The sequence below is a fragment of the Zootoca vivipara genome, chromosome 6 (assembly GCF_963506605.1).
Source record: "Zootoca vivipara chromosome 6, rZooViv1.1, whole genome shotgun sequence".
Classification (NCBI taxonomy): domain Eukaryota; kingdom Metazoa; phylum Chordata; class Lepidosauria; order Squamata; family Lacertidae; genus Zootoca; species Zootoca vivipara.
Genome location: NC_083281.1, coordinates 19803923 through 19917876, shown reverse-complemented (window position 1 = coordinate 19917876; position 113954 = coordinate 19803923). Strand labels below are relative to the sequence as shown.

The 113954-nt window shown below is 47.7% G+C and overlaps 4 protein-coding genes across 4 annotated transcripts; 2 read left to right on the top strand and 2 right to left on the bottom strand.

Moving 5' to 3' along the window:
* Positions 1 to 2395: 2395 nt before the first annotated feature.
* Positions 2396 to 22872, bottom strand: NOP53 (NOP53 ribosome biogenesis factor). The gene is made up of 13 exons (XM_035119867.2): positions 22616 to 22872; positions 19776 to 19840; positions 19488 to 19572; positions 17825 to 18027; positions 15048 to 15118; positions 14863 to 14958; positions 13977 to 14081; positions 11754 to 11951; positions 8813 to 8988; positions 8113 to 8179; positions 5023 to 5099; positions 3699 to 3755; positions 2396 to 2475 (listed from the first exon to the last, which is right to left on the bottom strand). Exons 1-13 carry the CDS (start codon positions 22855 to 22857, stop codon positions 2469 to 2471), a joined length of 1449 nt encoding a protein of 482 aa, XP_034975758.2. The 5' UTR covers positions 22858 to 22872; the 3' UTR covers positions 2396 to 2468.
* A 10314-nt stretch (positions 22873 to 33186) lies between these two features.
* On the bottom strand, positions 33187 to 73387 carry EHD2 (EH domain containing 2). Its single transcript, XM_035118042.2, has 5 exons — positions 72147 to 73387; positions 63782 to 63879; positions 47395 to 47807; positions 40250 to 40414; positions 33187 to 39331 (listed from the first exon to the last, which is right to left on the bottom strand). The coding sequence occupies exons 1-5, from the start codon at positions 72542 to 72544 to the stop codon at positions 38795 to 38797; spliced, it is 1611 nt and encodes a 536-aa protein (XP_034973933.1). The 5' UTR covers positions 72545 to 73387; the 3' UTR covers positions 33187 to 38794.
* A 14623-nt stretch (positions 73388 to 88010) lies between these two features.
* On the top strand, positions 88011 to 89691 carry LOC118086179 (NTPase KAP family P-loop domain-containing protein 1-like). Its single transcript, XM_035117506.2, has one exon. It carries the CDS (start codon positions 88096 to 88098, stop codon positions 89689 to 89691), a length of 1596 nt encoding a protein of 531 aa, XP_034973397.2. The 5' UTR covers positions 88011 to 88095.
* Positions 89692 to 107554: 17863 nt separating this feature from the next.
* Positions 107555 to 112293, top strand: LOC118087252 (NTPase KAP family P-loop domain-containing protein 1-like). The gene is made up of 4 exons (XM_035119723.2): positions 107555 to 107783; positions 108631 to 108713; positions 109915 to 110043; positions 110195 to 112293. The coding sequence occupies exons 2-4, from the start codon at positions 108671 to 108673 to the stop codon at positions 112279 to 112281; spliced, it is 2259 nt and encodes a 752-aa protein (XP_034975614.2). The 5' UTR covers positions 107555 to 107783; positions 108631 to 108670; the 3' UTR covers positions 112282 to 112293.
* Positions 112294 to 113954: the final 1661 nt, after the last annotated feature.

Sequence of the window (113954 nt, the reverse complement as noted above, 5' to 3'; positions counted from 1 at the left end):
TGTATGCCTGCACCTGGTGTGACTGGATCCGTCCATTCATAATTCTCTTGTCCTCCAGAACAGGCACTCAGTACTTTTGCACAGCACATGGTTAAAACAGTGGACATTGCAGTGGCAATGGAGAATGAAGCTATCAATGGCTACCAACTCTGGTGGTTATGTCCTACTTGAATATCAGATACTGAAAACCACAGGGGAGTCCTATTACACTCAGGTCACTTTCAGGCTCCCCACCTCACCCCACCCCGTTGGCACGCACCCATAGGCTTCCAGCTGGCCACTGTGAGAAAAGAATGCTGGGTAAGAGCAGAGCATGAGACTCGTAATCTAAATGTCTTGGGTTTGAGTCGCACGCTGGGCAGATTCCGGCATTGCAGGGGGTTGGAGAGGTGACCCTTGTGTTCTATGGTGGGTCACTGGTCTGATCTGTTTTCCTGGAAATCGGTCTGAACTTTACATGCTTAAGACCAGTTTGCTTTTCATGTTGGCTGAGTGAAGTGCAGCTTCCATTTCACTTCCGGGGGGGGGGGGGGTTTGCACTTCACCTCACAGGAAGACTGGCCTTTCACAACAAATGCGAATCTCACATGCGCAGTGAAGGAACACTACAGCAGTGAGTGGTGCTACTCATCATCCCTTCCCCCATTTTGGCCTTTTCCACTTTGCCATCCTGATAACCTGTGCAAGACGCGGCACACAGCGCTGAGGAGCTGGGAACTGGCAGCTAACAGGAATAGCAGGTGTGCGGGCACAGGTGATCACTGCAGGGCAGTGGGTCACAGGCGGTGCGCAATGGCATTAGTGTCAAACTAGGTCACAGGTGCACTCGGAGAAGGGAGCGGGGGGTGGGGAGCAACACTGCCTTTAGTTAAAAGAGAGAGGGAGATGCAAGGCCTGGAAGAAAGGCAAATGGGAAGAGAGAGAGGCTATTGGGCCGAGCGGAGACAAAAAGGAGCCAGATGTTGTTCGGCTAGGCGCATGAAATGCCAGTGGTGTGCTCTCTCTCTCACACACAAAAAAGCCAGACCCCACGGCGACAGCCGGTTTAGACAACTAAGGTGCACTCCAAGCCACCTCTGCCGGCAGCTGGCAAAGAACCGAACCGGACGGGCTGCTACCTTCCCCAAAGGCACACAGGTGACCCATATTTCTGCAACATCGATACAGATTGGCGTCAAATCGCTCAGTAGAGAGGAAGCGGCCTCGGAGGACTCTCCCCCACCTGCAAGCTGTCGGCATCCTGGCAGCAGGTGGGGAAGAGAGATCAACAAAGGATGCAGAGCGTGGAGGAGAGCTCCGGAGGTAATGAAAGCCCAACCAGACAAATCCTCGGGAGCTTCTTCTCGTAGGAAGTGGGGGTGTTTTTTTTTAATCTTCTTTCCTCCAGGCCGGAGGTGATGCACAGGCCGACATTTTTAGCAGCGTTTGAAAAGGATGCCGCCGGAATGAAGTAAAGGAGGAACCAGTTGACAGGACATCACACAGCAGGAGATTTAGGGGCTTCAGCATCAAGATAAAACTCCCAAAACAAGGTTGGTGGCAGAGGAGAGGCTCTAAAGGCAGCTGGTTGAGATGAGCCTTGGCTTGCCCCCCCCCCCCAGACTGGTACCCATCAGTGGTAGCAGCGGAGGGTGGAGCCAGCTCCTCGTTTCCTATTGGCCGAGTGTAACTGCAGAGATTTCAAAGCTTAGTTGGCCACCTCAAGCAGGCTCAAGGAAAGGAGGGACAGAGATCTGACTGACAGAGGTAGTGATGGACATGCCCATTGCTGCTCCCCAGTTCTAAATACGAAGGGTGATACGCAAAAATAGGGATACTCAGAGTGGGCACACTGAATATCACCAGGCTTAAATAACTTAATTGATTTCAATGGGTCTGCTCAGCAAACATGACTCAAATAAGCCCACAAAGGACTTTGTGCAGCTGCTGAAGTTTGTATTTATATACCGCTTCAATCACCTGCATTTCTGAAGTTTGGCAGCCACTGAGGGGTCCCTGCTGTGTGCAGTGTTTTGTGAAAACTTCGGATACCAGGAAAAAGGGGGCAACAGCCGAGTAGGACTTGCGGTGCGAGTGGCAAGTTTCCACTTGCCTCCTCTTGCAAAACTGGGCAAAAAGCAGACCCCAGCAAGTTGTGTAAAGTTAGCATGTGGCTGTTGGAAGTGCCTGATGAAAATGGGATGCAGAGGAACTTTTTGCAGGGCAAAGTTTCCCTTTCTTTAAGAGCAGAAAGTGTACAGGTGTAGGAAGGGTTGCCTGTTTGTGAGCCAGTAACGGACTTAAGGCCCCTTCCCACAATGAGTCAAGAAGGGTGACATCCTGTGTCTGCACACTCAAGACAAATGGGGTGGGCGGGGAGGAGAGAGAGAGAGAGAGAGAATAGGTGCAATCTGAGTGTGGTTTATGGAATTTTAATGAACGATTGGGGGAACGGCGAGTTGCTGGGATGCTCTGGCGTAATTCGTGTTCTATAACCTGCAGAATGGGGAGGGAGAGAAGAGAGAACAGTAATGAATTTGGGGGAGTCAGAAGCGAAACCAGGAGTGGTAAGCTTGGGAGGCAGAGAGGGGCCTAGCTGGGAGATGCTAAAACCAGCTGAACTGGGTCCGAGAGAAAGGCTAAAGGACAAGAAACAAGCAAAGATGAGACTTGCTTTGGGCTGTTTACACACCATGCACTTGAAGCACATCCTTTCCGCGGCCTAAAATTATGGGAACTGTAGTTTGCCCACACAGAGCTACAATTGCCAGCACCTGTAGCACACCACAGTTCCCAGGATTCTAGGGGGGAGGCACACATAGAGTGTGCATGGAGTTACCAAGATTGTTTAGTTGCGCAAAAGCAGGAAGAGCACAGCAGTGAGGGGAAGATCAGCTTGGCCCTAACCATAGACCACCGGAAGCATTGTGCTACCTGCCTCCTAGAAAGGACTCCACTATCAATCTCCCTGTGGCTTCAGAGGCTAAGGAAAGGGCATACATATGCTAGCCAGAGATCCAAGGGCTTCTAGGAGATGGAGCCCCCTGCCCCACCCCCAGAAGAACAGCCTGATCCCCCAAATAGACTCAAAGGCCTGTTAAGGTATTCCTTGCATCTTCACCCTGGCACCATGGGACCCTCAGGCCTCCTCTCCCATGGCTAGCAGATTAAACCTGAGGCAGGGCCACAGTATGAAGCAGGAAGGAGATGGTGGCAGCAGCTGCAGAATGGACCGAACCATCCCACAGCTAGAGGTGGGGGTGCCACTCATGAACATCCCCATATGGAAATGATTCTACACAAAGAGAAAGCTAGCACACAAGGGCACATCTCCCTCTTATGTGCCAACTGCTTTGCTTTATACTTGCAAAGGAGTCCCTGCACCCATCTTAAAAATATATATACTTTGGCTGCCTTGCCCCAGTTAGCAAAGGCACTTTCTTCTTGCTGTTATTATCGTGGCAGGTTTTCGCCTTGGCCAGATGATGTTTTTATCTGAAGACGGCGTTTCTATTCAGTATGCCTGTCTGGGCTGTGTGATGCTGCTGCTGCTGCGATTTTAACTGTTATCAACCTGAGTAACGATGCATATGAGCTGGGCAGACTGTGCATTTCTGTCTAAGTAATAAATAAAAGGACGGTGGAGCAAGATTAGAGGGGCAGGGGGAAGAGCAACTGATTAGCCTGTCACTATCGGGCAAAACGCTGCCACCACTTACGTGATCTCCCGGAAGGCGCGCTTTTCGACGTACTTCACGCGGTATTTCCTCTTGAACCTGGCAAGGAAGACACAAGAGGTTTAGGGACTTTACAGTCCTCAATGAGAGGAACTGGTAAATACACCAGCCCAGAGCCAAGCACAGCAACCTGGGAGGCAAGCCGCCATGGCTGCAGAGACATCTCCTCTGCAAAGGCCACACACCACTTCCCTTGAAAGGTTTCTCTCTCTCCCTCCCTCCCGCACCAAGGCTTAGAGATTACGTTTTCCCCCAGTCCTCAGGAGTGCTGCGACTATTGCACTTTGTGATTCACCGCTTAAAGATGTGAAGCAACACCGTCAAACAACAAGACGGCGTTCTGAGCTGCTGTGAAGTGGAATCAAAGGCTCTCTGATTTGCCACTTCACTCACAGAAATCCAAGTGCTGGACACACATCAGCCTCACCTGCCCTCTCTGCAAGTGGTTGCCTTCCAATGTTTTGGATTACAACCCCCCACATCAGCCACAAGCCAGCACAGCCGAGCTGGTGGACATGGAGTTGGGAAAGGCCATTCCACACCCACACAGAACTCCCAGGGTTTTTACAATGACGTAACGGCCCTGAGACCTCCAGGTATAGACCAGTGTGTAAATTGAATGAATAAGAAAGAATCTTTGCTAGTGGTGGGGGGCACAGTTCTATGGAGGAAAAGACAAGACACGAGCATTATCCTGCTGCTGCTTATATTGCATGAATGAGAGGAGCAAGGAGACCCCCTGACCTCGCCAATTCTCTCAACTCACTGAAATATCAGCTTCCTCTCTGGAACGTGCAAATCTTATCAGAGGTTTAAGCAAGTGTGGATAACCCCACGATATCCCATAGTTTAAACAGGCCACAGCCAGCAACAGGTATAGGGAGTTACCCAACCCCGGGGGTAATTTACTGCATTAATACCTGAATCTGGGCATGCCACTGTGGCATCAGAGAACTGCTAAAACGCTTGGAGAAAGAAACAAGAGACTCAGGATTACAGAGTTGGAAGGTCATCTCGTTTCCTCCCCCCCCCCAGCTCCATGCTGGATGTGCAATGCAGGATGTGACCGCAGCATCCCTGGACCGATGGCTGCCCAGCAAGTACTTCCAGTGAAAGACTTCCTGTGGCCAACCAGAGGCTGACCCCCATCTCTCTGCAGGAGTTGCTGACCCTGGTGTGCCTTCCACCACTCAGAGACTAGTTAAGAAACATAAATCAAGTGGGCTCCTTGTGTTAACGGTGAAGAGTCACCCCGGTTGTCATTTAGGAAAGGAACGCCGCCTGCCAGCGCTGCCATCCCACTCACTTTGCGCGTTCCCTGGGCTCTAGGAGGTTGCGTTTTTGTAGGCTCTTGAACCGGTCCTTCAGGATACTGCCTTCAGGCTGGAGGAGAAAGCAGAAACAGAACTTGTGACTGAGTTTATATTAAGCACAAAGAGACCTGTGGTACCCTGAGAGTCTGGCTTCTTGTGGCAGGAGAGCCTTCCTAGCCAAGTACCCATTTATGTGCCATGCAGACTTGATCAGGTTACCCTTCGGGGAAATTCAGCCAACACCTGGATTCACTGGTTCTCAAGGCACAACATCCAGGTTGTCAGAGAAGGGGGAGAAGGTGAAGAGAAGTAACTGTGCCTGGATGCCCTCACATGCTGAACCAAAGGCAAATTGTTCTGGAAGCTCTGCAAGCACCATCTTGGTAGTCAAGTTACCCCCACAATGAATTGGTAGTTTTTGCAGCAATGAGCTCATATATGTTTATATTCACTTGCTCTGATGCTATCCTTATCTATGGCCTTGGGGTGCTGGGCTCCGAGACCAGAAAGGGGGTAATGCTTGGGTATTTGCCACCTATGCAGCCATCTGGGCAGGTTAAGCGATGGGAAGTCCGGGCCAGAATGACGTTTGCTGCTTTGTGTATAAAGAATGTGTGAATGTTTGCTTGCGCACAGACAAGCTGTCTCCCTGCTGTGGTATCTGTCCTGCCTTTGCAAAGGCTAGGAGAACTAGCAGGCCAATTTGCTCTAAGTCTGCACCTTTCTTTAACAAAGCACTAGAACAGATCACTCATGTTTTTGACGTCTTTGGTATCCCTGCACCCAACCATTCGCATTGGGCCTGTGGTTCAGAACACCTATTCCCCCCAAAATCCACCGCCAACGTCAAAACCATGAAGGTTTGTTTGCCTTGAACAAAATACCCCACCTTCTCTTACATGCAACCCAAAATTAAACACACAGTTGGGGATTAAAAAAACCTGAATCCACAAACATTCAAGTTTGCCCGTAACAGTCAAACACAGAGACTGGTTCTGGGGAGGCATCTGCAGCTCTACAGATGTTCTTGGGCTCAAACTCCCATCTTCCCCAGCCCTGATCGCTGGGGCTCAGAGTTGGCCCTGGTGTATTATCCGGAGAGCCAGAGATTCCCCACACCAGGTCTCTTGGAAATCATAACCGTTTCCCACAGCAGTGTCAGCTGGAGAGTTTCCCTTTTGCACCAGAAAGTTGAGTCTCAGCAGTGTTCCTTGCAGCGAAGAAAAAAAGGGGGGAAACAGCTGTATGAAGCCCTCCCCTCTTTGCACCAACACCTCCAGCAGAGACACTGCAGGTGTCGGGAGCGCAACTCTTCACACAACATCAACTCCTCAAGTACACTCATTAGGTGCCTTCCTGCTCCCTAGGATGGAGGTGTTTTGCATGAGCTCCGGGAGTTTTGCCTGTGAGGGGGGAGGTGTGAGGAGCTGGGAGGGAGCGAAGGGGGGGGAGGCCCACCTCCAAAGCCTTCTCAGCCTCGAAGCTCATTGGCTGGCGCTGGAGAAGCTGCAATCCCAAACTAGCTTGCCAATTGCAGGGATGCTGAATGGACACTGTGAAATAGGGGCATGCAGACAAGCCCTCCAATGGGGTTGGGTGGGGGCCCAGGAGCACAGACCTCCCAACATGTGCTCCCCACGACTAAGAGGCAACAAAGGCAAGAAAGGAAGTTAATTCTTCACACCACAGACCTCTGGAATACTCTGCTACCGTGCACGGCTATAGGCCAGAAGCCCAGCCTCTCTACTGACATGAAATCCCTCTGTGGCATCTCAGATAGTCAAATGCAGAAAGACCCATCTATCGTGTTCATTTTGATGCTGAAGAACATCCTGTGATGTCCACGCAGCACCTCCTCCCTCCATGTTAGTCAGCTGATGCAAGAAGGTGAAGGTCACACCCAACAGGAAGAGGAAGTCAGCACTATCCAGAGCAGGTGTCCCCTTAGAGGGCCCTGGGGGGGGGCACTAAGGGGCAAGGGGGGCGGCGGCAGTAGGTATAAGTGACTTTGGAAAAAATGGCACCACAGGATCAAGTTCACCAATTTTGCAGAAATAATTAAACTAAATTGTTCTAACTGGATTTTGAATAAATGCACAATTAATTGATACTGTTTTTATTCTTTTGTTTGAGCAGAGGTTAGATGGCACCTGTGGTGTATGACTTAGTTGAGACCCCTGCATTGCAGGGGGTTGGGCTGGATGATCCTTGGGGCCCCTTTCCAACTCGACAATTCCATGCCTGCAACTCCTTAGTAGGCTGCGCAAACCGCTATGCTGCAAAAATCCCTTTTTTATAGGGGCCACGGGGGATGCGTTTATGGAAGCAAGGGGGCAGTGGCCCAAAAAATGTTTGGGGAGCCACTGGTCCAAATTGTGTGGGGGAGATGAGTTTGAGAGCTCAACATCCCGGAATGAATTTGTGGGTCTCCCTGACCCAAGCTGGTCCAGAGAAGGGGCACAAACGCTGGCAGTAAGCAACTCTGAAGAGAGGACACCTTTAGAGAGGCCGTTATCTAAATCTGTTGGTCGTGCAGTACCCATGGGGGAACTCTTCTAAATTGGGAAGTGGTGGGGGGCGGGGAAGAGAGAGAAGGAGACTCTTCCTTGGGCGCCTCAGCTCCCCAGTCCTTACCTGCTCGGCAGGGCCAGGGAGCCCCTGGGGAACTTCACATTCCCAGCAAGCACTGCTGCAAATTCTCCGAGCGCAAGGATGGGTCTCATCATCGGACACCAAGGGAAGGAAGAATGCAGGCATGGGCGGGCAGGTGGGGGCCACAGCGCAGAGGCCCCTGGAGAGGAACGGACCACCCCTCAACTCCAAACTCTGCTCAGCAGCCCCTCCCAACGCCAGCAAGGCTGGGCTGTCCATCTTCGCAGTGGGCGGCCTAATTAGAAAGCTGCGTTCTGAAAAGGGCTGGCTTGAAAGCAGGCAGCGAGGTTTGTGCCAACCCCAAGAAGCCGGCGCAGAGAGAACAAAGAGGTGACAGAGAAATGGAGGGGGGCAGCAATGGGACCAAGGGAACTCTGAACGCTTGATGGGGAAGCTGAATACAGCCTCTTGCCTGTCCTGCAAATGCTCACCTTCAACGTTCTCAGGGACTCTGCCAGCTCAGTGCTCAGCTGCACATCCAGGTCAGGATCCTCATACCTGCCACGCAAGAGGGGGAAACAAAAGGGGGCTGCTGAGAAGCAGTGTTCAAAATTAGCCAGGCACATTCTGCACCTGGCTAGTGGCTGTTTACGACCAAGCGAAGACGCCCATTTTCACACACTAATGCCCCATCATGTGGAATTCTATCCGTTACACTTTATCTGCACACTCAGGACGAATTTCAGGATATGAAAACACTTTTTCTGAGCAGGGGCAGTCACCGTACAGAAAGAGAGGTCGGAATGGGCCAATATATATGTGGACTGTCCCTGGATCAAGTTACACCTCTTCTTGAAAGTTCTCAAAGCTCTCAACCGAGCTCAAGGTGGTCCTCTGAACTGGCCAGGCGTTTAACTGAGAATTGATCGCAGTTAATTTGAAAATTAAGGCTTGCAGCCCTGCCCAAAAATGGCAACAAGACATTCCTTAAACCTTGGTTTAAGGAGCCATTTGGCACCTAGCTAATATATCTTGAATTTCTAGCACTGCTGAGAAGCGTGAGACAGGTACCGGGCCTTTTCCTTCGGAGCTCCTTTCCTGGCAGGGGTAGGGAGAATGGGGACATTATCAGTGGCGTCTCTTAGCCAAGCTCCTCCTCCCAGCCTTGCGTCCCCCTCAACAGGCTCTTACTTGAGCTTGCCCAGCCTCTTGGGCTTGTTTTCTTCTGCCTTGCGCTTGGCCTCCCGCTCTCGTTTCCGGCGAATCAGCTCCGCCTCCCTCCGCTTCACCTGCAGCCGGATCGTGCGCAGCTGGAACACTTCCTGCCGCCGGAGCCGGGCCGCCTTCTCGAGTGCTTGCCGGACTTTCTGTGTGCAGAGGGGGGGAAAGAGAGAGAGAGAGGATGAGGCAGCAGCTCTGGAGAGAATGGCTTCCCTCCTCGCTTTTGCCCCTTGCTGTCCACGGTGTGCTCTGTAGCAGAGGGCAAACCCCTTCTCTCTTGCCAGCACAGGATCGCTGGATCTCTCTCTCAGCAGAGAGGTGGTCGTCCCCGAGAGCTGGCGTCCTCCCTGCTCCCGCATAGCTCCTGCAGGGAGCAGATGGCAGGCGCCAGGCTCGGCCAGATGGCCGCGTGTTTGCGAGCCGCAGCATCATCGGTGGAGAGGATAATCAGGCTCGCTCTGGCAGGTGGCCCAGAAGGCAGCCCCGATTGCCACGGCTTCTCAAGGGCAGCTCAGGGAGCACGGCCGTAGCAGGGGCTTAGGTGCCTGCACAGGAAGGAGTACGGGCGTGTGTAGAAACACACACAGAAACAAATGGGCATTTTACGCACTCACAGGACAACTGGTCTGTGCATCCCTGCACTAGAACAACTATCATTTTGCACTAAACATTGCCCCGAGGAAAAGCTGGATCGTACAGTCTATATGTGCTATGGAGGTTTGGTTCCTCTGAGTACACTCTTATTATTTTTTATTTTTTGCAGCTTAAGAGGAGGAAGCAGTTATGCATGGGAGGAAATCCCCCTGCTTTTTACCAAGCCAGCAACCAGAGACTTCAGTAAAGAAATGTCAAGATTCTTTCAAGCACATAACCATCGGGGCTAGAAATGTAGTGTTTAATTTTACAGGAAAGGGAGGTACTGAGGAAGCCGAATCCTCTAGCTATTTTGTAGGTTTTCTGTGCTCCAGCAGGGTCAAGGTGCACATGGACAGCCCTGTTCACCAGAGGCCTTGTGGGAACCTGCCATGCCCCATGCAACCACGAGCCCGTTTTGTGGCTGTGCTTATAGCGAGCTTCACTTCCAGAGACGAGAATAGAGAAACAGCCCACACCCACATCTCAGAGGCAGTAACTCAGCTGTATTTAGCCTTTGGCTAATTAAACTACCTGTGGCCTTCTAAACTGGGGTGTGTGTGTTTTATTGTTACTGTTTGTTGCTGTGCTGTGTATTTTTGTTTTTATATTGTAAACCACCCTGTGATCCTCAGATGAAGGACAGAATAAAAATAATAGTAATAGTAACAACACCAACACCAGTTACTGTAGCATAATGTTGAAGAGAGTCTGAGCTGTGAGGGAAGGTGCCCCCAGTTCAAACACCGCCTCTGCACATGGCTCAGCTCCCAGGATCCTTTGCAGAAGGTCACATGTGTGTTTCAAATATATGGCATGCAGAGTCTGAGAATAGCGGTTGACCAAAGGCAACCTTATCTTTTCAGTCCCACGTAGGAGCTGGGGAAGGCGAATACCAGTCTTTCGGCAAGGTCTTACAAAGAAGTGTTAATTTCTTTAATAACGAACATCGAGAATAAAGCATTTATTCTTGTGAATATGAGGGAAAGAGGTGCACCCTCCTTTGATCCACCACAGTATTGAAAGGGAGTCCAAGGCCAAAGTCCTGGTGCAAAGCAACCCATGGCCCCAAAGGACCCAGATATGACCAAGAAGACATCACACAAAGACCCATGTGCATAATTTGGGGGGAGGAGGGAACCACAACTAGAACCCCCCCCCACTTCATATTCTACATATGCAATTTAAGTTTTTCAACCAATGAACCATTTTTTTCAAGGCATGTTCCACAACAAGGACAAGGGAACCTTGGCCTTCTGTTGGGGCTACATCCCCTCTTACCATTGTCCACACTGCCTTGGGCTAATGGGGAGCTGGGAGTCCAATCATCCCCTGGAGGGCCCCTGCTTTAGAAAAACAACACGCCTGAATCCTTGGCTGAACTTGATTCAAGATGGAAGGTGCAAAGAACCGAGTATTGACTGCAAACTTGAAACCAAGCCTTATGAAGAACAGCTGTGAGGGAGTCAGATGTGTTTAGCCCAGGCATCCCCAAACTTCGGCCCTCCAGATGTTTTGGACTACAATTCCCATCATCCCTGACCACTGGTCCTGTTAGCTAGGGATCATGGGAGTTGTAGGCCAAAACATCTGGAGGGCCGCAGTTTGGAGATGCCTGGTTTAGCCTAACACTAACTGAGAGCTGACATGACAGGCCACCTTCAAATACAGCCATACCTTGGGTTTTTGAACAGCCTATTTCTCAAACATTTTGACTCCCGAATGCTGCAAACCCGGAAGGGACTGTCCTGGTTCGTGAATGCTCTTTTGGAAGCCGAATGTCCGATGGGGCTTCTGATTGGTTGCAGGAGCTTCCTGCAGCCCATCGGAAGCCGAGCTTTGGTTTCCGAACCTTTTGGAAGTCGAACGGACTTCCAGAACTGGCTCTGTTCAACTTCCAAGGTATGACTGTACCCGAGGGGCTGCCACATGGAAGGTTTCCTGCTGCCCCAGGGGGTAGGACCCAAAGCAATAGATTCAAACGACACGAAGGGAGATTCCCGACTAAACATCAGGAAGAGGGTAAGAGCTGTTCCACAGCAGAAAGGACTACCTCAGAACGTAAGGGGGAATCTCTGTTTTTAAACAGAGGTTGGATGACCATCTGTATAGAATTCTTTAGCTGAAATTCTTGCGTGGTGGGTGGTTGGACCAGAGGACTCTAGGAAGCCTTCCAAGTCTACAACTCTATGGTTCTAGGATATAAGGGAGGGGCTCAGGCGCAACTACAAATCTGGGGCTGTGTGTAAGTTTTGCACTAGACCGAGGGCAAACCCACCTTCCGCTTGGCCTCCTTCTCCTTCTTCCGCTGCCGCTCTGTTTTCTTTTCTCTTGCCACTGCTCGGGGCAGACGAGGTGGAGGAGCAGCGTCCGCCTGCGACTCTCCCTCCTGAGGTTCCGATGGGCTCTCCTGGCTCCCTTCGCCGTCCGACTCCTCCTCCAAGAGGCCCTCGCACTGCTCCTGGAACACCGTCTCCTGCAAGCGCAGACGTAAGCTGCATCATTAGGAATGGGTTGAGGATAGAGAAACAGAGAGAAACATCGCACACCCTGCCTGGGCTGCATCTTCTCTCAATGGCCGGTAGCATTCGATCAATAGTCCTCAAAAGATGTGCCAACTCTCTTAGGGAGAAGCAGGCTGTTGCAAAGGCAAAAAGCTCTTTCCCATTTCACTTTGCATGATACCTTCTGCCTGCACATCAATATAGTTGAAAGGGGCCAGCAGAGCTGGACAGGGTTCAGCGCACCCTGTGTGGTTTTATTTCATTTACTTATAGAAGTATAAGCCATATCATAAAATATCAGTGTCCGACACTGAAACACTAAATAAAGAACAAGGCAGGTAATCATTAAAAAATAATAATAAACCAAACAGCTACAAAAGGCCTGCTGACATGAACAGGTCTCGTCACAGATACCTAAAGGTCAAAAAGAGAGCAAAATCTTTGCTGGAAGAGCGTTCCATTGCAAGGGCCTAGCGATGCTATATGGCTGACTTCTAGTGGAGGCCAATAGGGCCTCTGTACATGGAAGGACAACTAACAATTGTTGTTGTTGTTGTTGTAACACTTAAAAGCCCTCAGCTGCATTTAAATTCGACATACAGAAAGACCCAGGACACAGGATCTTGCATGGCTCTTCCAAGCCTTAGGCTGGTTCTTGGCTCCTTCTCTAGGTGTGGAGGCTTTTGCTGTTTGGTGGGAGGCTGTTGCTGCTGCTCAGTGCCAGGTCCTGGCACCTCTGGGCAGGATTATTTACAGCTTCTCAGAGGCCGGCACATCCCTTTAAACTGATACAGCGCTATAGGGTTAAGGCCTATTAGGAGGCTAAATATACGCTCTCCTCGGGCCAAGTGAGGAAACTGGCTTGCTTCTAGTGGGAGAGGGGTGCTAACCACAGGCAAAGCGGCCACGTTACCCTTTCCTGGTCCTCAGCAAAAGAGGATTCGGCGAGGAGGGGCTGAGAGGTGGCAAATTTTCACCTACATAAGCACAATGATTTCTTGCTGCCAGGCTGCGACACCACAGCCCAACCCCTCCAGGATCACACCTACTAAAAAGCACTAAAAAGCCAGGAAGTGACAAATTGCGATCTTGTCATGCAGCACCTGAACTGTCAATGTGTTTACCTAAACCTGTAATTCTCACGCTGTGTCCCTAGGAGGTTTATCCGGGGCTTCTCTGGAAGGTCAATAGCAGCCGCAGGTAAGCATCCATGAAAAGGCAGCTTCTGTGAGCTTTTACAAACTCTCCTTGCACGTTGGGCAGCTGCAGGTGCTGCTTGCCCTGAAAACTCCTCCCTCTACCAAGCCAAAGAATCTCCTCCTGTAATGCACAGGTGCAACTTAGCTGGGATAAAAATGTGGGAAGAGTTTTCCTTGAGACTGAAAGCTTGAAAAGCCCCGGCCTAGATGAGCCATTGTCATTTTATGGGCCTTTGCAGCTTTAGTGTCCGTCACCCCTGGCAAACATGGAAAGGATGGCATAATGATGTGCTCTTGACTTAGGAGAATGTAACAGTCAGGAGAGCTTGACTGACTCTATCCAAGACACGGCCCTCTGCACTCTTTCCACAAACAAGACACACTGCTGCTTCCTTGAGAGCCAAGAAAAAAAACCAGGACAGCCTTCCCCCCAACCTGGCAACTTCCAGAATGTCACTGTTGGGACTCCAATTCCCATAATCCCTAACCAATAGTCTGGGGTTGACTAGAGTCCATGTCCAAGATCTGGAGGTCACCAGGTTGGGGAAGCCTGCCCCAGGATATCCTGACCAAGTCTTCACTTGATACAATCCTCTGGTCCAATGGTAGCACCTCTGTTCCTCCTGCTATTGTTTTTGTCCGTCGTCGTCCCCTCCACCTCCCAAGAACAAGGTCAGAATGCCAGCAAGGGCGCAGGTCAATTCTCCCAAGAACAAGGTCAGAATGCCAGCAAGGGCGCAGGTCAATTCTCCAACAGCCTCAGCAGTGGAACTCCCTTCTGCAGGGTCGAACGCTCACCTCGGTTGGGGCTTCCTCCACTGTGGGGAACTTCAGCTGACGCTCCAATCGCTCTGCTGCCTTCTGCTTCTTCAGCTCGGCTTCGTGGGCTTGGAGGAGGAGGGCCTGCAATGGGGGAGGGAGCGGCATGAGCAGCGGAGGAACAGGCATAGTGATCCCTTGTGGGACCTCTGCTGTGATGCATAAGGGACTGCTTCACTCATCCCAGAAAACTCTCTTCCAAGTCAGGCCCAAATGTAGCCCTTCAGCCCTCTCCGTCTGGCCCTCAGGATCCTTCTCAAGCTATGTCCCTCACCAGCCCTGCTCCACACCCTCCCTGGGTGCTGTTTCTTGGCTGCAATGCTTTATAAAACGGTGATATCACTCATTTGCTTGGCAGCCGGGCTGGCTGAGCCAGTGTGGCATAAAGGTTAGTGTTGGGACTCAGACCTGGGAGAGGCCAGGGTTTGAATCCTCCACTCAGCCATGAAGCTAATGCTGGGTGACCTTGGAGTCAGTCACCACCTCTTAGCCTAACCCACCTCAAGCTCCTTGAAAGGTGAAGGTGGTAGATCAATATAATAAAACAGATAAAAAACAGTGTGTGTGTGTGCCTAGACACCTCTAACTGAATCTAGCCTGCTGCACATAGCAGAGAGTCACAACTTCTGCGCTGTACAAATCTGACCCTAGTCCCACCCGCCACTGGCAATGGCCCCTGGAAGCTTGCTGATGAGGAAATGTGGCCCTTGAATTGAAAATGGTACCCCACCCCCACTTCAAAAAAGTGTGATGTGTTCCCCTGGCCCCTCCGTTGCCTGTGCCCCATCCCAGTAACCATGGCTCCTTTCCCAATCCCTAGCAGTGCCGCAGCCGCATCCCCACAGGTGGAAAGGCTTGTAGATACCTGGTGGGCTTCAAAACTGGGGTTGTATGACCCTCCTGGGGGAATGACCTCCACGGCTGGCAGCTGAGATCGAGCCTTCTGCAGACGCTCTGGGCGCTAAGGAGAGATAAAAGAAAAGAGAGGCTGAAGCAGCCCCCGGCTCCCCACGCAACCACCCCTGCTCAAAAGCAAAGGCCCCCATGTACCTTCACGGGCTGTTTTTTGGTCTGCTCCAGGAACCAGGAATCCTTCCCAGCCAGGGCTTTGTCCAGTGGATCTGGGAAGACAAAAAAGGGAGGGGAGGAGAAAGAAAGCCGTGTCACAAGGCCAGCAAGAGCCTGAGCTTCTGCTTCTGAACGAGGTGTGAGATGCTGCTTCAGGGGCTACAGACACTCAATTCTCCCCCCCATCAGCACACCAGCTCTGTTTTGGCAACAGTTGCCACCCTAGCCGGAGAGTGTGGGCGGGCAGTCACGTTCCAGCCACCCACGGGAACTGGACAGTGGCCTGGAGGGAGGTCATTTTGTGCTCTGAAGTACTTAGATTAGCCCTGAACCTTTAACCCCAAGCAGATGGGGGGGGTGGGGGGTTCAGGGAGGAGAAGGCGGAAGCAGCAGCTGGGAAGGATAAACACAACAGGCACCTGAAGGTAGGGGAGAAAAAGGGAGGGGGAGCGAGGGATGACTGTAGCTGCTTAAACCTGCTTGAATGAGTGTCAGCCGGGATGGAGAGAAATGCCAATCACCGCCCACCACCTTGTTCGCTGAGCCAGGCAACTCCTGCTGGAAGCAACATGCAGAGGATGTGGGAGGGATTCCCTGCAAGGGGAAATCCCACAGGGCCAGTCTGGCCAACTGGGTACGTCTGCTTAGGGAGCCAACCCAGCAGATGCTTCCCTCTGCCATCGTCCGGGTCACAGAAGAGAGTCCCAGAGACCAGCTTGTGCTCTCTTTGTCTCCCCGCCTCTTCCCAGCCAAAGCTGGAAAGAGAACTCAAGACGAATAACTCTCAGCATCTCTCCTCTAACTACCGGAAGCCCTCATAACTTTTAAGATATCAAAAATTCTTAAAAACAGTCAGGATTTTTTTTTGGGGGGGGGGAGACACAGCAGAGATTCTACCCCTAAAATATTTCCCTGGGTTCCTGAAAAAGATCATTTTCAGCATGTCGCTGTATGAGTGCTGACCTCTCCTGGAGAAAGCTAGCATGACACTGGGCCATGACCTAGATAGAATCCGGGGGCCACACAGACTTCCTTCCCCTCCCAACTGAAGAGATTAAAAGCTGGAACAGGTAAACATCTTGTAACGTAGAAAAGGCAGAGGAGATAAAGACAAAACCAGGAAGCCGATACACATGTGTGATTACACAGGTACGTCTACTAGAGATAGAGATTCAACCACATGTTGAGGAGAAGGGAATGAACAGCCTGTGTACCCAAGAGACACAAACTTCTCACACACACACACGACCACCACCACAAAGGATGGCCATCTAGGTAACAGGTAAATATTCCACACTACATCAACCTGTTCAGGTAAGAAGTGAATGGATGGCACAGCAGGTGGCACCTCGCCTGCATCACACCAAGCATGAGATGACATTTCAAACCACTGCCTTTAAGCTTCTGTTCAGTCCTTGCAAACAAGACACATTCTACCCACAAAACATAACTTCCTTCCACCAACAACCAGGTCACAAAGTCTCGAGAGGACAGCCAGGATGGGGCAGTTGTGTTTTTAAAGTAAAGCAGGGGGGGGACATCCCAGAACTGTTGAAAAGTGAAGCTGGGTTCAAGAAGTGTCATAGATCAGGTGGCTAGGTTCCTGGAGAAGGTTTCACCCATGCTCATTCATGGCACCTCAAGGCATGAAGCGGAGAGACGGAGCAGGAAAGATGAGCCACAGAAAACATGACTAGCAGAGCAAGGAGCTACAGGTGAGAGAACAACCTGCTGCAAAATGCACCAACCATTCCTTGCATGACTCTCAACTGTTTGCAGGAAAAGCAACTACTCTGGGGTGTTCTCAGCCCCCGTCAGCTATAGGAATGCAACAAGGGACCACTAGATATGTGGAAGGGTGACACAACTTTGTCCTTCATCTCTAGGGCAAATGTATTTTAGATGCTGGGGGGCGAAAGTAGCCTGCATCATATAGGGTTCCACACACACCAACATCCTATTGAATTAGCTGGACACCAACACCATCACATGCCACTAGAGCTTCCCTCCAGATACATGTAAATGCTGCACGCAAAGGAAGTGGCCTGTAGTTTAGGTGATGTTTTACGTGAGATGCTGGGCCACATAGAATGACCTTCAGGATATGGGTGGTGCTGTGGTCTAAACCACCGAGCTTCTTGGGCTTGACAATCGGAAGCTTGGTGGTTCAAATCCACGTGATGGGGTGAGCTCTCGTTGCTCTGCCCCAGTTTCTGCCAACAAAGCACTTCAAAAGCGCACCAGTGCAAGTAGATAAATAAGTACCGCTGCACCAGGAAGGTAAATAGCGTTTCCGTGCGCTCTGGTTTCCGTCACCGTGTCCCATTGCGCCAGAAGCGGTTTAGTCATGCTGGCCACATGACCCAGAAAGCTGCCTGTGGACAAACGCCGGCTCCTTCGGCTTGAAGCAAGATGAGCGCTGCAACTCCATAGTCGCCTTGACTGGAGTTAACCGCCCAGGGGTTATTTACCTTTTTACCTTTTACCCTTCATGAGTCCTGGAACCCCATTCAGGCCCAACATTCCATGAAAACTGGCTTGCTAACTGCTGACTTATAACCAAAGCATGAGGCTATGCTCACCTGCCGGACTTTCCAAAAGGATGTAATCACTACTCCACCACACCTGTTTATAAAAGGGGGGTGGGATAGCAGCAGTGAAACTCTCAAGTCCCATCCACCAACTGTAACTCAGAAGACTCCTCCCTCTTTCTAGAGCTAGGGATAGAATTATTGCACCCGACTGCCTCCTCGACTTACTTGAGTCTGACCACATGTCATAGAACGCCCTGGAAGGATTGATGCCACTGTCTGTTTCTGCAGCTTTCACTGCTGGGGGCTTCTGCAACCTCTCCTGAAGGAGGCGCTCTTTCCGTGGCACCACCCCTTTCTCAGTCAACTTCTCCCAAAGCCGCTGCTTCCTCTTTAGCTTCTTGCCATTGGGAACCTGGTGGGCGAGGATGCTAAGGAGAATAAAGACAAGTTTTTGGTCAAGCAGGACCGCTGCTAGCCGCTGCCGCTGCCAACCGCTGCTGACAATTCCGAGATAAATGGATAAATACTGTCTGATACTGCACAAGGCAGCTTCTTATCCCGCCCTTTCCCCTACTGAATCATACATAGCAACTCATGACATGAAATTTATTAGTCAGAGACTTGTGAAACACAAATGGAACTACAATCCCAAAAGCAAAATTTTTTTTAAAACAATATACAACAAACAAACATTTAAAACAATATACAACATCAGATTTTAAGTTTTAAAATGCAGAAGGCCGAGGGCTTGCTGATCAGAAGGTCAGCGGTTCGAATCCCTGCGACAGGGTGAGCTCCAGTTGCTCGGTCCCAGCTCCTGCCCACCTAGCAGTTCGAAAGCACGTCAAAGTGCAAGTAGATAAATAGGTACCGCTACAGTGGGTAGGTAAACGGCGTTTCCATGCGCTGCTCTGGTTTGCCAGAAGTGGCTTAGACATGCTGGCCACATGACCCGGAAGCTGTATGCTGGCTCCCTCGGCCAGTAAAGAGAGATGACTGCCGAAACCCCAGTGTCGTCCGCAACTGGACCTAACGGTTAGGGGTCCCTTTACCTTTACAGTCCCAAAGTCTAGTTCTAGGGACTGTGTCGAAGGCTGCTTTTAGATCTACGAAGGCGTGGTATAGTGAGGCCAGCCCTCCTGATTTGTATTTTTCTATGAGATGTTGAAGCGTTAGACAGTGATCTATCGTGGACATAGCAATTCAAAAAACTCTCCAGTTGCTCCCTCACTTTACTTCCTGATACTGTAGCAGCAGCACTTTAATCTCATGGCAGCAAGAACAGGGCCTCCTCCTCTAAAGCCCAAGGGATTTTGGGGAGGCAAGCTACCTAAAGATAATGGTAGTTTGAAGGAGGACATTGACCAGCTGGAAAGGAAGCCACAGAGCTGTAAGGAGTGCATCCTAAAGAGTCTAAGTAATATGATGAAAGAGTGGCTGAACTAAACTTTGTGGGGAGGTGAAATACTGAAAAATTCCCAATACTGAAAAGGTCAAAAAGTAGGAGAGAAACACTCACACCTCCCTGAGAATCTGACAGGCAACAGAATGGATGGAAATTATTACTGTGAATTTCTATTTCCAGAGTCTCCTGGAGGATTACCTGCAGTATGGTCATATGTAGATTAAGAAAAAGGCTCCAAAGTAGTTCAGTGAACCAAGTTGCGTAAAGAGACCGTGCGAAGGGCAGTCTGCTAGATGTGATGCAAGTTAGTGCTGGGGGTCCGAAACTTACAACTTATCCTACCTAGCCGCACCGTTCCTCTCTTGCCTCTAATTGTCTCCCTAAAGCTCAAAGGCTCGGGGCTAAGATGGGGGATATCAAGAGCACCAGTCAGGCAATGGGGTTTCCTACAGTTTGTTCTGCACAACCCAGAAGACGACTTACTCTTTAGGTGGAGGCACTTTGGAATCCAGCTGCAGGATCAAGTCGATCTTCAATGGTTTCTCTTTGCCACACTTCTGTTTTCGTCCTGGAAGGAAAAACCAAGCCAAGGATTCATCAGAGAGGCACAACCAACAAACAGCATTATGAAGTAAGTTGCGAGCAGGAGTCGTGAGTCCCACTCCAGGTGGCGGCTTATTCTGCACGCAATGGGAACACTTTGATCCAGGCTCCAATTTCTCTGGTATTCATGACCCAAGTTGACTCTTCTTGTTCATTGCAGCCTCTTACCTTTTTCTTGAACGCCAGTGTCTACGAAGAAGAGGGTTTCGTTGGGTTTCTCTGACACAGGTCCTCTGGAGAGAAGGGAAAAATAAATTTGGACCACTACAGCAGGACTATTCTCCAGGCCCCAGATATCCAGCCAACAGCTACCGTTCTGCTCCTGCATCGCAACAACACTGAGAGCCAGTGTGGCATAGTGTTTAGTGATGTACTAGGACAGAGGTCAGCAATCTAAGGCCCATGGGCCGGTTCTGGCCCATGAGCTTCCTGGAACTGGCACACGGCTGTTCCGCCGTGCTTTTTTCCCGCAGTGCCATTTTTTTCTCGCCGTGGGAACTGACTTCCAGGTCGAAAGAGCGCCGGAAATAGTGTGTGCGCATGCACAGACTCACATGCTCCAGTCCACCAAGAGGTCTGCTGGGGAGTGGACCGGGCAGGCCTCAAAAAACGTTGCCGACCCCTGGACTAGGACCTAGGAGGTCAAGGTTTGAATCTCCACTCATGTCATGAAGACCAATGGGTAACCTTGGGCCAGTCACCATCTCTCATTCTAACCTACCTCATAAGGTTGTTGTGAGTATAAAATATTTTGGGGGGGGGGGGAGAACCACGTACATTACCCTGAGCTCCTCAGGTGGCATATAAATAATGCAACAATAAATAATTATTTATTATTATCCAAATCCAAGTTATTAATTATTATCCAAATCTCAGGCCACTCCACAATGCCCTCAAGATCTGCACCCACACTGGCTATCTGTGCCAACAAAACATTTTCTCCCACAGGTTTGGCCTCCTGGAGGGGGCCTGGGTTCTACCCCAGCCCATAATGTCTGCTGCACACCAGTGCCCCATAACTGTGGGTGCATCATCGTGTACTCCCTAGTAATGATCTCCCCACACTTCTGCAACTCACTCCTCCCAGAACTATCGGTCCTTCAGCACCCCTTTCTGCTTATTTTATCTTCAACCTCTCCTTTCATGCACAAGAAAGGTGCATGAAACCACACATGGGAAATGCGGATAGAGAGGTTGTTTCTGCTACCTCTTGTAATACTAGAACCCTATGGGGTCACTCCCATGAAGGTGTGAGATTCAGGACCAGCGAAGAACTGCATCACACAACACATAGCTGAGATCTCATGATAAAAGGCAGTATATAAAACCAATTTTTTTAAAAAGCTAATCAGCAGAATTCACTTTCACAAGACGGACAGATGGGCACCGTTATAGGAATTCTAAGGTCTCAAAGATAGAATGTTGATAATTGCACAAGGTAAACAGTATATAAACCACATGTCTAAAATTGTATAGGAAAGCATTCCAAAAGCCAACTTGGCTCTCCTGAAGGCTCTAAATCTTTCCTCTGCCTCCTTAATCCCCCTTGCCTGAGAACACTTAGGCAGACAGAAATCAGGGGAAGTTCCTGAAGGGATTCCTCTCCTATATATATGAACCTCCTTTGTATTGTCATTGCTTGCTTGCCCGGATGCTTTGCACTGAGGGATGTGTGACGGGCATCCCTATTGTCTTATCAAATGCTAATGTTTTGTGTAAACTGTGTCTAGAACGATGCGTGATGTAATTTCTGGCTATTTGTAGAGGAGGAGGATGTCCTTTTCCATGCCAAAATGGAAACCCTTAAAAGAGATGTTCTGGGTCTCTCTTGTCTCCTTCCTAAGAGAGGAGGGAACTCTGTTGCAACAGAAAAAGAAACATATCTGTCTTGCTTTCATTGCATCCTGCCTCCATCTGACCTATCATGGACTTCGGGAACTCAGTCCCTTGGGTAGTTGAGCAGCAACCACCCCTATTTTTCCTATGGTACCTCTACTTACAAATTTAATGTGTTCCGAATTCACATTTGTAAGTCAAAAAAAATTGTAAGTCGAATCCCATAGGAATGCATTGGGAGAAAAAAAATCGTAAGTTGAAGCAACCCTATCTAAAAATTTGTAAGTAGAAAAAATCCTATCTAAACCGCATCCAAGATGGCGGACAGAGCTACGTTCGTAAGTAGAAACATTCGTAAGTAGAGTTATTCGTAAGTAGAGGTACCACTGTATCAGCAACAAGCTACATGGCTGTAAAAAAAAAGTGCTGGAAACTCACGCAGCACAAGGCTATCAGTGGCCATGACAACCAAGTTATCTCTCCATTGAGCCCCCGAATACCAAAAGCTGGGAATCACCAGTGGGGAGGGTTCCACCAGCATTATTGCTTTCCATTTCTAAGTTCGGAATTTTCTTGGTGGTCAACAAAAGAGATTTAGAGACTGCCTCAAGGCAAATCTTTAAAAAATGTAGTATAAAAACTGACAACTGGGAAACACTGGCCTGTGAGTGCTCCAATTGGAGAACAGCCTTTACCGAAGGTGTCGTGGGCTTTGAAGACACTCGAACACAGGACGAAAGGGAGAAGCGAGCTAAGAGGAAGGCATGCGTGGCAAACCCTCATCGTGATCAACTCCCGCCCGGAAACCAATGTCCCCACTGTGGAAGGTCATGTAGATCCAGAATTTGCCTCCACAATCACTTACGGACTCACTGTTAAAACCGTGTTTATGGGAGACAATCTTACTCGGCTATGAGGGATCAACAATGAAGAAGAGCTTGTGGGAATCTATCTGGCTGTCCCCTTTGGGTCCTGACCCAGCAAGGGGCTGTCAGCCCATTCCAATAGGAGCCCTGCTGGGTCATGGCCAGAGGCAAACCAGGCTCGCACCCGCCGGGTATGGTGAGGGCCTCCCCAGCCCTCCTGGGGTATGATATAGGCTGCCCCCGAACCTGGAGGTTCCACGCTTCGACCGCACCCCCCCCGGGGAGGAGATTCGGGCCCAGGCTCACCCCAACTGCCTCAGCTCGGCCGCCTTCTCCTGCAGCCAGTCTCCCAGTTCCCGGCCGAGCTTGGCTTCCGGCCCTCGCCACCGCTTCCAGCCCTTCTTGCGGTTCCTGGCGCCCAGGCCCCCCGCCCGCCGCGAAGGGAGCCGGCCCGGGTCGCGCGAGTTGGGGCCGAAGCCCAGGAAGGCCGCATCGGTAGGAGGAGTAGCAGCACCAAGAGCAGTCGCAGTCGCCGCCGCCGCCGCCATCTTGGGCCACGAGAAAGAGCGAGTCGAGTGCGCAGGGCGCCGGCGTCGCTTCCTTCTGCGTGAAACAGGAAGTGAGAACAGGTAACTTCCGGCGCTGGCGGCCATTTTGGGAGAGGCGCCCGCGATAGCAAGAGAGAGGGCGGGGAGTGGAGAGGGACAGGTGAGGTCAACTTCCGGTATTAAATTTAAAGGCGTCGTCCTCCCATTATTATTATTATTATCATCATCACCATCATTGAATTGTAGAGTTGTAAGGAGCCACGGGGGTCACCCAACCCCTTGCATGGCGGGTTGCGTGTGTGTGTGAACTAGATGACCCTCGCATCCCTTCCCACTCTTCTATGATTCTAACGCAGGAATCTTTTGCCCAAAGCAGAACTCGAACCCACAACCCTGAGATAGAAGAGTGTCGTGTTCTACTGAATGAGATATACCAGTAGCCGTCATTAAGCAATAGGAGTTACAGTATCATCTAATTATTTATTACCCCCAGTGGACTCAGGGAATGTATGCAGGCAGAGCGGGGAGGTCGCTGAGTTACTTGAGATGGGGAGGGGGGCTTGCCCTTTCCCGCGGAGGAAAGCGACGCGGCATTTGGGATTTGTGTTTAGAGAGAGATGGCGGGTAAGAAATGGCATGATTAGAAGTGCATGGAGTTAGGCACGGGGTGGAGAAAGTGGGTGGAGGAGAGTTTTATTCCCTCTCTCATAACGCTAGAGCTTCCTGGACATCCATTGAATCTGAATGTTGGAACAGTGGAACTCCCTGCCACAGGAGACAGTGATGGCCACCAACTTGGTTGGCTTTCAAAGAGGACTGAACAAATTCACGGAGGAGGAGAGGGCTCTCAGTGGCTGCAGACAATGGGGAAGCGGAAGGAGGGTTGGTATTTTATGTTTTTGGATAAATATAGGGTTGTTCTTTCTTTGGGGCGAGGAGAAAATGTGGGGCTGGGGCTTGACTAGATGACCCTCGTGACCCTTCCAACTTCAAGTCTATGATTCTACAGTTCCCTACTCCTGAGGTATATGATAAATCCAAGTACTATGCACACATATGTATGTGCATTGTCAGTTTTGCATGCAGCCACTAGGGGACAAGCTTGTCCCAGTCCATCTGGGCTCTGGAGGGGCCGGGTGCTGGGTGTGGCTGGCAAAGGCCAGGGTGGTGAGTGTGTTTTTCCAACACTGCTAACTGTTTTCACAGCAGTTTGAGGGCTGGCGGATGTTTCCCCTCGGTATTCATGCCGCACCATCCGCCAGTTGGAAGATACAGGCTCCCCACTGCTGCTTAAATCAAAAGTAATCCCCGTGGCGTCGGGGGGGGGGGGGAAGGGGGCATTAAACGTAATGCCAGCCACCCCTACAAACCCCACACACCCCTCATAATTTGTGCTATCTGTTTTGCACGGAATGGGAAACACGTGAAAGCTGCAACTAGTTACAGCGGACAACCAGATGTGTGCATTTTGCAGAAATGGAAGAGATTACTTGGACTTGCGATACCATAATGTATGGATTATTGCAATCTGACTCATCACCCCTTACTGGTCCAGAGAGGGAAGGAGACTCCAGACAGATTTTTTTTTTTTTTTTGCAATATGGTGCAAGTTTCCTGAGGCCTTTCTTTATCTGGAACATAATTGTGCTCTATCATAATTGCAGAGACCAGTTGCGTTGACTGCCTGACTAACAGTTTGGGATTGAAAGTTTGGAGACTTCACTGGAGGGACTTCTCTATACAGTATCTTGCTGCACTGAGGGATAAGACTTAGCATATCTTCTGTGCAGACTCATACGTGGCTGTATTATCCCTGTTTTATTTCAGTGTGCTCCTCGATAATCGATACATACATATCTTCCAGTGTGTGGTCTCACTGTTGTTGTTTAGTCGTTTAGTCGTGTCCGACTCTTCATGACCCCATGGACCATAGCACGCCAGGCACTCCTGTCTTGCACTGCCTCCCGCAGTTTGGTCAAACTCATGTTTGTAGCTTCGAAACACTGTCCAACCATCTTGTCCTCTGACGTCCCCTTCTCCTAGTGCCCTCAATCTTTCCCAACATCAGGGTCTTTTCCAAGGATTCTTCTCTTCTCATGAGGTGGCCAAAGTACTGGAGCCTCAGCTTCACGATCTGTCCTTCCAGGGAGCACTCAGGGCTGATTTCCTTAAGAATGGATAGGTTTGATCTTCTTGCAGTCCATGGGACTCTCAAGAGTCTCCTCCAGCACCATAATTCAAAAGCGTCAATTCTTCGGCGATCAGCCTTCTTTATGGTCCAGCTCTCACTTCCATACATCACTACTGGGAAAACCATAGCTTTAACTATACGGACCTTTGTCGGCAAGGTGATGTCTCTGCTTTTTAAGATGCTGTCTAGGTTTGTCATTGCTTTTCTCCCAAGAAGCAGGCGTCTTTTAATTTCGTGACTGCTGTGATCAAGGAGCCCAAGAAAGTAAAATCTCTCACTGCCTCCATTTCTTCCCCTTCTACAGTATTTGCCAGGAGGTGATGGGACCAGTGGCCATGATCTTGGTTTTTTTGATGTTGAGCTTCAGACCATATTTAGCGCTCTCCTCTTTCACCCTCATTAAAAGGTTCTTTAATTCCTCCTCGCTTTCTGCCATCAAGGTTGTGTCATCTGCATATCTGAGGTTGTTGATATTTCTTCCAGCAATCTTAATTCCTGCTTGGGATTCATCTAGTCCAGCCTTTCGCATGATGAATTCTGCATATAAATTAAATAAGCAGGGAGACAATATACAACCTTGTCGTACTCCTTTCCCAATTTTGAACCAATCAGTGGTCTCACAAATCCTGCAAAAAGTAGAGGTTCCTTGGGAGATGATGTGTTTCGTTGGCAAATTTTATAGAGTCCTGATGTCGCTTTGAGATTTGCACAGCAGGTGTGTGTGCTTTTTCCTGCACCCTTCCGCAAGTCTGCTCAGCGTATAAATAAATACAAGATCCCAAAGCCACTGTAAAAGTCCAGCACTCTTCTCTCAAACTGCAACTTACCCTAAACGCTGTCAGGAGGTTCCTAGTGTTTGGGGAACTGGAAAGCAAAAAAAAAATTAAAAATTACCCTGGCTTTATTCACACGGCAGTTTATTCCCCAATGTTTCCCTAACTCCTAATTTCTGAGCTTTCACACGACTCAAGAGCTGCTCCCAGAAAACTGATGCAATATATACCGTAGTGCATCTTTAGCGCTCATCTCCATGTTTTTTTTTTAATTCCAGGAAAGAATGTGGGAGTAAAGCAGGGGTAGGCAACCTAAGGCCTGTGGGCCAGATGTGGCCCAATTGCCTTCTTAATCCAGCCCGCGGACGCTCCAGGAATCAGCATGTTTTTACATGAGTAGACTGTGTCCTTTTATTTAAAATGCATCTCTGGGTTATTTGTGGGACATAGGAATTCGTTCATTTCCCCCCCCCCAAAAAAAATATAGTCTGGCCCACCACATGGTCTGAGGGATGGTGGACCAACCCACGGCTGAAAAAGGTTGCTGACCTCTGGAATAAAATGACAACATTTGGGTCAGTATATGAGTTTACAGTTCTTTCCTGCTGTTTCATGGAGGAATTGGGGGGGGCATCCAATTACTCAGTGCATCTGACTGTTAACCAGAAGGTTTGTGGTTCGAGCCCATCCAGTGAGTGCTGTGGGTGAGATCCCTGCATTGCAGGGGGTTGGACTAGATGACTCTCGGTGTCCCGTCCAATTCTACGATTCTATGATTTGTCATAGAAAGAAATCTGCTCCTTTCCCCTTATGGGGTATCCAAGAGCCCGTATAGAGTCCTTAAGTGGGTTCCCTATCGGAAGGAGAAAATAGCAGAGGCCAACCAGAGAATATTGAGAAGCTAGTAAGCCTGATCTTTATTCAACTATTGCAACAGGGTGCTCACTGCCACACGCAGGAGGGAGGAGGAACCCAGAACAATGGTGCACAAGCCCTTTGTATAGACCAGGCACCCCCAAACTCGGCCCTCCAGATGTTTTGGGACTACGACTCCCATCACCCCTAGCTAACAATATCAGTGGTCAGGGGTGATGGGAATTGTAGTCCCAAAACATCTGGAGGGTCGAGTTTGGGGGTGCCTGATATAGACTTTTGAAATTGCCCACCCTGTAGCTCAAAACCACCGCAACACATCATACATACATCACAGAAGAGGATGAGCTACAGCAGAAATCCTGTTTGCCAGGATATTTGTTAATGGCGGTGCTTTTTTTCTTCTTCTGGGGGTATGCAGGGGTACGCATACCCCTAAACATTTTGTGAATCTATGTTTGGCCACATTGAGGGGCAGTATTTAAATATGAGTAGGAAAATGAGAGTACCCCTAAACATTTTTTTAAGAAAAAAAAAAAAGCACTGGTTAATGGTCACTGATTGCTTTACCTGGGCAGCCTGGGCATTCTTTTGTGATGGTAAATACTTTTAATTCCTGAAACCAGGTCACAGGCTCACCCTATTCATGCACAAATACACCCTTAAGACAGTTACAGGTAGGTAGACAGTGTTGGTCTGAGTCGAAGCAAAATACAAAAATTCCTTCAGTAGCACCTTAAAGACCAACTAAGTTTATATTTTGGTATGAGCTTTCGTGTGCATGCACACTTCTTCAGATACCCTTAAGACAGGTAAGCAAAAGACAATGGGGAGGCTTTCCCATTTCCTTCCTCCTTGCAGAGAAATGTGTGAGGTCAATTTGGGAGAGTCAAAATGGTTTGGGAGAGTCAAAATGGCTTCAATATTGCCCCCCCCCTACTATTTAAGACACATACTTATGTATGTGTTTGCCTTGTACATTTATGAACGTTTATTTTATATTTGGGACCTTAGAGTTCTTATAACAGATTCTATAACTGCTTATACCTAGGGCGTAAGAAATTTTGAAGAGAGATCCCAATGCAGGGTGGGTTACTACCTGGGGCCCAGGAGGCCCAAGAGCTAAATGCAGAAAATTGTATATTTTTGTTCTGTAAACGGCCTTCCGTATAGTAATGTAAAAAGGCGGTATGCAAATTAAAACTGGAATGAAGATGCCCGGGCCTCTCTTCTGCAGGCCACACTCTCTCCTGCCCCACAGCTTTCCACAGCCCCCCTCTTCAAGTACCTTTACAAAATCTGGCTGGAATGAGTCCTTGAATGCTGGTAGTGCTTCTTGCCAAGTGTGTGCAGAAACTAGCTCACCTTGCAAAGGTTGTTGTGCTCCTGTAGCTCTGACACTTTGCCTCTGGCCCCGCCCACCATTGCAATGTGGCTCCCGCAAGGTCACTCTGAAGAGAATGCGGCCCCCAGGCTGGAATATGTTCCTCATTCCCGGGTTCTGCCGTATTATTTCTGCTAGAAGTGCAGAAGCTGGCATTCCCTGTGTCCCCTTCTCTCGCTCGGCCACACACTTTCCATAGAAGCGCGCACACAAATGTGCTTGGCTTCCTCCACAATTTTCTGACTCACCTTTTTAATTCTGACTCATTCTTTCCCCACCCCCACCCCGTTCCTGCCCCACCATCTGTTTTCCACTGACCCCTGAAATGCTCTGGGTCTCAGCCCCGACCTTGTTCGCACCCCTTTTCTATGCGTGGGTAGAACCCAGAGCAAGGGTTGGGAGCCGCTCGCTCTGTGTCTCCACTTCTGTTCCAAAATCAAAAGCAGTGACTTGGAAACGCAGTCAGGGAAGCAGGAGACAGCAGGGTTTAAGAAACAACGCAGGAAAGAAGGGAAATCCTTTATTAAGGGGGACCAAATGCTGTGCTGCAAAAATATTTTCCTAAGCAGGTCGAAAGACAACCACTGAATTGGGGTTAGGTAACAATTGATTTCACTGAATCCACACTCACTTGATTGGATTCAATTGAGGGTCCAGATCCAGGAATCCCGAGTTCTTTCTACGAAACGCTCTATGCACAGAAGCTGTAAAACACATTTTTGATATGATAGCCATGTTCAAATAGATAAAAGGATGTCATATAGAGGAGGGAGAAAGGTTGTTTTCTGCTGCTCCAGAGAAGCGGACACGGAGCAATGGATTCAAGCTACAAGAAAGAAGATTCCACCTAAACATTAGGAAGAACTTCCTGACAGTAAGAGCTGTTTGGCAGTGGAATTTGCTGCCAAGGAGTGTGGTGTAGTCTCCTTCTTTGGAGGTCTTTAAGCAGAGGCTTTAAGCAGAATGCTTTGATGGTGTTTCCTGCTTGGCAGGGGGGGTTGACTGGACGGCCATTGTGGTCTCTTCCAACTCTATGATTCTATGATTCTATTGCAGCTGATCTTTGGAAATTAGCTGGAATCAGCTGATAGTTGTTTCGGGTTTTAGGGTTCATTTCCCTTTTTACTGTTCTGAATGTGGTGGAACCATAAAATGTTTTATATTGATTACAGTATAAGTAAAAAGGTAAAGGACCTCTGGACGGTTAAGTCTAGTCAAAAGCGACTATGGGGTTGCGGCGCTCATCTCACTTTCAGGCCGAGGGAGCCAGTGTTTGTCCACAGACAGGTTTCTGGGTCATGTAGCCAGCATGACTAAACTGCTTCTGGCGCAATGGGACACCATAACGGAAACCAGAGCGCACGGAAATGCCGTTTACCTTCCTGCTGCAGCGGTACCTATTTATCTACTTGCACTGGCGTGCTTTCGAACTGCTAGGTAGACAGAAGCTAGAGCAGAGCATCGGAAGCTCATCCCGTCGTGGGGATTCGAACCACCGATCTTCCGATTGGCAAGCCCAAGAGGCTCAGTGGTTTAGATCACACTGTTGTTCTGGGGAAGCTACACAGTTAAAACTGTTCCACTATCTGTAAACCTTCTTAGGAACTTGAGTTTGTTTGTTAGCTGACTGGTACATAAATAGTAGAAATATATTACAAACCTGAATGGTGGATTACGCCCCGTCCCCTATTTTCCTGCATGCTTTTTGGTCATATGGAGATTCAAATCCATGTTAGTATAAATACCCTCTGGCCTGGTCGCCTATGGTGAATAATGATCACTTCCAAGCAATCAGGCAGAGAAGGTGGTGGTTCTGGGGGTGGGTGGGCCACAAATGATTAATAATGTGAGAGCAGATGGGTTGCAGAAATTCGTGAAGGCTCCTTATTTTTGCAGACTGATTTGCAGGGCTGGTGTGTGTGTGTGTGTGTGTGTGTGTGTTGTGTGTGTTGTGTGTGTATAATATCTCTTAAACATAACACTAGGCTTGTTTTTCATGTATTTAAAATACAGTGGTACCTCGACTTACGAATGACTCGACTTAAAAATGTTTCGAGTTACAAACAGAGTTCCATCCACCATTTTGGATGCGGTTTAGATAGGATTTTTTCAACTTACGAATTTTTAAAATCCCCCCCCCATTGTCTTCGACATTACGAATTTTTCAACTTACGAAGGTCCGTTCGGAAAGGATTAAATTCGTAAGTCGAGGTACCACTGTATTTAATATCTGCTAGAGCCTTTAAATCTTGCTGTGAACCATGTCCACACCCCAATCCAAAGGAGCGCTGGTGATTAAATCATGCCACTTGCAGCGCTCCCATAATGCTTGCATGCACACCATACGGTATATGTAAGGCACATTTAAAGCACACCCACAAAGAATCATGGGAACCGTAGTTTGCCCACCACAGAATTTCAATACCCAGCACCCTTAACAAGCCCCCGTTCCTGATGTTCTTTTCTTGTGTGCGTTTTAAATTTATGGTATGTGCACAGCCAATGTGTGTGCTGGCCCTCGGTCCCGGTCCTCCCATTGGACATAGGGAAGAAGTGGCTGCCAGGTGGGAGACACTGGCTAGTCACTGAGCTTGCAAATGCTGGCCTGGTAGCACTGCAATCTGGAGGGGCCGTCTTGGGTTTGTGGAGGCATCAGGGCAGGATTTTAGGGCACCTATCCAGAGCCCCACTCAGCAGAATGAGCAGGAGGGCCCCTGAGCTATGGGTTATGAGGTTATTAAGTCAATAAAATCATGCAAACTGTTATCTGCAGAGCTGCCCCTGTTCAATACGATGGGCTGCTAGTCTTAAATTAGCAAACTGCACCCACTCTGCCCTCCTTAGTCGGGCAGGGGCTTTGCCCCAGCACTACCCCCACTGTGGAATCTCCATGTACTGAGCAGCTCGGTACCGCCTGTTCTTTTTGGCAGCGGGGAGAGGAATGTGAAAGTTTCCTTTGGCCTGGCGAGGAGTGTTCTGGCCGGGGCCCAGCGGGTGACTCACGGGCTGGGGACACTTGCCATGCCCTGCCAAATGGAGGGGGGAAATGCTACGTGGGTCTCCAAAATTTCTTCCCCCCAAGGCTTTGTACAGTGGTGCCTCGCTAGGCGAAATTAATTCATTCCACGGGTCTTTTCTTATAGCGAAAAATTCGTCTAGCAAATCCCATAGGAAAGCACTGAATTTTTTTTGACTATTTTTTTGGCCCATAGGAACGCATTAATTGAATTTCAATGCATTCCTATGGGAAACCGCGGTTCGCTAGACGAATTTTTCGTAAAACGCATTCATCTAGCGAGGCAAGCTCCGCTCGAAAAATCCTTTCGTTAAGCGGAAATTTAGTTAAGCAGGGCATTTGTACTGGACAAGTCCTGCAGATCTCTGGTTTCTCTCAAGGAAGATAATGGTGCAGCTGTAGAAGAAAGACATGATGCTCCTTCAAGGGAGCTTGTTAAAGGTTGATGGGAACTGTAGCTCCGGGAGGGCTCCGCTACAGTTCCCAGGGTTCTTTGGGGAAACAGTGGCGGACTTGGAGTTCTCAAATTTCAGCAGCCCCCTTTGCCTCTGCTCAGGGTTCCGTCTTCTCCACCATGCTTTTTAACATCTATATGAAGCCGCTGGGAGAGATCGTCAGGGTTTGGGCTGGGTGTTCATTAGTATGCAGATGATACCCAGCTCTACCTCTCTTTTAAATCAGAACCAGTGAAGGCGGTGAAGGTCCTGTGTGAGTGCCTGGAGGCGGTTGGAGGATGGGTGGATGGAGGCTAACAGATTGAGGTTGGATCCTGACAAGACAGAAGTGCCATTTTGGGGGGCAGGGGGCGGGCAGGTGTGGGGGACTCCCTGGTCCTAAATGGGGTAACTGTGCCCCTAAGGGACCATGTGCACAGCCTGGGAGTCATTTTGGACTCACAGCTGTCCATGGAGGCACAGGTCAGTTCTGTGTCCAGGGCAGCTGTCTACCAGCTCCATCTGGTACGCAGGCTGAGACCCTACCTGCCCGCGGACTGTCTCGCCAGAGTGGTGCATGCTCTGGTTATCTCCCGCTTGGATTACTGCAATGCACTCTACATGGGGCTACCTTTGAAAGTGACCTGGAAACTACAACTAATCCAGAATGTGGCAGCTAGACTGGTGACTGGGAGCGGCCGCCGAGACCACAAAACACCGGTCTTGAAAGATCTACATTGGCTCCCAGTACGTTTCCAAGCACAATTCAAAGTGTTGGTGCTGACCTTTAAAGCCCTAAATGGCCTCAGCCCAGTATACCTGAAGGAGCGTCTCCACCCTCATCGTTCAGCCCAGACACTGAGGTCCAGAGCCGAGGGCCTTCTGGTGGTTCCCTCCTGCGAGAAGTGAGGTTACAGGGAACCAGGCAGAGAGAGGGCCTTCTCAGTAGTGGCGCCCACCCTGTGGAACGCCCTCCCACCAGATGTCAAAGAAATAAACAACTATCTGACTTTTAGAAGGTATCTGAAGGCAGTCCTGATTAGGGAAGCTTTTAATGTCTGATGTTTTATCGTGATTTTAATATTCTGTTGGGAGCCGCCCAGAGTGGCTGGGGAAACCCGGCCAGATGGGCGGGGTGTAAATGGTTAATAATAATAATAATAATAATAATAATAAGGCTCCTGAGACTCTCCCCAGGCCACAGCTGCCGCACCGTAGCATACAAACGTAAAAAAATGAATACCACACTGCTAAACTATCACACCAATGTGAGGGAATACATATAAGCCCTCAGCGCCGTCTTAAGCGCCCCTGTCGCCATGGTGCGCCGGATCTCTCCGGCGCCCTTCCGCCCCGTTTCCCAACGCGGTGGGCGGGTGGGTGCGGTGCTGCTGCGTGGCGGGTGGGCGGGCAGACACAGCGCGATCTCTGGCGCGCCCCGTTTCCCAGCGCGGTGGGCAGGTGGGCGCAGCTGCGCAGCGGACCGGCGGACCAGCCGGCCAGCGGGCGGGCGCAGCTCGCGGCGCCCTCCTGGCGGGCCGGCGTCATGGTGCCCTGCGCCACCGGGGGTCTATTATGAGCCGGGCCTGTAAGCCCTATGCTAGACACACACAGGCACACAGCACCAAGATCCCGGGAAAAGTAGGCCAAACTCCGGCTGGTAAATATAACTTGTTTTATTTAGGCTGAAATGCTGTTACAGTGACAAAGGCACATTGCAGAAGCAGCAGGGGGTCCTCTGCACACCTGGGTCTCCCAAGGAAGGGCATCAAGACCAGCAGGGAGGTCTCAGTGAAGACAGTTGGTTCCTTAGATCCCCCCCCCAAAAAAAATGGAATCAAACTTCTGGCCTTGATCCTGAGGTTTGATGTGGAGCTGTCTTCCCTTTATAGCCCAGGGCAGCTCTGCTGGTGCAAAGTCCTGGGATGCAGATCAGCCCTTGCCTCTGCAGTAAGGTGATTGGGAATGACCTTGCAAATGCAGGGCTGCTGGGAACAGTTTGGAAGCAGAATGAACTGGGCGAAACAGTATATGCACACGCATAAGGATATTCATATTTTGTATAGGTGGCTTTCATCATCTATTCTGGGTGCAGAGTTTGGAGTCTTTGGTTGCAGATGTTGGCATTTTAAGAATAAAGGGGTGAGGGCCCTGCCTACAGGATGGGGAACCTACAGCTGCACCAGTGGGCCAAGGGGTTTTCTAAGCACACTCTAGGGACCTGTTTGGTCTTGTAAGTGCCACACAGCTTCCACCAGAACCAGGCCACCTGAATGTCGGTTACACGCTCTCTGCTCCCTGTCTGTTTCACCCAATTTAGAATTATCCAAAGTCAGCGACTAGTCACTCCTAAAGCAAACAGCAAGCAAAGTAGGCAGATAAATGCTGCTGTTTTGATGTGAAATAATAAGCACATGGCTTTTGCAATAGTAACAATAAGGCTGAATGGAGCGGGCAAACAATCTCGAGTGTGCAGCTGAAATGCAGTGAAAGAGGGAGGGATCTGAGCCCAGCAGGTACCGGTATACATGAAGCAATGCAGATGGAATAAAAGTGACAGTTATTCCCTACACACAGTGCTCACATGAGAGCAAACTTGACAAGAAAAAGTGCTACTGCGAAAACACAGCTGGAGAGGCCGGGAAGCAGATTTGAACTTCACGACTACTGGCAAAAGTTTGTTGACAAAGTAATGCAATGAATGAAAGGAATGTTGTTTGTGTCCCACCCAGCCCAAAGGATGACATGCCAGCAAAGGATCTGCTGCCCAACAAAGAGCTACACATTTGAGAACCTCGCGATTCTTTGGTGTACATACTTGTTTTAAAGCAAGTTGCTAGACCTCATGAATTTAGATAAATGGTTGGAAAGTTCTCCGAGTTTCTTCGCCTCCTAGAGTTCTTTCACATTCCTCTAACTTTCTTCTTTTGAACTCCAATGATTTGGGAGGGAGGGGGGGAAATCAATTAGCAGGAGGAAAAGTATGGAAGCATATATGTGCAAATATACATCATTAGAAACTTGCAGAGAAGACTTGATATGTTGAAGCGATATGTGGAATCGACATCTCTTCTGAACCTCATTCCCACAACTCTTTCCACAGAACCAGACATCTCTCTCAAAAGAACCACGTAAATTGTAAATAGCCCCCTCTAACCACTAATGATCACGCACATTCTGTGACATAACAGCAGCTCAGCCACGATACTTGAGGGGACTCACAGACAGCTGACAGCCAATGTTTAGGTCAAGGGGGGACAACCTTTCAACACCAGAACATCTACACCACCGGGGGGGGGCAGGAGGTCCAGCTTGAAGGTCTACAGGTTTAAAGGGACAAGCATCCTTTACAATTCCTGTAATAGTTGTAAAGATGATATCACATTGAAAGGTTGGTCACCCATGGCGTAAGCTCTTCAGTGTGTGGCGCAATATATTCCAAAGACTGAATGTGCAAATCTTGAATTTTGAACATGGAACATGCACAGCCCTGCCAGGGAGTGCTTCACAGTCCTCTGGAGAACCATAGTGGAGTTAGCTGCACCTAAGAAAGAGGATGGGGAACCATGTACCCCCTACTTGTCTCTATGGCTGGTTCTCCGGTTTTAGTCCTACTGATTGAGACACAGAGGCCATGTCTACACGACAGGCTTGAACTGGTTTACCTGCCACTTCCTCTCCCCCTTGGAACTGTAGGTCTGCGACAGGATCTTCAAGGAGATCATTCTCAGCACCTTAAGCGATTGACAACCCGCAGTGTCCTTTGCAGGGAAGCCAAGATAGTATAAACCCCAACAATCCAAAGCAGATCTACAATGTTCTAGACGGGGTCATTATGACATGCTCCCAGGTCAAAAGGAGCATCTTGGAAGCATCAAGTGTGGGCAGAACACTACTTTGGTCTTCTCAGCAAGGGGAAAGGCTTGCAGAGGTGCATGGCACGGGGGTGAGGTCTGGACAGAATTACGAAAGAGGGCCCTCGGATCAGAGCTAGCACCAAAGGGCAGGCTTTCTATCAGTTGCAGAAGAGATCCAGGCTGCAGCTTGGGTAGAAATGCAGCTATGATGTAAGATGGTGAGCCTAAGGCACAGTGTTAGGATAATAAAAAGGCAAAACTTTGGCACTGCTAATGCATGGACTGACGACCAAACAAGACAGCGAAGTTTATTGCATGAAAGCAATTAATGTGCATGGTTTTCGTTACATAAAAAGCAGCTGCTGGTGGTGGGGAAGTTTGCTGGAGGGGAGCATGATAAAGGTTGGGGCTGGAGCCTTGTGGCACCTTAGAGACTCACAAATTCATGATTCCAGAAAGGCTTGTGCCATAACAACATTAGTTGGTCTTTAAGTTGTGGTGCAATATTCTGTCTTTGCTTTTGGTGCAACAGATGGGTAACTCAGACAGCCCTCTCGAAATTGCAACACAAAAACCCCGTGCTATGTTAATTGCGTAATTGCAGCCATCGCCAACCTGGTGCCCTCTAGATGTTTTGGACTACAACTCCCATCAGGCCAAGCCAGCGCAGTTGTTTTGCAAGCAACTTCCCCAGATATAAATAATATGCCTTGTGGTTATTTTCAGTAATATATGCATTTCTATGCAGCCTCTCGGCTAACACGTTCATCTTTTTATTTAGCTGGATAACAGAAAAGTGCAAATTTCAAAGGGTGGCTGCGTTTTTGGTTTGCATATTGTTTTGGGGCGTGCGGATTAGGTTAGTTCATCTTTAAGTGCAAGCTGAAGCAGATTGCTCCCCGATTCCCAACTTCGGCTGCCTTAGTCCAATGCAAGCCTCAAGCCATAGACTGCCCATCTGGACACCAGCCCTTATTCAACTTTCTCAACCACCTCACCCTTGCCAATGGATGGAGATCTTCTTGGCTGTGAGGTAAACCCAGGCCTCTACCTGGCCTTTGGCCAGTAGAAAAAGCATGATGTTTGGAGGAAGCTAAATCCCAGGAGGGCTTGGGGTGTGGCAGTATTCAGGCCTAGGAATGGAAGCTATTTTAGTAGTCAGCACAAACAGGCAGCTAAAGCAATTGAGGTGTGTTTTCTCAAAAGCCAGCAGAGGCTTTTGGGGAGTGGATGGGACGGCAGCAAACTTCCTCACCGTGTCGCAGGCCTCCGTAGGGAACGACCCTACTTGAGCCCAGAGAAGGCTCCAAGCCATTTGGTTTTCTGAGGCTGAGAAAACAGAGCGGCAGCCTGCCTCAGGGATGATGAAAAGCTTAACGACAAACGAAGCAAATGACGACGCCTTTCAGTGGTACCCACCCGAAATCTGGCCTGTGAACATGAAGGCCAGGTTTTTGCCTCTTGCCTACTGGTAGGGCCGGCTCTGGCTCGAACGCAGCAAATGTGGGCTAAAGCAGAGCTTGCTAAGAGGATCAGAAGAATCCTGCTGGATCAGATCAGTGGGCCATCTTGGGTTCACAGTGGCCAACTGGATGCCAATTTGGGAAGCCTGAAAAGCAGGACCAGATTGCAACAGCACTCCCCCCCCCTTGCAATTCCTAGCAAGTGGTATTTGAATGCACACTGCCTATGAGAGGGGAGGTAGCAACGGCTATAATGGCTGAGGGGGATAGACAGCGTTTTCACCCATGAATTTGTCTACTCCTCTTTTAAAGCCACCCAGGTTGGTGGCCTTCGCCACCTCTTTTGTTCCTGTGTAGGAGCTTCCACCCCATATCCCCAATACACCCCATAACACTTGGGAAGGCACTCGCCAATAAGCTCTTGCTTCTGCAAGTGTCTTCCCAGAAAGTGGGGTGGTTGGGGGAAATGCCTGTTTCACTGAGGCAAGCGCTCTTAATCCCGTCTCCAGGTGGAAGACGCTTTTGCTTCCCTGGTCTGCAAAGGGGGCCATCTCAAAGGCTGGATTTGAAACGCTGCCACCTCAAGCATTCTCTTGAGAAGTGCCAGGGGGCACTTCCAATATTTGCTGGTTTCCTGCTGGCCCAACTCTCCTTGTTTTCCCTGAGGGGTTTTGCACATTCCAGGCAGGCTCTCGCTGTGAGGGGCATCCCTCCAATGGAAAATAAGGGAGTTCGTTTAACTTGGTTTATCTATCTAGCCCATGGTTTCTACTTTGCTTTCCCAAGCCAACAAACACCCAAGGCATAATTTTCACTTGCAAGGATGGAAAAAAAACCCCAGGCAAAGCTCTCTTCTGCCACCAACACTATCTGTGAAATGACAAGCCCAATCCATTTCTTTAGCCTCACCTGGAAATGCCGGGGATCGAACCTGGGACCTTCTGCATGCAAAGCAGATTCCTTACCACTGAGCTATAGCCCTTCCCTAGAGGGTCCTGTACTCTGGCATGTAAGGGTTGCTAGGCGAGCATTCATTCTGCAAAGCTTGCTCTAAAAAGAGGACACTGTAGTTGAACCAAGCCTACTGATGGCAGTAGGCCAGGGTGGGTCAATGGATACTCTCTTCCTGATTTCTTTAAAGGCTTCCTGGTCAGTTTTGCACGTGGACTTGAGTGTGGACTGATGTTTCTGTCCTTTTCCTTGCTGGTCTTCCTTCACTCCTGCCTCACGTCGCCCCCCCACCCTGACTGATGGAGTAATGCCGGCAGCAAAATGCCACCCAGGAAACCTTTGACAGTCGCTGTCCATAAGGCCCGGCCAGAATAATGTACCCGAGCAGTCTTGAGGTGTCCAGCTAAGGAGGTTCAACGTAGAGAAGGTTTCTAATGGAGCCAGAGGAATGAAAAGGGCACACATTGGAGTCTGAGCTGGCAACAAGGCCAAGACCCAGTGAAAAAAAGGTCAAGATTCTTGGGTCAAGGTTCTCTTCATTTGCGAGCAGCAACAGAACAGTCTGAGGCTGGTGCTGTGGAAGCAGGTAGCTCAAGCGTGAGATAACTATTGCAGCATTGCCGCAGGGAACCCTTTTTTTGCGAAAGGAAAGTACGGCACGAGTGAAGACCAACGCACTGGCCCAACTAGGCCTGGGAGAAGGAAGTGGAAACCTGGACCGTGAGCCCAGCTGAAGTAGTTGAAACGATGCTTGGAGAATTAAGGCCTACGTGAGGAACTGAAGCCTGTCCGGTAGGGACAAAGAAGAAGGCAGAAGTGGTTACTGGCTTGAAGGAGGGAGCAGGAAACAGGACCTGCCATGCTGTGCAAGAACGAGGCCTTCACAAGGGCTTTGAGCCAGATATGGGCGGAAAACGGAAAGCCGGCGCCAAACCAGGGCCTACTGGAGCAGTTCAAGCCTGGCGTAGGGATGGAGGCCAGCTTGGGGAGATTCCTTACTCTGCCGACCCCTTCTGCCGACGCTTGGAGGGCGGCACAAGGTGGCGGGGCAGGTCGGAGGGCAGGCCATGGCCCTCCAGCTTGACCTCAATGAGGTGGCTGGCAAGAGCAAACTCCTCGTCATCCAGCATGCCGTCGCGGTCGACGTCACTGAGCTTCCAGATCTTGCCGAGGACTGAGTTGGGCAGCTTGGTGCCGACCATCCAGTTTTTGGCTTTGGTGCCGCTCAGCTTGCCATCCATAGGGGACAGGTTGTAGAAGATCTCGTCATATTTGGGCTTGTCCTTGGTCACAACCCACTCGTCGTCGTCCATGCCCTCGTAGGCTCCCTCAGTCGCCCCTTCGATGAAGGGGCCGTTGCGGGTGCCTTCGAAGGCACCGCCGTGCACAATCTGCTCGGGGACCTCCACCTCCTCCTGGCGCAGAAGGGGCATCAGCTTGGCAATGTCCAGTGTCAGCAGTTCGTCCAGAGCATCCACCATGCGCGGCTTCAGCCCGTGGAATTTGGTGAAGTCGTGCACCATGAGCATCTCCTAGAAAGAATTGGGAGAGGAGGAAGTGACATAGCTTATGGGACTAGCCCTGTGGCACTCCTGCCTGTCTGAACTGAAATACAATGCTATATTCTATATACATTAAGTGATGCTGAACCCCTGAAGCTGGGTGACAGGAGCAAGCCAGCAGTAAATCACACTGAGCAAGTCGGAGTTAACTATTAGCAAAAACAGGATCTGCACAGGAGTGCTAGGCCTAATGAGCAAAGCAACTCATCTCCAGTAGGTCTTGCCCACATGAAGCAGTTGCTGAGAGTGAAGGCCTTCTCACAGCTGCCTAAGTCCCCTCCTCTCCAGGGCTTTCCCCAAGCAATCTGAGACTGTGCCTGCATGAAGCTAACTTCTCCTCTGCCCTCTTCATGCCTCTTCTGGTTCTGGGAGACCAGGAGAGAGGGGAGCTTGTTGCAGAAGGAGGGGGAGACCCCCTGGCTTCTTCAGCAGCCTGACTCATCTCTGCCTCTTGACCTCCCTCCTCTCCAGCCTCTGCTTCTGCCTCTGATTCTGGACTGCTCTCTGCCACATCCTCTTCCCGCTCACTAAACCCTGTTACCTTTTCAGCTTCTGACACCTCCTCTTCCCTGTCTTCTCCCTCTGGCCACTCATTGTCATCCCACCACTCATCCCCTGGCTCTGAGCCTTCTTCCCCTGGGGGGGTTCCCCAGCTGGTGCCTCCCACCCCTTCTCTGCATCCAAGCAGCCCATGACACTAGGTGAGCATTCTGCCTGCACACCACCAGCAACATTGGAAGGGACACAGATTCCCTACCCCTGATCCTGAGGTGAGGGCCATGGCAAAAAAGTAAAGGAGATGCGATCTAGTACAGGGAAGCTTTTGTTGTTTTGCCTATCATGGCTGCTTCAGATGAGTGCGATGGGAGACAAGGAAACTGCCCTCACCTGCATCTTGTCGCAGTCGGGGAAATCGCCCGGCGAGATGTGATGCTCAAGTTGGATCTTGGCGAAGATGACGGGCAGCTTGGCAATCAGCGCTTTCTTCTTGTTGTCCTTGCCAAAGACAGACGGCATCTCTCTCTTCAGGTGGCTGATGATGTGAGCATGCACCTGGGTGGACCGAAGCAGCAGGTTACGAAGATTGGCTCTTAAGAGCAGCATGTGTTTCTGTCAGGCCACATTCACACCACGCATTCAAAGGACTCGGCCCTGTATACCCGAAGGAGTGTCTCCAACCCCATCATTCAGCCTGGACACTGAAGTCCAGCTCCGAGGGCCTTCCGGCGGTTCCCCCACTGTGAGAAGTGAAGTTACAGAGAACCAGGCAGAGGGCCTTCTTGGTAATGGCACCCACCCTGTGGAACGCCCTCTCACCAGATGTCGAGGAGATAAACAGCCACACAACTTTCTGGAGACACCTGAAGGCAGCCTTTATCAGGAAATTTTTTAATATCTAATGTTTGGCTGTGTTTTTACATTGTGTTGGAAACTGCCCAGAGTGGCTGAGGCAACCCAGTCAGATGGGCAGGATATAAGTAAATAATAATAATAATAATAATAATAATAATAATAATAATAATAATAATAATAATAGATGTATTGAATACCGCCCATCACAATTAATTGGAGCTGTGCCTATTTTGATGGGTCTGCTCTGACTAATCTTCAGGATGAAATTTAAGATATATATCTTGTATCTTTGTAGCTTTTTTCTGTTTTTTCTTCAGTATCTTTCTTATTTCCTGTAGATTACGGTAGTTTGGGTTTTCCTCCCCTATTGTAATGTGAAAACTTCAATATACTTTTTTCCAAAAGAAAAAAGAAACACTCCCTCACCCCCCGTTCTTTGCTCACCACTGGTTGCAAGCTGGCCCAAGCTTTTTTGCCACCTGAGGCTAAGGACAAGATAACACTGCCTCCTATTCAATGCTCAAAAGCTAGCGGGGGGGGGGGCGTTCCTTCAGCACCGATAACAGGAACCTGTCCGCCGCCGCACTTGAGGGTTGCAGGCTTGCTTAGGGCAAGCAGGGCAGGCTTTGTGGCATACACCTAGTGACTGTCCTCCAACATTGTTTAGCTGCACACACACACACACACACACACACACACCAGCATCTGCCACCTTACTCTGACGAAAGGTAGGACTGGCCCTGAGTGGCTGAGCTGTTGTGATGTCACGGAATGTCCTCAGGCCCTCCAAGTGGGGAGCATGGAGACAAGCAAAAGGTTAAGTGAATTCAGGCAGAGCATTTCGGTGCCGAAGGAAGAGAACAGGAAGAGGGTGCAGAAAGAAGTCAAGGCAGTAGGTGGGGATAGAAAGATGTGCTGAAGCAGATATCCTGGACTTGTGCTAGGCAGGGTGTTCTTTCCAGGAAAAGGTGTTTTTACAGAGCCAAAAAGGGCCAGGAAGCTTGAGAGGGTAGAAGTCACCGACCACTTTGGAATGCTAGCTTCAGGCTTCCAGCAAAAGCGTCACCGGCTTCCCCAACTTGGTGCACATAAAAACTGACTGTGTTCCTTCCAGGACTGGAGTGATGCAGCACTGAAGAAGAAGATTCTAACATTCGAGAGCAGCCTAAAGCAGGGTTTGCAGCCTCTCCTCTGGACTCCTGGCTAACAGACGGATTCCAACCACTTGGGTGCCACCCCTCTCGGCCGTGCTGGGGTCGTCTCCCCAGCCACCGGCTGGATTTATGGCCCAGGACTTTCCTGTGCAAAGCAGCCCAGCTCATTGTCTGGAGAATTAGGAAATCTCCACGTTGTCGTTGGCTCGGCTCATCAACCCTTGAGGTGGCAGCCAAGCTGAAGCGGCTGACGTCTGGGGCATGAGAGAGGCTCAGAAGCCCAGGCAAGACAGGATGCAGGGGTTGTAGGAGAGAGATGAGCAGAGGAAACGTCCGCAGAGAGGGAGCCAGGAGCCAGGTTGTAAATCCTGTCCTGGGCCTCTGATCAGAAATGGATAAAGTGAGGGTCCTTTCTAATTGTGCATCTTTGATGATTTGTGCTCACAGTGGTGTGAGAGGGCAGTTAAAACGTCATCCCATTTCAATGCTACTTCAGCCTTCGATCTTTTGACTGAGCATTCATCCTGATTAGTTTGCGGGGAAGGGATTTTAATAGCTGCAGACGCACCGCAAAGTTGGCTCTCTCTCCCGCAAAGGATACCGGGCCCTACTCAGCACCCTTAATAAACTACACTTCCCAGAATTCTTTTTTTTTGGGGGGGGGAGAGTCCTGTGTGCTTTAAAGGCACGGTGAGTACGTTGGGTCAAAGCAAGCACTATCACCCCACGCTTCCCTCCTTGCCAAAAGTCCAATTTTTAGTGGGAAGGTTTGCTGCTCAGGAGCCCAAATCAGCTTCTATCGTGGAGCCTGAATTTGCCAGCACATGACAACCCCCATCCCGAAATGAGGGCTGTGTGGACGTGTCCTCAGTCCTCAACTCCAGGGTTGGTGTGCCTGACACTGGAGAAAAATTTACTGCAGAGGCCTTGGCGTCCTTCCTTGTACAGCCACCCAGCTGTTTTTTTTGGTGGGTTTGTGTTATTTTCTTTTTCCAAAGCCAGGAGGAAATTGCCACTGGAGGGCCCTTGTAATACAAACCCATCCTTACAGGTGACAGGAAAAGATAAGGCTGAGAAATCTGGGGGCGAAAACAGAAGCTTCCTGAACTTTTGGGTAACTGCTGGCTCGTTTTCTGGGTGACTGAAGAACCTTGTAAAGAATCTGCAAGTGTGTGTGTGTGTGTGTGTGTGTGTGTGTGTGTGAGAGAGAGAGAGAGAGAGAGAGAGAGAGAGAGCTGGCAGAAGGAGTGATGCCTCCTTGCTGCTGGAACAGATTGCCTAGAATTAATCTGTGCAGTGTTTTCTAAGAGCAAATCAATGCGGCAGCTTCCCATATTTCTAAGTCACATCAGCCACACTATACATCCAAAGCATCAGGCTTCCCTCAAAGGATCCTGGGAACTGTAGTTTAGCCACTCAGAACTATAATTCCCAGTACCCTTAACAAACGATGGTTCCTGGGATTCGCTGGAGGAAGCCATGACTGTTTGAAGTGCTATAAGAGCACTTTAAATGCACAGTGCAGACATGACCTAAGTCAGCTATGTATGCCGACAGAGGGGAACATTGAGGAGCTGAAGCCTGGGCCGGCCCTGTCATTGGACAAGGCAAGGCAGACCACTATAGGTGGCAGATTTGGGGAGGCTGTTTAAGGCCAGCAAGCAGCCAATTATCCATGTGATTATGTGCCCTCTCGTCCCTCCAAATCTTCACACAAACCATTGTTTTTAAGACGTGGTGATGCTGTCAGATGAGGATCCCACACAGAACTGTGTAAGTTATTATTATAATATGAATGTTAGGACTGTCAACCAGTTGAAAATTAAGTAATTTGGTAGGGGCACTTACCAGCTCCATACAGAGCCTTCAGGCATTCAATGTGCTTCCCATATATCACAGAAACATAGAATCATAGAACTGTAGAGTTGGAAGGGACCCCCAAGGATCATCTAGTCCAACACCCTGCAGTGCAGGAATCAGCCTTCCCCAACCAGGCGTCCTGCAGTTATTTTGGACTGCAGCTTACCATCTTGGCTGGGGCTGATGGGAGTTGTAATCCAACATCCGCCACCTCACCATCCTTACAATAGTGGTTTGTTGCTGCTGCTGTTGTTTCCTTTCAAAGGCGACTGAATGCCGGCAGTGGATGGCGACAGAATGTGCAGTGGGTTAGGCTGTGTCCAAAACTGGGTGGGGATAGGAACCAAACCAGAAAAGGTGGGTTGCCCCTTCCCTCTCTATCTTGGCAACGGTAGGGCGGAAGGCAGGGATGCCAACAGCAGCTGGAGTCAGTGCCAGTGACAGGCAGAAGCAGCTGATTCTAGATTGGTCCCCATCTTCTCTGCCGATTTCTATGGAAACTGAGGAGGGAGAGGGTGACAGGCTGTGCTACTCTCTGGATTGGTCAAAAGCAAGAGGGCAGAGAGGTGTGAGGCTGGCTGAGGGCAGGCTGAGGTTTGTAGGACGGTGCCCTCCTCCCACCCTCATGGAGCAGCCTCCAGGACCTCAGACTCATGCCTGGCTCGCTAAAAGACTGTCTTTCTGATGGGTCAAAAATAGCTAATGCTGTTATTTGTGAGATGTGGGAGCCAGGATTTGATCTATGGCTAGGACAGATATTTGGGCGAGACCAGGCTCCTCTACCCATCTCCGCTACTCTGCGTACCCAGAGCAACAGGCCTGAGAGGAGAGAAACGAGGCGGCGTCATTCATCTAATTAAGAAGGCGGAAGATGCCACCTCTTCAGGAACGTGCTTAACGAGAAAACCAGAGCAAAACACAGAGGGAAGCGTTGGGAAATAGGAAAGGGGTGGCCGAGCCCATAAACACATTGTACCCTGAAGCACAATACGAGCTTCCTCTGCGGGGACGGGGCCATTGTTCGGAGGGGGAGGCGCAATGAAGTCCCTTCCCAATTGCTCTGGAGAACAGGAAAAGCAGCAATTAAAAACTGGGCGTCGGGACAAGCCTCGGTCTCCTGCGACAGAGAAAAAAGGGGAATGGGGGTGGTATAGTGGAAGGGCCCCTCTGCAAGTAGGGTCTGTGCGATCCTATTACTTAAGGTCAATCCTTTTGAAAAGGAAAAGCAGTGTAGTTGGAGGCAGCTGAAGGAGGGCAATAGTAGGATGAACCACAGCATGGGAGTCCATCCTCAGTATGGGTGAAGAGAAGTTCAGGAATGAATCTGGTACAATAGCCTGATAGGTAAAGCCTGCCATTGTATGTCCTCACCCCACAACCCCATTAAAACCCCATATTTTCTCACTGTGTGGAGCATCAGCCAAACCCTTCCTTCATTCACAAACAGGTCTGCAACGCTGGAATATCCTTCCATTCAATAATGCTTGCTGTCTCCACCTATCCGTGGTTGTGATGGGAAATTACCCCATTGGCCAACAGTTATGCAGTCAATAATATTCTCTCTCTCTCTCTCTCTCTCTCTCTCTCTCACACACACACACACACACACACACACACACACACACACACACACACACGGCTGTTCAAATGGGATAATACCTGCTCTTCCTTCAATCCCCACCTCAGTGGAAGAATAACCTCCCTTGTGTCATTCATTCACACAACACACCCATATCACGGTCTCTTGTAACATGACATTCTCTCAGTGCGCAATTCCTGTTCTCCTTTCCAGTCCCATTTCAAAGCCACTGTATCCTATGGGTGACTACAACAGAATTCCCACCCCAGCTCCGTTGCTGCAACTACCCCCATTGCAATGGGACATCTCTGCTTGAGGGAGTGAATGCCATATTCTCCTGTTGGAGAAGCTCCCTGCCTGCGACAGATCTCCCTTTGGGATCATTTGCCTTTCACAACCCAGCGAAGCCGTCTCTCTCAAGACGCGGTGCCTATTTGCCCTCCAATTCCATTGCAAGGGAATGTTCCACCGCCAGCCAAGGATGTTTTGCAACAGAGCATTCAAGGCTGCAATGGAGCGCCCCTGAAAAGGGCAGAGGCTGCACTTCCCTTCCTCCTAATGGAACTGGTCCACAGGGCATCTCAAACTGGGGTCCGTGGACCACCAGTGGCCTGTGAGCATCATTCAGGTGGTCTGGAGTGGGCCTGTAAAAATACAAGTAAAAATCATACAACATCTACGGTAGTGCAGTGCATGACAAGTGCTACAAAAAGCAGGCAAATTAATAAGTGTCCGCCAAGACCAGGAGGCAGCAAATATTTTCAGCAGGAGGCCTGGTCCACTGTCCCTCAGACCTTGTGGGGGGCAGGACTATATTTTTGGGGGAGGAATGAACGAATTCCTATGCCCCACAAATAATGCATTTGAAATAAAAGGACACATTCTACTCATGTAAAAACACACTGATTCCCGGACCATCCGTGGGCTGGATTGATCCGGCCCCTTGGCCTTAGTTTGCCTACCCATGGCCAAGGCTCTCAGCGATTTTCAAGCACACTGGGGGACGAGGGCAGTTTGGGAACCATCAGAACAGAACATTATCTTACTGTCGTTGACCAACAGCTTATTGTCATTGACCAACTACTGGGTCATAGAATCATAGAGTTGGAAGGAACCCAGAGGTTCATCTGTTCTAAACCCCTACAATGAAGGAATCTCAACTAAAGCATCCATGACAGATGGCCATCCAACCTCTGCTTAAAAACCTTCAAGGAAGGAGAGTCCACCACCTTCCGAGGGAGTCCGTTCCACTGTCCTAACACTGGCTGAAAATTCTTGTCATGGGTCAGGAGTCAGCTTCACCTGCTGAACAGCAGCCTGAAGGAGAAGAAGGCGGAATGATGTCACCTGCAACTGATCAGCCTTCAAGAACAGGAGAAGGCACTGATGAGAACCAGCTGGCTTCAGCCTTCTTAAGCAGAGCTCTCAGCAGCAGAAACAATGCCTGTGGTTCCTGGCCCTGCCTTGCTGTTTCCTGCTCTCCATCTAGACCAGCCATCCCCAAACTGCGGCCCTCCAGATGTTCTGGCCTACAACTCCCATGATCCCTAGCTAAGAGGACCAGTGGTCGGGGAAGATGGGAATTGTAGTCCAAAACATCTGGAGGGCCGAAGTTTGGGGGTGCCTGATCTAGACCCTTGTCTCTGTGATCATCTGGACTCCCTGACCTCTAGACTGGACCCTTGTCTTTGTGGTCATCTGGATTCCCTGACCTCTGGGTCCCCTGACTTCATATGTGGATTCTGCTCTCAGGCAAGTGTTCCTTGGAGACTCCTATCCCCTTCTTGATCAGCAACAGGACACGGACAGGGCTATGACAGCTCTTCTTGATGTCTAGTCAGAACCTCCTTTCTCATAACCCATCGCAATGCCTTACCTGCCGCAGGGGGTGGGGAACATGTGTGCCTTCAGATGTTGTCATATTACAGCTCCCATCACCTTTGATGACTGCTGGCTGATGGGAGCTGGAGTCCAAGAACATCTGGAGGGCCATGGGTTTTCCCAGCCCCGATCTACTGAACATCTCCTTGTTGTCCAAGGAAATTCTTCTCCTTCCCTGTCTACTTTGTGGCCACCCAAGTACTCACCCTGACCAGACGGGCTCTCTTGACCAAATCGTTAAGCTTCCTCAGGGCAGAATTCCGAGGCAGGTTCTGGATGTCCGTGAACAAGTCCTGCTCCTCGAGCTCAAAGAGCCGTCGGTTATCGGAGATCATCAGGGGCTCCGACCAGAAGGACCCGATGTAGACACGCAGCACCTCGGGCGTGTTGAACACTTTGCCCAGCGACCACATGAGGGCGCCATAGACCCGCATCAGCTGCTGCGTCTCCACCATGTCGGCCTTGTTCAGGACCACCCGGATCTTGTCCTCGTTGCCCTTGAGGGCCCGGATGGCCTCCGAGAACTCGTCTGAGATCTCCAGCTTGTGGGCGTCAAAGAGGAGGATGATGAGGTCCACGCGCTCGGCAAACCACTGCAACACTGCCGGGAAGTCGTAGCCTGCGGAGGAGAAGAGAGAGCCTTGTGGAATAATGTGGGATGTGAAACACAGAGCAGTCAAGTACAACATCCCTAGAGTGGACAAACAAAGGGGATGTCTGGACCAGCCAGTTAGAACTTCCTGTTTCCTCCTAGGCTGGGACAGACTTCCTCTACATGTGACCAGAGGTGGGCGTGGCTTCACCTGTGCAGGTAACAATCGCATAGGAATAGACACCATCTCTCTCTGACTACATTCGTCGAAGAAGCAACATCTGCTTAGCCTAAGATGCTCTCTTGGCTTCCAGCCAACAGAGCATACCTGCCAAGTTCCTGCCGGAAAAATAAGGGATCGGCAGACCGGAAGTAGCGCTGCCGCCATTTTGGAACTGGGTAGAGCAGCACCGGAAGTCGCTTCTGAGCATGCTCCACCCAGTTCCAAAATGGCCACCAGAAATCGCTTCTGCGCATGTCCAGAGACTCCAGACATGCACAGAAGGAGCCTCCCACAGCCGGTAAGTAAACCGGGAAAAAACAAAAAAAAAAATCCGTTTTTCCAACTGGGAACGGCTGGAAAAACGGGGGTTTCCCGGGGAATACGGGAGACTTGGCAGCTATGCAACAGAGGACAAAGGGACTATCTCTTTATGGGATAGATTCCAGGTATATTACTTTTGTAACTTAAACCTGCCTTCTGGGATCCATCTGTGAACAGAAGGAGTGAGTAAACTCTTTTTATACTTCTATAGAAGACTGTGTTGTGTCTATTTCTTTTATGAGGGACTGAAGGGGTTGCTCGGTCCCAGCTCCTGCCAACCTAGCAGTTCGAAAGCACGTCAAAGTGCAAGTAGATAAAAAGGTACCACTCCAAGCAGGAAGGTAAATGGCGTTTTGGTGCGCTGCTCTGGTTCGCCAGAAGCGGCTTTGTCATGCTGGCCACAAGACCTGGAAGCTGTACGCCGGCTCCCTCAGCCAATAACGCGAGATGAGCGCTGCAACCCCAGAGTTGGTCACGACTGGACCTAAAGGTCAGGGGTCCCTTTACCTTTAGCTTTATCTAAAGGGGAGATTACCAGGTAACTTATTTTAGAGGCTTTAGCGAGCCTGAGCAAACGTATCCGCTGTGCAAGTTTAAAAAGGGGAGTGTTACTCTGCTAAATTGTAGAACTTGTTAACACAAGTAGGAAAGAATATACAGTACAGTAATCAAACAATATATCCTCTCCTGCATCCCTGAACATTCCCACAAATGAGAGGTTATTTTGCACACACACACACACGCACACACACACACACCCTGCAAAGCAGCATCTTAGCTCACTTTCAGGGAAAGAAGCAGCTTGAGGGGGGTTGCTGCCATTTAAATTTTTAAAATTTTATTTATGCTTTTCAGGTTTATACATTTCACTGATTTTACAATCATTTTAACATTTCGAAACCCGACTTCCTTCCCCCTATTTCTGCGGTTCCTTAAATTTATTTTTAGTATCTTCTGCATATCCAAATTAACTTAATTTGCTCATTTGTCTGCTTTAAATATATACTCTTATCAAACTGCAGGTTATTACAATAATCCTGCCAATGTTCTTATCCGTTTACAATTTATCTGTAAATATTCAATCAACCATCTCCATTCTTTTATAGAAAGTTTGTTATCTTGATTTCTTATTCTTCTGGTAAGTTTCGCCATTTCTGCATATTCCGTAAGTTTTTGAAACCAATCTTCCTTTGCTGGGACTTCTGCTTCTTTCCATTTTTGGGCGAGTAATGTTTGTTGTTAGCCGCCCTGAGTGGCTATTATTCTTGGTCTCTTATTTTTGCCATCCATTTCGCCATCTCCATATAGTCCAATCGTTTTACAGTCCACTCCTCTTTTGTTGAAACTTCTTCTTTACATTTCTCTGAATGCCCATGAATTCCAAGGTCATGAGAGAGGGAGAAAACCTTTTCTCCACCCAATTTCTATCTGTGCCCAATTATATACCCCTTGGTCATGTCCCCTGCTCCCAGCAACCTGGCTGCCCCTCTTCCTGTCCAGCAAAAGCAGTCTGCCCCCCCCCGCCTCTGTACTTGACTCTCCCCAGCCCCCTCCCTCTTCTCCATCCCTGCCAAATCTAAACAAGCTCTGCAGCTTTCGTAGCTGTTGGATCAGAGCCACCCCTCTCAGTCTCTCTCACCCGCCTCTTGGCAGCCGAAGTTCAGAAGGGCTTGTTCCATAGCACCAAAAAAGGAAACCGAGCCGTTCCATAGGAAAGTCTGAGCAATGAGCCCTCATTGTTCTGACCGATTAAAGAAAAATAATAAAGATGGGAGATCTAAATAAAAGAGGGAGGGGTGGCCGGCCGCGCAGCCTTATCTTAGAGAAGCACCAGCGGGAAAAGGGGTTGCCAGAGGTCACCCGAACGATGGCTCATGCATTGCCCAAGTGGAAGGATCTGGGATACGCTGCTCCGGATTGGTGTCACAAGACAGAGATACAGAAGGTCAAGACAAAGGAACCATTCTCTGCTCCCTGGTTTGCCCCCAGGGCAGGCCTGGAAAGGATGACGGGACAGGGTTTAAGCCTGTGTGAGCTCTGGCGGAGGTGCAGGGTCCCTTTTTGAACATCACAGCTCAACCACCTGGAATATGTGTTACAATAACAAAAGGTGAAAGTGCCCCTGAGTGTGTGCAGAGTGCATTTTGCCTCACTACTGAGCAGCTAGAGCCAGGCTGTGCTGGGCTGGGGGGGGGGGCTGCCCCTGTATTTAAGGAATTAACTACTGCAGCATGGGAGTCCAGGCAGGAAATTGACAGTCATGGCTAATGGGCCCTTGTTGCCCTTGTCAGCTACTGCATTTCCGGTGAATTTTACAAGCCAAATAAATTCTCCCTTCTTGCACACACATATATATATAGAGAGAGTGTGTGTGTGTCTGCAAACTATGAGTTTACAAAGTGCCGCTTTTCTGCAGGTTTCTTTCTTTCTCCTTCTGGTTTATTAGCACACCATTCAGCCAGTGATAAGGGGCCAACTTTCCAGACAGGCAGCCCATGCCAGTGCCTGCCCTCTGGGTGATAGCAGGCTCCAAGGGCTCTGGCTGGATCCAGACCCAATTGATGAGCAGCCTGTGGCTGGCAGAGAAAGATCTGGCCCAAGAGAACAGTGGGTGTTCAAGGAGTGAATGTATCTCCCTGGAGAAGGAATTTCCACCCTTCCCTGGTTTATTTAGTAAAGCAGAGGAGGTGGTGTGAAAACAAATGTTTCTAAGTCTTTCCTGCAAAATGTAACTGACACAATGGAATCTGACCAGACACACCCAATGCTGCCAGATGCACAAGAATTCTCATGCATGACTCCTGTGAGGCTATTTGCATTCCTCTGGTTCGCCAGAAACGGCTTGGTCATGCTGACCACATGACCCGGAAGCTGTCTGCGGACAAATTCCGGCTCCCTCAGCCTATAGAGCAAGATGAGCGCGCAACCCCAGAGTCGTGCGCAACTGGATCTAACCGTCAGGGGTACCTTTACCTTTACAGGAAAGTTGGAGATTTCAGGGTCACTCAATGCACCATTGACTGGCAGGCAGTGCCCCAGCAGCTTACGGCATAGCCAGCTAGTTTCAAGCAGAGGTGCTGCCAAAGTTCAGAATGGCCTGGTTTGAAATGGCAGTATGGTGCAGTGGTTAGAGTGCTGGACTAGGACCTGGGAAAACTAGGGTTCAACTTCCCACTCAGCTATGAAGCTCGCAGGGTGACCTTGGGCAGTCGCTTCCTCTCAGCCTCCCTTACTTCACAGGCCTGTGGGGGTTAAATAAGGAGAGGGAGAACCACCTAGGCCACCTTTAGCTTCTTGGAGAAATAAGCAGGATACTGTATAAATGCAACGAATATGTTGTCCGATTCGCAACAACAGGTGTATTTAGAACACCCCTGAGGTTTTCTCCAACTGAGATGGTACAAGATTCTCCGTGTGTGCGGCCAGACTGAGCGTCACTGCTCCGGATGATATTCTCGTTGTTCACTGTAAGATTATGTGACCGGACCATGTAACCAACCAGCTTCTGACTTGGCAAATATCTTCTCAATATGTGCCAGCTCTTTCCATTGTTTCTCACTGCCCTCCATCCAGATCTTTTGTTTGCAGGCTCATTGTTTCGGGAGAAGGGAAGGAGCGCCCTATAGTTCCTAAAAGGCAATGCTGTAAGGTGCATTTGTGTGGCACCATTCAATATCATTTGCTGCAAGTCGCAGGTGAGGAAGAGTATTGTTGTGCTCAGATCCTGTTTTGGGGCTTTCGACAGACCTCTGGCTGGCCACTGTGAGAGCAGGATGTGGGCCATTGGCCTGATCTAGCAGGCTCCTTTTAGGCACTGACATTATCTGCTGGGACATTATCTGCTGGGATGAACTCTTGATACCGTAATGCTAATCTGGACCCTGCCAGGCCTGTGGAATCGCCAACAGCAACAAATTTCAGCAACCAGCAGAGGAGCCACAATGGGCCAAAGCGCATCAGTCATAGGTCAGATGCGGAACATCCGTTTTTCATGCAGAACGCCTCTGGTTCAACCTACTGCCTCTCTAGGTAAGGGCTGGCAATGTCCCCTTTCATAAAATCCTGGAGAGCCATGCTAGGAAATACTGACTCAGTAGAAGCTAGCTTCCTATGTGCATGATGAAACAAAGCACTGCTGTGCGGATAAACCAATCGATTTGCGTCGGTTATAATTGGAAGCTCGTGGTTTTGCATTGTGGCGTCATGTCTCCCTGGGTTTTGCTAATGAACAAATCCAAACCCCGATGGGGAAACCCAGTTAACATTGGTGCATGGGCCAGCAAATGGCTTGCTAAAACTAATGTGGATTAGATTGCCAAATTAGCAGGGGAAAGGTGAGTTTCCTTTCACCAAGATGCTTAAGAAATTCCAAGCAAATTCTGAACTGAACAGGGAAGGGTTTCCAGCAAAAGAGGGAGTGTGGAATGTGCTGGGTTGGCTGGAGAGAGGGATGGTTGTTTTGCCGTGCAAAAGAGAAGGAGCAGAGGAGGGGGAACCCTGCACACTTTTATACAAAGATAGGGAGGAACACGGCAGCCCTGCTCTTCCAAGGCATTTTTCTTTGGTTTGTGCAATCACTGATACTGTGTTTTAATTTGTTGGAAGCTGCCCAGAGTGGCTGGGGTAACCCAATCAGATGGGTGGCATATAAATAAATTGTTGTTGTTGTTGTTAGTGATGGTGGTGCAGGGAGAGCCAGATATTAGGCAGCCCCCAGTTAGCAGAATGAGTAGGAGGGCACCCCAACCTGCAGCAAAGACTGCCTTACCATTATTTTGGCTGCGCAAACACACCATGCATTTCAAGCACGTGACTTCCCCCAAAGGCTCCTGGGAACTGTAGTTCGCTAAGGGTGCTGGGAATAGCGGCTCTGCAAGGGGTGAACTACAGCTCCCAGGGTTATTTGGGGGAAAGCCATGCACATTAAATGTGCTTTAAGTGTGCAGGGCGTGCGCAGCCTGCACCTTGGTGCCAGACAAAAAGGAATATTTGAATATTAGGAAGATAATGAAGCCCACAGGTGTGTTTCCAAAGCCAGATGGTTGCCTTTTGGAGCTTTTGAGTGAAGCCTGGCAGCGGCAGCGGCATATCCCCGCCGTAATTCACTTTGAAGGGCAGGCGGCTGACTCCGGCCTGTGCCGACTCGCTGCGAGGATTTCCTCTCTGCTCAGGAATCCCATGGATCCCTGGCTGTGTGCAGGAGAAGGGAGCCAAGGAGCAGGGCGGGATCTAGACAGGCCCAGGCTGGCAAAACCATAGCACGGAAGGAGAAACTTTTACCATCCGTTGGGGGAGAAATCTGTCCTGATTCGCAATTGGGTTTTTTTTAAAAAAGGGGGGGATTTAAAAAATACTAACAGCTCCTCATGTCTGAAGGCAGAGAACAAGAGGCCCATGCTTTTATTGTGGTGAAATCTAGGCCTGTGTAAGTTGTAAAGCGAAAGGCTCGTAAGCGAAAGGAAAGTCCGATGCTGTAAAGAAAAATATTGCATAGGAACCTGGAATGTAAGAATATTGCATAGGAACCTGGAATGTAAGAACTATGAGTGGAGGTAAGCTGCATGTGGTCAAAAATGAGATGACAAGAATAAATATCGACATCCTGGGCATCAGTGAACTAAAATGGAAGGGAATGGGCGAATTCAGTTCGGATGACTATCATATCTACTACTGTGGGCAGGAATCCTGTAGCAGAAATGGAGTGGCCCTCATAGTCAACAAAAGAGTGGCAAAAGCTGTAATGGGATGCAATCTCAAAAATGACAGAATGATCTCGATACGAATCCAAGGCAGACCTTTTAACATCACAGTAATCCAAGTTTATGCACCAACTACCGGTGCTGAAGAAAGTGAAATTGACCAATTCTATGAAGACCTACAACACCTTCTAGAAATGACACCAAAGAAGGATGTTCTTCTCATTACTGGGGACTGGAATGCTAAAGTAGGGAATCAAGAGATAAAAGGAACAACTGGCAAGTTTGGCCTTGGAGTTCAAAATGAAGCAGGGCAAAGGCTAATAGAGTTCTGTCAAGAGAACAAGCTGGTCATCACAAACACTCTATTCCAACAACACAAGAGACGACTCTACACATGGATATCACCAAATGGACAGCATCGAAATCAGATTGATTATATTCTCTGCAGCCAAAGATGGAGAAGCTCCATACAGTCAGCAAAAACAAGACCTGGAGCTGACTGTAACTCAGATCATCAGCTTCTTATAGCAAAATTCCAGCTTAAACTGAAGAAAGTAGGAAAAACCACTGGGCCAGTAAGATACAATCTGAATCAAATCCCTTATGAATACACAGTGGAAGTGAGGAACAGGTTTAAGGATTTAGATTTGGTGGACAGAGTGCCTGAAGAACTATGGATGGAGGCTCGTAACATTATACAGGAGGCAGCAATGAAAACCATCCCAAGGAAAAGGAAATGCAAGAAAGCAAAATGGCTGTCCAACGAGGCCTTACAAATAGCGGAGGAGAGGAGGCAAGCAAAATGCAAGGGAGATAGGGAAAGATACAGGAAACTGAATGCAGATTTCCAAAAAACAGCAAGGAGAGACAAGAGGGTCTTCTTAAATGAGCAATGCAAAGAAATAGAGGAAAACAATAGAATGGGGAAAACCAGAGATCTGTTCAAGAAAATTGGAGATATGAAAGGAACATTTCGTACAAAGATTACCATAATCAAGGACAAAAGTGGTAAGGACCTAACAGAAGCAGAAGACATCAAGAAGAGGTGGCAAGAATACACAGAGGAATTATACCAGAAAGATATGGAGGTCTCGTACACCTCAGGTAGTGTGGTTGCTGACCTTGAGCCAGACATCTTGGAGAGTGAAGTCAAATGGGCCTTAGAAAGCATTGCTAATAACAAGGCCAGTGGAAGTGATGATATTCCAGCTGAACTGTTTAAAATTTTAAAAGATGATGCTGTTAAGGTGCTACACCCAATATGCCAGCAAGTTTGGAAAACTCAGCAATGGCCAGAGGATTGGAGAAGATCAGTCTACATCCCAATTCCAAAGAAGGGCAGTGCCAAAGAATGCTCCAACTACCGCACAATTGCGCTCATTTCACACGCTAGCAAGGTTATGCTTAAAATTCTACAAGGCAGGCTTAGGCAGTATGTGGACCGAGAACTCCCAGAAGTGCAAGCTGGATTTCGAAAGGGCAGAGGAACCAGAGACCAAATAGCAAACATGCGCTGGATTATGGAGAAAGCTAGAGAGTTCCAGAAAAACGTCTACTTCTGCTTCATTGACTATGCAAAAGCCTTTGACTGTGTCGACCACAGCAAACTATGGCAAGTTCTTAAAGAAATGGGAGTGCCTGATCACCTCATCTGTCTCCTGAGAAATCTCTATGTGGGACAAGAAGCTACAGTTAGAACTGGATATGGAACAACTGATTGGTTCAAAATTGGGAAAGGAGTACGACAAGGTTGTATATTGTCTCCCTGCTTATTTAACTTATATGCAGAATTCATCATGCGAAAGGCTGGACTAGATGAATCCCAAGCCGGAATTAAGATTGCTGGAAGAAATATCAACAACCTCAGATATGCAGATGACACAACCTTGATGGCAGAAAGCGAGGAGGAATTAAAGAACCTTTTAATGAGGGTGAAAGAGGAGAGCGCAAAATATGGTCTGAAGCTCAACATCAAAAAAACCAAGATCATGGCCACTGGTCCCATCACCTCCTGGCAAATAGAAGGGGAAGAAATGGAGGCAGTGAGAGATTTTACTTTCTTGGGCTCCTTGATCACTGCAGATGGTGACAGCAGTCACGAAATTAAAAGACGCCTGCTTCTTGGGAGAAAAGCAATGACAAACCTAGACAGCATCTTAAAAAGCAGAGACATCACCTTGCCGACAAAGGTCCGTATAGTTAAAGCTATGGTTTTCCCAGTAGTGATGTATGGAAGTGAGAGTTGGACCATAAAGAAGGCTGATCGCCGAAGAATTGATGCTTTTGAATTATGGTGCTGGAGGAGACTCTTGAGAGTCCCATGGACTGCAAGAAGATCAAACCTATCCATTCTTAAGGAAATCAGCCCTGAGTGCTCCCTGGAAGGACGGATCGTGAAGCTGAGGCTCCAATACTTTGGCCACCTCATGAGAAGAGAAGAATCCTTGGAAAAGACCCTGATGTTGGGAAAGATTGAGGGCACTAGGAGAAGGGGACGACAGAGGACAAGATGGTTGGATAGTGTTCTCGAAGCTACGAACATGAGTTTGACCAAACTGCGGGAGGCAGTGCAAGACAGGAGTGCCTGGCGTGCTATGGTCCATGGGGTCACGAAGAGTCGGACACGACTAAACGACTAAACAACAACAAAAAGTTGTAAGCTGCAAGCAACCCAGGGACCTCATGCATTTTGGTGCTTTAGGGAGTTGCAGTTTCTGAGGTCCCCCCCAGCTGGAGGTTTGCTGAGCTTTGCAGAATGTCATACCATACATGGCTGGGGGACTGTGCATCCAATTCAGTGGTACCTTGAGTTAGGCCGCTAGATGATGTCGGGACAGCTACTGGCCGATGGGATTCCCCCCCCCAAGAGCAAACATAAAGGAGGGGGTTGTTGGGGCTCGAGGAAGGCCTGCTTTCTAGCTCAGAAGCCCTGCTTGGCAATCCTAAACTTACACAAATTCACTAGCAAGGGAGGTGTACTCCACTCATGCTCAGAAGCACTCTTGTACCACCTCTTGTGCCATTTGGGAACCAAAGGTTTGCACTCAAAGGCAGCTCCGTTTCAAACTAAGCCGTTCCGCCAACCAAATTTGAAGTGGAGCTGCCTTTGAATGCAAACATTTAATTATCAAATGGAACTTGTGGTGTTGTTCCGTCCTGTCTATAACATGTTTGTGCCCTGCAGATGTTTCGGACTACAATTCCCATCAGCCCCAGCATGCTGGCTGATGAAGCTGCTGGCAATTGTAGCGCAGGGCACCTCCAGGGCACCAAGTTGGTGAACGGCTGCTGCAAAGGGCCGTTCGGAAGCACTTAATGATTTTTCTGCCCGCTGTTCCCATTGCATGGCTTTTAATTTTTTATTACTTCTTCGATTTCTGTATAATTTGCATTGCAATGTCCGTTCCACCACCTCGTTCTGCTGCAAATATAAAAACACAACGAAACCCGAGAGTGGTCAGCAGAGGCAGCACACCAGCCGGAGGACGAGGGGAGCCGGGGAAGAAGAAGGCCTTGCAACAGAGGGCTCCCCGTGAATTTTGGTTTGCATGCCAGGCTAATCCCAGCGCTTGCTCGGCCCACCCAGTTTCCTAGTTACTACTACCTTTGTATCTACACATGTGCACGCTTTGTGCTGCCCTGGAAATGTGCCCTTCCTCCTCCGTCCTTGGCATGCAGGAGACATTCCTCAGCGTTTCGCAAGTGAATCATCTGTGCGCTCCGTTGCCATGGCGCAAGGGCTGCTCTTTCCCACAGACACAAGACTGGCAGAGGCTTCTCTCCCGCTCCCATTTGTATTACAAACTCTCGTAAAAGTCCCTCCGGGGCCCCAGTCAGGGAGGCAGGCTTCTGCGCCAGCTAGGCCTCACCCAGGCTTCGGGCCTGCAAAGTCATAATGGCCCACGGCAGGGGCAGAAGGCCGTATGCCCTCCTGGGACAACTTTCTGAGGGCCACAGGCCAGTGGCGCCGCTATGTGCCTCTAAGTTTAGCACTCTCTGGAATTCGGGGCTGCGCACTCTGGCGCCATTCATTGACCAAGGCGCCATTGAGGGGGCTTCATGGCAAGGGGTCGGGGAGAATAACCATTGGCCTGAGAAGCAGCTGCTGTAGAAAACTTACTTCACCCTTCATTGCTAGAAAGAAGACACATTAGAACTCTTAACTAATGCTGGAGGGTTTTTTTCCTCCCTATCCCCTTTCCTTTTGTGTCATGTCTTCAGACAGCAAGCCTGAGTGGCAGGGGCAGTCTTACTCCCAATGATTGTAAGCCTTTCTGGCTCACGAGCGGGGTCAAATAAATGACTATAAAAATGAATGAATGAATGAATGAATGAATGGAGGGGCTCAGATGGATGCACTCGGAGGCCTAGGTTTGTTGGAGGGGCTGCCACCTAGGATCAAGCTTTGCCGTCAAAATCCAGCGGTTGCAAAGCCCTCTAGAACACGACACCTAGCCTAGAGCAAAGGATCAAAGACTGTGGTTGGTGGGTTTCATCCAGGTGGTTCACAGCCACCTCCACATTAATTTTTAACTGCAATTTTTTTAAAATTGCTTCTTTTGTTTCTCATATTGCATTTCATTGCACTCTACCATTCTAATACTAGAAAACAGAATATCGTATAATAAAAGAAGCAATAGAAATGCAATAGAAAAACCATTAAATGCTCTGCCATTTTCAAGTAGTCTGAGGTGGGGGGGGAGTTGGAGAACCCCCCCAGTCTAGAGGCTGATGGGAGTTGTAGTCCGAACCATCTGGAGGGCACCAGGTTGGAAAAGCCTCGCCCAGGGATGTTGGACTAACACCCGGTTGTAGGAGAAAGCTCACAACTGTACACCATGCTACAGGGGTCAGAGGAGTGCCTCGTCCGCAGGAACGCAGATTCTTGGCTAACCCTCCCAAATAAACAAGGCCATTTGTCCAGGGCGCACAGCCTTTCCCAGTTTCCACTTCGCCCTGTTTGCCAAGGCGGGGTCTATCCAGATTCCCCACATACTTTCATGTATAAAATGTGGAAGGAATGCAGCAAACCTGTGCTATCTCTGTACAGGGTTCTCCCGGGGGTGCCCCGGCAACCAAAGAAATATTGGGAGAGGGAGAGAGCTTGAGAGAGGCCTGCCTCTCGGTGGGAATGAAAAGCCGCCCTGAGCTGACCCATCCCACGCAGTGGAAGGCAAAAGTCCCAAGGGGAGACGAGTACAGGAATGTGAGCGTCACAGGAAAAGCATGAACGGGCTCTCCCCACCCTATCCTCTTGGGGGGACTTTGCGGGGAATATGTCTGCCCCAGTTGTGTACGAAAAGAGCTGGATGCCCCATCCCTGGGAGCAAGGCCCACTAAATTCTCCCCGCAAGCAAAGGCTTCTTGCAGCTTTCTCTTCTGTTCATCCCTAACAACCAACAAAAAACCCCTGTGAAACAGCAGCTCCTCCAGGGACACTGTTTATCCAGCATTCACAGGCTCCTCCAAGTGTCCCAATTTTCCAGGGACAGTCCCGGATTTACAGAAGCCGTCCCAATTTCTGATTCAATCCCAGAATGTCCTGCGTTTTCCTTAGGACGTCTCCCGTGACGCGTGTCCTTCATACACCCTTCAGACATTTTTGGCACCCCCCTTTTCCCCATCTCCCCTGGTGCATGCTCACATCTGAACTCAAGAGCCCCCTCGACACACCTTGGAATGAGGATAGCACATCTTAGAACGGCTTTATCTTCTCTCTCGCGCACATTCTGTTCCCGCTCAATAGCTGCCTTTGTAACCGATTCCTTCCTACATCTGCTAAATGTTTCCTTGCATTTTGTAATCCGTGTGTGTGTGTGTGTGTGTGTGTGTGTGTGTGTGTGTGTGTGTGTTTAGCCTGTCCGACCAACACAATTTGCCTAGCGAGTCGTGAGATGCACCCTACCGCCTCTTCTGCAAAGCCCCCACTCTCTGGACCTCTTGACAGCAGCCTTGCAGACAAAGCCAAACAGAGTTTATCAACCAAATACGGGGGCCAGTCATGGACTCTAAAAACAGCCTCGTTTTGCCACCCGGCCGGGAATGCAAAAAAGCAAACAAACCAAGAGGTTGCATATCAAGCAAAGTATACAAACGAAAATATGCCCTCTAACATTTCTCCAATATAAATAGGGATGTCCTCCTCAATCAATAATTTTCTTATTCATACCCCACCCACCTCACTGGGATGCCCCAGGCACTTTGAGTGGCTTCTAACATATATAAAAATATAATAAAACTTTGAACTTGAAAAAAAACAAAAAACCTTCCCTATACAGGGCTGTCTTCAGATGTCTTCTAAAGGTTGTATAGTTACTTATATGTTTGGCTCGGGGGGTCGCATAACTCCAACGTTTCTCTGATGAAAATAGGGATGCCCTAAGGAAAAGTGGGGTGTTTTGGGATCAAATCAGAAACTGGGACTGGCTTCTGTAAATCTGGGGCTGTCCTTGGAAGATAGCGACACTTGGAGGGGCCTGTGAATGCTGAATAATGGTCTGGTATCCAACTACCGTAGCTTTTACTCAGAGTAGATCCATTGAAATTAAGGCACCTAAGTTAGTCGTATTCATTGATTCCAACGAGTAACATGAGAGGATGCCATCTTGTCCTTTGACACAAGCAGCAAACACTGTGGACCTGACTTCACATTACCTCTTGACTCTCATCTTCCGTTCACACAATCAGGTTGTGTGTTTGCGTGTGTGTGTGTGTGTGTCATATGGTTGTGTTGTGAACTCTGTCCCCCTCCCTTGGCCCTGCTCGTGTTGACAGAAGCCTGACATGCAGAAATGTAGCAGGAAAAACCTTGTCCTCTCTAGTGGTGATAAAGCCTAGTGGAAACTTTATTTGCTTACAATAAATTATTTGACTGCCCTTCCTCAAAAGATTCCAGGGCGGCACACGAAGAAGTGCGAATGAAATCTGCACAGTGATAACGAAAGGGCAATGAGACAACTTTTAAAAAACCTCCCAAATCTAAAAACAGAATAAAACACCATTCATAAAACAAAAACAACCTCCATTAGTTCTGGTTACAGGTAGGTAGCCGTGTTGGTCTGGGTCGAAGTAAAATAAACAAATTCCTTCAGTAGCACCTTAAAGACCAACTAAGTTTTTATTTTGGTATGAGCTTTCGTGTGCATGCATCTGAAGTATCTGAAGAAGTGTGCATGCACACGAAAGCTCATACCAAAATAAAAACTTAGTTGGTCTTTAAGGTGCTACTGAAGGAATTTGTTTATTTAACCTCCATTAGCAATCTTAAAAGGCTTCTCTTCTTCACCTGTTCCACTCCTGCACATACTGCTGGTGTCAGAGGCTGTGTACACACCATATATTTAAAAGCACCCCCCTAAAAAAAATTCCTGGGAACTGTAGTTTACCCCTAATGGCGCTACAGTTCCCAGCACCCTTAACAAACTACAGTTGCCTGAATTCTTTGTGGGGAGGGGAATGTGCTTTAAAGTCACTGGAGGGGGTCAACAGCTAAGGTCACTGCATTGGCCCATAAAAATACAAAATCTGTATTCGGTAAATATCTTTATTAGGGCAACTCTAACCAAAAAGGGCTCATTCACATTTCCCTTTTGCCACAGTTTCTAGGCACGGCTCTGCGATTTGTAGGGATGTTGCTGTTTTTTTTTTTGTCCCTGGGGAAACCTACTGTTTACTGCTGAATCGGAACAAATATTGTTCCACAACCTGATTGACGCTTGTTCCGATTCAGCGGTAAACAGAGGGATTTCCTAGGGAAAGCAGTGGGACCAAGAAAACTTGCTTGGATCTGTGCCTATAAATCCGAGACCCGTGCCTAGCAATTGCAGCAGGAGCAGAAGTGTGGATAAGGCCATACGTAGTGTGCAATATTTTGAATTCCCCAGAACGCTTTTAAATACCGTGTTTCTCATATTATAAGACACGTCTTATATTTATTTTTTCCTGAAAAAAACACAGCATGGCTTATTTTCAAGGGATGTCTTATTTTTTAATTAAGTACCGGTACCTGTACAGACCACAGACCTGCTCCCACCGGGTCTTCGTGCGCGGCAGGCAAAGGCTGCAGCCGGGTCCTGGGGCTGCGCGCTGAGGCTACAGCCGGGTCCCGGGTGTCCGCGCGCGGTGCGCAAAGGCTGCAGTCGGGTCTTGGGGCTGCGCGCGCTGCGGCTACAGCCGGGTTCCGGATGTCCGCGCGTGGTGCACAAAGGCTGCAGCCGGGTCCTGGGGCTGCGCGCGCTGCGCGCTGAGGCTGCAGCCAGGTCCCGGGGGTTAACGCAGCAGCAGCAACCCTTCTTTGCCACAGACCTTCTTCCACCACCCGGTACGGCATATTTTCGAGGTATGCCTTATATTTTTCCACCTCAGGAAAATCCTGCCATGCCTTATTTTGTAGGGATGCCTTAAAATATGAGAAACACGGTAGCTACATCAGGGCTTGCGATCCTCTGCTCTCCCAAATGCTGTTGGACTCCAAATTCCCCCCCCCTCCGTGGGGAGGGTGGGGGGCAATTGGCAACCTTAGTCCAAGTCCTTCAGTCTCCCCCCCTGCCACCTCCTAACTCAACTTCTCCCCTCTCTGTCCAGCTGCTTCCTTTGTTTTGAAATGAATACGCTACGTGCTTTTGTTTCCTTTGAAATAGGCCTGGAATCAACGTTTACCAGCCCCAGACCTTGCAGGCAGGAACATGGCAGAGCTGGTCTGGCCAAGGGCCAGGGCAACACCCAGGGATCTGTCACAGCCAGCTGCAACTGGGGACATAGCCAAGGAACCTACAGCGTCCGGCATGAGGCTCTGCAGTATAGGGCGCAGGCTCAAGAGGAGAAACTGAGGCACGCCGTGGCAAGGGACGTGGCCAGAGTCATGCAGAGGCACAACCTTGGACAGCCTTCCTTCAGCTGGTGTCCTCCAGAAGTCTTGGACTACAAATCCCATCAGCCCCAGCAAGCAGGAGGAAGGCACAAAGTGGGGTTGGTGAGGCCTGAGGCCTGGAGAGAGCAGCAGGGGCCACACAGAGAGACTTGGAGGGCCACACTCATCCCCCAGGCCCGAGGTTCTCCACTCCTGCTGAAAAACAGATGAATTTCTCGAAATTGTTCTATTTGTGTGTTTTCCTACTTTATGTAAACGACTCTGTGAGGGCAGTGTGCCATGAAAGGCAGAGGAGAGATACTTGAATTGATTAATAGAATCGTAGAGTTGGAAGGGACCCCGAGGGTCATCCAATCCAACCCCCTGCAAGGCAGGAATCTCGGCTAAAGCATCCATGACAGATGGCCATCCAACCTCTGGTTAAAAACTCTCCAAGGAAGGAGAGCCCACAACTTCCCGAGGGAGTCCGTTCCACTGTCGAACTGCTCTTACTGTCAGAAACGTCTTCCTGATGTTTAGCTGGAATCTCCTTTCTTGTAACTTGAAGCCATGGGTTCGAGTCCTACCCTCCAGAACAGGAGAAAAACAAGCTTGCTCCCTCTTCTGTGCAGCAGCCCTTGAGATCTTTGAAGACGGCTATCACATCTCCTCTCCTCTCTCCTCTTTCCCAGGCTAAACATACCCAGCTCCCTCAACCGTTCCTCATCAGGCTTGGTTTCCAGACCCTTGATCATCTCGGTTGCCCTCCTCTGCACACCTTCCAGCTTGTCGGAACAAAATAAATGAGCACCAAAAGAGAGTGGGGGAAAGCCCACACAGCGGGGCAGGATTAGCCTGAGCAGCTCAGCATCCTTGCCCTCAATCCTGCCCCCCTGCGGGATGGCCTTACCTCGGCACACACGCTGCTTAGCACCAGAAAGGATCCCTGGGGTGTCGATAAGGCTGATGCTCTCCAGAACCTGGTTTGGCAAGTGGGCACACATGAACCTATGGGGGCAGAAAAAGAGAAGGCCAGAGGCCAAGGTGAGGGGCTTGTGTAGACAAGAGCAGCAAGAAAGGAGGCTTAGAGAGATTTCCTGACTTACAGAGATTCCCCCCCCCCCAAAAAAGAGAAATGTTAATGATCTAAATCAGGCATCCCCAAACTTCGGCCCTCCAGATGTTTTGGACTACAATTCCCATCTTCCCCAACCACTGGTCCTGTTAGTTAGAGATCATGGGAGTTGTAGGCCAAAACATCTGGAGGGCCACAGTTTGGGGATGCCTGATCTAAATCATAACAATTATCTAAATCAGTGGCTCCCAATTGGTGGTCTACGGACCCCTGGGCAGTCCACATAACCCCCCCAGGGCGCCCGTGGCACATAACCATCAACTGTCCAGAACATCCCATTTTTGGGTCACATGACTTGCACATGAATGCAGACCAGAAGACACGTGCCCCAGTTTTGCACTGGGATATGTTAGAGGGACCCAGGTGGCACTGTGGGTTAAACCACTGAGCCTAGGGCTTGCTAATCAGAAGGTCGGCGGTTTGAATCCCTGCGACGGGGTGAGCTCCCGTTGCTCGGTCCCAGCTCCTGCCAACCTAGCAGTTCGAAAGCATGTCAAAATGCAAGTAGATAAATAGGAACCGCTACAGCGGGAAGGTAAATGGCGTTTCCGTGTGCTGCTCTGGTTCGCCAGAAGTGGCTTTGTCATGCTGGCCACATGACCTGGAAGCTGTACGCCGGCTCCCTCGGCCAATAATGCGAGATGAGCACGCAACCCCAGAGTCGGTCACGACTGGACCTAATGGTCAGGGGTCCCTTTACCTTTACCTTTATGTTAGAGGGTAGGGTGGCACCATACACATAACAAACACTACCACAGAGATAATCAACATTTTCAAAAGTAGTAGTAAATAAATAAATAAATAAATAAAATTTATTACTTATATCCCACGCATCTGGCTGGCTTCCAAAAGGGTATTAAAAACACGATAAAACACCAAACATTAAAAACTTCCCCAAACAGGGCTGCCTTCAGATGTCTTTTGAAAGTCAGATAGTTGTTTATTTCCTTGACATCTGACGGGAGGGCATTCCACAGGGAGGGTGCCACTACCGAGAAGGCCCTCTGCCTGGTTCCTTATAACCTCACATCTCGCAGTGAGGGAACTGCAAGAAGAACCTCAGAGCTGGACCTCAGTGTCCAGGCTGGACAATGGGGGTGGAGATGCTCCTTCAGGTCTACTGGGCCAAGGCTGTTTAGGGCTTTAAAAGTCAGCACCAACACTTTGAATTGTGCTCGGAAACGTACTGGGAGCCCATGTAGGTCTTTCAGGACCGGTGTTATATGGTCCCGGCAGGGGTTCTTGGCTTGGCTTTTGAAAAACAGGGGGTCTGCAGTGCAAACTGGGAACCCCTGATCTAAATGAACAAAAAGATAACTAAATGCTTGCTCAGTTGGCACATGTGACCCTCATAAATGCCTGTGAGTTTCGTGTGCCTGCTGAGCGTTTAGGCACATTTAACTATATTTTTTGGTTTAAGTAATTAATGCTTTTAGAGGGAGAAAAAACTCTGTCAGCATCTCCGGGTAAGGCTGGGGAGACCCCTAGTCTAAAATCCCGGAGAGCCATGCCAATTGGGGCTTATCCACCCTTATCTTTTGCCCTGCACTTTCTAGGCAGAAGTCGGTGCTTTGAAGTTCCATGTCCGAGGCCCCCACCCTTGCCCCAATGCTTTCCCCACAAAACCCACACTTTTAACAATGAATCGAACAGCAATTTGAGTTTTATGCGGATTGCAGTTTACTCCGATTCAGCGGTAAGGAGCGGGTTTTCACGGGGAAAGTTCTGCGGCAAAAACCAAAACCCAAATGCCTTTAAACAGACCCTCTAAGTGCCCCTATTTTCCAGGGACAGCCCCGGATTTACAGAAGCAGTCCCGATTTCTGATTTAATCCCAGAATGTCCCACTTTTCCTTAGGGCATCCCTATTTTCATTGGAGAAATGTTGGAGGGTATGGAGTTATGTGACCCCCTGAGCCAAGGAGATAAGTCGCTATACTTAAAAGACACCTGAAGGCAGCCCTGTATAGGGAAGATGGTTAATGTTTTATTCTTATTTTTATATGTTGGAAGCTGCCCAGAATGGCTGGGGCAACGCAGTCAGATGGGTGGGGTATGAAGAATGAAATGCTAGAACATTAGCAGTGGCGAAGTTTCTATCGGTGGTTGCAAGAATCAGTGATCCCAACTCTTTAAGTTTGAACAAAATACTTCTGAAACCTGAAAGCAGGATGTCCTTATTGGGTATCGCTTTGTAACGAATTGATGGGTCTATGGACCGTAATAAATATTGTTGTTGTTGTTTACAAAAAATAAAATAAAATAATGAATAAAATAAAATATTATTATGGAATAGGAGATCCCTATTTTCATCAGAGAAATATGTGGACTAGACATTTGGTGTAGACCAGGGTTTCCCATACTTGGGCCTCCAGCTGTTTTTGGACTACAACTCCCATCACCCTTGACCACTGGTCCTGCTAACTAGGGATGATGGGAGTTGTAGTCCAAAAACGGCTAGAGGCCCAAGTTTGGGAAACCCTGGCATAGGCAATTCAGAGCTAGATGAACCAGTGGCTTGCCTTGGAAAAGGCAGCATCCTATGTTTGTTCTGCTTTCCCAGTAAGCCCGCCTTGGACTCGAGATTAACAACAAGAAGCAAGAAGAAGACGAGTTATGAAAGTTAAATATATACCAATCTGAATGAACAAGTGAGTGCGCCCTTCCCTCTCAGCTTTTCCCGGCCTGTTTTTTCTTCTGCTCCGGGCTCCTAAGAACGTTGCCACCCCTCCCCTAGCTCCTCGTACGCCAAGAAGCAATAAGAGCAGCGCTCTGAGCAGCCAAGAACCAAGGGGAGCGGCTCTTGTTTTCTCGTGTTCAGCGCTTGTCACTTTTAAAAACTGCCCCCGTTTCCAGTTGTGCTCATGACCCAACAGCTGATGGAGATCACAAGGATCTCAGTTGTGCTGTGAACACTTCCCTGGAGCGTCAGGGCTGCCCTGGCCAAAAGCCTGCTGAACTGCCACTACTAACTCTCTCTGTGCCGCCTCCTCCTCCTCCTCTTTCCATACCTGCGTACACCAGGAATTTTGGCACCCGGGGAGGTTGCCTGGTTTGCTCCTGGGGTTTTGGCTCGCCCCGCTGGTTCCATCCATTCAAACTTGCCCTCTCTGGTTAAACCCATAGCTGCCAAGTTTTCCCTTTTCTCGCGAGGAAGCCTATTCAGCATAAGGGAAAATCCCTTAAAAAAAGGGATAGCTTGGCAGCTATGGTTAAACCACGCTAGCATAAGCAACAAAGGGCGGCGGGGGGAAAAGCTGTTGGTGGGTATCAGGAAGCTTTGATTAAAGCACCAAGACCTGATGTGTTAGAGGCTGAGCAGTGGGAGGACGGTAGCTCAGTGGCAGAGCACCTCTGCCTTGCACCCAGAAAGTTCCAGGTTCAATCCCTGTCATGGGTGTTGCCGGGGGGGGGGGGAGAGACCTCCTCAAATCAAGTAAATAAACAAAAATACTTAACTAAAAGTAGAAATTGTAGAAGGATTTTGAAAGGGTTTTTTTCTGACAGAAAGTGATTTAAAACAACTCTTGTTGAGATATTTTATTCTGAATCTGCTAGACAGAGACAAGGAAGAGGATCATGACTGGTGGGTGTCCTGCCCGCCCCCAACAAAAATCCTGACTAACACACACACACACACACACACACACACACACACACACACACACACACATATCATAAATCCTGGCTATGCCCATGATCCCTGTTGTCTCCTGGTAGGGTGCTAGGAGAAGCTCCTGCCTGAAATAGAGGCTGGATGGCCATCTCTCATGGTTGCTTTAGTTGAGATTCCTGCATTGCAGGGGGTGGGACTAGATGACCCTCAGAACCCCAACTCTGCAATTTTATGATGCTATGAAACTATGGGGATTGTCAACGGCTCAGCCTGGCCCTGACTCAGTATAACAAACCTCACAGTATTACAAACCTCGCAGATCAATCCACTAAAATTTTGATTGATTAATCTAACATTCTCACCTGAAGCCCAAACACAAAGGGTTTTCCTACGGTGTGACTCGGCTGCGTCTCTGATCAATATGAATTAACTTCTATACTGAATTCACCGAGCGTTTTCATGGTGTTTTTCTACTTTCTACACCACTTCACCATTTTTATAAGCAACTTGTAAATTCATGCAATAAATAACCTGCATGAAATGTTGAAACAACAAAAATTTGCAGCCCTGTTTTAAATGGGAGAATATATTCACCCATTTGTGCCCCCCCCCAAAGGTGTTTCTAGAAATAACCAAGCCTGATGCCAGTGGAACTTGCTCCCAAGCGGGGGGGGGGCGGCGTGGGTTAGTTCTCGTGCACCTTCCCAAATCAGTAGGTGACCCCAAAAAACACTAGAAATTTGTGCAAATTTTGAAGAGTAATTGTGTTTCGGTTTGTCTATTGGTTCAGCAAGTGTGGTTTAGCTGAGTTTCCATTAAAATGAGATATGGAAAAGTAATTTTTCCTCCCCCACCCCTACCTCTGAGAGAACAGGGGTGGGCCAAGGAAGAACTGAGACACTCTGACTGTGTTCAGTGCCTGGGGAGGAGTTCATGTTTACAAACCCCTGGATGGAGGAAGGTGCACAGCTCAACCAGTATAAACAAGGATGCTAAAAGTAGAACCTGCCGGAAAATACCCAGGGACATCCAATTCCACAGTTTCCCACTGTCCTGGGCCAAAGTACAGCCAAGAGTAGTTTTAAAGTCTGTGCTGTTTGTTAGGAATACCCCCCCCCCCCAACACACGTACACTCACAAAATGGGGAAACAGTCCAAATCTTACATAAGATGCAAAAAATCAACAGGTGGAGCTTGGAGCTGCAGCGATGGAAAACCAGTGGTTTTCTGCCTGTATTGCCGCTATTAAAAGGCCCGGCGCCTCTGTCGGGAACAATGCACTCAACTCTAGCATTCCTCAGCATACCCTCCAAAACCATACTGATTAAAATTGGGGTGTTCGTTTTTGGTCCCGAGCTCTTGTGGGAGCCAGGTGACTTGCACCAGAACACAAGAACAAAAAAATGGGACATTCTGAGATCCAGATTGAAGCTGTGATGGCTTTTGTAATTCTGGGGCGTCTCACTAAAAACAGGACAGTTGACAAGTATGCCCCAGTCATAGAATTTTAAGAGTTGGAAGGTACCCTGAGGATAATCTAGTCCAACCCCGCCTTGTAGCCGAAAAGGACAAAAGGTTGCAGCATCCTAGTGCAAGCCCATGGGTTGCTGTGTGTAGCTAAATGTCAGACGTCCTTTGGTCTTTCTCTTCAACATGCATACCCTAATAAGGCCCAGTGTTTCTCCATTTCGCCCTGGCACTCATCTGCTGGGAACAGCTCCCATCTGTCCCAAAAGCCAGCACATCTGGAGGGCTGATTTATTTCCAGGCTGTTGGGACATGGGGTGTTGCGGGGACAACCTGGCACAGAGAATCGCGCTTTGTTCCAGAGATCTGGGCTTGCATCCCCACTCCCCACCCCTGAAAGACCTCCAGCCTCTCTTTCTCTCCCTCTCTCTCCTTCTCTTCGCCCCTGCAAAGAGTGGGCTGGGAGGAAACAGGTGCCTTTTGTATTCCCTGCTACACCCTGATTCTGTGAAACAGCTGGGCAGCATTTGGAATGCTACCCACAAGGGCTGGAGAGGAACATCACGAGTCCCAGGGAAGTCCCCGAGAAGGGGAAGTAGAGACTAGTGGAGGACTCATAAAATGGGGGGCCCATTGGGTTCAGTCCACATTCAAAGGCAACCCTACCTAATTTTTGCTTTCCCAAACAATATGCAAGCCGAAACAGCCATCTTTTGAAATCACGGCACTCACGTTTTGCAAACCAGTTGCAAACGTGTACACTAACGGTTATGCTAGGGTAAAGAGAATAGCTTAGTGAAAATAATGTGCATTGTGTTAGGCAAAACTGCTTTGCAAAAAATGCGAATAACGGGCAAAATTGCACATGTGTGAATTAGGAGATCGTTGCACAAATGCTGAATTGTTAGGACAACTATTTAGAATAAAACACAACCTGTTGTTGAAAAGTGGAGAGCTGAGCTTAATACAGTGGAACCTCAGTTTACGAACACCTCGGTTTACGAATTTTCAGCTTACGAACGCCGTGGACCCATCTGGAACGGATTAATTTACTTTCCATTACTTTCAATGGGAAAGTTCGCTTCAGTTTATGAATGCTTCAGTTTATGAACAGACTTCCGGAACCAATTATACCCATGCTCCGGGTTAAGTACGCTTCAGGTTGAGTAATCCGCAGACCCGTCTGGAACGGATTAATCCACTTTCCATTACTTTCAATGGGAAAGTTCGCTTCAGTTCATGAACGCTTCAGTTTATGAACAGACTTCCGGAACCAATTGTGTTCATAAACCGAGGTACCACTGTATTGGAAAACTAGAAACTGAGAAACGCCAAAATTCCTAGTGGTTAGAGTGGGGTTCTGAAGCTGAAAGTCCTGGATAGAATTAAAGGCTGGTATCTTATTTTGGAGGGAATTTGCTTGAGGGCCTCCCCCCAATGGAAAGGGGGGCGAATTCAATACACACCTGGTATCTAGGACTGGATCTGGATCGTAAAAGCATGAGGGGTATCTCCTCTTCCTCCCCCAGTTTAGAAGCATAGGAAGCTGCCAGGTATTGTCTTATTTTACTCCCATACCGAATGCAGCATGAACTGAAAATACCCATCAGGTCTCCTATACAGAAATGCTGGGCTGATGGAACTGGAATTGCCAGCTTGGATAGCTCAGTTGGTTAGAGCATGGGGCTGATAACGCCAAGGTTCCGGGTTCAATCCCCCCCCCTAGGGACAGCTGTGTGTTCCTTCATTGCAGGGATCGAACTAGATAATCCTCAGGGTCCCTTCCAGCTCTACAATTCTATGATTCCATGAAGTCTAATGACGTCTGAAGACACACACACACACACCCCTCACCCAGTAACAAGGAGGTCACATGGCAGTGAATGTAGTTTGGGCTCCACCTAGTCCAGTAATAGGGAACCTATGGCCCTCCACAGATTGCCTTGACTAGAACTCCCATCATCCCTGACCATTGGCCATTCTGGCTGGGAAGGATGGGAGTTGGAGTCCAGCAATGCCTGGAGGGCTGCAGGCTCCCCGTGCCTGCATTAAACCCTGGCAAACCTTTTCCTTCATCCCTCTAGACCAGTTTTACCCAAACCTGGCTCTCCAGCTGTTTCTGGACTACAATTCCCATCATCCCTGACCACCGGTCCTGCTCACTAGGGATGATGGGAGTTGTAGTCCAAAAATAACTGGAGACTCAAATCTGGGAAACACTGCTCTAGCCCACTGGTTGTCCATGGGCGGGTCCTGAGGGAATTGCAAGTGGGTCATGTGCTGATCTGAGGTTGAGCTGCACACTAAGTGGCAAAGCCAACATTTTCTTTTTGTCGCCCTGCAATTTTTTAAAGAGAAGGAGAAAAGCAGGTATAAGTCGATCAGATGCAAAGAAAGGCAGCCTCTTTTAGGGCTGGGGGGGGAAATCAAACTTTTCTTTGCATTTCAACAAGAGAAGCATTTTTCAAACCGATTAAGCTAGCTAAAGCACAGTTATCCTTTGAAATCTGTGATTTGCTTCTCCAGCCAAACTGTGCACATGAAAGGGTACGTAAAAATGCACATGAATGAACTTTACAAAACTGCATCATTTTAAGGGGGAAATTGCGTACATTAGGAGAAATTTGCACTAAAATATTGGCAAACCTTCTAGATGATATTTTTAGAATTAAAACCTGCAAATTGCTGGGGGAATGTGGAGAACTGAATTTAAGACGGTCAAATTCAGCTTCTCTCAGTTTCTTATTTCCCCGCCAGTTGAACCATGTATGCCATCTTGAGCTTGCCGGAGAAAAAGTGGGCTGTATAAATGTAAATAAGAGAGAGGTGTTGCATCAGATCAACACCGAGAGGGAAAATGGTCATATATGGTAAATAACAATAATGTAATCCAGTGTCATGTTGCATGTTCAAGTTAATAAAGTTGGGTCCTGAGACTGAAAGGGGTGGAGAGCCCACTGCCGTACAACACAAACACACCTTTCTAAGCTTAGCCTCAACAAAGAATGCACTCAAAGGCCAGAAAATATGGGGAGGGGGTAGATCTGGGGCACTCACCGGTTGAGAAAGGTGTTCCCAAAGGGGTTGAGTTTCCGGAAGGGCTTTTTGGGGTCCACGATGAGAGCGTTGCCCGGAATGATGCCCTCCGTTTCGCCGTGCATGACGGCAATGAAAGAGTCTGTGGTGGGCTCAGGCCCAATGCGGCTCCCAGGGATGTCCTGCTCCAGCAGGTATTTGATGAAGGTGGTCTTGCCGGTAGAATACTGCCCCACCACCAGCACCATGGGTTTATTGTCAAAGTCGGCATCTTCCAGGGACGGGGAATGGAAGTCGTGGAACCGGTAGTACTCTTCCACGGGCAGCAGCTTCCTCTTGTAGAGGTCCTTCAGGCCCTCGGTGACCGTACGGATCACTTCGGGGTTCTTCTTCTCGTTCTTCTTCATCCAGCTGAACATCTTGGCAGCCCGGTGAGAATGGCACGGAGCCCGGTCCCTTGCAAGTGGACTGTAAATCGAAGAAGCTGGAGGTGCGGTGGAAGAGGAGGGGACTTTCGTTGGAGATTGAAGTCTCGACAGACAGCCTGCAGACCTTTCAAGAATGAGATCAGGATTGACAGAAGTAGGCAAGGCCCTCGAACCTGACCAAAAAGCTGTTGGGATCTAGCACCCAAAGAGAATCCAGGGAGCTAATGGGTCTCTAATCTTCCAAGGAGCTGAGATGAAACCGAGATTCTATGGGTGGTGTCTGTAGTTCTTCTATATCAGACTTTGGTGGGCTGGTCCAGAACTTTGAGGAGTTCAAGAGATTCCAAGCAAAAGCACCTCAGTCAAGAGATCTTCTGGGGGATATTCTTCCAGCTCTAAACTTACTGATCACCCGAGCTTCAGGTATAAAAGCACCGCATGCACTTTGCCCCTGGATATAAAGACTCCGGATCAGAAATAAATACTCCTATGTGTGGATCGCTGTGTTTCTTCTGCCTTTCGAAGAGAAGACGTCACTTTCTTCTCCAAAATGCAGTGGAGAGAGGCTGTAAGCCAGCACACAGCGGTGCAGGCAAGGGTGGAGTAAGGGAGACACACACACAGACACAAATGCCAGTTTCAGATGGAAAATCCCTTTTGGTTGTTTGGGAGGGTTTGTTTTTTTAAAAAAAATGTTGGTTTTCCTTCCCCACTTCTGGGATCCTGAGAAGCTTCTGAAGGGGGCTCCCTCTTGGAGGAAGGCGCTGGCTGTCGGGACGAGCAGCTGCCAAGAAACAGGGTGCAGGATACATTAGCATAAATTATTCCGGAAGGGAGGGTGATGCCTGGGATGTCCAAGAACTTGAGAACAAGTAATGCTCAAAAAAAAAAAAAGATACACACATTCCCAGCTCCTCTCCAAAGTTGCAAGAATGCAGGCTTGGCAAATGACGGCCTCTGATGCCACCGTGTGGTATAGGAAGGAAGGAAGGGCGAGCCCAAAAGAAAGGTGGAGGAACAAGATGGGATATATCATAGGCTGGCAAAGTTGGAAGGGGACCCCAAGCGTCAATTAGACTAACCCCCTGCAATGCAGGAATCTTACACCCAGTGTGGGGCTCGAACCCACGACCCCGAGATTAAGAGCCTCATGCTCTACAGACTGAGCTGTCCCTCAGGTACATTGAGGGATGTCCCAGGTTAGGATCCTGATAGCCTGTGAGCTCTTGTGGGGAGACCACATGCTTATAGAACATTCATCCTGATTTGCTTGCACAAGGCTGATGTGGAGGGTGTTGTTTTTTAGTCTTTTAGTCGTGTCCGACTCTTCGTGACCCCATGGACCAGAGCACACCAGGCACTCCTGTCTTCCACTGCCTCCCAGAGTTTGGTCAAACTCATGTTGGTAGCTTCGAGAACACTGTCCAACCTTCTTGTCCTCTGTCATCCCCTTCTCCTTGTGCCCTCAATCTTTCCCAGCATCAGGGTCTTTTCCAGGGAGTCTTCTCTTCTCATGAGGTGGCCAAAGTATTGGAGCCTCAGCTTCACGATCTTTCCTTCCAGTGAGCACTCAGGGCTGATAGGTCTGATCTGAATGGATAGGTCTGATCTGCTTGCAGTCCATGGGACTCTCAAGAGTCTCCTCCAGCACCATAATTCAAAAGCATCAATTCTTCGGCGATCAGCCTTCTTTATGGTCCAGCTCTCACTTCCTTACATCACTACTGGGAAAACTATACGGACCTTTGTCAGCAAGGTGATGTCTCTGCTTTTTAAGATGCTGTCTAGGTTTGTCATCGCTTTTCTCCCAAGAAGCAGGCATCTTTTAATTTCGTGACTGCTGTCACCATCTGCAGTGATCATGGAACCCAAGAAAGTAAAATCTCTCACTGCCTCCATTACTTCCCCTTCTATTTGCCAGGAGGTGATGGGACCAGTGGCCATGATCTTAGTTTTTTTGATGTTGAACTTCAGACCATATTTTGCGCTCTCCTCTTTCACCCTCATTAAAAAGTTCTTTAATTCCTCCTCACTTTCTGCCATCAAGGGTGTGTCATCTGAATATCTGAGGTTGTTGATATTTCTTCCGGCAATCTTAATTCCAGTTTGGGATTCATCCAGCCCAGCTTTTTGCATGATGACTTCTGCATATAAGTTAATTAAGCTGGGAGACAATATACAGCCTTGTCGTAGGCTACTCCTTTCCCAATTTTGAACCAATCAGTTGTTCTATATCCAGTTCTAACTGTAGCTTCTTGTCCCACATGTGGAGGGGTTAGACAATCCCCAATCTTTCTCATTGCAACTGCCTTATTAAAGCAGCTGGCTTGCTTTCCTGGCAGATCCCTTTGTAAGTTACTCAGAGTGTAAAGCAGCCTGCACTCTATGATTCTGTCTCTCAGACCTCAGAAGAGCATAATAGAATAGCTCTGATCCTCACTTCCAGTAGCATGAATTTCAAGCATCTTCTAGGCAGTGGGGATTCTAAAACCCTGATGTCTGCCATCACACACCCTTCTATGGTCAAATTGGGAAACTTTACTAATAAAAGGTGGTTGAAAACTGGCAGAAGGTCAGAACAAAATTCAAAATAAACGTAAGCACTGTATCTCTAAAACTGGACTATTCCTATCCTATTCACTGGTTTAATCACAGGAAAGCAGTGAGATTGGTCATCATCATAGAAGGTCCAGTCTGGATGCCTGATGCCCACACTCACAGCCGGGTGATATTCCTCTGGCCTCATGAGGAGCCTCTTCAGTGGGGCTGGTGAGTCTGGGCCCTGCCCCCTAGGCCAGGTGGAAAGGGAGGGAGTGGCCTTCACACTCACAGCTAAATGTAGCTGTGCAAGCAAGCAGAGGTGAACACCAATTACAAAATCCTGTAGAAGAAATATGGTGTGGCTGTTTGGGTAAACTTTCTACAACTGGTAGCTTATTGATCTGTTTATGACAATCCTACCCCACTTTTCCTCCAAGAATCTCAAGGTCCTTCTCCCCATTGTATCCTCACAACAATCCTGTGAGGCAGGTTAGGCTGAGAGTGAGTCAGACTGGCCCAAAATAACCCAGTGAGCCTCGTGGGGATTTGAACCCTGGTCTCCCGGGTCCTAGTCTAGCACTCTAACCACTCCTCTACACTGACTCTCCTACAACCTGGCCATGTTGGCCGTGTGTTCTAGGCTAGCAAAGGCGGAATGTGCAACCGTTTGAACCGGGGTTCTCTGATTCCCAGCGCGTACAGGTGTACAGAGCTTTGCTGTGTTGACCCTTTTCTTATTTTGTGCAGACTATAGCATCTGACAAACTCCTGGCAGTAAGTGAACATGGGACATCTCCAACCTGATGAGGAAATGTGGAGAACTGGGGGAACGAGGAACGGAGGGAAAGTGAAAACAAGAGATTCCTTCATTCCTACGTGGGGGACTCAGAGGGGAACTCCCTGGAACCTAGCCCTGCACCAGATCCACTCTCGGACTTTCCTCTTTCTTTGCTCTCTTTCTCATGGACAAAGCATTGACTTTGAGTATGACAACGTCTCAGTCTGCAGCCTTGGAGAAGAGGAGTTCTTCTTCTGCAGTAATGCAGGCCAAATTTCCAACTATCATCCAGTCTTGTTACAAAGGCACCCCTAAAGCTTCCCTTAAGCAAGGAGTTCAAAGCCTGGGTGCTGCCACTAAGAAGGCCCTTGCATGCCTTCTATTGCTGCGAGAATAAAGAGGAGCTGAAGGAGCTATGAGCCAGAGGAATCCAAATGCAAAGTACAATTCAGAAGACAATTCCTCCCCCCTCCCCGCCTCATTGCTGTTTCAGAAGGCTTTCCCCCTCCTTAACTGGGTGTTGAGGATCTTAACAGGAAAGATAATTTTGTTGTTATGTGTATATTCTACTGATGATGCTTCGGTGTGTGACTTTGAACCCTTCCTGGCCCTTTTTGTGAAAGGAGGAGAGATGGGGCTGCCATGAGTGAAAAGGGGGTGGGAATTGTAGCTAAGACCGTGGTTTGAATGTCCTGCATTTGTTTTTGATGCAGTAATACCTCGGGTTACGAACACGATCCGTTCCGGGTTGCAGTTCGTAACCCGAAAAGTTCGTAACCCGAACGCGACCCGAACGGCCATTTTGCGCATGCGCAAAGCGTGCGCGCCGCTTCTGCGGTCCCGCGCGGTAAAAAATACTTCCGGGTTGACGGAGTTCGTAACCCGAATTGTTCGCAACCCGAGGTGGTCGTAACCCGAGGTACGACTGTATAGGCATTTGGTTCAATTGGAAAATTTAATGTTTCCCTTGTAGTTTTGCTTGTTGTTTCTATTGTGACAACCAGAGCTTTTTTTCTGGTGGAATGTGCCGGAAAGCCATACTGGCACCACCCCACCACCCCAAATCAGAGCCTCACACCTTCTTCCCAAAGCCTAGGAAGCTTTTGCCTGGTTTAGGGAGCGAGGCACCATGCTCGGGCAGAGTCCGGCAGCCCTCCGGACCAGCGCTTCCCAGGGAGGCAGGGAGGCTACAGGATCCTGTCAGAGCCTTGCGCCAAGGTGGTCCCTGGGCTCTTAAGCAGCCCTCAGCTTTTGTGGCTGGGGTCTGGGTTGTGGGGCCAGTGGGTCTTTGTACAGTGAGTGCCAGCATCTCTTTTCCTGGAAAAAAAGTGACAATGCTGTTAATTTGTGGTCTATACGATTTGGTGGTTCTTGAATACTCTTTTCCCCTGTTTACTTTTATTCCTTTGTTCCCAAGCTGTGGGATTGAAAATATTCAATTCAGAGTGGGCAATGAATATTGTAAAAAAAAATAAACAATCAGTTTCCTAGAAAACCATTCAAATGATACACTCAACAAAAACCAGGTGACATTAAAAACCTTTCTAGGAACCCAGAAGCTGCTGGTCATCCTAAACCCTTTGTTAAAGTTCAATTCCTCTCTCTCCTCAGTGTCCCAGCACCATTGGGTGCTGCTGAGCCCGGGGACATTTTGCTGTAGGGCTTCAGCCAGGAAGAACTCCAGTTCCAGCTAGCTTCTGTCCCGGCTGGCCTGAAGAGCTGGAACAAAGAGGTCTGCACCAAGGCTGCTCAGAAATTTTCAGGCCTCCTGTTGGAAGCGAATAAACACGTGAGTTACTCAATGGAATCATGGGGACAACACAGGAGCGTTGGGACCTCAGGGCTGACATTGCCAGCCCCGCCCCCTCCAGAAGATGCCCAGTCCGGGATCCAGGGCCGGTGCTAGGGTTTTTTTTGCGCCCTAGGCGAGATCACCTTCTGGCACCCCCCCCCCCCAGCCAAACATATTTCAAACACATGTGAAAGCAAGTAAGCAAATGATACCGGCTAATTCTTAGCCTTCCTTTCCTACTCTGTCTCCCTCCCCCAAATCCCTTGTATTCGTAAAAAGAAATGAGGAGGAGCTACCTTATGCTCAGTCCAATCAATGGTCTGCCTTATTCAAAACATAATTTTCTTTTATTCTTTTTATTGTGTAGAAAATGTGCAAAAGGTGCATATTTGTAACAAATTCCACCTCAAGTGCTATATAACGAGTGCCACCATCATTTTTATTCAATCATATATTTTTTTCTACCTTCTCTACTGTTTTCTATAGCTCGGCAAACTATGCCTCAATGGTGTTGCGTTCGCTGGGGATGGGGGGGACTTCTCATCTGGTCCAGCATAGAATCATAGAGTTGGAAGAGACCACAAGGGCCATCCAGTCCAACCTCCTGCCAAGCAGGAAACACCACCAAAGCATTCCTGACAGATGCCTGTCAAGCCTCTGCTTAAAGACCTCCAAAGAAAGAGACTCCACCACACTCCTTGGTAGCAAATTCCACTACCGAACAGCTCTTACTGTCAGGAAGTTCTTCCTAATGTTTAGGTGGAATCTTCTTTCTTGTAGTTTGAATCCATTGCTCCGTGTCCGCTTCTCTGGAGCAGTAGAAAACAACCTTTCTTCCTCCTCTATATGACATCCTTTAATACATTTGAACATGGCTATCATATTACCCCTCAACCTTCTCTTCTCCAGGCTAAACATACCCAGCTCCCTAAGCTGTTCCTCATAAGGCATCATTTCCAGGCCTTTGACCATTTTGGTTGCCCTCTTCTGGACACGTTTCAGCTTGTCAGTATCCTTCTTGAACTGTGGTGCCCAGAACTGGACACAGTATTCCAGGTGAGGTCTGACCAGTGCGGAATACAGTGGTACTATTACTTCCCTTGATCTAGATGCTATACTCCTATTGATGCAGCTCAGAATTGCATTGGCTTTTTTAGCTGCTGCATCACACTGTTGACTCATGTCAAGTTTGTGGTCTACCAAGACTCCTAGATGCTTTTCACATGCACTGCTCTCAAGCCAGGTGTCACCCATCCTGTATTTGTGCCTTTCATTTTTTTTGCCCAAGTGTAGTACTTTACATTTCTCCCTGTTAAAATTCATCTTGTTTGCTTTGGCCCAGTTGTCTAATCTGTTAAGGTCATTTTGAAGTGTGATCCTGTCCTCTGGGGTATTAACCACCCCTCCCAATTTGGTGTCATCTGCAAACATGCTCAGGATGCCCTCAAGCCCATCATCCAAGTCATTGATAAAGATGTTGAATAAGAATGGGCCCAAGATAGAACCCTGTGGCACCCCACTAGTCACTACTCTCCAGGATGAGGAGGAGCCATGGATGAGCACCCTTTGGGTTCGGTCAGTCAGCCAGTTACAAATCCACTGAATGGTAGCATTGTCTACTAGACCACATTTTACCAGCTTCTTTACAAGAATATCATGGGGCACCTTGCCAAAGGCCTTGCTGAAATCAAGATAGGCTATATCCACAGCCTTCCCTTCATTTACCAGGCTTGTAATTCTGTCAAAAAATGAGATCAGATTAGTCTGACATGACCTATTTTTCAAAAAGTCATGCTGACTTTTAGAGATCACAGTGTTCCTTTCTAGGTGCTCACAAACTGTTTGCTTAATGATCTGCTCTAGAATCTTTCCTGGTATTGATGTCAGGCTGACTGGGCGGTAATTGTTTGGGTCCTCTCTTTTCCCCTTTTTGAAAATAGGGACATCAATTGAACCCTCTTAAAACACCGCCCTGTGTTCCTTTGAAATTCTACTCATGTTGTTTTAAGAGGGAAGGGATCAGTGGTAGAGCAAATGCCTTACAGAATGCCACACGGTGCTTTCATATAAAGGTAAAGATAAAGGATCCCTGGCCATTAGGTCCAGTCGGGACGACTCTGGAGTTGCGGCGCTCATCTCGCTTTACTGGCCGAGGGAGCCGGCGTTTGTCCGCAGACAGTTTTTCCAGGTCATGTGGCCAGCATGACTAAGCTGCTTCTGGCAAAACCAGAGCAGCGCACGGAAATGCTGTTTACCTTCCCGCCGGAGGGGTACCTATTTAGCTACTTGCACTTTGACGTGCTTTTGAACTGCTAGGTTGGCAGGAGCAGGGACCGAACAACAGCAGTTCACCCTGTCACGGGGATTCAACCTTCTGATCGGCAAGCCCAAGAGGCTCAGTGGTTTAGACCACAGCGCCACCCGCGTTCTATGCTTTCATACAGACACTTCCAAACAATAACTGCCTACATTGCACCTTCCTGCCTATTGTACACTCAGTGGGCTTGTTGAAATAGCTCCAATGACACACTAGTTATTTAGCCCACTAATAACATTGACACCTTGCGAAGAAGGTGGGGCTTTTCCTTAGAAGCAGAGTAGAATTGGTTAGGTAAGTGTCAACTTTTCAGATGTAAGATTTCCTGAGAAAAGCCTACTCCTCTCCCTGTGGAATAAGCCAGAGAGGGCATATATATAGGACATAAACAGTCCCTGGCTGCCAAGAGCCTTGGAGGCGCTGCAAGCGGCCACTGCAACCATGATGTAAAATGGAAGGAGAAAGGTGGGGCTGTGCCTAATGTTGGCATCACATAGGGTGGCCCCTGAAATTTGAGGCCACAAGGTTCCACCACTGGGTGAAGTCAAACCGCTGTGCTAGCAGCACTGAAGTGACCTCCCCGGGGCACAAGTCTGGGCAGTGTGTCTGGAGGTCCTGGGCTGCCAAGACGACAAGACTCCCCTTTCTCAGTCTCACTGATGGGCTCCAAAGGAAAGCAGAGCAAGACGTTTGGCACCGGCTTGGCTGCAGGAGTTGCCGTAAGGAGGTTTACAAGGTGCCATCCTACTGTCTCAGGGACTCCAGGCCAGATTTGTGAAGAGTTTACTCCATTTCTTGACGGTTGGACCCACTGTGGGTCACATCCACTCTGCCAGAGCCTGTCTCCACCGGCAGAAGAAGTTCCTAATTCACCAATGGCTTCCCACACAAGAGGGTTCCCAGGGTGTGGCCACTATCAAATGTTGACAGCTTTTGGGAGTCAAATGTGAGAACTGAGGGCAGGGTGGGGGGCCAAGAGTGGACAAACTACCCCAGGAGCACAATGTGTCCTCCACCAGAGGTACTGTGCAATTCTTAAACACTGGGGCAATTGCTTCTCTGTGCATGGTGCCAGTTAGCAACAATCTTTCCATCTTCATGTATTAAAATAATAATAATAATGTATTTCCAAAAATGCATTATGAAAACGTGCATTCCCATACATCCACCACAATTTATAACCCTATGCATCTGTAAAACACGGGGTGAGCAGCAAGCTGGTCTTTGATTTTCTGGAGCAATTGTAAATGAAATAAAGCTCTGCCATCCTCCTGCAAAGGTATATTTGTGCTTTGTTCCTCTTGCCAGGTATTCAAGTTCACACCTTTTACATCCTTCTAGAATGTGATTATAACCACACGTGTTGCCACTAATAGAAATTCCATTTGTGCTTTATCCACCAAGTCCTGATTCTCATTTAAATGCAGATTAGATAACGCAAGCTCTGGAGATTTCGTGATATGCTGTTGAGTAATTTTTGTGCCTATAGCTGCCTTTGTTCCCACACCCCTGCCAGCACCTAGATCAGGCACCCCCAAACTGCGGCCCTCCAGATGTTTTGGCCTACAACTCCCATGATCCCTAGCTAACAGGACCAGTGGTCAGGGATGATGGGAATTGTAGGCCAAAACATCTGGAGGGCCGGAGTTTGGGGATGCCTGACCTAGATGAAGGTATGTTTATGCCTACCGGTATGTGAAAGTTTAACTGGGGTTAAGTACAGTTTCTGCATTATCTTCAACATGGGTCCCTTAATGCTGTCTGAGATACTTTTATAGGGAAACAGCTTACTTCAAGACCTGTTCTCTCCTTGGTGAAAGTAATCCGAACTTCCTAACATTATGATGCAAAGCCATTCCTAAGATCGTATCATGTTTAGCCACACCCAATATAGTATATACGGTATTCTGCAACCACCTGAGCCATAAATTGGTATCTGGTGTTATAGTTGCTCTGCTTAGATATATATCTTTCACTGGAAGGCTCCAGACAGCTTCAGTCCAAGCTCACGCTGACTTTTTACCAGGTAAGTAGTGATTTTTAAAAGGGATTAAAAGAAGAGGGGAGGTCAACATTCTTATCTGGAGGTGACTTATGCACCTAGATAGATGCTCCGGCTCAGGGACTAGAGCACAATCTTAAGCATGTTTATTGAGAAGTCCTGCAGAATTCACTAGGATTTTCTTCTTAGGATTGCAACCCAAATCATTTAGCAACTCCCACCTCAAACCAACACAAATCCTTCACTTCGAAGCAGCATGTTTTTTACTTTGTGTGACGGAAGATTGCGCATATTTACTTTGCACCAGTTGCTTCAAAGTTCCAGTTCTCAAGTGATGTTTGGGTTTTACTCAGCATATATTTTGAAAAGGTGCAGCAGACAGAGCACAACAGAGAGGGGAACAGAGAGGTTTCTAAGCAGAGGTGGGATGTCCCTGTATCATGGATGCTTTAGGTGAGATTACTGCATTGCAGGGGGTTAGACTAGATGACCCCTGGCGGTCCCTTCCAACTCTACAGTTTTATGATTCTAAGTTAAATATTATCTCCTCTCAGTGAATAACTCTTGCCCTGCTGTATTTCTCCCTTTTCTGAATGCCAACCTGTAGATCCTCCTTGTTTTATCTTTTTTTAAAAAAACAACAACACCGTTGCCAACAACTCCTTTGTGGAAGCTGAATGATCCTATGATTGTATGTCCACGTCCGGAAGCACCCTTGAAGGCAGCCCCACATGGAGCAGGGAGGCTATGAATCCTTTCTATTTTCTCTTCTTCCCATTGTTCCCTCCTGTCTAGGGATTAACAACCATTTGCTCAACACACTCCCCAACTGCCGACTCAGAAAGGAGCATGGGGGGGGGGGAAGTGACGTGGGCTGGTACCTGTAGGCAGCCCAGTTTGGGGAAGGGGTATGTGTAAAGACCACCATTGTCTATCTTCAAAGCAACCTTCTGGACAAACTGAAGGCCAACCCAGGAGGGAGGCCTATTCATTCAATGTATTTACTTGACAGAGTTGAGCAGCTGCTGAAGTTGAGACTTTTAGACACAAAAATGAGTGACAAGGAGCGTCAACCACTGCTGGAAGACCATCCAGGTGTGCCATTAATACTAAATCAATTTTTGGTGCTTTTTCTGCTCGGCTGCTGGGGTCATGGGGCTCTGGAAGAAGTCGGCCTTTGTGGCCATTTCAAGAATAGTTCCTTAAAAAAAAGGTTTTATTCATACTTTTCAAGTTTATACAGTCAAACATTTCAAATTTTGACTTCCTTCCCTCTCTTTCTGTGGTTCCTTAAATTTATTTTTAAATAACTTCTGCATATCCAAATTCATTCAATTTGCTCATTTTATTATCTACTTCATACACTCTTTTGAAACTGCAGGTTATTACAATAATCCTGCCAATGTTTTTATCTGTTTGCAATTTATCTGTAAATATTAAATAAACCATTTCCATTCTTTTATAAAAAGTTTGTTATCTTGATTTCTTATTCTTCCAATAAGTTTCGCCATTTCTGCATACAGTGGTACAGATTACAGATTACATCAGATTACAGATTACATCAGGTTACAGATGCTTCAGGTTACAGACGCTTCAGGTTACAGACTCCGCTAACCCAGACTAGTACCTCGGGTTAAGAATTTTGCTTCAGGATGAGAACAGAAATCGTGCGGTGGTGGCGCGGCGGCAGCAGGAGGCCCTATTAGCTAAAGTGGTACCTCAGGTTAAGAACAGTTTCAGGTTAAGAACGGACCTCCAGAACAAATTAAGTTCTTAACCCGAGGTACCACTGTATTCCATAAGTTTTTGTATCCATTCTTCCTTTGCTGGGACTTCTGCTTCGTTAAGTAGCATTCTTGCTGCTGTGGTAGCATACATAAATAAATTTCTCTACAATTTAAGTAGTTCTGTCCCTATAATTCCTAAAAGAAAAGCTTCTGGTTGTTGTTTGTTGTTGTTTTACAAAAGTTATTTTGAACTCCTTTTCAATTCATTGTATATCATTTCCCAGTAAGCTTTAACCTTAATACAAAACCACCACATATGGTAAAAAAGCACCTTCTTTCTCTTTACATTTCCAACACTTGTTTGATTTAAATTTATACATTTTGCCTTTTCAGGCCCAGAGACCTCCCCTCCTAAATAAAGACACATTTGACTCAAATGTTAGTTTTGGTTTTTGGCAGAATTTAGGCCACAACTTTATTGCTTACAGCAAAGTGAGTGGTTGCATAGGCTCTGGTTCGACTAGCTCCCTACACCATTGCAGGTAGCACTGACTCAGAGCTCTATCATAGGTCAGCCAAGGGTGAACACCTGAGGTAGGTGAAAAGCCTGGGAACAGACTCTGTTCACTCCCCCAGATGCTCCCCTGGACTCAGGCATGGGCCCAACCCCCTTTTGGGGGTTGACCAAACCAAGTTGAGTCCCTGGATTTCTTCAACGGAATACCCTTCACATAGGGATGGCGAGAACATTCTCCCATCCCTATCACATGAACCAGTGCTTATCCGCAACCTTACAAGCTGTGACGATTTGCTACAGGGCATGCGAAACCCAAATGGCAACAGCCAATCAGCCAAGTGGGAAAAATTCCTGCCGTGCCCCTGTCCCAACGACAGACGACACACAAAGGCATAGCAAGCTCAATCGCAAAATGACCCTAAATATAGGGAGAGGTAGGCGGGTGTACTGTTTGCACTGACTAGCCGAAAGAGAATCTCTGGGTCATGTGCAAGGGATTAAATAGGCCCCTTGACCATTTAGACTGCACCCCATTGGCCAGATTACACCCAGCAACGAGGGACCTACCAATCGGGCGTTGTGGTTATCCAGTAGTCCCACCCACAACCAGGAGGTCAGTCTCCAGGTCTCACCACAACACGAGCCCTCTTTGAGGGAGGACACGATTTGCTAGTTTACTCAGATACCAATGATATATCATTTTCCTATAATTTTCTCTTAAACCGTAACATGCTGTAAATTTTATACAGTATCCATATTCCACAATCGTTCCCATGCTTCCATGTCTATTGCCCAGATTTCAGGAATAGTTCCTGGCACGAGTTTACCCACAAGCCACGGCATTGCATGTTGCATGGGGGCAGAGGGGGCAGAGTTGGGGGGGTGGGCTGCTGTTTGAGGTTGCTAAAAGGCCAAGCCCCTGTCATCCAGGCATGTCTTGATGTTGGTGTTGTCAGTGTTGGGCCAGCGCCTTAAGGGGCAAAAAGGGAAATCCAACTTGCCCTTGCAGGTCTTCATGATGATGCCATTCACCCACCTAAGGTGAGGTGTTCCTGGTGTTATGGGAATATTTAGGCTCTTGCCTTTGACAATGAGATGTTTTCTGCATGAAACAGATACCAAATCACAACAGCAAGCTTGGTAAGGGACATGAGAGGAGTGTGTGCCTGTCATTGACCTCTGCTAGTCACACAGACAGGAAAGTCATTGAGTTGTCTATCACCAGCCAAAAGATCCTTTGTATATGAATAGGAGGGAGTTTTGGTATGCAGTAAAGAATGGATCGGGAAGGAGGAGGAGGCAGGGACAGTTACAATATGAAAGGGGAATGGAAATATGTACAGTGGTACCTCTGGTTACGAACTTAATTCGTTCCGGAGGTCCATTCTTAACCTGAAACTTTTCTTAACCTGAGGTTTAACTTTAGCTAATGGGGCCTTCTGCTGCGGCCGTGATTTCTCTTCTCATCCTGAGGTAAATTTCTTAACCCAAGGTACTACTTCCGGGTTAGCGGAGTTTGTAACCCGAGGTGTTTGTAACCCGAGGTACCACTGTATCATGAATGTGACAGACAGGCCAGGAAGGGATATTTGCAGCTATTCACAAAGTAGCATGATTAAAAGGTTGAAAAACAAGTTGAAAAACATTATTCCATGCATGCTTCAGTGTTACTGGACAAACCCCTCTGAACCTTTAAAAGAGGCTACACGGCAATGGTCCCGGCTCCTCCTCACCTCCTGGCAAGGGAGGCGGAAACTCTGCTTGCAACAGACCAATAAAGATCAGCAGATAGTCTTGCTTCCTCTGGTTACCTCCTGTTTTGCTTTTCTCTGACCAATAAGGGTCCTTGATTGGGAACTGGGCTAACCACAAATTTTTATAACACTCGGAAGAACTGTACAGGCCAGACGGAGTCCATGCGTCCGATTTGGGCAATAGTTTCTTGTCCTCTTCTGTCATGGGTACCTTTGGATATTTCACAGGGCACAGTTTTGGTGAGCACCTGGAGGCACCTTTAAGGTGAAAGCCGAGACTTGCCTTCTGGGTTTGTGGTGCCTGTTGGCTAGGTAAGGATCACCTTTGTGGCTAACCTATGGCACTCAGAGCTGTGAGGTCCCAAGACAAGGTGGGCCTGGAAGGCCTTCCTGACCACCCTTAAGTTGGGAGCCGATAGAAGGGTGCAGAGTCACCCTCTTCTGCATGGCAAGATGGGCCTCGCCTGATTTGTTAACAGCTCGGTTCCTGCACAGTCATGCTGTGGGTTATTTTACATAAATTTAAATAAATGTGGCCCCATGTTTTACCCACCTCTTTATTTCATGGCTGTGGTCACAATAGGCAGGGCCGTCTTAAGCATATCGGGCGCCGTGGTGCGAAGATCACTCCGGTGCCCCCCCCCTGTTTCCCACCGCGGCGGGCGGGTGGGCGCAGCCGCATGGCGCCCTGGCGCCCTGCGCCACCCAGCCTTGCCTTAGAGCCGGCCCTGACAATAGGATGTGTTTGTGTCCACTCAGGTTCCTTTTGCTCCTACAGCTACCCATCACCTGCTTTTAAAATTAGTAACGACTTTGCTTTATTTCTTCTAGGAAAAGATGATTCTACAGTCAAAATTGATGAAGCCATTTACTGTAAAGCCCTGGCATACACTCTAAGACATGTTACAGTACCAGTGACGGTGGGATTCTATGCGCCGTGGGGGCGAAGCAAAAGACGACTCTTAGATAAAATTGAAAATGAAATGAAAGGTAAGTACCACCAGTTCCCATGACAACCATCAAAGCCACATGAAAAAAGCCCAGAGAGGGAGGAGGCAGGATATAAGGAGTGTGGCGCCAAAGTATCATAGACTCATAGAACTGTACAGTTGGAAGGGACCACAGGAGTCATCTAGACCAACCCCTTGTAATGCGAGACTCTTTTGACCCAATAACCCGGACATTAACAATCTCCTGTGAATTGACAAAACATGGGCCCTTTCCTCTCTATGACGATTTGGCACCCAGGAAGTCAAATGTTTGGTGCCAGGTAAATGCAATATTTAGTAAGGGGCGGGGATAGGTCCAGTCGTGACCAGGAGCGATGCTAGGGCTTTTTGCGCCCTAGGCAAAAACACCTTCTGCCGCCCCCCCGGGTGCATGCGTCATGACGCACACACGCACACCGCTGATGCCCCTGCGTCCCCTCCATTGGCGGGAGGAGCGCAGGCCAAGGGGGGAGCTCGGCGCCCTCCCGCCTGTGGAGGGGACGCTTTGAGCTCCTCAGCGGCGGCGACAGCAGCGCCCATAGCTGAAAGATTCAGCTGCAGGCGCTGCCGCCGCTTGCTCACTGCAGCCGCTGAAGAGCTCAAAGTGTCCCCTCCACAGGGGGACTCTCAAGAGTCTCCTCCAGCACTATAATTCAAAAGCATCAATTCTTTGGCGATCAGCCTTCTTTATGGTCCAGCTCTCACTTCCATACATCACTACTGGGAAAACTATACGGACCTTTGTCGGCAAGGTGATGTCTCTGCTTTTTAAGATGCTGTCTAGGTTTGTCATTGCTTTTCTCTAAATTAAACAAACTGTGCATACTACAAACATGATGTAACATAATCCTTATACAAAGTAAGTAACATAACATACAAATTAGTCAAAAACAGCCTGTTACGTTGTGCTGTGTTGTTACCACTATTATTATTAAGCAAGGCCTGGATGGGACTAGCCTTGAGCAGGACTGATGGCTCAGTAATAGAGCAAGGTTTAACCCCTGGTATCTCCAGGTAGGGCTAGGAATGTCCTCTGCCTGAAATGCTGGAGAGCTGCTGCCAGTCAGTGTAGACAATACTGAGCTACATAGGCCAATGATCTGATTCAATATAAGGCAGCTTGATATGTTCCTAAGGGATGACCACAAAAGGGCCCTCCCGGTGCTCTGGCCTGCAGCAAATGTTGTACTGGTACAAATGTTGTGCTTTTTCCTTTATGTTACAGAGAGGGAAAGTAAAAGGAAGTGTGGATGGATAAATGGAAGAATGTGTTCTCAACTTTGGCTGGCTTTGCGCATGATTTTTTGTTACCCGGTTTCTGGTTCCAAAGGCATCAAAAGTAACAGCACGGAAAAAGTCAATTCTATCCAGTACATCTTCATCGATTTTGATGCCTGGGAGTATGTGGGATGTGACCATATTTGGGCTGGCCTTGTTGCTACGCTGCTTGATGAAATTGAAGGAAATAATAAGTTTCTTTTTAGCCTTTTTAGGGTCTCTGGCTGCAAAGCTATGGAGAAAAGTGAGAAAGGGAAATTTGTTTTTAAAGGAAGGAGGGGGCTCGTCATTCCCATTGTATCGGGTTTGCTTATTCTTTTAGCGGCATACAGGAACCTAATGGAAGATGTGTTCCAGGAGATCTTCGGATTCGTGGCTATAACAGGGAGTCTTACATTGATTTCTCCTTTAATACTTGCTTGTAAAAACTTCTACTTCACATTGAAAAAGGAACTTCTGACAGAAATGGACAAAAAGACTCTCAGTGCCAAGCTAGGCTTCATGCACTTTGTGAAGGAAGAAGTGAAAATAATCACAAAGTTCCTACAATTCATGGCGTTCCAGGAGGGCCGAGAGATCCGGGTGGTCCTGAAGATCACCAATTTGGACAAGTGCACACAGGACAAAGTGGTAGGTGTTCTGGATGCGATCAACATACTTCTTTCCGACAAGGATGCCCCATTTATCTCCATCTTGGCTGCCGATCCAAGCATCCTTGTGGATTGTATTAAGAAAGAAAAGCAAAACACGAATGGCTACTTGTACTTAGACCGAATTGTGTCCTTGCCCTTCTCCGTGCCAAAGATGACCCCTAAGGACGAAGAAGCCAACAGCGAGGAAAAAATATTAATCCATGATTTGCTGAAGAATTACAAGTACATCACAGGGGATTCTGCCCAACTGAAAAGGGTGCTGAACACAGTCCTGACCATCTCTAAGCTGACACCAGAGACTGCTGGCATACATAGAGAAAAAATAAAAGAGGTGATAGACTGGGTTGTTCTTGCCAACTCTTGGCCTTGCCGCCTGAGCTGGATTTTGCAGTGTGAGGAAGATAATCGACAGCAAAGAAAACTTGAGGAAAGCCAGGCAGCAAACCCAAATGTGAGGCAGGGCAATGGCAGAAGAAACCAACAAGGGACACAAGACAAGAAAACATTACTGCAAATTTACAACGACCATGAGTCAGAATTGGCTGACTATAAGGGGAAAGATAATATACAAAGCCTCCTGGAACTTGATGGAGATCCTGATATTTTCAAAAGCTTCTTGGTCAACAAGGAGAGGAGTTTCACAGCAGAGAAGGTCAGGTATTTTGCAAACCTTCTGTTCAATTTGGATTACTCTTTGAAAAGGCCATTTGAGTTGCTCCGAGGTCTGAAGAACATACGGAAAAGCGAGGAACGACAACAAGAGCAGGCAAAAATAGTCACCAGTCTTTGAAAAAAGTACCAGTGGAGATTTGTGGAGAAATGTATGACCACCCAAATGATTTTATTTGCATTATCTAGACAGTGATTCTTAGGATTCATTATCAATACAGTGGTACCTTGGTTCTCAAACATAATCCGTTCCGGAAGTCCGTTCCAAAACCAAAGCGTTCCAAAACCAAGGTGTGCTTTCCCATAGAAAGTAATACAAAATGGATAAATCTATTCCAGACTTTTTAAAAACAACCCTTAAAACAGCAATTTAACATGAATTTTACTATCTAATGAGAATTTTACTATCTAATTGATCCATAAAATGAAAGCAATAAACAATGTACTGCAGTCACACAATCAATCAGTAGCTGAACACAGTCACAAAAACAAAACAAAAAAGCTGCAAAACAAAAATGCAAAATAAATAGCAAAAACAGACAAACCTCAGCGTAACACTCAAAACAGAAGTGTGGCACTCAAACTGGAAGCGTGACACTCAAAACGGGAGTGTGGCACTCAAATCATAAGCGTAACACTAAAAATGGAGCATGTTTGGCTTCCGACAAACGTTTGCAAACCGGAAAGTTTACTTCCGGGTCCGGAGTGTTTGGGTTCCAAGTTGTTTGAGTACCAAAGCGTTTGAGAACCAAGGGGCTACTGTAGTTTGAAAATGCACCTGGTTAGGGGCCTGAGACAGGACCACCTGCTATCATCTGAAGCCTTTCTTCCTATGCTTCCTCTGCAAGGCCTCCAGAGGGCAGCAACACCAGAACGGGGCCTTTACTGCGGTGGCTCCCCATTTGTACAATGCTCTCCCCAGGGAGGCTCGCTTGGTCCCTTCCTTACATATCTTTAAGCGCGAGTAAAAATATTTCTCTATTACCAGGTCTTTGGCTGAGTAACATGTTTGTTTGTGGGTGTGGGTGTTATGGGCTTGCTTTTGTTTTGTGTTCTATATCTTGTGTTTCATTTTGTATTTTTATGTTGTGTACTGCCATGTGATCTTGATATATACGACGGTATACACATTTAATAAATAATAATAATAATAATAATAATAATAATAATGGTGTAGTTCTCCTCCACGTTTTTTCCACCGTAAGCCACACTGGAAATACTTGCATTGAGAGGAGGGATATAAAATATAGCCAACTCACTACAACACTCCACCTTTACAACATCTGTGCTACTAACTCTCAAACTTTGCGATTGTTGAAATATATACTATACAACAAAAAATTAATCACTTTGAGTCATACTAGACCCCAACATTTAAACTAATGTGGACTAAATTTGCTACTGGGGCCCCTCCAGGATTGCGTGTAGTTTCAAGAGTTTGAGAGTGCACCTTTTTGTGTATACACAGAACCCTTGTAACTGAACTGCTGGATGAGAGGTGATCTTGCTGCATATCTTATTGAAATCTTTGTATACATACCGTCGATCCCAGCTTCAGTGTGTTCCCAGGCTGAAGAAGAGGATCACACCTGAAGAAGGATGTGGGTGAAATTGAAAGTGAGCATAGCACACGAGAATGCAGAATGTGTTGCTTACTGTTTACATGGTGCAGAGAGATGAAGACTGGTGTCTCATAAGTACTTTGTTAGGAATATTAGGTTCACTGACAGCATGTATGCCTTGCCACCCAAAATATTGTCCTTAGAAACCAGTAAGGATTGTTTATGTAGTTGCAGCTTTTCATATGTAAGATTTCACGAGAAACGCCCACTCATATGCCTGGAAGAAAATTGCCATGGGAAGAACTCCCATCTACTTGGAGTCATTTGCCTATTCCTTTGTAATCCTGCTGTTTTATCAGCTGCCTTCAACCAATAAATATGCCGTATTTTTCCATGTATAAGGGGACCCCACATTTAGAAAATGGGCATATGCACTATCCGTGTATAAAATGCCCCCAGATTTTTAACCTGATTTTAAAGTAAAAAAACCAAGTCTTATACATGGAAAAGTACGGTACATATCATAACTTCCTTCTGGGAAGGGCTGTGGGAATGTTGCAGAATGATCAGCCTAATAAAATCCTAAAACAGCATAGCCAGGAAGGAAATGAAGACCACCTAATGCAGGCATAGGGAAACTCAGCCCTCCAGCTGTTTTGGGACTACAACTCCCATCATCCCTAGCTAACAGGACCAGTGGTCAGATATGATGGGAATTGTAGTCTCAAAAACATATGGAGGGCTGAGTTTGCCCATGCCTGACCTAATGTTTTGCTCCCTGGCATGATTCTCCAGGCTAATTTTTACCAATCTAGGACCTTCCATGCGGTCCATTTAAAGCACATAGCTTTCCCCAGAGAAGCCTGGAAAATTAGTTTACCATACTCCTAACAGAGCTACAATTCCCAGTGCCCTTAACAAACTACAGTTCCATGCCCTCCAACATTTTGCCGAAGAAAATAGGGACATTCTATTCTAAATCAGAAACCTTCTCCCGTGTTTGAGCTCGCCACACACATAGACGTCTTAAACACATCTACATCTGTCACCTTGGGCCAATTACAACCTCTCAGCCTAAGCTACCTGACAGAATTGTTGTAAAGAAAAAATAAAAGTGCGAAGGAAGGGATCACCAACACCTTCCACAGATGAATGCAATGCAATGAAATTTTAGCTGTAAACTGCCTTGAGTCCCTGTCAGGGAAAAATTGCGGGATATAATAATGATAATGGAAACTGTGAGAATGATCAGGAACATACCAGAGAGTAAATTCTATTGAACTCAGTGGGACCTAGTACTGAGTAAAAATGCTTAGGATTGCAGTGAAAGGCTGCACAGTCTTTACCTAAAAAATGGCTGGCGGCTGAAGCATTGCAATTAAAGAATTTAAAGTGGCTTTATGACATTTTCCTTCAAAATTATAGGAAGGATTTTCTAGGCCAGCTTCATCATCTCCTTCATTTGATGCAGGAAAGTTATTTTCAGTATAAACAGGGCTCCATTTTTTGCACCCTAAACCCCAGGAATTAATAAATGGTAGGATTTTTTTACTATTTGGGATGCGAAGGGAGAAATACAAGCTGCAGAGGAATTCCTGAGCTGGCCTATTTAAAAAACAACCTGGCCAAACTAGGGCCATCAAGAAACAATACAGGGCCATTGGCAATGCAATAGAACTGCCCCCCTCCCTGAACAGAGACACGGGTTTGGAAGGTTGCCAAGGTAACTGGATGGGGGATGACAGGAAAAGAGAGTCCTTAGCAAGCTGTCCTGGGAAAAAAAGGGGGGAGAGGAAAAAAACCAACTGGGATCCATCTTGGGCAAGCTGGCTGAAGGCTATCTGGAAGAGATGCCTTGGACTCCAGGGCTGCACTGCTGTGGGTTACAAGCCCCTCTTGAAATGACCGTGCTGTAAGATCTGGACCCCCTGCATGCAGACTGAAGATGTAAATGGATGAATGAACCATATTTCTTGAAGCTTCAACAGTCTCTGCCATGTCTCAGTTCTCCAAAGGAACACAGGCCCTGGGTGAGTGCCGGGAACCCCATGAGCTCTCACCACCGCTTGCCAGAGAAAGGGGGAGGCACCCAACTTTTGTAGCAGTAGCAATGGAATTCCTACCACCCATTTGCCTTTTCTGAACTGGAATGATACCCCCCTGTGATGGGCGGGGTGTTTGTGTGTGTAAACTTTACATCCCTGGTGTTTTCTGATCTTGGTCGTCTTAGGCTTCTGTACAAACATATCAGTCCTTCAAGGCAAAGACGAGGGAGCTGTGGCCTTTCAGATGAGGACTGACTCTCACCTCCCATCAGCCCCAACCAAGGTGGCCAGTGCCTTGGGATGATGGAGGCTATAGTCACAAGAACACCTGGAGTGCCATGGCTTTCCCCTCCCTGCTTGAAGAAGTCCCTTAGGGGTTCTGCTGCAGCTCCCATTACAGAGAATACTGTGGGGCATATCCACAGGAGTGAGCCTTTTGAAGAGTGACCCAAGGGTCTTGGGGACTCCCTCCTGGACCCTGGAGTGGCCCTTTCCCCACCCAACCAGCATTTCACCACCAGGCAAAAGCAGCACTTTTCCATTTCTAGGTCTGAAAGTTGAAAGTATTTCCTTCCCATGGCTCATCTGCTGCGTTTCTCCCTTTCACTGGCTCTCTTCTTTCTCCAACTTATTTATTTGATTCTTATTGACAATGAAAAGACCCTGATGTTGGGAAAGATTGAGGGCACAAGGAGAAGGGGATGACAGAGGAAGAGATGGTTGGACAGTGTTCTCGAAGCTACGAACATGATTTTGACCAAACTGCGGGAGGCAGTGGAAGACAGGAGTTCCTGGCATGCTCTGGTCCATGGGGTCACGAAGAGTCAGACACAACTAAATGACAACAACAACAACAACAACAACAATGATTCATTGCATATTATACTTTGAATATTTTTATAAGGTATTGAAATCGTCTCATTGTCAGAACTCCTCTTGATTCAAAATGGTGGAGCATCATAGGATCATAGAATCATAGATCTGGAAGGGAGCACAAGGGTCATCTAGTCCAACCCCCTGCAATGCAGGAATCTTTTGCCCAATGTGGGGCTAGATCCCATGACCCTGAGATTAAGAGTCTCATGCTGAAGGCAGCCCTGTTTAGGGAGGCTTTTAATCTTTTATTTTATTCTTCTGTTGGAAGCCGCCCAGAGTGGCTGGGGAAACCCAGCCAGATGGGCAGGGTATAAATAATATATTATTATTATTATTATTATTATTATTATTATTATTATGCTCTACTGATAGAGCTATCCAAGAGAAAAACTGCACTTGGATCAAGAATTAAAAGGTCAAAATTTTCTAATAATCCCAGAAGTCAGAAGGAAATGGAAGCATTTGTGGCTGCTACACAACCAATGCTTTCATATAGACCCGTGGTTCCCAACGTGGAGCACACACCCCACGGGGGGGGCAATTTGCTTTTTAAGGGGGAAGATTCAAGAATGAGTTATTAACAGTTCATGGCCTTTTAGGCTTCCTAAATTATATACTGTACCAGGAGTGGGGGATCAGGATTTCAGAGATGCTTAGGTGGGGCACAGCCAAAAGAAGGTTGGGAACCACTGATATTGACACTTCAAAACAATAACTGCCTACTTTGCATCTTCCTGCCTATTACACACCCACTGAGCTTCTTGAAATAGCCCCAGTGAAGCACCAGCTATTGGGCTCACTAACAGCATTTACACCTTGCAAAGAAGGCAGGGCTTTTCCTTAGAAGCAAGGCGGAATTGGTTAGGTATGTGCCAACTTTTCAGTTGTAAGATTTCCTGAGAAAAGCCTACTCCTCTCCCCGAAATATTATGCCAGAGAGGAGTACCAACTATACAGGGTGTATACAGTCCCTGGCTGCCAAGATCACTTTCTCAAATGCTGTGCAATAGCATGTTCCTTAATTTGTGCTGTTGGCATCCATCTGTCTTGAGAGACAATGGAGTGTGCCTCTGTGGGTGAAGCAGAGGCAGATTTAGGGCAGCGCGGCTGGTTTTGTCACACTGGGCGTGGAGCAAGGGCGTACCCACCACGGGGCAAGTTAGGGCAGCTGCCCTATTCTAGAAGCAGGGCTGGTGGGCAGAGGCGGAGCACAGCCCGGCGGAGCGCGAGTTCGCCATTCCCGCCGCGCCGCGCCGCACCCTCCCTCCAGCTCCCCGGCGCGCCCTCAGGCAAGGCCAAGCGCGGCGGGGAACCAGGGAGCGCGGAGCGGTGGGCGGGAACGCCGAACTCGCGCTCCGCTGGGCTGGGCTCCGCCTCCGCCCACCAGCCCTGCTTCTAGGGAGGGGCACAGCCCGGCGGAGCGCGAGTTCGCCGTTCCCGCCCACTTTGTGGCCCCTCCCCTTCCGTGCCTTGGCCCCTCCCCTTGCCCCCCCCCTAGTTTTGATCCTGGGTACGCCCATGGCGTGGAGCCTTGGAGGCTCTGCAAGGGGCACTGCAACTATGATGTAGAATGGAAGGAGAAAGGTGGAGGTAAGCCTACATAATGTTGGCATCACATACAGGTGAAACTCGGAAAATTATAATATCGTCGAAAAGTGCATTTATTTCAGTAATGCAACTTAAAGGGTGAAACCAATATATGAGATAGATGCATGACATGCAAAGCAAGATATGCCAAGCGTTTATTTGTTGTAATTGTAATTATTTGTCGTTAGGCGGGTCAATTCTAAATGGAATGGAATGTAATTAATGAAATGTAATAGCAATATTTATTTTTGTTTATTTTTATATTATTGTAATTATTTGTTTTATTACTGTGGAATTTCCAAAAGAAAGCATTTGTAAAAATTAAAATTAAAAATAAAAAAATAATAAGTTGCATTACTGAAATAAATGCACTTTTCGACGATATTCTAATTTCCCGAGTTTCACCTGTAGGGTACCCCTGGAATTTGAGACCACAAGGTCCACCACTGGGTGAAGTCAAACCGCTCCGCTAGCAGCACTGAAGTGACCTTCCCAGGGCACAAGTCTGGGCAGTGTGTCTGGAAGTCCTGGGATGCCCAGACAACAAGACTACCCTCTCAGTCTCACCGATGGGGTCCAAAGGAAAGCAAAGCACCAGCTGGGTTGCAGTAAGAAGGTGTACAAGGCGTCATCCAACCAGTGACGTAGCTAGCTCCTTGGGTGCCTGGGGCGGCGCAAATGCCCTGCACCCGGGAGCAGGGCAAGCTGGAGCAGAGCACACTGCGTGGAACTGCCACGGAGTCCGCAAGCCCCACATTGCTGTTTCGGGCAGAGCAGAGTGTGCAAGTGCCCGAGCCACCGCATCACTCCCCAGGAGAGATGTGTGGTTCTGGTGCGCTGCAGGCCAGGCCCCGCGGTCACCCCCCTCAGTGATGACACCCGGGGCAGTCAGCACCCACCGCACCCCTCCTTCTTATGCAACTGCATCCAACCTTCTCAGAGACCCATCTCCGAATTTGTGTAAAGTTTCACCTTAGCCTTCTTTTCTCCCAAAGATATCCCGCAAGGCAGCAGAGGTCAGAGTTGTCCTTCTAGATGGACTCCCTTCTCAGATGGGTATGCCCCATCTGCCCCTCACTTCCCTCTACAGTATGTGCAGAAATTGCTGCCTTGACAATTGGACTCATTATTGGTCTTGGCATGCAGGGGGGGGTCTCTAACTGGATTTGAGACCCATTGGCTACCCCTACCTAGTTTAGCTGGCCAATCAAAGCCATTCCTGGGCCGTTGCATTCTGATAATTCTAGGAGTCCCATGTGAGAGCTGAGTGCAGGGTGGGGACCAAGGTGGACAAACTACCCCAGAAGGAGCATAATGTATTACCCACCAGAGGTACTACCCCTCCCCTAACACCCCATAAATCCCTAACTTTTAGTACGAGCAAGAAAATAATGCACCTCTTTCCAGTCCATCCAAATGATGAAAGAATATCTTAAGCCAGTTTGAAATTCTTGTTCAGCAATAGGTCTATCATTAAGAAAAGAAGGTAAATGGAGTGATCATAATAGCTGCAACATAAGCCAGATACAGGTTTTCCCAGTAGTGATGTATGGAAGTGAGAGCTGGACCGTAAGGAAGGCTGATCACCAAAGAATTGATGCTTTTGAATTATGGTGCTGGAGGAGACTCTTGAGAGTCCCATGGACTGCAAGAAGATCAAACCTATCCATTCTGAAGCAAATCAGCCCTGAGTGATCACTGGAAGGAAGGCTCCAATACTTTGGCCACCTCAAGAGAAGAGAAGACTCCCTGGAAAAGACCCTGGTGTTGGGAAAGATGGAGGGCACAAGGAGAAGGGGACGACAGAGGATGAGATGTAGTTACAGGTAGGTAGCCGTGTTGGTCTGACGTAGTCGAAACAAACAAACAAAAATCCTTCCAGCAGCACCTTAGAGACCAACTAAGTTTGTCATTAGTATGAGCTTTCATACTAATGACTTGTTTCTTCCTCTGCTGTTCTGCTGTTCAGGCCCCGTAGCAACTCAAATGGCCTTTTCAAAGAGAAATCCAAACTGACCAGGAAATTTGCCAAATATCTCGCCCACTTTGCTGTGATCTGGGACCTGGTGGCCACGAAGTTTCTGAAAAGATCTGGATCTCCATCCAGTTCCAGAAGTTTAGTCGTTTTGTCGTGTCCGACTCTTCGTGACCCCATGGACCATAGCATGCCAGGCACTCCTCTCTTGCACTGCCTCCCGCAGTTTGGTCAAACTCATGTTCATAGCTTCGAGAACACTGTCCAACCATCTCGTCCTCTATCGTCCCCTTCTCCTAGTGCCCTCAATCATTCCCAACATCAGGGTCTTTTCCAAGGATTCTTTTCTTCTCATGAGATGGTCAAAGTATTTCCAGTACTCCCCCCGATCTCCGACTCTGCCCATGCAACAAGGGAAAGATAGAGGATTTTATCCATTTTTTCTTTCACTGCCCCCTATACGACGCAATAAGACCAAGGCTCCTCATACTAATTCCTTCGCTTATCGCCTTGGAAGATGACCGCATGAAATTTCTATTGGTGGACGCTAACCCCAGGGTTACCTGCGGAGTGGCCATCTATATCTTGCAGGCCCTGAAACGCAGAGCTCTCTCGACTGGCTAATTTTCTCTAGACGCAGATTTCACTAAACATTCTCCAATGGACAAAACACACATGATGCATCCTAGTTTTTACCAAATTCTGTTTTATATCGCATGTTTTTCTATCCGATGTTTTGTAAGTGTTCTCGATACATCCTCTGTATATTAGCGGTAGGTTACCGCTAGGGTTTTTTTTTTTTAAATGTTTTATGTGTTATGTGCTATGGCCAACCAGCTAATGCAATAAAAAAAAATGATTTGATTTGAAAACAAATCAAATATGCTTAGCAGCCAAGATAGTCCTCCTCAGCTGTGCTAGACAGACTGGTGGAAGTTGTATCTAGATGGCACTAGGCTGAGCTAAGCGATTTGATTATCTTTGCCATTTATAATTACTGTAAATCCACAATTACTAGGGGGTTACCAATGTTCACAAATAAAGCCAAAATCACGTATTGTGGGATTACCAAAGCCATCCGCCCCCCAGAACCCTGCCCCCTTTCCACTCGCCTTTTAATTTATTTATTTTTTGCCACACCATAAAGCTGAATATACACAAAATAAATGTGCATAAGTTGTGGGCTTCCTGTACTCAAAAGAGTACCGGAACAAAACACTAAATTACCTGAAAACCACCAATATCCATGAACCGCAAACGTAACCTCAACTAATACTAGTTTGCCATTTCAATGGTAGAAACATTTAACAACTTTGGAACAATCCTGGTTTGCCAGTTAGGACGCTGTCGGCTCTCTTAGCATTTCTTCCCAAAAGCACCTTTTGCTCTGTATCTTACAGAACAGACTCAAAGCAGAATTGGAAGGGAGAAGAAACCCACCCAAAAACAGGTTGGATGTTGACTTCTAGAGGTCTGCATATAGACTCGGTGTGAAGGTGGAGACTGCTGACTAGGTCAGGTATTAGGTCATAACTAAGATTTTGAGGAAAGCAGCAGAGGTGGATACCTATTTCTGAAAGCATTAGGCTTTGAACCTGTGGCCCTCTAGATTAGGCATCCCCAAACTTTGGCCCTCCAGATGTTTTGGACTACAATTCCCATCTTCCCCAACCACTGGTCCTGTTAGCTAGGGATCATGGGAGTTGTAGGCCAAAACATCTGGAGGGCCGCAGTTTGGGGATGCCTGCTCTATATGGTTTTGGACTCCCGGCCTCCAGGAGTCTACTTCAGAGCTTTCCGAACTTTTCAGCTTGATGACACGCTTTTTAGACATGCATCATTTCACAACACATTAGTTCAGTTTTACTAGCAAACTAGAGGTTAAAGCAGGGGTCCCCAAACTGACCTTGCCGAGGGCCAGTGCCACCAGTGCCAATTGCACTGTGGGCCGGAGTGTGCGTCCATGCAATTTCCGGCGCACTTCCGGGTCGCGTGTGCACTGGAAATAGTTTGTGCACATGGGCCTCCTCCGGCGCGGAAGTGTGCTGGAAATCACGCTTGCGCATGCGCACAAGCTATTTCCTATGCTCCGGCGACCTGGAAGTGGGCAGCCGTGCCGTGCCGGTGAGAGCAGGCAGCAGCAGCAGCATAAATGAGCCTTGCAGGCTGCATCCGGCCTGCAGGTCTTAGTTTGGGGAAGCCTGGGTTAAACTAACCCCTTTCCAGCCCGAGGAGGAACGTGGAGAGCATTCACACAACACACCTACACACTGCAGCCAACACACTCACGTGTCGTGACACAGAGTTTGGAAAGATCTGGTCTACTTTAATATTTAACTTATTTAACTTATTTTATCTTTTATTGTTATGCTGCTATCTGTTTCTTGAGATTGTATTGTTGCTATTATTCTGCATTTTTATCTTTCATTTTTATCTTTCATTGATTTATTTAAGGTTTTTATTAACACCTTTCAGGCAATCCTCAGAGTAGCTTACATAAAACTCTTGTGTCAATAAAAATGTATCTTTATGTATCATTCTTTAATAGTAATAGTATTTCAGAGTTCAAAGCATTTCTTCATTGTCTTGGTTCCTCTTTGAAAAGTTTGGCTGATATTTGTGTTTCTATTTATTCCAATTATTCATTAAATTTCTATCCCACATTCCTCCCAAAGGCCCTAGGGTGACAAACAACAAAGCTGCAAAACTATAAAAATAAAAATATTTAAAACATCGATAAGAACTAAAAACATGTTAAATATACTAAGAACTGGGTAAAACAGAATCCGGGCTCAAGATGCTACTTTATATTGGACTGGTGGGAAATGGTGAGGTATGAACCAAACTTCTTCTCAAGTAAACCTATAATTCTATAACCCATTTAAATATATTCAGGGCTGTATGTTTAAGGGTGGAAACCAGAATGAGCAAACGTGGGGGAAATATATTATTGGGAATACTTGATTTGATGTGAGGCAGTTGATTTGCTGTGGGCTGGAATATTATGCTGTTTGCTTTCACCTATGCGCAACTTGTATTTTTGTAAATATATCCAAATATTACGAACTGCCATCAGTCTCCAGTGATTTATCCTTCCTGTTGGAGCTGAACCCAGAAAGGCACCGTCCCTGAAATTTATTGTCATTTGGAGTGGGAAACTTGTAACAATAATGTGTGAAACCAGAAAACTACAGGAACCAAAAAGAGAAAAAAATAATGAATGTAGAAGATGTCCCACATTATATTTTGCGCTATACTTAATAAAGACATGCCAATCCAACCAACATGTGTTTTTTTGTTTCATTCCCCAGTGTCACAACCTATATACTGTACTGTACTTTTCCGTGTAGATAGATAGATAGATAACTTTATTGTCATTGTACATAGTACAACGAAATTGAATGCCATCCCATAAGAACAAAACAAAAACACAATTACAGCCACACACTCACATACATACATACATACCCATCACAACTCCCCAAGATCATATTATTTAGTTACAGCATTTAAGATGGTTATAGCTCTTGGATAGAAACTGTTTTTTTAATCTATTCGTTCTTGACTAGGTATAAGACTAGGTTTTATTACTTTAAAAAAAGGTTAAAAATCGGGGGCCGTCTTATACACGGATAGTACATAGGCCCATTTTCTAAATTTGGGGTCCCCAAAAGTAGGGGGCATCTTATACATGGGGGCGTCTTATGCATGGGAGTGTCTTATACAGGGGAAAATACGGTAAATTTCAAATAAATTTCAGTATCCAGCTATTACAAGCCATGGTGCTAATAAAAGCTGGCAAAGTAAGATGCTTAAAATGCAGGTGCATATTGTCCCCTATGTAAAGTTTAAATAAAGCCTACGTATATATTTTCTTTCACAATGAACTCATTTAGTTAACAAAGTCTATGTGGGGTGTGGGGTGTGAATCATCTCTCCACAGCAGTGTTTTAAGCATGGCGTGGTCAGATGCCTCCTTGGACCCCTCTCTGCTATTTCCACCCTCGACACCAGACTGGAGAAAATCAGTATAAAATAGATTCTTGTGTGAACAGCATGCCCAGGAGAGAAAAATGTGTGATTATGCTCTCCATGCTGTAGGTGGCGCCAGGTGCCCACTAAAGCATGTTCCTCAAAATGTTTACCGGTAAGCCCAGTAAAAGGTAAAGGTAAAGGACCCCGACAGTTAAGTCCAGTCGCAAACGACTCTGGGGTTGCGGCGCTCATCTCGCTTTACTGGCTGAGGGAGCCAGCATTTGTTCCCAGACAGCTTCCGGGTCATGTGGCCAGCATGACTAAGCCGCTTCTGGCGAAACCAGAGCAGCGCACGGAAACGCTGTTTACCTTCCCGCCGGAGCAGTACCTATTTATCTACCTGCACTTTGACATGCTTTCAAACTGCTAGTTGGGCAGGAGCTGGGACTGAGCAATGGGAGCTCACCCTGTCGTGGGGATTCGAACCGCCGACCTTCCAATCGGCAAGTGAAGGCTCAGTGGTTTACACGACAGCACCACCCGTGTCCCTTAAGCCCAGTAAAGCTAAAGGTAAAGGTACCCCTGACCATTAGGTCCAGTTGCGGACGACTCTGGTGTTGCGGTGCTCATCTCGCTTTACTGGCCGAGGGAGCTGCCATACAGCTTCTGGGTCATGTGGCCAGCATGACTAAACCGCTTCTGGTGAACCAGAGCAGCACACGGAAACGCCGTTTACCTTCCCGCCGGAGCGGTATCTATTTATCTACTTGCACTGCATGTTTTTGAACTGCTAGGGTTGGCAGAAGCTGGGACTGAACAATGGGAGCTCACCCCGTTGCAGAGATTCGAACCGCCAACCTTCTGATCAGCAAGGCCTAGGCTCTTTCGTTTAACCCACAGCGCCACCCGTGTCCAGTAGTAGATCCCAAACATCCCAGGATGCACTTCCTTTTCTAATGCACACAGGAGTCTCCTGTCACTTTCAATTCACCCAATATCAACATTTATCCCATCTTAAAGGTTGTCAAATGGCTGTTGACCTGAATTAGGGTTGTAAATTGAAGCACATATTCTTTAACAAATATGAGACAACTGCCATCATCTGCTGGAGCCCCATGCCTCCTAGTGATTTCGATGAACTTGGAGAGGTGAATTGCACACTGTGCCCTTGATGTTTAAGCAAACAATCGGTGGGCCTCTTATGGTGGGTTTCTTGTAAGTACAAGCACATCCGTTTCTCCCTTTTTATAGTATTTAAAACTTTTGTTGTTGTTCAGTCGTGTCCGACTCTTCGTGACCCCATGGACCAGAGCACGCCAGGCACTCCTGACTTCCACTGCCTCCTGCAGTTTGGTCAAACTCATGTTGGTAGCTTCGAGAACACTGTCCAACCATCTCGTCCTCTGTCGTCCCCTTCTCCTTGTGCCCTTCATCTTTCCCAGCATCAGGGTCTTTTCCATGGAGTCTTCTCTTCTCATGAGGTGACTGATTTCCTTAACAAATTAAAGGCTGGTTTCCTTAACAAATTAAAGGAAATTTCCTTAGGAAATTAAAGGAAAATAAATTTCCTTTAAAACTTTACATCATTCAAAATAGTGCCCCAACCCCGCAAACGGAGAGTTAACTGTTTCAAATCAGTACCCACCCCCACCATATCTGCCTCATATCAGATGGTAGCAACCTTAGCAAAGAGACTGTATATATCCCAGAACTCTGCTTTCTGAATCAAAACCAAAAACAAATAGATTTTAAACTTTAATACCCCCCCCAAAAAATAGGCCATTGGGCAATAACGTAATTGGGACCGTCAAAAATGTTGCAAAATGATGTGCAAGGTTTTGAGTTCTGCAAAACTCTTCCATCAGGGTTGATGGTACACAAAGCAGGGTTGGAAGGGATCAGACCCACCCTCCCCCACCCTAGAAACAACTAGGCTGAATGTTGAACTCTTGAGGTCTGGATATAGACGCAATTTGAAGATAGAGGTTGCAGATTAGATCAGGTAGCAGCTTATACCTGGCATAAAAGCAACAATGGCTGACCGCCATATTTGAAAACGTTAAGCCTTGCTGTTACCCAGATCAGTCTCATGTATTAAGCCAGGTTTGGGGAAGCTGTGCCCCCCCAGATGCTGTTAGACTCCCAACCCCCAATAGTCCACAGGCAGCACAATGAATGGTCTAGGATGATGGGAGCTGTCATTCAAAAACAGGGCCACAGGCACCTCATCCCTGCCTTAAATGAAACACGTCTCCTTTAGGCAGAAAGTAGTTGTAAAGAGGAGAACAGATGTCTACATCACCAAAGCTGGTTATTAGATTTAGGTGGTGTATGGAGGGTGAAACAGTCAATCGCAGCCAAATTGTATAGTGTCACCTAATGATTGTTAGCTAAAGAACACAGTCCATCTTACGTGGGATCCGGTTTAGAATAGGAATAGAGAACCTGTGGCCCTCCAGATGTTGTACCACAACTTCCATAACCCCATACTATTTCAGTATTCAATAAATAATAGACAGATATTGGTCAGTCCTAAGGAAGAACCAAGGCAATAAACAGAGTGCTTTGAACACTGAAACGCTACTGTTGTTATGAAATAAGTAGATAATTATCAGACTGCCTTACAGGGTTCTTTGCCAGGATGAGTCAAGAAAAATGCGTAATAGCTTGCCTGAGCCACAGCTGCCTCATTTGGCTCCTTCCTCTCTGCTCCTGGAGACCAACAAGACCTGTGACGAAGGGAGTGAGTAGTATGCAGCTGGGTGGGCAACTGACCACCCCAGTGCCAGCAAATGTGGGAGTGAGGTGGGATGAAAGGCAGAGGGAACAGCCACAGTGACTTAACTAGAATTAGAATTTCATAGGAAGGAGTTGTTTGTTCCTATACTTTATATGCCGCCCTTCAATGCAAGTATTTCCAGGGTGAATTACAGCAAAAAAAAGTGGGGAAGGCAGAGCTGCCCATCAGCTCCCAGTGGTCCAGCTGAGATGTTACCACCTCTTGCACTGTCCCCACAGGCCTACTCAAGAACCATCTTGCACTAAGTAGGCCAGTGGTGGGGAGATGCAGCGGTCCACATTTTTTTTTTATTCTCTTGGAGCTTAGTTCAATGGTTTTATTACCTGTACATATATTTTATTGATACTTCTCAGAGTGGTTGTCAGGAGCAGTTCAGCAATTAACTCACACAGTGTCAGTGAAGCTAACTCTCTTTATTCAAAGAAACAAAACAGCTCAGGAGGCCAGGCCCAGTGAGTACAGCAACTCTTCCCAGTAAATCTTGCCCCAATGAGGCAGTTGTGAGGGCTGACAATCACCGCCTTCCCACAGCTCAATTACGGTAAGTCTCCTGCTCCCTCAGGTCCTTCCCAAGCAATCTGAGACTCTGACACCTTGTCTGCCTTTGCTCCTCCCTCTTCATACCTCTTCTGGTTTTGGGAGACCAGGGTGGAGGGGAGCTGGTTGCAGCAAGGGGGGAGGCCCCCTTGCTCCTTCCCCAGTCTGATTCATCTCTGCCTCTTGGTCCCTTCTTCTCTCCAGCCTCTGCTTCAGAACTGCTCTCTGCCCCAGACTCTTCCTGCTCACTAAATCCTGTTACCTCTCCAGGTTCCAACACGTACTCCTTCCAGCCTGCTCCCTCTTCTCGCTCTAATCGTCACCCCGCCCCAAGCTCTGAGCCTTCTTCCTTTGGGGGTTCACTTGGGCGTTCCCCAGCTGGTGCCTCTCACCACTCCTCTGCATCCAGCCAGTTCATGACAATCTTTAAGACTTCTATGTAAACCACTCCTAGCTTTAAGGGCTCCTGAGACAATTTACAAACCTGGCCCTTCAAGGAAGTGTAATCCTTTGCAGAGCAGGATGTGTACCTAGTTCCTGGATAGGAGAACCATTCACCCAAATCTCTTCCGTCTCATCAGGATTCAGCCTCATTTTACTGGCTCCCATCCAGTTCATCCCTGCCTCCTTCTGATGGAATGGGGAGATAAGAGCTGCCTGCCTTCAGCATACAGTTGACACCACACTCCAAATCCCCAGACAACTGCTCCCAATGGTTTCATATAGATATTAAATTGCAAGGAGACAGAATGGACCCTGGCGGGACCCCACAGTCCAAAAACCATGGAGCCAAGCAACAATCGCCTAGTACTAGTTCCTGGTACTGACCCTGCAGGTAGGTATGAAACCATTGCAGTACAGTGCCTTCAGGGTTGCATTCCCTTTCTCTCTCTCTCCCAAGAGAGGTCATCAGTCAGAGTGACCAAGACTGATTTGCTGCCAGAACCAGGTCTGAAACCAGACTGGGATGGAGCTAGATAATCAACTTCTTACAGGCATACCTGCGGCTGGGCAGCCACCATCCTCTTGATCAACTTGCTGAGGAAAGGAATATTAGAGAGTGGACAGTAGTTCTCAAAAACCTCTGGATGCTAGGAAGACCCCACTGTCTCTTCAATGTGGTAGCTACGGCCTCACTGTGCAAGGATCCTGTTCACACCTGTAATTCCCTGATGCTCCAGAGACTTTCAATAAACCTGAACCCATTGTGGCATCAAGTTCAGCATGGGTTTAGGTATTTTACCCTGAAAGTGATTCACCGGTCTCTCCCAGCAGGCTATTGACTGTTAATGATACCACACCAATCTGGACCAGCCGGTTTACCACTCTAAACAGCTCTGCTGGGAATTCATACACACACATTCTCAGCATTGGAATTTCATTCTTGTGCCAAGTCTTCATGAGTGAGATTTGACTCATTATATCATTAACACTTAGCCAATAAAACAGACCCTTTCCTTAGAGGACAGAGTAGAACTCATGAGGTAAGTGTCATCTTTTCAGACCTAAGAGTTCCTCGGAAAAGACTCATATCCCCACCTCGAGGAAAATGCTAAGGAGGAAGGATTACCAGTTATAAAGGACAAAAACAATGCGTTTGTTCCTTTCCCTGGCTGCCAAGATCACTACCTCTAGTGTGGTTAGCTGCGCAATAGCTTGTTCCTTCATTTTAGTATGAGCAATAAACTCATGCACCTGCTTCCTGTCAATTCAAGTGATGAGCGACTCTCCTAATTCAGGGTGAAATTCCTATTCACTAATAACATATTAACAAAATGCTAATAGAATAATCAATGCTAATAGAATAATCAATAGTATAAACCAGAGACCGAACTGAGTACTGTATTAAAAGTCAAGAGTCCTTCATGCCACACTCCAAAGATGAGAAAGTGTTCAATAAATGGGGTGGCACCCACATATTAGTTCTTCTCCATTGGGGTCAGAGTCAGACCCCTCCTTCAGTTGGTGAGGACACCTGGAGGAAGGCCTCCAAAGAGGATCACAAGACAAGGGCAGTTTAGTACGAGGGGAAGACATTCCTACAAGGCGGTTCCCAAGCCATGTAGAGCTTTGAAGGGAAACATCAGCTCTGAACTGCACTCGGGGAAACCAGTGCAGTTCTTGAACAAGGGGGCAACAGTTTCTCAGTGCAAGGTGCTAGTTAGCAGCAATCTAGCTGCACTAACAGCAGTTTCCAAACAGTCTTCAAAAGGTAGCCCCACAAACAGCACATTGCAGTAGTCTGTTGAGGAAGGTTCCCTCTGCTCAGAGGTGCTGTATTTGTAGGTTTGAAGAGGTTGAACATAACCCTCATTTTCTATTCTGTTTTCAAGCAACCAAAATCCAAGTCCCCAAGTCACTTTCTCATTGGTCTGCCACTGGGCAAATAAAGAAACAAATACCTTGATTTTTCCACAAATAATAGGGTGATTACTGAAAAAGTAGCTTATTTTGCTTGTGCAAAGAAAAGCTACACCTTCCCAAGATATTACTAATGTTACATGAACTATCCTATGAAATCTCTTTCATTTGTGTGTGGTGGTTACTTTTATTAAGACCTATGGTGACAACAATAAATTACTGGCTTTTTATGAACTGATAATTGTTTACTTTCTGTGAAACTACAGCCAAGCAAACTTATAACCAAGCAAGCTGGTGTAATCCGAGTTTCCTTTCATTATGTTGAAAGCCCTTGCTCATATTGTGTCACGGTTAGCCACATCCCATTTAATATATAGCCTGCGAGATTCAGAGCCAAGAGTCAGTGTCTGGGGTTATTCATGCTCCACTAAATCTGTGGCAAGCCTTCAGCTGAAGGATCCAAACAAGTCCATGCTCGTGTTGGTTTCTTTCCAGGTAAGGTGCATTCTTTTTAAAGGCAAAAAAAGAAGAGAGGGTGGGATTAGCTTACTTATCTAGAGATGATTTATGCACCTGCATAAATGTTATGGATCAGGGAATGCAGCACAGTCCCAAGCCATGAGAATTCCTACGTTGTCTAGCTTGGCTTTAGCCTCATAGATCTTCAGACCATATCCAAGGATTTCTATCCCGCATGAGCATCTTGTCTGTGGCTAAAGGGAGTTGTACTACAAAACATCTGGAAGGACACAGATTAGGAATGGCTGATCTGGGTGCTGCATTACCAGGGTGCTACTTGTTCCCAGCTGCACCTCACCCACTGACCACAGGGGGCAGTCAGGATCATAAATGCCAAAGAAATACTGTAATAGAATCGTAGAATTGTAGAGTTGGAAGGGACCTTGAGGATCATCTAGTCCAACCCCCTGCAATAGCAGGAATATGTAGCTGTCCCGTACAGGGATCAAGCCTGCAAGCTTGGCACCATGCTCTTACCCACTGAGCTGTACAGGTAATGCTTAAGTATCCTAGCTTTAACCAGCACCTTTTAACTGAGCCTGGAGATGAATGGGAAGACATCTAGGTATGGTGGGAACTGCCAGCATCCTAGTGTGATTTAAGCAGTACGGCCCATCACCAGGTGTATCTGAAGAAGTGTGCATGCACACGAAAGCTCATACCAAAATATAAACTTAGTTGGTCTTTAAGGTGCTACTGAAGGAATTTTTTTATTTTGCTTCGACTCAGACCAACACGGCTACCGGCCCATCACCACTTACCCTTCTTTTAAGTAGTGTCCTGCCCAAAAATGTATTTATTCTATGTATTTCTTTTTTGACAGAGTTGAGCAGCTGCTGAAGTTGAGACGCTTTGCCACAAGGATGAATGATCCAGAGCACCAAGCACTGATGAGAGACCATGAAGGTGCATCATTATTACTAAATCAGTATTCTGCACTTTCCCCTCTCAGCCGCTCGGTCCGCAGGGTTCTGGCAGCAGTGGGCCTTTGTGGCCACAAAGGAATGGGCCATGACATGCCTTTACCCACAAACTACTGTGCTATTGCATGTTGGCACAGAGTGAGCTAAGCAGAGCAGGGGGCTATTTAAGCCCATCCCACCTCCCTCCTGGCTTCTTCAGATCTTTATGGTACGTGCGCCTCTGAGGAAGCCTTGTGCAGGAAAGACAAATCACCTGTGACAGCAGTGGTGGGATGAGGCTGTAGTCAGGGTGCTTTAGTTCCATGCTAAAGCCAGTCAGTGCTACATCTTCCCCATGGCCCCTGAAGCAGGAGGTTCAACCCCCATCTCATTCAGCAGTGGTCCCAGCATAAGGGGCAGGTGATCTCTGATCACCTTTGTTCAGATTGCTACTTTTGCTTTGATAGCACAATCAACGTGGTTCACTGTTGTTGCCCAGTTGTTGTTTCATGGGTAAGTGTGACATTAAGTCAGTCTTCTGCCTCCTGCAAATCCACTGTTTCATCAACATGATGGGAAGTTCCTCATTAAATAGCAGTGTGGGGCTGTTAAAAATCTTGCCTTGACATGGCTGGGGATGGATGTAACCTAGTTTGGCGCACAATCCTTTTGCACTGTTGCTGCATCTACTGCTGGCACTTTGGGTTTTGGCTGCAAGGATATACAGGCCATGGTGGACTTGACATCTGGAGCTTTCCAGCCTTATGTTAGGCCATCTAAGGGCCCACATCGGTTATGGTTCCACCTGACATGCATCTCACAGTGCTTACTGGTGTCCACAGCATGGTGTTTTGGGTCAGTCAGAGGGTGTAGAAAACTGCTCAGTTTGGGTTCAGTCACTGAGCTCCAGTGCATTGGATGGGTAGGCGTTGTATGAGGTGGGATTGCCTCTTGCCAACATGGTTTGAGCCTGTGCTACTTCTCAGATCCTTGTCATTCATGTGGATGCAACAATTTGGGCTTGCTAAAAGGCAAAACCCTTGTCACCCAAGTCTGCCTTTAACTTCTTCTGTGGCATGCCTCTTTATTTCATGCCTGTGGTTGCAATAGGAGGTGCCGACTGCAGCTGCTATCCACCTGGTTTTTTAAAAATAATACGGTAACTTTTTGCTTTCTTTCCTGCAAAATGGATTGTGATTGCACAGTTGAAACCCACCAAGCCCTTTACTGCAAAGCCCTAGCAAAGACTCTACAAGAGATTGACCCGCCAGTGACAGTGGGATTTTACGCACCATGGGGAAGAAACAAAAGAAGACTCTTAGATGAAATTGAAAGTAAGTACCACCAATTCCCATGAGAAAAGAAAGCCCAGATAAGGAGACAAGATGTGAGGAGTGTGGAATTAACTGGGGCCAGGAGAAATCAATATTAAGTAATAATGGGTACAGATTAATATAAATGGTGTGCTTCTGTTTTCTTTTACAGACCACATGCCCACGGAGGGAGAGGAAAATGGAAAAAAGTATTCCCTGCTTTCACTCATTTGGCATATGATTCTATGTTACCCTTCTTCTGGTTCTGAAGAACTCAAAGGTACCCGGTACATCTTCATCCATTTCGATGCCTGGGAGTACGTGGGATGTGACCACATCTGGGCTGGCATTCTTACAGCACTGCTTGACGGAATCGAAGGAAAAAACAAAGCACTTTTTACAACTTTTATGGTCCTTGATGGGCAATCTGTGAGAAGAAATAAGAGAAAGAAATGGGTTTTTAAAGGATGGGTGAAGTTCTTCATTCCTGTTATAATAGGTTTGGTTCTTATTTTACTAGCAGCTAGCATGTTGATAAAGGAAGATCATTTAAAGTCGCTCTTTGGATCCACTGCTTTAGTAGGGGCTATTCTGTTTATCGCTCCTTTCATACATGTAATGACAAAGTTCTACTACACACTGAAAAAGAAGCTTCAGATAGAAATTGACAGAGACACCCTCAGTGCCAAGATGGGCTTCATGAACTTTGTGAAAGAAGAAGTGGAAACCATAGCTAATTTCCTCCAGTTCCTGGGATGGATAGAGAAGCGAAAGATCCTGGTGGTCCTGAAGATCATCAATTTGGACAGGTGCACTCAGGACAAAGTGGTGGATGTTCTGGATGCCATAAACATACTTCTTTCCAACAAGGATGCCCCATTTATCTCCATCTTGGCTGCCGATCCAAGCATCCTTGTGGATTGTATTCAGAAAGAAAAGAAAAGCACGAATGGCTATATGTACTTAGACCGAATTGTGTCCTTGCCCTTCTCCATGCCACTTATGACTCCCAAGGACAAATTAAGGCTGTTTAATGAGATTCTGAAGGTGGATTATGAGAATCCAGCTGCATACTCTTGTGAAGAAAACAACATCAAGATCACAGTAGTAGGTTTAGAAGACCCCAGCTGTAACGAAAAGTTAAGTATTTGTAAGCACCTGATGAATAATGAATACATTCCAGGGAACTCTGCGCAACTGAAGAGGGTGGTGAACACAGTCCTGACCATCTTGTCCATCACCAAGCTGGAATCGGAGGCTCCTTGGAAATATAAGGAAAAAATTGACATCAGAGAGGTGATAGACTGGCTTGTTCTTGCCAACTGCTGGCCTTGCCGCCTGAGCTGGATTTTGCAATGTTTGGATGAAGCCCGATACCAAAGAAAGCTTGAGGAAAGCCAGAGGAGGGAAGCAGATAGACAAGGAAGAAATCTGCTATGGAGGGAAACAGAGGAAGATGGCAAAACATTACTGGAGATTTATGATGACAATGAGCCAGCATTGGCTAAGATTAAGAATGATATCCAAATCCAAAAACTTCTGGAACTTGATGGAGATCCAGATCTTTTCAGAAGCTTCCTGGTCACCAGGTCCCATATCACAGCAAAGTGGGCCAGATATTTGGCAAATTACCTGATCAGTTTGGATCTCTCTTTGAAAAGGCCGTTTGAGTTGCTACGGGGCTTGAACAGCATAACAGCAGAGGAAGAAAAAGCAGGGAAAATAACAGCAGAGGAAAAGGCAGCAAGTCACCATCCATTGAGGCGAGAAAGACTTTGTGCTGGCAATCGGGCAATGGCTTTTCCCACCTGCCTTGCCCGAAGCCCCACCTTTAGGCGTATTCTTCATAAGGAAGCTGTTCTGAGAGGAAGAAATGTGAGGGGGGAAAGACTCTGTGCTGGCCATGAGGCGATGGTTTTTTCCACCTGCCTTGCCCGACGCCCCAGCCCTAGAAGTCGTCTTTGTACGGGAGGTGTTTTCAGAGGAAGAATTATGAGGGGGGAGAAACTTTGTGCTGGCCATCAGTCAAGGGCTTTTTCCACCCGGCTTGCTCGACACCCCAGCCCTAGGAGTCTCCTTCATAAAGGAGGTGTTTCCGAAGGAAGAATTATGAGGGGGGAGAGACATTGTGCTGGCCATCAGACAATGGCTTTTCCCACCTGCCTTGCCCCACCCTCCAGTCTTTCCCAGACCGTGACTTTAAGAAAAGCAGAAACATCTGAGAAGAGAGAAGAGTTCAGAAATATTTTTTTAAAATAACTTTGTAATTTGTGTGCCTTTGTTTCTCAACTTGATTCTTTTGCAAGGTTTTGTATGTATTGTGGTATTTTATTCATTGTGAATTGCTGTTACTTTTACTGATTATAGTTTAGTAATTATTTATTGTAATTGTTGAGAGTGAATTTTTGTTTATTATTTGCTGATACATAATGTTATTGTATATGTAATGGATTATTGAATGTTACTTTATTTGATATAAATTGTTTATTTTAAAGATATGTTTTTATGATGACTTTTTTGTATTAGATAAAATTGATATAAGGTGTGTGTGATCTTTGTTGTATATTTTGTTGTTCCTTCAGCTTGTAAACAGTAGGGTTGCCAGACTCAATAGAGGACAGGACTTCTGTGCCTTTAATTGCCCTGCTCTCTTTTGAGTCTGGAAACCTTAAAGAGAAACCAACAGACCCTTTGTTTAATTTCCAAGCAAAGGGTCTGCTGGTTTCTCTTTAAGGTTTCCAGACTCAAAAGAGATCAGGGCAATTAAAGGCACAGAAGTCCTGTTCTCTATTGAGTCTGGTAACCCTAGTAAAAAGCCTTGTGTATACTAATATAGAAAGGCAGTATACAAATTAAAAGTAAAATGGGGGGAAAGGAAAATGAAATGAAATCAAGAACAGTGTCACAACAGCAAGCCACAACCCTAACAGTTGGAAAATGCATATGGCTACAGGTGTGAGACAGCCTTCTGCAGTTGTGCTGGTCGAGGCTGATTGAAGTTGTAGTCCAAGACATCTGGAGAGTACCAGGTTGAGGAAGGCTGAGAGTCAAAGGCCTCTACCACTTCTCAATTCTCAAAAGGGGTGAAAGCAGTGCTATTTTTCTAGAAAAAGAGGTGCCGGAATTCACCATGAACACCTCCCTTGTTCTCTTAGAATGGCAGTGGCGCCTACCTGAGAGGTGTTAGAACTGAGTGCTAGTGCGTTCCGGAGCTGGGGAAAAAGCCCTAGTTAAAAGACCCAAACACAAAAATATTCCAGAACCACCAATATCCATGACCCAGAAATTAAACCTCAACCAATACTAGTTAGACATTTGGTAGACAATTTTAACAACCCTGGATCAATACTGGTTTGCCAATTAGGATGTTAAGTCAACTCTCATATCATTATATCTCAAATGCACCTATCTCTCTGTTTCTTATGCAGGAGGCTTTCAAAGAAGGCATTTAAAAGCAACAAGACAAATACTTTTAACATGCATTGTTTTAAATATACCGTAGTTAATATACCGAAATGGCAGAGCTTGAAACTCAGATGGGAATCTCCCCCTCCAAACCCTGAAATGGCATTGCTGCATGTGCATCACTGGAAAATGAAACACTGTGAAAATTAGGGGGACTGTTGTCTTTTCGGGACCTACCTGAAGACCCTCTTGTCAATAAGCTATTTCCCAGTCTGCATTTGTATTGGGGTTGTTTTTGGATATTTTAATTTTTGGATATTTTAATTCTGGGCTCTTCTGGGAGGAAGGGCAAGACCTTTTTTCTCAACTGGGCAGGAAGAGGGTGTTCTGAAAGTGCGAGAAACTGACAACAGCACCTTGTCATGGTCAGATCACTTTCTGTTGAGATTTATGTAGGTATAGTACAGGCAACATTTCATCATCTGTGTTTTTGTTTAGGCAAGCCTACCTAGATAAATAGATGTAGA

Excerpts from the sequence above, each read along its gene's own strand:
- NOP53 (XM_035119867.2), bottom strand. The coding sequence starts at position 22,857 with ATGGCGGCGGCGGCGGCGACTGCGACTGCTCTTGGTGCTGCTACTCCT. Across the intron at positions 18,028-19,487 it reads AAAGTGCCTCCACCTAAAGA|CATCCTCGCCCACCAGGTTC; the intron begins GTAAGTCGTCTT and ends TATTCTCCTTAG. Across the intron at positions 15,119-17,824 it reads TGACATGTGGTCAGACTCAA|ATCCACTGGACAAAGCCCTG; the intron begins GTAAGTCGAGGA and ends TTGTCTTCCCAG.
- EHD2 (XM_035118042.2), bottom strand. The coding sequence starts at position 72,544 with ATGTTCAGCTGGATGAAGAAGAACGAGAAGAAGAACCCCGAAGTGATC. Across the intron at positions 47,808-63,781 it reads TAAGCAGCGTGTGTGCCGAG|GCTACGACTTCCCGGCAGTG; the intron begins GTAAGGCCATCC and ends TCTCCTCCGCAG. Across the intron at positions 39,332-40,249 it reads CCGACTGCGACAAGATGCAG|GAGATGCTCATGGTGCACGA; the intron begins GTGAGGGCAGTT and ends AATTCTTTCTAG.
- LOC118086179 (XM_035117506.2), top strand. The coding sequence starts at position 88,096 with ATGTTCCTAAGGGATGACCACAAAAGGGCCCTCCCGGTGCTCTGGCCT.
- LOC118087252 (XM_035119723.2), top strand. The coding sequence starts at position 108,671 with ATGAATGATCCAGAGCACCAAGCACTGATGAGAGACCATGAAG. Across the intron at positions 108,714-109,914 it reads ACTGATGAGAGACCATGAAG|TTGAAACCCACCAAGCCCTT; the intron begins GTGCATCATTAT and ends GTGATTGCACAG. Across the intron at positions 110,044-110,194 it reads ACTCTTAGATGAAATTGAAA|ACCACATGCCCACGGAGGGA; the intron begins GTAAGTACCACC and ends TTTCTTTTACAG.